This window comes from Papilio machaon, chromosome 14, assembly GCF_912999745.1.
Source record: "Papilio machaon chromosome 14, ilPapMach1.1, whole genome shotgun sequence".
Lineage (NCBI taxonomy): Eukaryota > Metazoa > Arthropoda > Insecta > Lepidoptera > Papilionidae > Papilio > Papilio machaon.
The window spans coordinates 4,519,712-4,662,876 of record NC_059999.1 but is presented as its reverse complement, the minus strand read 5'-3'; the positions used below and the strand labels follow the sequence as shown (position 1 = coordinate 4,662,876).

Genomic DNA, 143,165 nt, shown 5'->3' with positions numbered 1-143,165 from the left:
TTATTATCTAAAGGGAAAATTAGAAACATTTGTTTTGAATATCGAAGACATTTAAACTAGATTTGAAAACGACAGGGGTTGGCTTATCGCTGTGTACCATAAGCTCAGAAACATTATAGCCCTTGACTATTTCAGATTCCTGTCCAATTTAATATAAAGAGATTGCAATTGAATATACTTTATTTTAAATTGCTTATAAAATTAAATATTTTTCGAATTTAACAAGGAAAATTGTTAAGCAAAAATGTATGAGGAAGAGCTAATGTATGTGTACATTAATGTAAAGCGGTAACTTTGCGGCGTAATCCGTTTAACCTCTTGAGCCGTTAATTTTTCGGACATGTCCGTAGCAGTTAGTTATAAAAGCAGAAATAATTTCATAAAAGCATTATATCTTTCCCGGGTCACGTAAGAGAGCGCTTCGGGGAAAATTACATTTTGTTTGGCCACGTTCAGCCGGGCCGGGCGACAGGGGACAACTGAGTTAACGAGTGTTCAGGATTCTTAGTAATTCTTTCATATCTCGCCGATCTTGCTGATGGCCGAGTTTGTGGAATCTCTCCTTATATCGGTAAGCAGGTTATAGCTTGGACATTTTTATTTAGCTTATCAAATAAAATATTTTACCCTCTATCGAACAATGTGACCTTTTTTATTCAACTCGAGCGTAAACTTTCTTTGTGTTATGAGTCTTCTTTTGTTTATTAAAGGTCGTGTACACATATCCAAGTAAAATTATTATAAGTGTTTATACGACACAATCTGTCTGACTATTTTTTTCTTTTTATTTGATTTCACATCACGCTCTTCTATCTTATGACTTAACAGAATATCTTAAGAGATTTAAATAAGTTTTATATTTGAAATTGAGAACAAACATAAAATTAGAATGACTAAAACAGATATTGCGGTTGATTGAGCCTGTATAAAAGTTGCAGCTCATAAATTTTATACACACAATTTAAACGCATTTCTATCTGAAAATGTAATCGTTCGTCGTTTGTAATGGAGAAATAGAGTGGAATCTAACTCAGTACAACCATTATGTCCGAAATGCAAGGGTCTACCGGCCGCGTCCATTATTCTAACATTAGCAAAGTTACGGACGTCCGCACTTCTCAACTTTCCCACGTGAGGATTTAAGCCAATAAAATGCCACATCAAATCTGGCGAATGTTAATTTTAACCCTTCCTAACAACACAAACGACTTTGACACGGGTCAAAATGTTATGATACTAAAATACAAAAATACTCATTCGAAATTTAACAATATTTTTACAACGCAATTATTTCAACAATATATTTACTGAAATATTTTCTATTATTCATATGCGAATAATAAAAACATATATATGATGATGATCTAATTGAATGTTAAAACGTCTAAAACTATTTGCTTAAGGTTTTTAAGTTATCCTAAATAGAACTTCGATACGTAAGTTTTGTATAGAATTGCCAGTACTGCTTAAATCCTAAACATACACATAAATAAAGCTAACGAGGTTAGTTAGAGCCTCTTATTATTGTATACGCAGCTTTACGTGACCGCAAACCAGACGCGAACCATGCAAGTTACAGATTATGCGATACAATTTTATGTTTTCGTTCGGAGACTACGAAATATACACAATATTTGGAACGAAGTTCCTTATCGCGCGTTGTGAAAGGGGGCTATACGGAAAAAATTCTTACGAAAAGTTGTCACGACACTTTTTGCTATAGTAAGTATGTTAACGACGAATGAGCGCTACTTCACCATGGCAAACGACGTGACAATATATAACGAAAGTTCATAGAAATAAAATGTACTTCTTGTGAAGACTTAAGTTTTTTTATTCATAGAATAAACATTGGTTCCTTCACTAATTAATCGAAAGGAACTTCGTTCCATCCGGGTGTCCCTTGATACCTCTCAAGTTTTTGTTATTAATTTAACTAGCTAATTATATTACAGTACCATGTAACAATTTTGAATTCGTAAGAGAATCTATAGTTAGTTGTTTACTGCTTTTATACGTAAGTTTTTTTTTTCTACATATCTCTATATGCAGTTTACGGTAAGTTTAGAAATCAAATCAACAACCTGCTTTATAGTAAATTATTCAAATAGATTTTGCTTTCAATTCCTTTCCATGCACAACCCAAAAATGATGAAACATTGCTCCGATTCAAAATTATCAAAGGCAGTCACATTCAGAATATAATACAAATTGTTCTAAAGAGGGGAAAGCAATATCCTATAATGCCTCGTTTTAATTTCCAGTCATAAATAATAATTTGGTAAATTTTCCCTATACAATTTCGGTTGCGTGTACAAAGTTTTTATTAGAATTTTATTGTTATTTAGGCGTGTTTGTTTCTTGTTTCAGATTAGATCGGCAGTTTTAAAGCGGCCGAGCGCTAATGTGACTTTCTGTTTTACTTTCATTTATTACCGACCAAATAAAATGAAAAATTCTCGCTTTCGCTACAAACTCGAATATAAAACAAAAGTGAGTGCATAGTCGTGCTATCACAAATAATGTAGGGTCCGGTCCATCAAGCGTAATGACGAAATCCCACCTGCCCGGGTCCGTCTAATGGCAACAAAACTAGCCGCCGACGAAACTTTGCCTGAGAGAAATTCCCGGCCGCGGATGGGCGCCTCAAACTATGAGCGTTAAGAAACTTTTATTAGCGACCCTGCCGTTTAACCGCAAGTCAAGAGGTAATCCCGGTGGCCGCCGGCGAACAACGCACCTGAGACTGTGCTTTTTTATTTCTTCTTCACATTTCCACCTAATTTTAACCTACCATAGAGGTGGGCTGAACTTTGTCGGGCGTCATAAATTTATTTAACGGCCCGAAGGCAATAAGAGGCGGAGTGTAAAAAGAAAAATACGATACCGACGTGCCTTGCCGTTATTGCAATTAAACAGAGGAAGTAAATCTTTCAATACGAGCGGCAAGCGTTCGCCTCCCGTTTCCTGCCTTAATTTATCGCTTTGTTTTAGTCAACAGCGCATCCCATTGACTGATTGCAATGTGTTTGATTAAAAAACAAATCCGCCACGTTGCCCATACGTTGAATGCTAACTAGCACCCCGAGTCGGATACCGAAGTTAAATCTTAGCAACAGAAGCCTTAATAAAATAACAAACAGGATAACTAAAAATGGTAATATTTAAAAATAAACTCTAACTAAATTAATTTAGTGTAACTACTACTACTGCGTCGGTGGCTCAAGAGTTAAGCACTTGACTTGTAATCTACAGGTCCTAGGTTTGAATCTTTACCTTTACCAATGTGTTTTTCGATTTACATAATATGATCATTAATCCGACGTTCATACAGTTGAGGAAAACATCGTGATACAACCTGCACATATCTGAGAAGAAAATCAAATATATGTGTGAATTCAACCAACCCGCACTGGGCCAGCGTGGTTGACTGTGGCCTAGTCACCCCTACCTGAGCCCTTCAGGGATGTATAGTTAGCTGATGATGTTAATGTAACTAAAAAAAATCTAACAGTAATATAAGCAAAGAAAATAAATCGTTCCGTCTATAAATCAGTCGTTTTAGAAATGCACTTAATTTCTAGTGTATGTTAATTTGTTTCTTGCAGATTTCTTTATTTCCCTTTGATACAGACCGTGCGTAAAATACCTATTTCGATGCGGCTTAAAATGTACATAATGTGTAGTGAAAATTATTCAAACGAAATAATGCCTGGGGAAATTTTGAAAAAGAACATTTGCTTTGAGGCTCATGCGTATTTTTAGTATCCGATTTAACCACAGAAATAAATTACATGAACTGCGAATTTTTATACAATATCGCCCTCTGTTCCCTACCTACACCGGAATAGTTTTTAGTAAGCAAATCTTTAGCAACATTTTACAGCTACTGTGTTAGTTATGTTTTAGATTATAAGGTTTTATTTGCTCAGATATTTGTTTGAATAAAAGTAAGTCCAATATTCCTTTACTGTAACGAGACAATACTAATCTCAATCGTCAATACCGTCCATAGTCACGTTTTATTATAGCTAATTAATTTATTAATTTTCATTTGTAGTAATTACAAATTATTGTCCAGAATTCCCCACTCTTTATTATATTTTAAACAAATGAAGCATCACAATGCTTTTAAATCAGATAATAGTTGAAACAACTTTATACGTAAACTTTTCCGACAGGAGAACTATCTTTCGTGACAAACAAACAAACTTTAAAATAAATTTTGCAGTAGAAACACTGGCGTCGAGCAGTTTTCGTGAAGTTGTTGTTGCCATTTAGAAAGATTTGAGCGAGTAAATCGAGCAATTTGTGCGGTAACAGGAAAATGAAGGGACGAGTGTAAAATTCAAATTGCTTAATGGTTCGCAAGCAGACATTTCATTTTCCGTTCGGATTGATGCGTAATTTACTATTGCGTTGGATAATGACGAAGAGTGTTTGATAAGTATTACCCTAATTGGTAGCTGGGTTTCCGAGAATCGTTCTTTATTAACTGTGAACACTTACGACCTTTTAAAATGAATATTTTCACATTAAAAAAACCCTAGGCACTTTTTTGAATGCGGCGTTTTTATAAAGTTATATTTTACTTCGAAGTAAATATGACGATTCCAATTAATACTTGACTTACCGTGGGTTTCTGAGACCAAAATCTCCGTTTGAAACATATTGTTATCTCTGTTTTGTCAAAGATAATAACAGGGATGACAATAAGTTTTATACCGAGATTTTCGTCTTAGAAATCCACGGTTAGAATCGATTTATAACGAACTTTATCAAGCATCAAGCACTGACAATCTAATCCAACTACAAATTATTGTGCACGCTTTATCCACAAACATCAAACAAACTAATATACTTTATTCACTATTATTAGGCCGCGAGCATGATAGTTGTAATGAGCGGTGTGGTGCGACGGGCGGAGCGGAGCGATGTAATCAAAAGTATAGCACAGTACAGTGACGCGCATAACTAGCGGGAGCGGACTAGTACCTTTGTTTACATCGCCCCGCTCCGTTATCGCACTGCGCCGTCCCGCTCGTCGCTAATTTTTACCCGCAACCTTATAGGAGAAGCTAGCAAACTCATTGTGGTAATTTAACAATAATGCCATAACAAAGTTTCAAAGTAAAAACAAGTTACCATACCTTAATATCATAACTTTTGTTTAATTCTATACCATTATTATAAAGTTTCATTTCCACTGCGATTAATAGTAGAAAACTATTTCAATTAGGCAAGTGTCCGGCGCGACAAAAGTACGGTCAGAACAAAAGCATTCAAATATTCATAGTGCTATCGATTGGGCAAGCTCGTCATGGATACACCCCAATGAAAGATGCTATCGGACACCGCACCCATATTATTACGTTCCACGATGAAACACAAACGCGTATCTATAAAATACAAGTTAATATTTTTTCAACACAAATACAATGTAAAACCGCCGCCGTACAATTACAGATTTAATCTCTAATAATCATCGCCTGCTGTTTTTTGAACGCATTAATTCCTATATTTCAAACAAGTATAATGCCGAGGTAATTTATTGATTTTAACATTTTGAATCGATTGATTAATTTAATAACAAGTTTATAGGCTATATGTATAGCATACCAGTGGAATGAAACATTGACTAACGTTTCCAACATATTTATACATTGGCTAAGTTTTAATACGATCACATACTAACTGTATATTTTGTAAGTTCCATATAGTAGGTCATTAATAATGTTAATTTAATATTACAACCTTTTAAATGAAAAATTAATATTTTTTTATAAGTCTTGTGTCCGTAATTTTAAAGACTGAAGGACCATAAAGAAAAATTGTCTACTTTATAACTAACACTTCGTATAAAACTTTTTAATAAACCGGTTCTCAGCGCCGTAATCTCGGAAAGCTATAACATTTTTATATTTCTCATCCCAACTGAAATTAAGCTTCTATCTCATTAGTAAGTTTTAATAACTTACAGCTAGAATGGAAATATAAGGGTTCAAGTTTCAAGTTATTTGAGTACATTCTAATTTGAACGATTAACTATTACAGTGTCAACTATGCCATTAACTCAACTCAACGAGTAAAAAGTGTTAGTATCTATTTTTATACCGAAGCTGGTAAATTAGTAAGCCATCTGATATCTCTAAAATAGCGAAGTGACCGCATTCCAAAGCCGTCTACAAAAAAAAAGACATTTGCAGTAAGAAAAGGAAAATTAAAATTGACGGCTGACGACACTTATCAGACGTAACGCGGGGCCATCTCCACTTCACACCTGTCTTGTCAGTCGATGGGCTATCCGTGCAGCTGCTAATGCGAACTAAGCAATTTTAATTATTGAAATTAGTTGACGTATGTTATTATGTTGGTTATTACTAATTAATTTTCCATTTATCAATTGATAACATAATCTTAAATCACAGTAATGTATCGGCTATCCAATTGGTTTAACTTAATTACGTCGGGTCGAACTATTACACGTAGATTTATGGTCGGGTCGCGTATTGTATCCTATATCGCATGATTACCTGATTATCCTTGTCGAATATAATTAATATGCATATAATATTGGCTTATCGTATAATAATCTGTATTATTATATCATAAGCTTAGGCAGTTTAATAAACAATCGTTATGATCATTCAGGTAAATGCTTAATTAATTTAAAATTACACTTTTCATTATTACCTCACAGAAGAAATAGGCGTCTAAAATATTGCGTTGTTATTTATTATGTATTTCAACGGTATAACGGGCAAGAACATGTAAACAAAATAATTCACTATTTTTTTAACACGCTTTTTTTTAAAAAAAACTCTCTAAAAATCTATAAATCAAAAGACGCTAGATGAGTAACAGTCCAGTTAATACATTGTACAGAAATAATGCAAATATAATCGCATAATTTCATAAAATCCAAATCATGTATTGTTTTGTCGAGTGCTGGCAATCTGTGTAGAAGCACAGGTGTCTGCTGTTTATCCAACTGATTTAATAACTGCGCTCATCGCGCATCGACATTGAATCTACGGGCTTGTGTACTGAACATCAATGCCTCCCAACGCATTAGCGGAATAGACGGACGGTACATAGTAAAGGGTCGTATTCAGACTCAAATAGTTCTCTGCAGCGAACGTTTACATTCGAAAGCAGTAAATAACACTTTAAAAAAACTGTATTTAATATCAGCAATAAATATCAATCTCTTTCGAGTTGAATGAAATATTAAAATTTAAGCGTACAAATTTTACAGTGATATAAATATTTTAAATTGCTATTTTACTCGTTTATATCAGTAATCAAAATTAAAAGCCTGAAAACATTATGTTCTTTACAAATTTTTTATGTCTTAAACAAAAGTATTTCATTAAGAATTTCGTTAAGAAAGGTGAGAATTCGAACACATGTGAAAACATTTTCGTAGCTGTAAAAGAAAATTAGAATGAAGTATGTACTTTCGCGGGAATACGCATAAAATTTTCGCCTCCATTGTTCGCGAATATAACAAAATAACATAAAACTCTCGAAATATACGTGTCATTTCCTTTCCTATCTAGAGTTCCACCCTGTTCGCGACAACAAAACTGATAAGGGAAGGGTGAATGCACGAGTGCGTCCAGGTACTTGGGGGCTCGCGGGGTGAGGGAAACATAGGGAGGAGGTGCGGGGGTGATGAAACCTCCGCACCGTTCAGGAATACCAACGTGATTAATGGATTCCGGGCGCTACGATAATGATAATGACCCCTGTCTGACTGCATCATCGGAATCAACGCGGAGCAAACGCGGGGTCAACTTTTGCATAGTTTGTCTGTGAACGCCTTAACGAGGGACGTGTTCGTTTGTCGTTTATCGGCTTGTAATTAATGTGGTAATCGCTAGAGTTTAACTGGGATATCTGGGCTTTGTTCAAGGCTTTTAAACTGATTCCGATTTTCTAAATTACATCATTTTTAAGTTTTTTTATTTATTCGCAATAGAGAAATAAACAGTGTTTAGTAAAAATATTCTTTTTCTTCTTTCTTTCTTTTCTTCAAAAGAAATCTCAATATGTTTCAAATTCATCTCATTTACATATAAATATAGACTCTCATTTAAATTATGTATATTTGCTATTTTGATGAATACTCGAAGTGAAAGCAATTTTCTCAATGTAGAGAGTAATAATTATAATAAAATACAGTTCAATGACTGACCTAACCTTAACTTTAGCTTCGGACGTTTCTTGATCTTTTAAATAGATTTTTTACATAAATGAAAAATGAATATGTTCATAATAGGGATGATCACGGTGTTATCATTTCTGTCAGTATTATATTATCTCAGTTACGTTTGAGCGCATTCCCCTTTCGCAAATAAAACAAATCCTAATGCAAGGGTATCTTCACACTCATTGCTTCAGTGCACATGTAACCATAAATCTAACAAATCAATGGCTTTGTAAGCCTCTTGATATTAGTATTGAAAATTATAGAAACCCTGTAGAACCAGATGTTTGCCTGTAGTCACCAGAATTTTTTTTTATTTAAAACTCTAATAAAAAAGGAAGAATTAGTTATTTATCTTTTTTCGTAGCATGTCGGGGCTACGACGTAGAAGTGCTACATAGCGAAGTCGAAAGGTTTTTACCTAATAATCTTTTACACTAATAGTTATTCCCCATCCAATTCTTTTATTTTACCTAGATTTATGTCATAAAGTAGAAGATATTGTATACTCCTGAAATCAATACTTAGAAACATACATTCCTAATAATCAGTAGATTACAAAACTAATTACCAAAGAAACATAAGACTTTTTGATATCAAAAAATATTTTTACATTTCCTTTTAAATTCGTAGAAATGACACATACTCGTTTTCCATTTGCCATAAGTCAAGCGTGCGTTGGATAAGCTGTAAGTAAATCATTTGGCGATGAATGCCGCGAGAACTGGGCGCTGGTGTGATAACGGTTAAATATTACGCGACGCGTATTGTATGTACTGTGTACACGGACTTCTAGTAAGTTGTGATGTGTAATTTGTACACAGTGTTACTGTATAAGATATTGTGAAGATTTTATTACTTATTTTGTCACTTAATATTATAACGCTTTATGTTTTTGGCAAAGAGTTAAATAAATTATTGAAGTATTTTTTTTATTACTTATTAAGGAAAATTATATATTATCTGCGAAACGTAACCGTTTGGTGTTTTCGTGTATATACTAAAATTTAAAAGTATTACATATATAATTACAGATTATTTAGCTTAAATTAAAAAATTAAAATCTTTGTTTCAAAACGCAGCCGATAGATGGCGCTCGGTCGCTTTTTTTATTAAGGCTGTTGTTTCTGAGAAAAGAATAGTAAAAATAGGGAATAAAAGTATTTGATTCTGTAAGTAGCCAATGGGCCGATTAACATAACAGCTATCGAGCTTTCAGAAATTCTACAAAGTTCCCGAGGGAAATAGCAAAGGAAAAGTCGGGTAACGATAGATGGCCAGTGAGGGACTATTTTCAGTACAAACATTGCGGTATCATTACATCGAATGAAACAAAATATTATCACAGATAAAAGGTTCTATTTCTAATTAAGAAAATTTATTAAGTTTTCCCGGTCTCTAAAGATATGTAATGTTTCTATTTAGCTGAGAATACGGGAAAATTAAAATAATAAGTTTATTTGGTAATTTTAACTGTATTATTCAAATCAGAAAAAAAAACACTTTCGTATACTTGTTACATGTTAAAGTTGTGATTATTTAAAGACTTCATTTTATATTAACGCATCGTATATCATTTGAGTCAGACATTAATTGATAACTTCGCTAATGATATGAGTAGTTTCTGCCCTCCCCTACGCTAGTATAAAGGGTTTTAATTAAATACACCCTTTATGACGTAGCGTTACTATCTATGCCCTGTAGGTTTCTATTAAAATTAAACGTTAAATAGACATCATGGAATATTTCTATACTTTTTTTTTAAGAATGATTTCAAATATAAAATGAGGACAACATACAATAAATCTGAAGGTTTTCTTACTTCAATATTATTTTTAAAATAAAAGTTATGCAAGTCTGTTCGTTTAAATTTATTCAATATAACATGCAGCAAAGCTAAATACGCCTGCAGTACCAGTTAAATATCCAAACACGATTAACAGTAAAATGAATTTGGAATTGATAAATCGTTTCGCGGCCGTGCTAACTGCTAAATGGCGTGTGACTAATGACAACACACAGTTGCCGCACAATGATACCTATACCCTCTGTTTTATTGCACCTATTCATTACTCTGTACACATCCCACTTGAGAGACTATTTTATATACCGTAAACTTCGTAGACAAAGTATATATGTATTATAGATATTGTTGACTCATGTAAGCTATGAGTTATAGTAGGTTTCTGAGGCCGAAATTTCTGTATAAAATATATTGTTATATCTGTTATATCAAAGATAATGACAGGGATGAGGATATGTTTTACACAGAGATTTTGGTCTCAGAAATCAACGGTAACTTAAGATCTTTTAGTTTTAAAATATTTTAGTAAATAAGTAGCGCAATAAGTGGATATTAATAAAAAAATATTTGAATTTCATGGCAATGGCAATTCTACCTCACAAGGGCACAAGTTCAGGATTTCAATGTTAAATCAAATTAAAATTAAGTACATACTCATGGTAAATTATTTGACATATCTGCATCTCAATCTTACTTAAGCGATATGCATTTTTATAGTAATAAGAAAGGTGTATTGAGCATGACGATCAACAATAAATCCTAAATTAAGAGTTTGTTTTCGGTTAGTATATTATCGATAATGGGCAAGTTTTGGTATTAGATACCTAGTGGTTGCCGTTTATGGCTTGTTTGCATGCGACTGTCTGCACGACTCAATATTTAACCCTCAGTTTAATGCAATGACGATGGAATATCAAAACGGTAACAGGTGTAGAAGAGATAGATCGATATGCTAAATACACATTTACGTTCAGATCGTCTCAAAATTTAATTGTGAATGCGCTTTCGACCGGAACACAGCATTGTCGTTTTCGTAATAAATAATTTGTAAATGTCATTTATAACCAATATCTTTCAAGTTGTAAGAACAGGTACGATTATTATTTGATTTAATTTTTATTTACAAAAAAATATAAATCATCGATTGACATTTTTATTAACTTTTCAATATGAGTTCATGGTATAAAATGAACAAAAAAACACTACCTATATAAAAAATAAAAAACAACATCATATAATTCCATAATTCTGAGAAGCGATGGAATTTATCGTTATAAACTAGCGCAAAATTCTGCATAGTTTTTCGTGAAATATTCAAAGCTAAAAGTGAAGAATGTTTCGGACGTTTTTGCCTGAAAAGATTTTAAAAAAAAGCCGATTTTAGGAGACTACGAACATGGTTTTAACAATTTTAATTATATATCACCTTTTTATCTTTTTACTATAATTGTCCATTCAAAGTTTTATCACCAGAATATGAAAATCATATACAGTAATCTGTTATTGGGTATGGACCGAATTTTCAATATATCCAATGATGTATTGAAAAAGGAATAAAGTTTATACTTTTAAATGAATCGAATGTTATCCAAATTTTAAAATAATTACGTTAAACTAAAATACTGTACATTCAATGTTATAGACCGTCAAGGATATCTGACCCGGTGGGCATAAGTCAAACTAAATTATGACAGCTCAGTAGCGCCGTCCTTTCAATGTCAAAAAGTTTCACAAGGTTCTTTCGTAGTTTAGCAGTCGTCTAATTTTTGTCTTTTATGATATTTTCTATGGCAATGTAGGTTATATGTACATATTTTCTGTCAGAACTAATCGCTACAACAGCGCCTCAGTCAGGCCAGATATTCCTGTGTGATTATAACTGTGCATATTTTGCAATTAACCATTAAAAAGTTAAAATATCCATCAAAATTTTAGTTTTCTCTGTGGAAATTAAATATCACCGCATTGGGATATTGGTCGGGTAAAATTAAAATTATCCTAATTACATTAAACAGGTTAATTCAACGTAGTTTTTGTGGTTAGTGATATTATTCTAGTCGTGTTCATGCATAGATGTTAAACGGAATATTGTGCAATAATAAATTGTAAAATCTTGTTTATTGCTCACTTGTACATGTATTTTTGAGGCTATATCTTCTTTGGTATAGTTTCCTTAGATCCTTAAACCAATCGTGTCTGGAAAAGGATTTTGCTCATTCAAAAGACTAAATTTAACTAACACATGACCTGGTAATAAATTATTAGACAAAATTATTAATTTATCAAAAAAAAAATCATATAAATTCATAGCTACTAAAGATTATTTTCTTATATTGTGTGTGTAATAAACTAACTGGTATGATAATATAATTATTCTAATTTAAAAATTGACTATTTTCAACCAGTTAAAACATTTTAATGTACAAATATTTGTCAAGAAAAAATATAATTAGAACGGTATAAAAATAACAAGTACAAAATACCTTTTGGCTTGCTCAAGTAAATAATAGCGAATATTTTAGAACATGATCGCGTGTTCCGAAGTGTTGCGATCACTCTGTTGTCACAGGAACCTGTCATTTTGCATAAAGTAATCGCCTTGATTACGTACTCGTAGACACAATTTCAAACCATTTGCGGTTGTTACATGATTATTTTCTAATTTATACTTTATTAGCGACCCGCCCTGAATTCACAGGAGTAGTAGATGGTGCAGTCATATTTTTTGTCACTAAATTAACTAAACTATGAGCATGAAACTATAGTTATGGGCTAACTAATATAATTATTTTACAGAGACAAGATCTTTATTACGAGTATCAACTCTTGATAAAGTCGAAAACTCGAATTTAAATTATTTAATACTCTGCATTGATGAAAATTAAAAGAGCTATTCAATTTAAAGTTTTAAATAAAAAAGGCAATAAGTCCATAAATCTACTTGAACATGCAGACTAAACACTTAAACAAAGTACATAACGAAGTTTAACCATTTAACTTAGTGCGTCGTTTCTCTAAGTACAAATTAGTGTTAAGCTAATTAACTAGACTAGGCACAGAAGTGCTGTAGCTAGTTTCAAATATGTAATATAATCAAAGTACTCCAATATATTAAAAAGGGTGCAATTTTAAAATGAAAAATTTGAGGTAAAAATCTTTTGTTAGATTAACTAATGCTTTTAATATTTAGAGAAATATAGCCAATTTGATAGTCAAATTTTAAATCAACATTTTTCAATATTTCATTTAAAGAAAACATGTTCTAAAAATAGATGATAATTAAATAAACAAAAATTTTTTTGCTTAAACCTTAGTTGTAGAAAAATTTAAATTGGTTTTCGTTTCATAACATTATCTAGTGATATTTTTTTGAAATGGCGCCATTCACAAACGTTCTGTGGCATACATATTTATATGTGTTTCAATATGTTCATTGATTGTGGAGAACGTTCCATGTATGCTTTACCAAAATCCACCAATACAATGTGATGCGGGCACCACAGACTTTATTTACATTACAATTTGGTTATTAGATGTTTCCGATTTAATTAATTCGATGCTATGAGTATGTTTGGTCTTCGTTTAGTTGTTTGTAAAGTACTTAATTAATGTTAGCTGTGTGTTAAATTAAATTAGGATAATTATTGTAATTAATAGCAGTAAAATTATGCTTTGTTTAAATGAATTTAACAGAGCCAGTACAAATTAAGCACACAGAAAGACAGTTTTGTCTGTTAATGTTGATTTCTTTTTCTGAGAACTTACAGAAACCGGGTATTGAAAAAAATATTTTTAAAAATAGGAAAAACATTTCTTTTTAACCTCTCATAAAGAAATATTGGCATCTATCTATACCATTAATCTCTTGAACATAAGAATTTACATTGTTAAAACATATAGTAGAAACTGAAAAAAGAAAATTTAGAAAAAATGTAAACATTTCATCCAACAACAAATCAAAACGAAGCTAGCAAAAACTATTTTAATAAACCTAACAAAAGCTTGAGTAGGTGCTTGTTACTGGCGATCAAATAAAGAAAAGAGCAAACCCCTTAAGTAAATCAACGAATGTACAACAAACAAAACGCGAGCGAATCGATGCGCGGACGCGGGGCTCGCCCTTATCTCGGCGGCGCGCACGTGTGAACCCCGTTCAATTTTAATTTCATGCTCAAACAATGACGCTATCGAGCCGGCTATTATTTTGTATCGTTGAGGGTTCAGTTCATCTAAATCCGACAGATAAGCCCCCGGGTTCTTTGTCGCTCGCTATCGTGATGGCTAATTCGAGTGCTCTCTATAGGTTCGGGACCTACTCTTCGTTTAACGCAACTTTTAATTTGTCATTAGAATATCGGATCGTTCATAGAATGGCACCGTGTTATCTCTTTCTCTTTCGTTTATCTATTCTAACCTTCACATATTTAATTAAATGCCTTCACTTGCTGGTGAACTGGTTTTGATATTTTAAAGTTAGTTTCATGTCGTTCACTCCTTGCATGTTTAGGATGCTAAAATGCATGTGACACATGTAAAGCTCACTTAAAAATTACTGAAAACCAACATAAGCTATAGTCACATCATGCTTATTCCGATGGTCTATAGGAGAAGACAGATTCCTAAGAAATAATAAATACCAAATGTGTTATTAAGTAATGTTAAATTATTTGTTGAAAAGTGTCGCGTCGCTTGACGGTAAATCAAAAGTTAATAAAGAAATTGCGATTTAATACAAAATGATTTTAAATCTATCATTTTAATCAAAAGCTCTATGAAGTAAATATTATAGTAAATAAATATTTAAGTAATCAAATCGATTATATATTTAACGAGTACAGACAAGATCTACAATGAAACGAAAGTAATGACTATTAATCTACTATATGCCTACAGTACATTCATTATAATTGGAAAAATTATCAACAAACAAATCAACACTAACATATCGTTTCTAAAATTAATTATCATTTGTTTATTTTAAATGTGACCACAGGATTTTTATAAAGAAGGAATCTTAGTCACATGTCATAATACGAATATCATGATCTTTTACTGTTGGCACACTCTTACAAACTCATGAGGTTAACCCTGTCATTCTCTTTGGAAATACTGAAATAACAATAATGTAGTCATACTGTTGTTACTGCGGTAGACCATCACGTTATATATTTGGTTTAATTAACATAACGATACTACGGACTGATTAATAGGTAGATTTGATAAGTTAGGGTTGCCAGACACGAACAACAAAATGTTATTGCAAAAGTGTAACATTAAGTAATAACACTAAATATACACAATTTGTATCTCTGTCTACACTTCTGCGTAATGAACTATAATGTATATAATATAAGGCAATCTTAGAAACGATAAAAATATTGTATGGCTTCTTACACTTGCAAATTGCGTAGACGTAAGCGTAGGCGTTCTCGTAGAACCTTGCGTAGACAAAGACGTTGACAAAAACAAATATTGATGAACTCTCCAAAGAACAATATCATGGTAATAATAAAGTACAAAAACATTAAGAATGGAACAAAAGTAAAGAATCTTTAGATGTAAGTTAGCATATTAATACTTATTATAACAAAAAGTAACAATTAAAATCTAACTATTACTATAAATGCGAATATTTAGTAGATGGACGGATGGATGGATGTTTGTTTGAAGGTATCTCCGGAACAGCTCAACAGATCTCGATGAAGTTTGGCATAATTGTAGATAATAGTCTAGAAGAACACATAAGCTACTTATTATGTTATTTTTTTTTAATTCCACGCGAACGTAGTCGCTGGCGACAGCTAGTTATAACTATATTTAAAGTGAAACTTTTTTGTATCTATCGCACGTCGTGTTTAGAGTAAAATGATAACCCTAATGTTAGTTTAAATCATAGAACGTGCGTCCCCAAGCGACGATGATTTACCAAAATTTCAAACTGTGAATCGCATCATCGGCCATCGCATCGCCCCCTATGTCTGTGTTTATCAAAACACTTAACGATTTAATATGTTCGCTGAACTCTGTTCTCCCCTTTCCGTGCTTTGCGATAGATGTGCCAATGTTCCTGTAGATTATACTTGTTATAACTACCCCAGTGATTTTCATTTAAATACGATTAGAACACTAAACTGTACTTGAAGCTTATCAGAAAAACTGTGTTATTCAGGACAATAATTATTATGATCCTTATTAAAAGACAAACGTTATGTGTGTTTTAATTTCTTCTGATGTCTAGATGTCTAGATGTCTACAATGACTACAAAGATATGGTCTTATGAGTATTTACCTACACTTTATCAAAAGCATATTGACGTATAGATTGTCTGGCCACCGCAGCTTTATGAAACCCAATCAAAAACCCTAATAAAATGCAGCTTATCTTATTCTACGAGTATATTTCTAAGCGATAGTAAAAACAATATTTGAAAATTGTTTTTTTTTAAATTGAGCGGCACCTCTAAACTATGTTTGATTTTAATTAACGGTCTCCAACCTCTACGTGGGAGATGAATTAAATATAATATTTTAATCCCAATATTTTAAACTAAAAATAGTGCTACAATATTGAAATGATTGAATTTCGGTTTCGGTTCGATTAATTTCATGTCCTTTCAGATATTATTTTTTATTTTTAGTTGTAAATTGAGTTTTCACCACCGATATACACAACACAAAAACATTTTGTTAAGTCGTACAAGGCATTATGTATCAGTCGCTGTATATCGTTAATTATCGATTCGCATTTACATTTTGCTTTCCTTATTTCTATTGAAGTTATGTACATAAAGCTAAATAAATAAAGAAACAAAAATATGTACATATAAGCTTCCACTTAGCTTTGGTCATTAACAAAAATATTCCCATTTTATGATTCGCACTCCAAACATAAATGAAGGCTTAAGATAACATTAATAAACTTCATCATAATAAAGTTCTTCGTCATTCAATGTCTAATTTCGGTGGTATCGTGTTAGGGTCAGAACAGGTAGTATCTAAACAAGTTGTAATAGGGGAACTTGTAATAAGAAAACTTCTAACAGACCGTTTGGAAGTACGATCTGCGCAATGATATTAGGGTAATGAACTGACCCTAGTCGGATCATTGCTTTGGCCAAGTACAATACAGTTAAAAGTAAACATATTATGGTTGTTGAAGTAAAAGTAATAAAAGGAGATCTTTTTTTCTTTGGGTCGATATTAATGTAACGCCCAGGAATGCTTTATAATTTTTTTTAAAACTTAAGGCGCCATCGTGATATGTTTGAAATAAAAAACGGTGTTTATATTGAAATTTAATATATGCAAATACGGCGGCTAAGGACAAAATGTTTGTTAGCTGAACGTCAAAAACGTCACTTCATATGTCAGAAGTACGATATTTAAGTTATTTGACACTTAATTTTTGTTAAATTTTTAATACTTGCCTCAAATTCAAATACTTATCGTAACTTTATGTAGCAGTAGTTTATAAATTATTATAACATTAAATAAAATTAATGCTAAAGGTTGTATTGATTTCTTTTACCGTCAACCGTTCCGCAGGCTAATGGAAAATCTTTGTTTACATTATCTCAATTAAGTCTGCGTTTTGTTTACGCTATCGTTGCTGTAGAGGGCAGCACTTTAACGATTGTTTATTTCCGTAATAAGAACGTTATTTTGATACGTTAACTATTCATTCCATAGTTTTATATTTTAATAGTGAACAACTTAATATTTTTAAGTTAAATCCACTATTATATGGATACAACCTTCTCATTCAATTCAAAAGTAAATATATGTACAATAAATAAACAAAATAAAACCATAAAAATGATAAACTGTTGACTTTGTAAATCATATTTTGTTAGTGAATTTAATTTCACAGTCTATGCGCATGGTGATATTCCTTGACAGACTTTTGTTCGAAAAAGCAGTGGAAATATTTGGCAGACAATGATTTTATGTCAAGCAAAATATATTACTTTTTCTAAATCTATACAAGTGTATTTGCTGTTAATTTAATAAAGTTGTCATGGAACACTAAAGTCTTTTACAAAAGTTAGATTTTTTTTTTCAATACAATAAGAACGTTTTGAATATACCAGTTATAATTTGACTGGACAGCATAATGCATATAAACATGTTTTTTTTTTTTAAATCGAAAGTAAATATCAATCTATAACTATTATCAAAGTACCAATTACGACATATTTATGTTATAACTGTTTATAAATAATGAGTTATATTATAAAATGGTTGAATACACATTGGTTTGAAGTGAAGTATACGCGTCGACGTCGGGGGGTACAGTGGGGGGGGTTACGTTAATTGAAATCAAACAGAGATTAAACCCCGATTGCGGGGGATTACAACACGTCGGAAGAACGGAGTTTGTACAAGAATAGATTACTCATATCATAACATTTTTTTAATTGTAATCTTATTACTTTGAACGTGATTTCGACAGTCTAAAACAATTTACTTTAAAGTACTACCCGTTCTTTGTTTTGCACGGGTGGACATTTATTCTTGAACAATTTATAATAAAATTAATCAGCGATAATGTATCATTCTAACGGTGAAAGTATTTTTAAAATTAGTCCAGTAGATTTTTAGATTATTTTTAACAAACGTAAGTAAAAAAACCCTTTTATCTTAAAATATTAGTGCAGATTGGGTCTCAAAATAACTACTTAAAATATGATCATTGATGAAAAATTATTCAACATATGCCTTATGATTCCAATTTATATAAAGATATTAAAAATAAAATATAGAATTCTAATTCCATAGCTTTGAAATATCATGTTTTATAAGTATTTATGTGTTATTTCTAGTAATATGCTTTTTTATATAACATCAAAGTGGATAGGTCATGACTTTTTTCGTCCTTTAGGTACATATATTCTGAGTACGTGAATACAAATCACATTTGCTGTGAATTATAAAATATTTTCAGACAAGATATAATCTTAAAAGTAACACAAGACATCGTAAAACATTGTCTCATACCAACAAGATTATAAAAATATGTAGCGTGTGAAAAGTATCTAAGTTTTATACTCCTTGATAAATAAACTGCTTTACATGAATTTTAAATTCATATTTATAACGATTGGTATATAAATAAATCTAACTAATATTATAACTGCGAACGATAAAATGGATGGGTGGATGGATGGGTGTTAGAAGGTATCTCCAGAACATCTTAACGAATCTAGGTGAAATTTGGCATAGATGTAGAACATATAATAGTCTGAAAGAACACATAAGCTATTAAGTTTTTTTTTATTCCGCGCGGACGTAGTAGCAGACAAAAGCTAGTACTTTTTATATCTTTGAACTTTACGATTCAAAATTAAGTCAGACAAATTATTTTCTAGGCCGCAATTCATAAATCAATGTCTAGAAACTGATTTAGGTACTTATTAAATCAAATAAACATCATTTTAACGTATTTAGTATTTAGGATCGCTCTATCGCATTGGATACTAATATATAACTTATGATAAAGACGCGATACTTCCGAGGTTTAGGCTAAGCGCCATCTGCGCCCGGCCACCTCAAGCCCGGTGAGGCTGTAAATGACTCTTCAAAGCAAACAGTGACTACGAAGTCACAAAAAAACACGATACTTCCATACGTATATTTAGAGACATTAGGTTTTTTAAGAACTCTCAAAACTATGCGACAGGTAAAATCGTGCGGCACAACTAGTTACTGCTATGAATACTAAGTTACTAAGTTAACATAATTCGTTGCTCATAATTTGAAAAATTAAAACAATTATTTGAATCTGTATCGTAAAGTCAACACAGACTCAGTGCTCACAAGTCACTTAATCAACAAACGGAAAGCTCTTCTCATTGTTATCTCTTTTTATTAGCCCCCAGTCCCTGAATTTATTATGAGGGCCTTAGCTCAAATAAGTAAATTTGCCTTTATGTAGGGAAACACTTAAAAAGTCTGGTGAACTGCTTGAAACCGAACAATGGGCCCTCACTATGCAGGTCACGTTCCGTCGCCTTAAAAATACGACGCTTAAATCCATAAAGTACTTCCAAGAATTACTATTCCTCCTTAGTGCTTCCTTTGAACGACAATATTGTATTATTAGATTTGTTTTCGACTATATCTGGACTTGGGAACTTTCCAACATGTTATCAAAGTTACTAAAATTGATTAGGCAAAAGACAATTTTTAAGCATTGTCATGTCAGTTTTACATTGAAGTTTACAACAAATTATCATCATGTATCGAAAGTAATTTATTATTTCCATACTTATTAGCTTTTTCGGCTAAAATTTGAAAGTCGTTTATTTAATACTCTACTATTACATTCGAAGGAATAGTATTCCTTCAAAGTAGTCAAATGTCATAAAAAATAGAAAATGTAAACATTTTTTGTTATCATTTTCCTCTTTACATATCGTAGCACGCCGTAGCATAGATAATATAATAATCCGTAGAGGGTTGTGCTACATCAAATCGTATATTTAATTGAGGTAAACCTTTGAGATAAATTGAAACAAACCGGCAAATACTGTGGCAAAAATTATATTCTGAACTGACTATACTTTATTTACACAATAATAGTTATATAATAAAACTTTCTTGTAGTTTATTTGGCAACCACAATTTTTACATGATGGATTGAAAATGTATAGAGTTATCGAGGCGCAGTATGCCTCGGTACTCCGGATGGGGAAGAGCGCTTCATTATTGGAATTCTGTGTATTTAGGAATGTTTCAATTTCTGCAACGAAGCAAAGGGTGGCTACGTATTCGGGATTGTAGCACTTTGTCATTACGGTATACACCCGAAACAAACCCGATACTGATTTAGTAAATCGATACTTACTACTTACTCTCTATAAAAATAATATTTTTACTGTATTAACAATATGTATGAGTTACTTAAATATGTCAACTTGCACTTGAATTCATCGTTGTGTGTGTTTTTTTATATAAGTATGTTTTATAACGTAAACAGTTACTCAACTTCTGTAAATAATAACAAAATTGTTTATAAAAATATTTTTATCGGTACACGATTTTAATAAATTATCTCTAAAGTTTGAGTGTAATTCTAGACGATAAAGATGCCCGGATGATTAAAAAGTTTGAGTTATTTTTGTATATTTATTACATTATGCATTATATTACACGCCTGAAAAAGTAATAAATTGTGAGAGCGTTGTTAAGGTAGCTGGCGTTTTAGTGTTAGAATTTTCTCATAATACAGCGGTCATGTTGCGTGACGTCATACTCCGCGTGCTATATCACATCAGTAGCTCTACGTGAGATATTTAAAGTATAAAATCTTAGCATTGTTTAGTCTTTGATATTTTAAGTTACATTAAATTGGTCACTTATATGTAAATTACTTTAATTACAAAAACCCTAGTCACTACCAAACTTAAAATCCACTTTGTTGTGCTTTAAGAAATAAAATTTACTAAAGTAAATCTATCTATATATATAAAAGAAAGTCGTGTTAGTTACACTATTTATAACTCAAGAACGGCTGAATCGATTTGACTGAAAATTGGTGGGAAGGTAGCTTAGAACCAGAAAACGGACATAGGATAATTTTTACCCCGCTTTCTATTTTTTTATTTCGCGCGGACGGAGTCGCGGGTAAAAGCTAGTTATATTATAAATAGTAGATACAACTTACTGTATTTAAGAAACTCTAGGTTTTTTGAACAAAAACGTAAAAAGACCACTTGATCAAAAAGAAAAGGTTAATTCAATTTGTTTTATGTGGCTGTTACACAAATAAGTGAAATCTTCTTCATGAAGGGTGAAACTTTGTGTCTGGTGAACAGCTTGGATTCGAACGATGTTTTTAGTAAAGCCAGTCACGTGTTTTCGTCGTTTTAAAATTCGTATTTTATAAAGGCACTTGTGTAAATGACTTTTTCTCTAGAGAGTTTGTTGATTGATTTGATAATGAACAGTAAATTTTTGCTTGTTGAAGAATGGTTAGGCTATGATTGGTTTATGTTTATAAGTTTTTCATGAAAATAGTAATATTTAAACGCAATACGAGTACTAACTGATGTTAGTCACATTATTGAAAAATATTGCGCACTTATTGCAGTACATCATTCAATTTCCTAATATGGTATCATCAGTATATTCATGAAAATTATTGTATGCAAATTTTATATGAATTAAATATTAATAAATTCAAACATAAAATAAATAATTCTAAAAATATTCAACAAATTATAGTGATAAAATAATAATAACATAAAACATAACTTAAAATTCAAACTACTAATAACAATGAATTGCTAATTTGAGATGGTGAATAAATACTTGAGTTAAACGAGAAACGATAAATAATAATACAATTTGGAAACTTTGAATAGATCTATAAATCATTTGTGTTATTCAATACATTGACAAGGCGGGTGGCGCGAATCGGGCGGCCATTATCTGAATGCCGTAGATTTTATGATGTTTCAATTTCTATAGGCGGGTAAGGGATGAAATAGCTGGAATAGCAGCACTAAGGCATTTAGATATGCACACCGGTTATGTTATGTATTTCATACCAATACCTCGTTTTTATAGCCCCCCCTTTATTTACATTCCGTAGTACCTTTTTGTACACCCTTGATTTTCACGCATATCGTATGTACGTATGTTTAATAATTGGTTAATACCCGCTGTCCCTTTGGCCGCAGATTTTTTTTTAATTTTAATTAACTTCGACTCATTTGTTTTATGTACTTCCAAATATTCATCAGTTATTATTATTAGCTACGTGTATATGAAAAAAAAGTTTTTAGATGCCACATCATCATTATTACATTTAAATATTTATTACATCGTTTTATTTTTCTAGTAATTACTAATTTTGTTCACATTACACTGTTTGGAGTTCGCCGAAATGTATGGATTTTGAAATAATAATTTTTTGACTGAACTTCTCCAATTAAAATTTCATTAAGCAATTGAATTAAAAACAATGAGTGTAATACTTACAAATTAAAATATTTTAGAACCTTATATTTTAAGCATAATGTATTGTTGGAAAGTAGTTGTTAATCCCTTTTAAATGAAAGTGTGAAAGCATGTTGAAACCACACAGACTGGGAAATAGAAAGGCTCTCCCTCGTGAGAGGCCGCGGGCGATTTTGTTTTTTACCTGGTACGATACATGCATATGGGGTCGTGGATTAGGCTGTTATTTATTGTGCAATTAAATTTGTACAGTATTTTTAACATACGTACCCTATAATATTTAAATCCCACGCAAAAAAACTATAAAACAATCACAATGAAAATTCTGGGCACTGAGATGGTAAGAACTTATCTTAAAAAATCCTGGTAAAAAATAAAATAAAATCGATGAGCATTTTCCACAACGGAATTTCTCTGCATATCTTTTCAATATTTTCTATACTTAAAACAATCGAACTATAATAACGAACAAAATTTTTGCCATTGTTATCCTACTAATTAAAATTCACCAAAATGGTTTTAAAAAAATAAGGACAATATATTAAAATACTTGTGGAATATTAGAACAAACTTCAACTTGTGGTATTTAATCGTACAGGATTTCATAGTTTTAGAATTCCACAGAATAGCGATCGTATAAAGCGTCGCCGATCGGCTCGTTTCCGTATTTCATAGTTGGATGAAGAACGTCTGGTATTTTATGGATATACGCGTCCCCACTGTTCGCTTACTTGCGTGTTTTTACCTTGCATATTAATTTACTAGCTGGATATTGCTAGCACCTTTATTCAAATGTATAATATTGGCGTTAATAGCTCTAAGGTTATTGCATTTTTATATAAACTTTTACTGTCACAAACAAAAAAAAGGTTGTTTTTGAAATAAAAAACGATGCTTAAAAAATGTATTACTACTAATAGATCAGTGTTTTTGACAATGGGTGCTATGTACTATATATAAGCTACGCTAGAAATATAGTTATCGTACCCACAAATTCACTAAACATAACTTTACCTTTATAAATTAGTTCATAAAGAAATAACGCGTTACCGTCTAACTTTGTCGTCTAAATTCTATCCTCGCATGTAATAATACTGAGGCTCGTACAAACGACATGCAAGCACTAAGCCAGCGTTTAATTCAATTGTGACACGGCACTACAATTAGTATTCACGCACGCTGACTGCCGTTGTAAAGTCTTTTCATTAAAAAAAAACTGCGAAAAAAGTATGACTCTGTTGTTCAGAGGTGCGAACCGAGTCTCGTATTACCAATAGACAAAACGATCCAGCGGCGAAAACTACCCCATTTTTATAATGTAAATACATTGCTAGCGGCAAGCAATTTTCAGTCTTATGTATTTAGGAATAAAGTTTGCATTTAGAAGGTTCCGTGATCGAGATACGACGGTTATTATTAAATACAAATTATACTTTATTCTTGAAGACTTAGGATAGACAAGACTCACCCTGTTCTCGTGAGCCCGCATTCGACTTCAAACTTTATTTTCAAAGGGAAAAGATGAAAGTTCGAAAGTCACCGTGTTGTCACATCCATTGCGAAATGTCATTGCTACAGAACCAGGCATAAGTGAACGCGTCAAAGTGTAAAATGAGGGGTTTTGCGCCGTGTCAGTGAAAGTCATTAGGAACGGAATAGATGAAAATTGCGTGAATATTTACCTCTCTAAGTTAATATGAAGAACGAGTTAAACCTAAATGTCCCGAGGTTTATTCCCATTTATATCTATATATATAAAAGAAAGTCGTGTTAGTTACACCATTTATAACTCAAGATCGGCTGAATCGATTTGACTGAAAATTGGTGGGCATGTAGCTTAGAACCAGGAATAGGACATAGGATAATTTTTACCCCGTTTTCTATTTTTTATTCCGCGCGGACGGAGTCGCGGGTAAAAGCTAGTTTGGAATAAAACCTTATATTAAGGTTCATAACATAGCACATTTGGAAAACATTTGTTACTTGTTAATTATTTTTTTATTCAATTTAAATTTTCTTTTGAAAATGTTTTAAAACGATATATTTAATAACATTCGTCATGAAATCAAACAAATACACAGTTTATAAATAGAAAGTAACATTGAAATAGTATAAATGGTTAAAGAAAGCCTTAGTAGTGTGTTGCAGAAACAAACGACAATGTAAACCTTTATTATCTGTGTCCTGGTTAGAACTACGAGTATGCCATTGACATTTGCTGCGTTGTCGTAAGATGATTTTAATACTGTATGATTTTCAACAACAACAACATAGCTCACGCCCGTTTTCCAGAGGGGTAGGCAGAGATTACAGAGCTCCGTTTGGCGCGGACCTTACACGAATATATCTTATTTAACACTCTATTTAAAATGTATTTAATTTATTAATAACACTATATTTTTATTTAAAAAAAAAAAAAATACGACTAACTCTAGAGAAAGAATACGAATCGAATCACCTTATTCATCAAAATAGGCTTAATTGTTTGAGCTACCAGGAAGTCATAACTAAATTGACAGGAGAAAACAAAAATAGTTTTATTAATATTTCTTTTTCACATTAATATCATGACCAAAAATTATTTCCTCCGCGCTATGAAAGGCAATTTAATATTTATTTTCATAGCGTCGCGCTGCAGAGATATATTCAAAGCATTCATTCCACTATCTGCGGATTCAATTCAGCAGATTATCCCCCAAAAAAGATATCGAATCTCTTTGTTTGCTCACAACATGGTTATATAACCGACTATATGAATTTTATAAAATAATTTTGCATGCATTATTATTTATTGTTAGTTCACATACGTTGATTTTATATTAGAGCAATTAATAAAATAAATAATCATCATTAAATAGACAAAAGTCATCGAGCTTCCTATTGTAGATATTGTAAACAGATAAAATTATACAAAGGTTAAATTCCCATCTCATTGTAATTAAAACATATAATGGACAAATATTAAAGTTAAAATAGTGAACCTTTCATAATAAATTTAATGGCGAATTTGTTATTTCATCATAATAATTGTACTAAAAGTGTACTCCTGAGAGTGAAACAGAAAAAGAGCATTTATTAGTGAATAAAACATTACCACCGTTTGATAAAAAACTAATTAAAGCGCAGTAATTACATGTTATAAATTAAAGTTTCTAAAGGACTTTTCTTTCTTATTAAATTGAAATTGCTTCAAACGACTATATTTAGAGACTCAATAAAAGACAAAGTCAAGCTCAGTATAGACCAAAATCTGTTCAGACCAAATTAAATATCAGAGCAAAGTAAGATTTTCTACCTAGAAGAAAGGTTCATCGATTTATTAAATACAATACAATTTTAAAGAATTTCTGTTTTAATTAAATTAATACGACGCGACGGCTCAATTCAAATATTAAACCTTTAATATTTGAAGGGCAAATTTTCTAATTTTGATCTCTTAATATAACCTTGTTACGTTTGCCATGTGTACGTGAAGTCACTTTGATGCTGGTATCAGAGCCGGGTTTCTTTGTACAAAGGGTTACGTCCATAGCATTTGCTACCGTTGGCGTTCCCAGTATATTGGCACCTTTGTTTTGTTTGCAGCGCATAATGTTACTCTTAGCGTTTCGATTTTATTGCGCAGCTTTTTGAACTCTTAAAAGGAATTTTACAACGATTTTAATTTACTCTTTTTCACTTTCCGTTTTTGAGCCGTAAAAACTTAATGTTAAACTTTACAGTTTACATAAATTATAATAAAATTATGTACCACATAGAATTTCATAGAGAGTTTCTTGAAACTTAAGCTCTAATTAATCAAATAAGTGTTTTGTTCATAAGTATAGTATGTAATTTCTTATATATTTACGACACGTAAATTATAAACAAATGAAATCTGTTAACTGAGAATGTACTGACAAATAATCAAACAGCAAACAATCCCAGTGGCCTAATATAACGAAATACGAGACCCAAAATTTAACAACCAACGTAATTGTCTCCTTAAGTAAGTCTCGACAATACAACGCCTTAGACAATATTCTGTTCATAAAATGCAATATAGGCTCCCAGAACGGCGCCATTAAAATAAGGCATTGCGGAGTGGATGGTATTGTCCTTTCTTATTCCCTGCCGCCTATAATTTTGATAATAGGCTAGAAAATATTCCATTGTCTTAAACAGACTATCTGGCTGTAAGACGTTGTTCGATTATATTAAAGAACGCTCTTCTCCGCAGGCTATCTTTTAGAATCTCTCACTTTTATAACGTCAATAAGTTGACAATAGACCATCGGATCTCTGAGTATTGTTGCTTTGATATCCTTTACTTAAAAACGTGTTCCGGACAAATTTAGAAAATATAATTTATCAACCAGTAATAAAACGTATCTTTATTTACCCACTTAAATTGAAGATAACTTTTTTAACTTTATGTACGTAATAAAAAATTAAAAAATATATACGATGTAGCGTCGCACGCATAGATTTTTATTGTTCTCAATTGTTCGAGTACATTATAACTGCGAAAAAAGAAAATTACGAATAATATTACTTACTTATTATTTATTTTAGTGAGTAATTTAAAGACCACCAGACGACGAGCAAAATGAGATATGATATGAAAATTAACATCAAATTAAAAAGCAAGCAGCATAATGTAATTTTCGCAAGGGAAGCTCGGAAAAGAGGGCTTTTGGAAACTATAATTTGCACGTCGTAACTACAGTAGCCGCGCCGCTCACCTGCAGCGCTCACCTTAACTATTGTTAATGACCCGTCGAGGGTTTAATTGCATTTTTTCACACCCCACTAATAGCAATTTCACTAATTTGGTACGTTACCAACGAGGAAGAGGTTAGCTTTCGTACAGAGATGTACAGTTTCGAAAATTATTTCTACTACATATGTAGAGGGTGTTTTAATTAATTGTAATTTTTTCCCGTTTTGTCGAAGTTTGGTAAGCCGATCGGCCCAACGGGAAACACCTGCCTGTCATGTCTATATTTGCAATCTGCTTTGAATTTATCTACATATGTATGTATACGAGTATGTGTCTTATTTTCTAACTCTAGTTATTTGTTAGTTTGTACAATTTAGTAGTTTGAATTTTAGTAATAAAAAAATTTTTGATAACCTAAACGAGACTAAACCGCAAAACCTGTTCAATATTTAAATTGTGAATTAAATTAAAAAGCTAAAAAGCTTAGCAACAATGTAAACACAAGAAAACTGTTATTTATTTTAGTTAATTAACGTTGTAGAGTCGATGAACTATAAAATTTTCTCAAGTAAGACAAAACAGCTGTACAAAGTAATTAGGCTTACAAAGTCAACTCAAAGATTCTAGAGGTTATCTCTGTCAGTCGAAGGTGACATCTCGTCATCTATAACTTTGTAATATTAAATGCCTAAGCGTATTCTATATATTATACAAACGCCTCGCGAAATAGAAGTATAGTAAAGGAGCTTATAGTAATGTGTATAATACTCAGACGTTTCACACAAAATTGTATTCTATTAAAATTGATATTCAAAGCAGTTTGTATATTTTATTACTTATAATTTTTACAATTATGCTAATTTTACTTAATGTCTTTTTTACTAAGAGGGTAATGTTTTTTTTTTTATGTAGGTATGTGGGTTTGTATGGATGTAAATTCCATCGTGGCTTTCGAGAGCATATTATAGGGTATATTCATCGTCACAAAACACACGTAGCGGACGTAAGAGATAAATTCTAAATAAAAAATAGCGACAATAACGAGTCTTTTATCCGATGTTTTTGAGTATAACCTTTAAAAAGGTGTTATATGTAACATTACAATATACTTAGTTTAAATTAAATATATATTTTTTAAATTGTACACAATAGATGGGCTCTAGGATGGGCCTCAGTTTAGGCTTATGTTATTGTAATTGATTTTTTTTACATTTTCAATTCGTAAACTTTTTCTGATGTTCTTAGAACATCTTACCATATTCAACATCGGTTCTGTGGTTTGGAAATGCATAGGGAGACCAACATTGATGATAACGCTGGTTAGTAATATAAATGTTTTACTCAGAACATTCGTAGAGATAATTTGAAAAAAAAAATGTGAAATACTTCTCGTATTTTGAGTATTTTTTTAATTTCTTTTCATCTATCGCAAATATTAACACCTGCAAAATCTGTCATTTAGTTGGTCTGTATTTTTTTAGAAATAGGGCTTCATTGACCTTTATTAATGGTTGTAAAAAGCATTCATCTAAAAAATTCAATGAAATTTAAAAAATGTAAAATGAGACGAAAAATATAAAATTACTGCCTATTTAAGTCATGTACTTTTATGAAAGTTTCAATAAATTTCATTAAAAATAATTCTTCAAAGTAACGGCACTGGTCTCATAATTACAGGTTATTTAAAGGTGTGACTCTACCAAACTGAGTTACGGTGTGGCCCGGCAACATCGCGACACCTCGCACAGAGTAAAATTTACGAGTAATTTAATATACGAATCTTCTTATACATGTTTTTATCTCGTATATTTCGTAGCATCTGATGACAATTTACTCAGGTGCTCTTCAGACAAACATTTGTGTACAACTTTCTTTAGCAGACCATAGAAATAGGTATAACCATAATATTTTAGTGATGTGGCCCAACATTTATCATTAAAATGACAGACTCTGCCATATTTAAATACGAAAGTGTATTAGTTATTTCTTTCATAACGTAAAAAATACAAATCATGTTTTTATTCGTTTTATCAGAACCTACATCGACAGTAAGTGCGAAGGGTTATTCATTCGCTCACCAAAGGTGTGAGTGTACTGTACAAGGAGGCGTTCTAATTACGGCAACAGGCGTGGCCGTCGGTCGGTTCGTCACCTGATGAAAAGCTTCAAAGATAAGAGAGAGTTTCAAATTACTACGCCAAGCAATATTTCGTCCAATTACTTATGTAGCTCTTCGAAATTACAGTTACTATTTGTGTGTAAGCAATTCAAAGATATATCGTGTAACTATAAATATGCTACTGCACTGGAAATATTTCTTTTTACTGTAATGATAGTGAAAACTTTCTGAATTTTGCTGTGGACATATTTATTTTATTGACATAATAAAATTTGTTGTTTTTTTTAACAATTCAGTTGATGTAATTTCTCCGTTTACTGAAGTATAAAAAATTTAAACTACATTTACTTATCTTCAAGGAATCGTTTGTAAATGTTGTACTTATTCAGGAATAGGGAAAAGTGTTTTTGTAAAATATAGTGCAGAGTTAAATTTATTTAATTTAAATCTGAGCACGAAGGTATGGGGGAGTTCGACAATAAATGAAAAAAACTGAAACGCCAAATCAAGTCGGCGGACAAACGGGGTTCCAATGAACTCTGCTTTTTCCTTGTTTTAAGTAGCGACCCTCTTCAGTGGGGTCGTCGAGTGATTTCTAACAATTATCGTCTGCAGGATATTGTCACAAGTTAAGATCGGAATAAACAGAAGCGATAAAGAAAGTAAATTTAGAGACTTAAAAACTCGTTTAACGCAAGATATTATACATTACCCTGGAAGTCAGTAGGTGGGTTTCATTTGATATTGTAATTTTTGCAATAACATTATTTTATATATATGTACTTTTCCATTGTTTTATTGTTGTATTTGTATTGTTTTTAAGCTAATTTCCATCCTTCTTAAAAAATTTCTAAAGCTTTGACAAAGAACAAACACTCAATTTTAAACTTAGACCCATAAATTTTATAAACTATTGGATTTGTAACAGAGAGGAAAATATATAATAGCTTATAATTGTGTATACAATATAGGTTGAGGTGGGGTGAAGGGAGACGCGGGTAATTGCACACCTGCCAACTTGTACGGAGACCTCGCTTTGCCGCACTTGCTAATGATGCGTCGTAATTAATGCAACCCCACCAATGACATGTAACAAACAAATTTGTTCATAAAAACCAAAACTTTAAATCATCGGTGGGATTCATCTTGCTGCAGCTTTCTGAGACGTTAAGGGTCACCTTAGTAATTTTTGATATGAGGAATCTATACTATGGTCTTTAGTAACCTATGAGGCAGTTAGAACATCACATTCTTCGAAGTAATCTATCTATACGATTAATAAAATTTTAGTGTCTGTTTGTAATATCGAAAAAATTACCATTTTTGTCTTTGTCTGTCCGCAAGGCCGCGTTTGTTTCAGTTAAGCTGCGAAACGACTGGACCGATTTTTGACGGGAGTTTTACTGAAAGACTTAGGCTATTTTTTCACTGGAAATCGCTAGTAAGTAACAAAGCACTAGCTGTCGCGTGTGACTCCGCCCGTGCGCAATAAAAAAAACTTACTAAGTACCCGATGTGTTCTTCTAGACTATGTTCTACGTCTGTGCCAAATTTTTTCTAGATCCTTTGAGCCGTTACGGTGATACCTTCTATCAAACATCCATCCATCTCCATTTTAATTAAATAAAAAAAAAAATCATCCAACCATCTATCCAACCGTCTAAACTTTCGTATTTATATTATTACTAGCTGTCGCCCGCGACTCTGTCCGCGTGGAATTAAAAAAAACTTATAAGTAGCCTATGTGTTCTTCCAGACTATGTTCTATATCTGTGCTAAATTTCATCAAGATCCGTTAGGCCGTTTCGGAGATACTTTCAAATATCCATCTATCCATCCATCCATTCATCCATCCACCCATCTAAACATTCGCATTTATAATATTAGTATGATAAGTAAGATAGCAGGATTGATGGGTATTTGCGATACACTCAAAACATTCCAGATATAAAATACATGTTTAATTTGATCGACTTATGTACTTGTTACTTTCGGCTATCGAAACGAATAAATAACAAGCTTTGAAATATTTTTTTAGTATGGTAATCTTTGGAAACTCATAATTTGTAAGAGGAGCGAGAGGATCTGCGTGTAACTTTCTTACTTAATATTCATAAATTCAGAGATCTGAGATATCAGATGAGCCCAATTTAGAGATTGAAGGGTAGCCTTTAAATATTTGATTAGGTCTTGTCAATAAAATATTAATATTTTGTATTTACAGAGGTTTTCTATATTTAAATTAAAAGTTTACATTTATTCTTTTGAAATGTTCTCAGCAAATAATTACTGATTTGATTGAAAATCCTCTGGTGCCCAAATTGATTTAAGGTTTTTTGTTTCAGAAAAATGTTGACTACGTAGACTGCGACAAGACTAGCAATGGATGAATTAACGAGGCCCTCGCAAAGCACAATGTCCCTTTTTTGGATTCTTTGCGGGCTGTCAGCCATCGACGCTCTGAAAATAGTCATCGAACCGCTACCTAAAGGTAAAGTAAAAACAACCATTTAATTTAAAAGCACCTCAAAAATAATTTTCCGTCGACACTGTCATTTTTTATCTCTCAACTACGCTGGTTATGGAACTACATTGAAAAATAATTAAAAAAGGAATCATTGAAGGCACAAAAGAGCTACTTTTCGAGCTGTCGCTCACAGAAGAGGTGAACTGAATCGGCCGTCCTTACGTATTTTTTTTTAATTCAACTCGAATTTCGCCGAACATCCTCCCCAAAGTTTCTCCCTCAGATGTGGCACGACTTCGTTTTAGTTTCGTTTAATTTCCTATCTCTCTTGGCATGACGTTTATTGCAGATTCGCACCCACACCGCTCTGCTTTTGTTCACGGCCACTAATAGCAATTTGGAATTAATTTTTGTTCGCGTCCTCACTGTCTGCTTTCAGACTATAGCTAAGAGTCTTTATTGTATTCGCATTAATTTACAGTCCGCAGCTGCAAGTTACGCGGCTTTCTAAGGACTTTTTATCTACTTTCGGTTTTCTTTCTTTTGAAAGTGAGAGCTCCTATTAATATTAATTAAAAGTTTGAATAACTGAATAGATTTTTCCCCGTTGTCCGGCTCCTTGAGAAGTCAGGATATTTATGAAGATATTTTTTTTTTACAACAAATCCCCGGATATTGCTGGGATTTTCTTAATTCATTTTTTTGTTCATCACAAACGCGAAGTTTCCACAAAAAATAATTCTCATTCAAATTACGTATCATTCAAATGAGGAACATTGTATTCAAAGCGAGGGATGTAAAAAAATCAAATAAACACTAACAATTACAAAGGATTGCAATGTGAGTCACGGACTTAAAACAGATGCAATTAAGAGCTCACCGTCAGCATACAAAACAAGGGGACACATTTTTCTTTTCAAACAGCTTGCAAATAAAAAGCTTCTCATTTTCTTACGGATAGAATAATATAGAAATAAGACTATGCTATTCGTTGAAAACTACATGTGCGTTGAATATAGTTGCCTGCATAAACAAACTTATAAGTCTAAATATTCTATTTTCAATACCTTTTAAATCAAATAGGTCGTTGAAATAAGCATTGAAATATTAAAAAGCATTGAATAATTTTCACTACAATATTTGCGAGTCGTTGCAGAATAGCTCGAAGGCCCAATTATACAGCACAATATCGTGCGATATCCATCTAGAAATGGAACGAGTTAACTGTAGACCAAAACAACAATTGTTGTATTCCAGACATGCAATTGTGATCAAAGCCACAATACAATATCCATCAAATACGAATCCTGGCGGCAGGAGTTGCGTTCTCCGAGCTGCGTTAATTCATGCGGACTTTATCTCAAGAATTGAACGCTAGTTTCACCAACTATTGTACTGTTAAATATTCAGTTTTTGTTGTAATAAATTAATATTTATTTGTAATGTTTTTGCTAGTTTTAGGAATCGTTCATATTTGGATGTAAATTATGTTTATGTTTTAATCCAACTCGTCTGCAATTTAAACTGTAACGTAGTTTTTATTCATTGTTAATGTTAACTACGCTGTGTTTAATATACAAAATATTTAAAAAAAGTTTAGATTAATTAGGCGAAATTTTAAAAATGTCCAAACAACAATAATTCTTAAAAAGCAATATGTACGATTACAACTAATCATTTCTTCGTTTCTAATTCCGCAAAGTAATAAACAGTTTGTCGTTGTCTGTTGCTTGTTCCACACATCAACATGTCTGATGCCCGCCGGCCTGTAGATCTACGGCTGCCAATTAAAACTATGGATGGTAACATGTCGACAATAAATGGCCCGCGCTATCCGCTACCCGCTAGCCGGACGTTACTAGGCGTTTTATTCTCTCACTTTCCGCAACATCTACAGGATGTTATTTTTTATTCTATGAATAAATTTCTTTTTTTATTATTAATACTTTTTATTTTGGTTTTTCTGACCACTACCTTCCAACATCCACAGCTGAAGTTATTGAAAAAAGTGTTGACTGAAAACATTTAGGGCTCTAATATGTAAAAGAATAAAAACAAAACTTGTCTAGGTCATTCATATCATCAGTAATAACATTTTTATTGTAACACAAGATCTGTATTTATAACATTACAGCATAATATTGACTTTACCTTTAAACACGAATGATAGAATTTTATTAATTATATAAAATCTAACAACAAATGTAAACTCAATGCCCTTTAGTACGATTTCATGGACTAAATCGTCTCATTACGTGAAGCTCGACTTGATTTTGTAACCGACCCTAATTACGTTACGCGTAACATATGTATTTAATTTTGAAGCTCAGATGTACCTCTTTACATTTGAGGTACAAAGCGTGAAATCTAAAATTTAATGGATATTCTCAAGAGCAAGAACTTTTACGACGAAACTTGATTTTAACACTTTAATTGCGTTTGTACCGTGCTGCTAATTTCATGCCTCGACTTGGCGTTTTGGTTACATTGTTTCAAATTGATATTGGCTCTTCGCATAAAAGATACAGCCACTTGACTTCTACTCTTGCGAAAACTAATTTTGCCGCAGAAATCAAAATTACAAAATACTCGTTCAAAATACTTTCTTGTGCAACATTTTCTTTGTATATTTTTTCCTTGCTATTTGTTTTTAGAGACAATGATAACTAGGGTCTTGTCCTGGTTTAATATACCCGACTGTTTAGAAACACTCTGTTTTTGTTTAGCTTAGGGGCAGCCCCGGGTGCCCGGGTGCTGGGTGACCGGGTGGGGAACGATTTGTGACACCTTAACAAATGACGCGCACTCGCAGCCCGATTGACGGGAAAAACCTACATGCTAGTTGCTATAATTTTATTGCAATAACGTTCGTTTTCTTTTAAATCAGTCTTTATTGAAAATAGATTTTGTCTGAAAATAAATATTTATTTTAAAATTTCACGGTGTAATAAATGGGTTAAGTTAATTGGTCATGTTGTTTTTTTCTAAATTAAGAACTGTTTAATCTCTAATTTAGATGAAAATAATAACCCCAAATAGAATTTAAACTAAGTGTTATTATTGCAAACGATGAAATTTCTTAGTAAATGAAAAAAAAAAATGTACTTCACAAAAAACTTCGTCTTAAGTTTATTTCAGAGCGACATCTATTGTTAGTCGCCATAAACGTTATAGGATTCGTAACAACGACCATGAAGAGTTAATGGAATTGCTATTCAATTGAAATACTTAGAATAAATCAAAATGTAAGGATTCAAAATTATTATTTTAAGGCTTCGAACAAAATACACTTGTATTACCCACCTTCGTACATAAATCACGAAATAGAAATCCAATCTCATAAAGGTAAACAACTTCGTCACACTTCGTCGAACGTTGGATTTAATACGACTGAAGGTTTTTTGCGCCTTTTTTCACTTTTGTGATTCTCTGTTGAATGAATACAATCTTTTTATCTCGTTGTCTCGTATTCTTTGTTTTCTATCGACACTCCAATGTCAACCGAGTCAATACTTTTTGTATTACATCGTTTTTAAAGTCAAACTTTTCAAATCAATCTTAAAGATTTCTTTTTAAAACACGTTTTGTATCCCAGACGGCCAGTAACAAAACGTACACCCGCCCTGCCTCACATTTCATCTCAATTAATATAATTTTTTTTTACATTATTTCTAAATATCATAAAAATTATATACGTATTTCAAATTGAATGTGCCGGAATTAAAATAGGAACTCTAATGCCATGCTAATGTTTGCCTTGCCGGAAATCTTTTGTTGTAATAATTTATGAACTATCTTTACAATTTTACTTATTTTAATTTTTTTGAGTGAAATTTGACGGAAAGTGTTGCTATGACTATAGTCCGCAGAGTCATTTGTACTTTTTGTAAAAAGTAAAACAATTTTTTTTTTAATTTAGTATTACAGTCATTCTTGATCATGGTGGTCAGTTTATACGAGTATTCATAAACATTTAAGTACCTTGTACTACTTGTAATATTAATATAATAACTTTAAAGAAAACGCCGATAGATTTAAAGACGAATTTATAACATCCTCTTCAATTTACTGACTGAAACATTTTTGTAGAGCTTCAATAAACAAAATGAACACGTTGTTAAAGCACAAAATCCCTCGGGAAAGTGAAGAAATGAACGCCTCAGGAAAAAACCCGTCAAAAATTTGTAAGTCACATTGTTCATTAAATAAGATAGACAATTTATCCGATGTAATCTTTAATGTACTTGTTTGTATTGGAGATTATTTTTACAAAATTGCTTCCTTGAAAAATATTTTTATCCTGCTTTATCTTGTAAGAAATTAAATTCGATTTTGTGCACACATAATGAGATTGAATATGGACGGTAACCAAGGTAGAGGAAGACCGAAGGAAGTATGGATGTGACGGCAGAACGGCAGATAGAGATGTATGAAAGAGTAATACATAGACAAAGTCAAGGGCAGAAAGTTTGAGATGATGACGATGTACAGATAATTTGAATTAAAAGTATTAACATAATAAGGTTCCTATATTATACGAGTATGTGTATGAGAATACTTATAGTTAAGTGTAATACTATATCACACATACGCGAATCTAAAGTCAGTCAGTTATATGTTTTGGGAAACTCAATATTATCCTCCGATCCTTGAAATACGATATCTCTGAGGAGAATCCTATCAAACATACTTTAAAAGAATTTGTTTGTTGTTAGTTAATAGATAACATTTCGGAAGTAAAACGTTTTTGAAAATTGAAGCTTTTGCTTATTTTATTAATATTATACCAAATATTTAATAATAAATATCAAAGGTTAGGAAATATTTTTCTTTAAAAAAAGTTGAAAGTTATCACAGACAGGAAAACTATGATCATTGTATGTGGTATCGTTCTACGAATATTGGCTATTTATTTTTAATTCCTTTCAGCCTTTCTCACAATCACAATATAACCGATATTGTATTGTTGTCGTAATAATGTTTTTTATACATATTATCATATCTTATATTGTGGTATCTATATTAGTACATAGAATCAAAATACTCAGAACTGAGCAGCTACATATAGCACTATAAATATGCTAAACTCCACCGAATAGCCATCACACTTCTGTAATTATATTATACACCCTCTGTGCCAGTGGTAAGCAGACAAAAACAAGACGGATAAATCAATACCAACTTTACTTTAGTAGTTTATTTAATTGTTAGTCTTGCCACGTCTGGCCTGCCACAAGGGACAACTGCATAACTCTTAACTAATTCTGAACGGCACCATTTGACCTTTCAATATTAGTCGAAGTCGTCTGTGTGGAAAAAGAAGCCGATTACCGTTGTTTGCGGACAAAATAAAGTTTTCTTCTCTTCGGTTTGAAGATAAAGAAGGGCAGAGATTAAATTCAGGCCGTATTTGCTCTCTGAGCTCGCCCCATGCAAACCGCCCTAAGTAAGGATACAAAAATATCATTTGACATAGCGTAATAGACGAAGAGAGGTTGCTTTACGACTTCTTATTTGGCATCTTGTAATGAGTTTTGTAACGAGAGGGGTCGTTGCAAATGTCGCTGCTTTGATGTTAGCACGCGATTAGAGCGCCAGCTAACGTTAATTTTGTGGAAAATTTGAATGTTATTTTTTAGAGTAACATTATTCACATGAAATTTCATTTCTGAAAATTTCAGTTGAAAAAGGTCTCATTCATAAATAATAACTACATGGGAAAATATGGGGTAAATTGCTTTCAGCTTCTCGAATGTCATATTATCACTAAAATAAATGTGTAAAATAGAAGATTAAGTTTATATGTATATGTAGTTGTTTCTAATTCTGATGGCCCATACATATCTCTTGGAATATTACTTGTAACAAAGTGATATTAAAAGGAAAATAAAAGCAAATCAATAAATAAATAAAAGACAGAACACAATATATCAGAAATCATTCTATGAAATAAAAAGAATAAAACAATTCGCTTTGTGAATATATTTTCTTTTATTAACTTTAATTAAGTAAAGTTGTGAATAGTTTTGAAAGCCTTCCATTAAATCGTTCGCAAACTTTGACCTTTGATCTCTCTTGGTCAAGTGTAAATTTTCTCTTAATTGTTAGTCCTTTTAAGTGTTGGCCGAACTACGTTTAAATTTGTGGCTTGATTTTAAATGAATTAAATAAATTCAAATTGATATAATAATTAAGTGTATTTTTTTTTCTTATATAACTTTGTCTTATCTGGATGTTACATAATTTTATTTATTATACTTTCTATAGTATAAATAGTAAATTACTCCCCGTTACTAGAGTAGTAGACAGAGATTATGGATGCGTAGTTTAATTTTATATATTACGTAGCTTTCGCCCGCGACGTTGAGTCGTTCCGGAGATACCTTCAAACAAACATCCATCCATCCAAACATTTACATTTATAATATTAGTAAGATTTATTTTGTTTAAATTTTTAAATTGTGCCTAACCAACAAATTAATAAAATTAAATATTGTAATAATGCTTCGGCTCCGAAAAAAATCTTATCTTAGCAATATTAAAAATGCGAAAATTTAGATGTTTTTTTCCTGTGTTAGAATACATCTCCAGAAGAGCTCAACGGATCTCGCGCGAACAGATTCGCAGGCGACATTTAGTGTAGGAATAATCATGTGTTAGATGCATATTAATGATGATGTACTTAATCTTATGTTTTCGTCACAACTAACCTAGTCTCAGTAAATGTGGACCTGTCGAATATTTAGGTAACGCGTTCACTTTGAATTTAGGCTCAGTGCAGAATCCTTGTTACGTCCTTATTCTCCTATGTCATTGACAATACATTTGTAGGTTTACGAGTGAAGTCGGAACCGAAAGACGTTTTCTTCTTATTTACATTTTATTGTTGAACCTTTACACACGGCATAAAAAATCAAAGATACGACAAAAGTACGCGATGCTGTCACGAATGTGTCCCATTGGAAACATATGTAACTATTGTGTGCTACAAATAAATAAAGAAAACAAAATAACACAGGCTACACTATTACCTTTCTGACACACTTAACAATGTACAATGTTTAATTTTAATTCGAACCTAAAATTGTAGTACCAACTATATCACACAAACATTGAGCAATATCAGACTCACAAATATAAATTCTATTCCTGATTTAAATAGACCAAAGACTAAACCAAATTGTATTGTTTACAAAGTATCGTTGAAGACAAAGAACAATGTGGTCGTTTTGATATTTTTAACGTTTACGTAATGATCTTTTTTCTAACATTTCTTGTGCATATTTTGGTTGAACAATATTAGTTTGAAATCTGTATTCGTAAAATTGTATTCGAAATTTGGTTTTCAACGTTGGGAAGAACAGTACGTTCTTATTCTGCTTTACGTACCAACTTAAGTTCCGGGTACTATGTAGATTACAATAACTTAATACAAAAGTTATACATTTACAAAAATATCGGCGGCAATACCTCCCCTAAAGAGCAGTAAAGACATTATTCCTTTATGAGAGGGTATTGGAGCGACTAATCTGTAATGTGAAAGAATTCCGTCAACTGTCATTTCCGGAACTCTGAACCTTTTTGTACAAATTTTAAATTGTAATTCACGATATAATAATATATTAGCAACTGCTATGAATTTCGTCTACAGTATACTTATGTTATCTACGTTCAAATGCTTATATTACACTTGTCAATGTTCTTCTGTAAGAACTATTACTGAACTCCAAAATGTAATTTTAATAGAAGGTAAAATAAAGTAAGTCACTTCTACTAAATCCTTGTATTAGTTTGATTATTACGCTATAAGCTGTCTTGATATAAATCTTACTAATATTATAAACTAGCTTTTACCCGCGACTCCGTCCGCGCGGAATAAAAAATAGAAAACGGGGTAAAAAATATCCTATGTCCGTTTCCTGGTTCTAAGCTACCTGCCCACCAATTTTCAGTTAAATCAGTTCGACCGATCTTGAGTTATAAATAGTGTAACTAACACGACTTTCTTTAATATATATAGATGCGAATGTTTAGATGGATGGATGGATATTTGTTTGAAGGTATCTCCGGAACGGCTCAACGGATCTTGATGAAATTTGGCATAGATGTAGAACATAGTCTGAAAGAACATATAGACTACTTATTAAGTTTTTTATTAATTCAGCGCGGACGGAGTCGCGGGCGACAGCAAGTTAGTACTAAATTGCAGTTAACTTTTTTGGTGAGAGCACTAAATCAATATTAAATTAATAAGGTCAAACTGTTAATAAGGGTGCAATTTGACTCCAATGAGTGAAACTGCACCCTTATTGTAAAACTTAAGGCAACTTCCACTAGCCCTTTACGTACGTTTAGTAAAGACAAAGCAAAAAGCTTCTTCCGAATTCGCGGAGCGAACAAAAGGATGAAAGCCAACAAAGCGGCGACTTTGATGCGCTGTGGTAAGATGGTGGAATTAAATCAAGTATTATAAGAAAAGAGACTCGCAGAGAGGTAGCTTTCTGTTTTGCAAAATATGTTAACATTTGAAAAGTGAAAATGTCAGATTTTAAAAAATTGTTTAGTGTTAATATAATTCCATCTTTTTTATTTTTTCTTTAATTTTTATTATTATTATTATTTTTTCTTTTATATTAATTCTGTCTCCGCGTGGCTGGTTATGTACCAAATTTGTGCTTCTTTCTTTCTATTTTGATGACTTCGTTAAATTTAAAAGCCGTGCAGTTATAATACAACACAGAATAACATTTAGTTTACAATGTCAAGTCCAATCATTGTTATGTGTAAATTAACTACAAACTAATATTTATCACCGACCGATTGAGAATAACCAACCCCCTTTTGGAATTTGCCTAAGAAAATTGTAGTAGGCAAAATATTGTAATTTGTCGTTGTGTAAACTCATAAACCAAATCAGTGGAAATTAGCCGATCGTCTTATTCATGTTTACTAAAAGCGTAGTAAAAAGTAGAAGATCGACCTTATACTAAAAATATAGGAAGGCATTATTTAGATCCACGTCTGAGCGGTGGTCAAGCGCGACCCCGTCAGTACTCGCTATCCCACGTCTCCTTGGGGACCAAGACCCTAATTGGACGTGGCCGGCCTACGGAACCAACAGACGATTATTTAATCTTTAATGTGATACCATCAATTTATTTTCTTCCAATGGGAATTTAGATCGGCTCGATATAAAAAACATTAGTATTATCAGATTTTTTATAATTGTAAATTACTTAAAAGTAAAAAAAAATCTATAATTTGACTGATCAAATCAGTCTTTATCATCAAAGTAGTTTTCTATTCATTTTCATAAGGTCATAAGTGATTTCAATTAAGATGCTTACGTATTAAATGTTATTGTTATATTGATTTGCAGATAACTTCTTTAAATATATAATAATTAGCACACTTATAATGAAATTATTATTTTTAATGTAATTAAGTACTTAACGCCTTACTGTGCACAACCCTTTTTCGACCTACATATCAAGAGGTCGATTTATCTTAAACGAAGATGAAATAGGCGATAGCCCTATCGAATATCGGTCCGAATTCTCTCGAGGAAAATATTGTATAGTTATTTACGGAACGAAAAAATTGCCCTATTCCTAAATATTTGAAGGAAAGACGTTGTAGATAATAGCAATTTAGCTCGACATTAATTTTTCTATTCAGAATATAATTATAATATCGAAATAAAAAATTATTAACAAAATAGTATTGCTAAATCAATCAGATTCAATTTTAACAATACAAACATAGCGCCGCCAACAATGAATAATCAATGCGACTAACAAACAATTGTCCCGGAACATTCAACTCCAAGTGAATTGTGGCATTGGATTAACTACTCGGTCGGTGCGAACTGCGAACCGAAACTTCCACGAGAGCCGGCGACGAGATCATTTCCCTCTAATATTCAATTTAACTTTGACACTTCTCCCATCTGACGAAACCACAGCCGGATTTTTATATTAGAATTATAAGTGACAAGTTTCTTCCGAACGAAACTTTCTTTGGTGAGAATTTTTTCAATATTTTTGATAATTCTAACGCCACGTGGAAGTTCAATTTGAAAGTTCAAATGTAGGTCAACTGTAAAATTAAATGTCGCTCACTGTTATTATTGTACCTCTAAGAACTTAAGCGCGCAACGAACTTAATAACATATAAACGCGTAGGACAAAAAGACAACGAAATTTACGATGTTTATGATTGACCATAAACATAAATAAATCGATTCACAAAATTAAAATGAAAGACATCGTTTATAAATATCGTTTGTTATGTATCATATTTCGAGCCACGTATTGTAAACGAACCCTTTGAAAATATTAAATAACCTACATCATTCAAATTGACTGTACTGTTACGAATTTAGTTTAACCAACATTTAGTAACTCGTGGCGTAAATCAAATTATCGTTAGACGATACAATTTCAAGTTGTAGTAACAATGCATGTTGCGAACTGTTTTAAGATCAATCATAAACTTATATACCGAGTTGAATATGCTTTACAACTCGTGCGTAACAATTCCTAAAATGTAACGAGAGTTTACAGTTCTCTCTGGATGTAAAGACGTTTATAATCGATTTTCTTGCGCCCCACCGTATAACGAGGAGGTCCGACACGATTTTCGCCTTAATATTATTGCATTTGTACTCATTTTCTTACCAACTTTAATTTAGTTTCACAGAAAATATAAATATTAGATTGTATTCATGATTGTATGTTTTAAATAAAAGGTTCTTTGGATTAATAATAAATATAATTAAAAACAAGCAACTTTTACTATAAAAGTAAAAGTAACTGCAAAAAGTACTCAAATATAAGTCAGCATTATGAAAATCATATTTCTACTCCTTACTTGATATTCTTATTAAAATACCTCTATTAAAAAAGTAAAGCACCTAACTAGAATAGTTTGTTAAAAAATGTACGGCGTGATTTTGCAGGGATATAGAATGGCGTCATATTTATTACACTGTTTGAGCTTACTAAGTAGCACTTCACAATTTTAAACAGAAAAAAAGCAACAGCCCTGGTATAAAAAGCTCGAGTTTTTCCTTTACTTCCTTTATCCTTTGACCAAACGGTAGTGGCTCTGACAGGTAATTTTCTATATTATTATAATATGTACACAGTACACTCCTAAGTATTGCAAAATATGTTACAATTTTATATGCACACGTACAAATATTTAAACTATTTTCTTTCTTTATGCTATATCTGATATAAACTATGTACAAATGGGATAATGAATACACCTCACCGACGTAAATAAAACATAACATATTTACAAAGATAAATTGAAAAATTATAAGTAGAAGAATTACACAAATAATCTCACTACATATATATGAGAAAGTTTGCATGATTGGATGAATGGATAGATAGATGTTTATTAGAAAATACAGAACAGCTCCATGACTCTGGACTAAATTTGGTATAGATAGTAACACTGTCTGGAAATACACACATTTGTTTTATAGACAAGTTTTTTTTTTTATAATAACGCGCGGATGAATTCGCGGGTAAAAGCTAGATGTCAAATTCTATTAATACTAACAGAAACAGCTGTTTAATGTGTATACGTTTAATAATATTAAAAAATCTTAAACGTCCGGCATCCGAGGCAGTGTCGCTTAATGACTCTAATCGAGAAACTTTTCTCTTAAAGAATGTCGTAAAAATACGTAACGTTATTTTTCTTTCTCGTCTAATACTCTGAGTAATATTGAGACTTTAAAAGTAAATTTTAATTAATGAAACAATAGAATATACTGTTTCTTAATATTGACCTATGATAAAAGTACACTATTCAAATATTAGCATAAACATTTAATTTAAATCATGTTGGAAAAGTAAACAAACAATTAATTATTTAAATTGCGATTTTACATAATCTTTGCCTACCGCGAACCTTAATCCTCAAGATGGAAAGAAATTTATTATTCAAAAGAATGCTATGTGGTGACAGGAGCTGAAATAAAGTTTATGAGTATCGGTGTCCCTCACTGACACGGAGTAGAGACAACGTACATTTAAAAGCCGGAATCGATAAATAATTCATCTATGAAGTTCTTAAGCCGGGCATATCGAGCGATATCCGACATGGGAGAGAGAGTTTTGGTTTCGTGATTTCATTGCTATTAGGGCGGTCGAGTCGTTCCACGTTTATTGTCCAAGATACGAGTGGATTTGTGGAAGCAATTTCCTTTATACATTTTGTTTTGTCCTTTTCCCTGCAGTTTGATGGTCCGTTCTTAGTGAGTTGTAGCCCGAGTTCGATTTAACGTAACTCCCTCAATCAGTACGATACGCATCTCGACCGTGACCTGAGAATAAAACTGGACAAATCTAATTATAAAATACGATCACGTATTCTACAGCGAGCGCGAACTAATTTAGCGACAGTTTCTTTTGCTTTTCTAATGTTATCAATTTTTATCCGTTCCATTTTTAAATAAGCATTTGCTATAAAATCAATGAGGTAGATAAATTAATGCAATTACAAAACTAAAGTCTAGGCATTTTTTAATCTGACTTTAGTCTGACTCTATCAAATTATTTTAAATTCCAAAATCTTACGAGTAAATAGTCTGATATATAAGCTCGATTAGTTAAATTTATTTATCTATTTTGAAGCATGCTTAAATATTGGAACAACACAGCTATCTAGCACTTCTACTGCCCAATTACTCTTAGCAATTATTGATTAACACAGATTGTACTGATTCGTTATTGTAACACAAGTCTACTTACACAAGAAATTATTGTTGTATTTTTAAAATTTACTGCACTTTCGTTTGTTTCTTCAGAATATAAAAGTACTCTCCAATCAAAATAAACACGACATAGTCGTTCAAACACGCATTTCGGCAAACTTAGGTCTATCGTCTACAACTTTTCCTTTATTCGCTAAGTTTTCGTCAGACTCGTCGTCTTCGCCCCTCGCATTGAACGTCGTTGTACCGACCGAATACATTTACCTTGCATGCCATTGAATTTATTCGGGCGCTGTTGGGGTAAACACTTCGCTTTATATGCGTTTACCTCAGTGGACCTACCTATTTTAGATTTGGTCCAAGGGTTTTAGCACTTGAACGTCAGCTGGGAATAACATTTCTTAAATTAAAGAATTGATTTGTTTTTTTACATCAGATACAAAGTTCTTCAACGAATTTCCACTTTGGATGCAATGAGTAATAGTTTTTTAATCATCGTATTTCAATTTCTACGTGAATTTTTCTACTCGACAAAAGTGTTAAGTTTATGATCTATCTAAGGATTTAAATAAGGCAGATTCAAAGTTCGTTATATATTTAAAAGAATACAACTGTCCGCGAACTAAGAGCCTAGCACGTTTTGCGGTATGCGTCATACACAAAATGTGTGTTAGATTTGTACAGCGCCCCTATCGGACCTAAAGGACAACAACAAATCTCATACAAATGTTGCCGATGACGTTACGTAAACGAATGTCGCAAATATTTGTTAATAAATGTAATCAGAACGTAGACCAAACATACGGATGTATCAGTTAAAATAAAGTGAGCACCGATACGACGGCAGTTGAGGAATCAATCAAAGGCTACCGATCCACCGTTCGCACAATCGGCGTGCGTGGGCCGGACGAGCTAATCAAACTAATGGCAGCCAGAGGGCCCGCACGCCGCTGCGCCGCAACAAATCACAACAATAACACTCACAAGCCTGATTGATTACTGGCCAACGACTTGATATTCTTTGATACACCTTTATCATGATTATACATATTTTATTTCGCGGTGAAAGCATCAAAACTTTTATACGTTTGTTCTGAACAATCACTGGATCCGTATAGTGTAATTGTCTTTAGAAAATAAACATTATTTCCAATTTAATTAAGAAAATTGATTTAGATATATTTTATATCATCATTCATACATGTCTGGGCAATCAACAGAAATAACAATGTAACAATTATTACATATTTGTTATTACACAAATACAACTTTTCAATTGAAAAATTCTTTTGCTAATTTTAGTATTGGTGGATTTCACAAACCTACAGGTATGACTTTAGGCAACATTTTCCTGTGTGATATTTTCGTTGAGAGTCATGCGAATGTTTATTGAATAATATATTACAATAATATTACATTTGCCAGCTCAGAGCAACGTATAGTTTGGCATGTGATGGGACTCGATCATTTTTAGCTCCGTGGCATGTTGTCAGGCTGACGTCGAGTTAGTGTCAGTCGGTAGCTAAGCTGGCTCCGGGTCTCGCGCGCGCTTTCCGATTGGACATTTATTAAGTAGGAAATACGAATGCCTCAACGCAACTACTTACTTCAACTAGTCTAACAACTCCGACCACTATACGTCCGAGTTGTTTAACGTTTAAAAGCTACATAAATACAACATGTTTCCAATTTAAAATCGGATTGCCATCGCACAACAATGCGAACGTCTCTTAGTATTCCCCTGTCGACGCAGAGATTTTTATCGGGTTTTCCATAACTGTAGCGCATGCATTTAACTGACAGTCCTCGACCAGACTTTCGCAGGTAACAACAAAAGCATTTATCTTTTTGTTGGCTTGACGTAGAATGCAAATCAATAGTTGGGTCGACCCAGTTTTATTTTACCATTATGCATCGCGCTGCCGTTTAGGTATTCATGGTATTTTTGACTACACAGCACTGAATGTCGCCCGAGCCTTAGCGACCGCCGCTTTCGCATAAAAATTCATAGAGACACGTGAATAATGCTCGACGGCGCTTTCTCGAATGTTCGGCATCCATACTATGTGTATTTCGTTCAATTTATCGTGGCCATAACTTATATTCTTAACTTGGACTATACTTTCATGACTACCTAAAGAATATACGTATCTCCTACTTTTTAGTAAAATATCGCAAGGTCCAGCTTTCATAATACTTAAACTTAATTTAACTAAAGAAAAAAAACCATCAATATTTTGTAATATATACCATACAATATAATTCTATTTTAATATCCCTTAACTTCTTTGATATTAAGTTGAATATGCGTAGGAGGATTTTATCCGTTGTCCAGAGATTATGTCCAATACAAAAGCGTCACCAAAGGCTAGAAAATGTTCCCATCATAGTTCTTAGCCCACTTTATAGACAGGTAGCATTACGTGATCCGTCTGCACATCTTACTGCTCGGCCTCAACAATATAAACGAGAACTTATTGTATCGCTGACAGCAAAGCCCTGGTCCACCATTGTTGGGCTCGTCCTAAGGAGCATAATAGCGACTTACTTGATTCTGAGAGACCACAATATGTCGCGTCTGTTTCACGCTTATAGACCATGGGAGCTGCTTTCAATCTAGTTCCATCGCTTATGAAGAGTTTAAAAGAACAACATTATTCATATTCTTATTTAATAATTATATATTTAATATTAAATACCAAAAAAAAGTGTAAATGTTGCCGATATTTAATCAAAACCGAAAAATTATCCTACAGTAAACTTAATTACTGGTCAATTGCAATAATTATAATATTAGGTCCTTACATATGAAATTGGCGTTTTGTATGGGAGGAACAAAAAGTCGAATATTTTTTAATATAATATATTTAATTAATCAAAGTATGAACCAAATTTTTCTATGCACTTTTGCCATCTCATAGGTAGTTCATTGATCCCTTTACTAAAAAAACCAGTCGGACGGGAATCAATAAAATCTTTGAAGGCGATTTGGACTGCCCCATCGGAGTTGAATTTTTTCCCTTGCAAGAAGTTATCCAAATTTCGAAAAAAATGGTAATATGTTGGAGCAAGGTCCGGGGAGTACGGAGGATGTCTTAGACTTTCCAATTGAAGCTCTTCTACTTTAGTAGCCGTCTGTTGCGCAGTGTGTGGTCTAGCGTTGTCGTGAAGCAGCAGTGGCGTGGAGCGATTGTCCAGCCTAGGTTGTTTAGCCGCTAGCTTTTCCATCATGGTTTGCAATTGCTGACAATAGACATCAGCCGTAATAGTCTGGCCAGATTTGAGAAAACTGTAATGAACAATACCGGCACTAGTCCACCAAACGCTTACAAGTAACTTTTTTGGGGTTAATTTTCGCTTGGGGCAGGATTTGGCTGGCTGGCCAGGATCCAACCATTGTGCTGAGCGCTTCCGATTATCGTAAAGAACCCATTTTTCATCACAGGTAATGATTCGGTTTAAAATACCTTCATTATTGTGCCGGTTCAGTAATGTAACGCAACAGTCGACGCGCGTTTGCCGGTTTGCTACAGTCAATTCGTGAGGTACCCACCTTTCAAGCTTTTTAATCTTCCCAATTTGCTTCAAGTGAATTAAAACAGTTTTATCACTAACATCGCAGCCTGCAGCTAACTCGGACGTGGTTTGCGATGGATCCGCTTCCACAATAGCCTTCAACTCTTCATTATCAACTTGAGTCTCAGGCCGTCCACGGGGCTTGTTCTGCAGATCGAAATTTCCAGAACGAAAACGTTGGAACCAAAAACGAACTGTGTTTTCTTTTGCAACACGACCGCCATACACATCATTCACCCTTCGAGTCGTTAGTGGCCAGTACGAAAAACGCCAATTTCATATGTAAGGACCTAATATATCAGCGCGCGTGCGCGCACCCACAAACACAACGCATGTAATAATCGTTATATTTTGTTGTAGTTTAGATTGGCTTTATGTTAAGTTTGACCATAAACTAAGTAAAATCTATAAGTATAAATGTGTATAAAAATACACGTTTCTAAAAAACAAAAAAGAAATTGCTTGTCTCTAACGTACAGTATTCCTATAAAGAGATTCAGTTACAGACAAAATATCATCTGACATTAATTGTGTTTAACTGATACTTTTCTTTAGATCTATCGCAACAAGAATAAAGATTTCGGACCCGAAAAGCTAATGAAGTGTGCCGCGAACACTTTACCCGTGTCAGCCTGTCATAAACACGTCATATTTCGTATATGTTTTTTTTTAAGTGTACACAACGTCGATTCCAGTATGATTTTGATAACGGTCGGAGAGAATATATCCTAATTCTATGACGTCACTTTCATTTATAAAAAGTATTAACAAAATTGTAAAGAGTTATAAAATCTAAAAAAAAAAAGCTGTCTCTCTTTTATAGTTGGTACGATCATCTTCGCTTATTTCTCTGGACATCCCATTATTTTATTTATAGCGTGAAGAAAAAATTATATGTTACAGACCTTTTGCACAAATAAACGCATTAATCCATTAGCAATGTAGATCAAAATTAAATGAAGAAAACGCTTACATTAACTCGTATCTGTTAACAGTAATATAAAGGAGTATGTTACAAAAAGCGTTCACCTAACTTGTCACATTGTGTTACAGCGAAGAGTAACATAAAAGGGAAGGTGTAAACATAATACTAATTTGTGTGCTGTACGTCGAAACAAATTGTATATTTTGATACGGTGTCGTGGTTAAGAACATTAGACCTCCAGCGCCGTGGGCCCTGTCTCCGGTTTCGCAGAAGTGTTTTAAGCGACGCTCTCTGATATCCACACAGCCTTTTGAATCGCTTTTTTCACGTCTTTTTTTGCTTAAAAAGACGACTCGTTTCTCCGAAGTGTCATGTTATAGTTGAAGTATAAGATCGTATTCCTTTATGGTGCAAGTTTTAAATTGATATTATAATTCTTATCCACGCAATATGAATTCTATTTTCCACTATTTAGGTGTAAGAAACTAGAAAAAACAGTAACAAAGAATAAATATGCATACTTAATATATTCCATGCCACATGTTGTGTTGCATATCTCGGTGCAACTTAATAATGATTCTACTTGTTTGTGTATAAATTTTGTCACTGAATATTTTGTGGAAAAGAATCTGTACCTACTGTACTGTACGCTTGCAATATTACGTAAATGTTATATTTTTATTACCATAAGTACGAGTAAGTTAATTGTAAATTGTTATTAAGAAAATAAAGATTTCTTAAACCATAAGTAAGGTATGATTTGTTCGAAACCGATTATAATTTCAAATAGTTTGACGTTAAAAAAACTAAAAACTAAATTCCAATCTAAACTAATACCTATAATAAAGGAAAAAACACCTTTTTATAGTTATAAAAGAAATTAAAGCGCTAATTGAAGAAATAACATTATTTTGCATGAAATATTAAAAACGCATCTTTATTACATTCAAAATTTCAATTCATGAACGCTATGCATACAAATAACATGAACTTGAACTTGAAGAATATTCATCTTAAATAAAAAGTTTTATTTTCATCTTACTTCACTTATTATGTAATGAATAACTTGAGCATTTCTCGATCTTTACAAAAGTTTAAATAAAGGACAGATGTGGTGGCCGGGCCGCATCCTGTCCGATCGGCTACCGAGTACACCTGAGCGTCGGCCGGTTGAAAACAAAACGGGCAATTGTTCGAGTTACATTAACCCAGTCTTTTTTTTATTTAAAACGGTATATTAAAAGATTTATGAAATATAATCATTACCAGTACAGATTTAAGTACGATTTAAAGTATAAAAAAGCTTTTCCCGTTGATAGCAATCTAAGTAATGACGGAAATATTGTTCTATAGAAGTCATAGAAAAATGCCTTTAGGAAATGACATTATACAGGATGATAACAAAGACTATAGTCTAATGATGTTTCGAACGATGGTTAACTAATAATTCATCAAGATTTAACTTAGTCTCAAACACAAATTCAATAAAATGCACCTGAATTGAATTGCCAAAATTCACAAAATTGTTTTTTTTCTGCTTATTTAAAAAATTAGTCCTCTTAATCATTTAATTTCTATAAGCGGAAACTATAAAAAGGTCGTTATGCATAAATTTATTTTTGCTTACAAAGTTTTTTCAATAAACAGGTCAGTATTTGACCTGGTGTTAAGAAGGAGATGAATCTTTCTAATGTTATCAAGTTTTCAGAAGATAACTTTCGTATTATAAATTGAATTTCTAACATTAAACGTAACTCAAATATAGTTAATCAATCATACTAATATAATAGTGGTCGGTAGCAATAATGCCCATGTTCGAATTCAGACCCCTGTTTCAATCCCAATAAAGAGTGCCAATAGATTTTTCCAAATCATTTACGTTAAATGTTGTTCGCAGTACCAACTTATAAGAACTTTTTTGTTACTTATAAACTATACGATACTGTATTATTACTTAACTACAGAAATAATAATCCTCCAATTATAATGTTAGAGTTGCATTGTTTTCATTTTATTATACTCTGCGAATAAAATGGATCGAACTAAATTGATACTTTATCTGTACTTCCGAGTTTATTACATTTTTTTCTTTAGTTCCGTTCTCTATTTTTTTCAATCTTCTCCATTTCCTCAATAATAAATCCACAGCTCTTCATTGCAAACAAAAACATTTTAAACTAATTTATGTTCCATACAATACCAAAAACAAACTTAGACTCTAATAAAAGCAGACGTCTTCATAACACGTAACAAAAAGTAGCCGCGGAACATCGTGTACAAAAAACGAGCGTCCAAATTCTGCACGACACGTAGACCCTGCACTACTACCTGCTACTTTGTGACATCTTGAATTAGGGTTGCCAACATCCACTGTCGTTTTGTATGTTTGTTCGTCCATAGCTTGTCCTATTTAGCACACAAGTATGAAAACATGTTTGAATTTGTAGAAAGATCCAAGACCATTGAGTTTATGTAGAAAAATCATCATCAACTTGTAATGCAAGAATGTGAACTAAGATACTGTTGTGGTTTTCTGTAAAAGAGATGTTGGGCTTAGAAACGAAAATGTTGTTTTCTTTTGCAAAAAAAACTTTTTTTTTATTTCCCCGGATGTATGTTAACCAAACAACATTATTTTAGGACACTTATTTACCACAGATAGAACTTACAGATGAATAAATTTAACCAATTTTGTTTATGTATTATTAAAAATGTACAAGTAATTAGAGACAGCCCTAAAAGCTTCATCTGCCACTTGAACGATCGAAAGGTACGACGGCGAGCCGGTATCAGGAAGGAATGTATAGTGGGTGACTTGAACACTTCCTGTCCCTTTCCACCGTAACCGGTGTTCCTTATGCTAAATTTGTTTGCCGTCTCATTCGTACACCAACATTTTCAATACTTACCTGCGCAATGATATACATCTGTTCGGTACGTGCCTCTCGCTTGCACCGGCCGCGGCAAATGAATTGTTGATATTGCCATCTCTTGCCAGCGTCTCGTGACAGGGGGTAGACGGTGTTGAAACGCGCTTGTGTTGGTGTTCGTTTATTTAGTGAACTTGGAAGCTCGCGCGCGTGTTTGTGCATAGGGTGTCGATACGAGTGTGTGCGTGAGTTGTAGAGGCGCGACATAGCTTTGCCGTCTCCATGACTTAAAAGTTTTGTACGGAATGAAACAAGCGGGCTAGTTCTGCGCCGGCCGGCACGTTGCACGGACGCGTTTGCCTCGTTCCCGTCGAACTTCTTCGTAACTACGAATATAAACTTGTTTTATAAATACAACAATTTTCGACTTTATATTCAATATCGTGTGGCATTATTTATTGATGAATGGAATTTAGTGACTACGTAATAGATTGTAAACGTGTTATGTTTATTTTTTTGTGAAACTGCAACGTGTATGGTTCAATGGACTACGGAGGTTGGTCGTCATACCATTCTCATGTGCTACAGTGTACCCAACCAAAAGCTCCGACGCTGTTTTTTATTTACTAACTAATAACATAAAATAATAATAAGGAACCGCCAAATTATAATTCTATCGTCACATTGCTTAGAATTTCATATTGACTTAAACACAACGCAAGAATATTTTTAAATGAAAACAAAGTATCAAGATTTTTAGTCCAATAATTTTGTTATATAAACTTATTACTTATCCGTATTCCAGTTTTATAAATCAAACACACTTCGTCCACAAAACATTTTGGTTGATACGAAAATTTGCGATTAAAATATAAAACACAATGGATTTTGTCATTGGCTCCAGATCCAGATCTCGAATTTCGAACAGAACGACGTTGGGTTGAACAACCGTAATTTATAAATAGATACAGATTGTACAGAAACGTCTACTAAATGTAGACTCCCTCATATAAATCACTAGGCACCGCCGAAATATTTCTTATCTGTGACAGCTCATGTTTAGAGTTAATGTTGTGTTTAAATTGTAACTGTAACAATTGTTGATACCACCTGTACACATCAAATAGGCAACTTAAGTCAGTGAATTTGTGCTTTAAATTGATTTTATAGCGGTAAAAGAAAACATACAAATATTAACATATTTCAACTACTATATTACAAAAACAAAAACTAATTTTAGCGAAAAACAAAAAAAATGTTAAAAACGAAATTGATGACAAATAAGTTGATTTTTTTCAGTTAAGCTTTGCCAGAAACCTTAATACTAAGAGACAAAATGTCCTATGATTTTTTATAATGAACTAATATTACTTTTAATATTATTAAAATCGAGCCAAGACTTAATACTAAGAAAATGTAAACAATAAATAATAGTTAAATTTAATTTTTACTTAAGCTTTAATAAGGTTTATCAGAACTAACTAACTGGTAAAATCATTAAAATATACATCAAATGTTTCCGTGGGCCTTGAACTGAACACAAACTATAAATTAGTCTTGTAATTACACCAAGCAGGTAATAGTTATGTTACAAAATTTTATAGATAAAATATCGTTGATTAAGTTAAGTGTTAAAGTTTTTAACTTTTGGACGATTTAAACACTTAAATTTAATTAACAAAACATTATGCAAGAAGAAATCAATGTGCTTATGATTATACTAAAAAGTTTTGTAGTCAATAAGGTTATCTAAGAAGCTATTTTGTGTTTCGCAATAAGAGAAGTATTGTTACAAGTTTGTATAAAACTGTAAACTGATTCAATTCCTGTTTATAATATTGAAAAAGAAATATCAATAATGTTATAATAAAAAATAAATGGCCGCCATCTCATTACGGTAACGATGGCGACATCCTAAGCCGTGTAAAGCTACTTTTCTTCAGAGCTGATTAAAGCAACGTAACAGGCGGTAAGCCGCCGTCTTAGAGGTCTAGCCAATGATGTTTTATCGTACACGATTCGTGCATTTATTACTTTATTTGATCACATTTTAACCTAGGTAAATGACTAAAAATTATTTTTCATGAAGTCAGATCCTAATAGTACATCCTTTAAACTCATTTAAAAATAAAAATATAAGTAAAAATTTATGTTTTTCAAGTACCACAAAATAGATACTGAAATATACAATGTTATAAGTATCCTTATAAGTTTGTTCAATTAACTTTCAATACTCTTAAAAATCTACAAAGTTCGATTTACTAATTAACTTGCTATCCCTTAACAACGGGGCTCTAAATATTAATAACACGAAGTCCATAAAAACTCCGCGCCGTAAACTGGCAAAGTTTACCCCACAGACATCAAAGTGGCCGTAACGCCCCTTTCAATCCGAACAGAATCTCTCCCATCGCCACGCTGTTACATCTCCTTGTCCGAAACAATTGATATCTCTATTTGTATCAATAATACGGCAGCCAGACGTTTACGTGCATTTTGTACGTGTGTTGAATGTAGTGGCTTCCCTTCTGAAGCTCTATTCACAAACATACTATAAATGTTTTATACAATATTATTTAGCTTAAGTTATTGTAACTACTTACTTGTGTGATACTTAGGTAACCAAAGACAGTCCTGTAAATAAATACTTATAATATAATAAATAATATATAATAAATACTTGGTTTACATTTTAAAATTGATATTGATTAGAGCCAAATTATGGTTTAAGTTAGTTCTAAAATTAATAGTAAAAATTCAGTCAAGTTACTACACATTTTTATGATATAAACATATAACAAGTTTATCTAATTTTAAACTTTACATGAAAATTATCCTTAAGTTATAAAAACACTAGAACCATCACAAATAATAGACATTTTGATTTCAAAAACGTAAAGGAGAAATTGCGTTCAATCTTTTCCGTTTAATGAATTGCTAACGAATCGTAAGCCTGTGGTATACCTTTGTCTTCACGGAGTTTAATCATTTGTTATTTGTAGATATTTCTAAATAGTTTTAGGACGAGTCCCTTTGAATCTGAGGAACTTTGTGGTTGTGGTTTACGAACCAATAACGCCTTTGGTAGCATTTAATTGATTTCGTACTCAAGAAACTAATTAGACTTGAGGTCGATGTAACCATACTGCGTTAATAACTTAGCGTTTGCTGGACCTGAAATACATAATCTTAAACAGTTTGCTATTGATATTAATTAAATATTTTATATAAAGTTCTGAATTTTACTTTAAGAATTATAATATTTATTTCATTTCTTATAAAAAAAAGAAGATGAATTGTTTTTATGATTTAAAAATTATTTAAACTAAATACGGTTAACGCCGGTGGGCATTTCCGTCCAAATACTAATAGGCATCCTTTTATTATCTTTGAGAAAAAACATAGAATACAAAATCCGATAGAGACATATTGGCTGTGGAAACTAATCACGGAAATATTATATGTAACTTCATTTATATAGTGATCATATTATCGTTATTTATATTAAAACTTTAACTCTATCATAACTATAATTTATCAACCAAGAAGGGTCGAAAACACCTTTTCAGTTGAAAATTTATATAATAGTTTTGAATTGTAACTTCCGCTATTGTTCTGTATCAAAATGTAATAGATATATAATTTCTATTTGGTTCCGAGCGCTACTATCGGCTAAACAATATTTATTCAGTACCCCCGGTAAGTAGCTTACAGTTCGCTACAGTTACAATATTCCATTAATAATTCAAAGTGAATTTTCAACGGCCGAGGCCTATATCTTTTGGGCAACCAATTTATCTACTTGGATTAGAAAATTGCGAGAGAAAAGAATCATTTACCTTACAAACGTTTATAAATAAATATTAGATTTCTCAGACACTAAGATATATAGAGTTACATTTTCACTTAAACTGCGAAGAATACGAATTTAAATTGAAACATATTTCAAAGGTTTTTTTTTATTTAGAATCCAAATATAATGACCAAAGGTAGGTAACAGTATGGACTAGACTAGAATTTAATCATTACTGTTTTTTTATTATTTAAAAATAAATTACAATTTCGATTAGTGAACAGTACAAAAATCCACAGGGTTTAAATAAACAAAATTACAGAAGTGCGTTACTTGAACAGCAACAGAATTAAAATTTGTAGAAATAAGTTAAAATGAAATGAAACAAAGTAATAGAATGATACAATTTTGCATATCCAATTCAGTAAAGATGTTGCGAAATAAATAACTATTCACATTTTCTCTCGTACTCTATTAGTAGCAAGTAGCGACCCCCCAAACTGGAGGCAGACGCTCTCACTAAGCAGTGCTTACATCGCGACTCGTTATACTCGGCGCATGTTCGAGTATAATTTGCTTACCATAGATGTGACGGCAGATATTTTTATGTGGTTTAATGGCGTGACATGGATACGCGGCGCGGAGGAAACATCGAGTATTGTGTTACCGAGCTGAGCGGTCTTTATCGACGCGAAATTTCATTATACTCAAACCCCCCATTCCGCCCACCATTCAATCGGAACACCTTCGTACAATTGGAAGGGCTGCCTCAATGGGTTGTCGGATGAAATTTCTTAACATTCTCCGTCCATAATGAGCGAAGCCTGTCGTACAATGGGCAGCGCTAACGGTGTAATCGTGAAACGAAACGAGATCGACAGATATGAAGGGAGATTAAAAGGCGCTTAATGAAGTCGTACGAAGTAATGTTACACGAATTCTTAAGATTTAACGAAAATAATTTTAAACTTTTTACGCCTAAATTTCCCTAAAGCGGCGAGGGAAATACGAAACTTTATAGCCAATTACATAGCCAGTGAAATTCTCGAGAAGAAAGAATTTTAAATGTTTGTTCTACTTGCAAACAATTTACGCCTAAACAAAATTACCAACTGTCAATTTTGTTTCTAGTTTGAATTTTTCATAAAATATTGAGCTGACGGCGGTGTGTTCGTGTTCTGTCTACACACAAATCCGAGGAATGTCGAAAAATTGAGCTAATAACCAATATAAAATATTTTAACGACATGAGAGACAGAATAATAAGAAAAAGGTTTCAAACTCTATTACAAAATTTATTCTTAACAAAGTTCAAACTGAGAATAAAAAATATTAAAACCTACCCAATAAGTAAAATCAGAATTCAGTATATGTGTATGATTTGAAATTATTGATAGGCTATCTATCGCCATTTGCAAAAATAGATTTAATAAAGAGTAAGATGTACATGTGTTAGAAACATAGATCCATGCTTGGTATAAGGAATAAAAACTAGTTTATTTGTCGGTGAATCAGTAATGAAGACATCATTACAGAACCGGTTCATATAACCGACGAGTCGCTCGGGAGAGATTCCTGTTGCCTACGGTTTTCTCAGAAATATGCCATCGTGTTGTCACGTTAGAATTCGCCGACGATGATCATATGTTTATCTATATCAACCACCTCCGTTGTTGCTAGTATTCATTTAAAATTTTATTTATTCTCAAGATATCAAGATTCAGGACACAACAGATAACTTAAAAAATAACCTAATAACAACAACTCATATATAAAATTTCAAAGTAAAGTTCTGTTTGAGATCTAAAATAATTTAACAGTCATTCATGTTTTAAAAATACTTAAAAGTGTCAAAATAGGCCTAGAAGATATAAATAATATAAAAAGAAATGTGTGTACCCTTATGAAAATCCTTTAAGTAACATTGGAAAGGGGAGATTTAAAATATTTATTTACTCGGAAGGATTTGCCGTCAATTGAACAAAAATCACCGGAGCGATAAAACCGAGGCCATTAATCATGTGAAATAAATTTTGAAACCCTCGTATTACATGCATTGAATAGAACTTCACACAACAGCCGCGCAGATAACAACTTTCATTAATAACAAACACAATTATTGCCTTGTTTATAAAACAATAATAAACTCTATAAAGCATTAATACTATAAATTAAAAGTTAACGAAAAAAATCTTTTTATGTCATTGAAAATTGTCTTTTATAAAAACTCGGTTACAAACTCTAGCTAAAAAGTAGTTTCAAGATATTATAGTAAGTCTGTCTGATAAAGATAACTGGACCTTTCCACCCCTTTCTTAGTCCCTTTTTTGAGGCTTATCTATTTAATTCATCTGCGGAGTCTTTCACGGCACGATCCCTGACCGCATTGAGCGAAGAAAGATATCGGTCACATGACGGCCGCCCGACCCAAAGATTGGAGTTAAATTTACCAGAAGACGTTTATTTATTCGCTGATAACCACGATAATAATCTCTTAGGGTAACTGGATAACGATGAATGATTATTTACTTACATTTTAATGGATTATATTTTGTGAGTTGGAAATTCGATTACGTTTATTAAATATAGGTAGATAATAAATGTCGGAAAGAATAAAAGGTTTAATTTATTAATTAAAAACATGATGAATTTAGAATTAGACGTTCGAAATTGTTTTATATTATGGATAAAAGGTGGCGTTATGCAATCGTTCGTCTTGCAATCCATAAATATGAAATCAAAATACAAAACTGCGACATGCCAAAAGCCCTGTTGCATCGATGCGGTGCCATACGAGGTGTGCAATAAGCCATTACCGACTCGTGTAATGGTCTTCGCAACCATTAACCGACCCCATACGGCTTTTTTAATGTAAACTCCACAACTGTTATTTTATTATCCTGTATGTTGATGTTTTTTAACTTCACCATTGTATCCCTTATTGGTTTTATTGTGTTGGTAACAATAACATTTTCTATTATATCGTATAGAGAGATAAATTATGTTTCATTAATTTTATAACTTCTTGTGTGTTTGATTTATAAAAATGTATTTGAATGGCTCGGTTATTTACGTAAAATACTTATTATGAATTACAAGATTTGATTATAACTAAAAAATATTCATTGAACAATTAAATTAAGTTAAAAAGATTTCAATATTACTTATTTAAAATACAATTTCGAATTTTTCACCCGTAATACACATCAAAAGAATAAAACTAAAGCTTATTTTAAAATGTTTTATAATAGATACATTTAAAATTTTCCCAAAGTAATGCCGTCGCAGTTCTTGGTTGGAAGATATTCATAATAACCACTATACATATTGACGTAAAATAATTTCTTTACAGATAATTGAAAGATATCTACCAACGATTAGAACATAAGTGTATTTTTGTGTTATTTCATTAAAACAATACAATGTGTGAATCGCGGACTTTGAGTTTCTATACCGTTGTGGTTCGGTGGTTCATTTTCGCGCTCCTCGGCTTGGAGTGGCAGGTCAACTGTCAAGTATTACAGCAGACTGCAGAAGTTGACAGTTCCTATAATTTCTATTACGAACAACCCTGTTGCAGTGGATCTGTGTCCAAAAGCAAATACCACGTCAGACATAAACGAGGTAAGATTTACATTATAATATTTCTACATACATGTTAACTGACACTAAGAATCATTGTCTTATTGCTAATACAATACAATGTTAATTATTACATCATCTGGAGAATTCGAAAGTAAATAAACCAAAATCTTGAGATTTAGTAAAGCGTACTTCAGAACATAAAACTTTTACATTTAAATAAATCAATTCAACTAAATCTAGTTATCCGCTTAAACTTATAAATTACATGAGAATTAATCTGTAACACGTTAACTCAGTACGACAGTTTCCGTGAACTGTAAGACTGTTTTTTAATAGTAATCTATTAATAAGACAACACGATTTGAATGTTTAATCATAAATAATATTCCAACCTCACAAATCTTGTGAAATCTATAGGCGATGTTCCGGAAAGATGCGTTTCCAAGTCATGATTCATCATTCATGATAATACTGGATACCTCAAACGCACACATGCATATTTGATTGTGTTTGTAGGACCTTCCTTGTGTGTGTAAATGTAAATACGCACACGTGTCTAACACTAACACATGCGTAAGACTTATTCAAGGGTAACACGTGAGATAGGAACATCATAAATTTTGCAAGTGCAAAGGAGATGGAACGATCCCATTGTTTCATTGCCCTCGCTGCAATGAAGAGAGAACATAATACAGTTCAAGTTAATGTTGCTCTTGAAAAAAAATTGCAATGTGTCATGGCAACTTGTTAAATATATTTTACTTTATGTAAAACATAATTAAGTTAAGATGAGGAAGTAAAAATTACAAATTTTAAAAAGACAATTCAATTTCATTGAATTTCATCTTTTACCTAAATTTAATATTACTTAAATTCTATGTTAAAATAAAAACATTTTCGGCGAATGTAAATTAATTTGTAACAATTATTTAACTAGGCAAATAGTTCGAAATGTTTTCGCTTAACTGAGGTTTTCGAACCAAAAAGTAATTTAACGATAAAATAGTATTAATCAAGTACCGTATTTTTCCAGAAATATACTTTACATTTAAAAAATACTAGTGTATTTTTCTGTCCTTCCCCAAGCTAAAATAGATTTTCGTGTAAATTTCTACCGCTTATTTGATTACATACGAAAAATGTTATACAACAATTTTAGCTTTGACCGCGTTAGTGGACGTTTGGTCATCAAGCCACAATATTAATGCGCAGTTTACCGCTTCCATTAAACATTGCGGCTTTAAACAGTTCGCTGAGAGCTTAATGAATGCGGAAACTTGAATCATTAAGCCTCGTCACACTTAATGAAAATCCACTGCGAATGAATCACATGCGTTACCTGAATGAAACGGTCAAGGGTCTGTGTATAAAGTCGTCAGTATTTATTTAAATAAGTCGTTTAAAAAATTATGGGTACACCACATACTTTAAGGTGTAACGAACTGTTGTGACCATCTCCACCATCCACATTTTGTGTACAAAAATATTTATAGATGTTTGTTAGAAGGTATCTCCAAGACTGCTGCATTGATCTCGCTGAAATTTGGCATAGATGTAGAACATAGTCTGGAAGAACACATAGGCCGCCGTATTAAAATCAAGTTCTTAATATTATTGAAATATCAATCTGATGTTATATCTGCATTATTACTAAACAGCTGTTTATCAGAAGAACTTATTTATTTTCAAACTCACACAACAAAATTAATCCCCGCTAAGTATTTTTGGATTCTATTAAACATCCCTCTCATCGTCAAATATAATTGAAGAAGATCGACAGTTCAACATCAAGGGTACACGGTTCAACTCGAACGTCATGAAAAGTGTCAATCACGAAGGTTTCCGAATAGCAAAACCGATTATCGGGCATATTAAGTCTGTTATTGTTATCGACGGATCCGGCCAACGGACCGTGAAGTAGATTAGGGACATCATAATATGCCATATTTTCGCCGTCAGCTGCACGCATCGCATGCAAGCCTTCACAAACGCTCTATTTTTTGCAGTTATTAAATTCTACATTCGAGTCACGGAATTAATTTTTTTACCCTCATAACAATTCATTTATGGTTCCAAATAAAACTACAACGAGAAGTAATTGTAGGACTTTATATAAGTAAGGGTGTGGTTAAATAACTTTAAAAGAATTCTTCGCTAGAGTGAGCTCGGACTAACATCAGGTCCAGTTTATCATTAGCGGAGGCAATGTTTATCCAGTTGTCTTTAAAGTACGTGCATTAAAAACCTGTGAATAGCCTTAAATGAAAGGGTGTCTACAGTCTTTATGACTACATGTCCGGCATTTTTATTCCGGTTATGAATGAGACCCATGATAAACCTGTTTGTAATAAGAGATTATTGAGAAGAATACGTATTTTTGTGAGTGACCTGTGAAAATAAAATTAAAAGCAAACTAAGTCCTTGAATCACGATTCTCTCATTACACCATCATCTTTTTAACATCATCCGCTTATTATACCCAAGATGTTAAATTTTAAACCATGTAAGGTAAATATTTATAGACACATCGGATTTCAAAGTCAAAATGGCCTAGGAGTCTGAGAGGCAAATGTCCGTGCTAGTGGTGAACAAACAAAAAGCGTACGACGATTTGAAAGAAGGCGCTCGCTCAGCCGGGCAAGTGAAAAGGGTAAAAAGAAACGCACAATAAGCGAAGGAGGCAGCCACGTCCGGCGCTGTCGAAACTTGTACGCCAACCGCTTTTACTAGTGACCATGTCTTTAAACCTAATACGAATGTTAGTTCCGATGACTATTATTTTAGATTGTTTGAGAATACATCTAAGTTAAAAATAAACCTTTTAAACTTTATTTACTTATTTTAATTTTTCATCTTTTTTTTAAATAAATAAGATTCTTTTAGGAGACACTACCATAATTAAACCTTTTAAGAACCTGTGTAACTACTTGAATAATGATAGGCAATAACTATTTGTCCCGTGTACGGAGTTTATCATCAAAAGAGACGACAATAAAAATAATACCATCGATTTCACAGAGCAAGTCACGTCTTGTATATTGTTTCTTTGCGGACGACGTATTCAAACACCATGTAATATAAGTCTAATCGAAGGAGCACGTCTTCCGTGTCCCGGTGGGAGATGACATTACTTATTTTATCCTCCGGTGTACCGCAAAACATTTTGTTTGAAATTTGGTCACGTAGCGGTGAAGCGAAGGGTGTCCCATATCGTATCTCCGGACCATTGCGATCGTCCATTGTATTCTCACGAGACAAAGGGTTAAGGACACGAAGGCAGCTAACCTTCGTCAAATGCTTTTTGATAGCGAACGCCTAGGTATTTGCGGCCGATCGGTTCGTTTAACTCAGTAGCATTTGTACGATTTCATTAGTATGCCATTTGTACTTCCATTCCTTTCAGTAGTTAAACTACCAAGTACACTTCATTGTCTTATTAGCGAAGCCCCAGGAATAAGCAAACATACAAATTAACATGGTTACAAAACGAAAACAGAATAACCACTTAAAATCGGAGTATTCAAAAGTTTGCATTGGATTTACAGCACTCTCAAAGGTTAACGCGAGCAAGCCGACGCAACGGACTGTTCAACAAATAATGCTTTTGCTTATTCTTTCGCCTTTGAAATGCGCTGCTGCAAAATTTAGTTATTCAAATGTTGCTTTTGCTCACGTAAAAGGGTAAAGCCAATCTGAGATGTGAATTTCGCTTCCTCGAAACTGCACCAAGTGATGTTAAGATTTTTATTTATCTCATTTCATTACTAATTACAACAAGAATGGGTACTGTAAAGATGAAATCTTAGTATTTATACAGCGACAATCATTAAGCATGAGAAAATGCTGTATAACGGTCCGTCCATTGGTTGCCGTGAGGCTAGCGAGAGACCTTGAACTGTGTCAGTCTCAAAGATTCAGGTTAAGTCCACTTGGCGCTAGTCAACCGTTGTCAATGTCATTCAAATGCCAATATTGTTAGTTTTCAAGGCTAAATGAATTGAAAAACTCTTTACTACCGATTATTTCATTGGTAGGATTGCTTTTTCTAATAGTATAATTGCAGCGTCCGTTTTCTCTGACAAGCAGTAATGCTAAGTCAAACTATAACGTGTTAATATTTCATGCCAATTATCGTAATTTGATTGATTAATTCAAAAATTGTTAAATACTCGTATATAAATAATAACCACCAAAAATGAACACTTTCTGAAATATGTCCTTTATTCGGCCAATTTGATGAACAAAAAAAAAACAGAAATTTCTTCAATCAAGTTCCTAAAAATACCAGTTATATTGCAACAAATATAAAAATGTAAACCAGTTAACTGCTTTGCGTGCACTTTACATTTTTGGCTACATGTAAATTTTTGTTTGAAGAGAAGTATTTCGATGTGAAGGCGATAGTGTGCGCCGAGTCGCAGGGAAACAATGCGTGCTTTGACCGGCCAACATTCCATTAAAATAAACTATAACCTAGAAAAAAAATGTGCCAATTCATTCGGACCTGCAGCGCGAAATGTAAAACATTTGATTCGAATTATGCAGTCGAAGTCAGTGGGAGTTACATTTACATTTAAACAACGTTGTTTAAAGTTAGAATTTTACTCTCTATTTCCTTCTATTTTCTCAGTTATGATATTTATTGATACTTTGAATTTCGTTTCGGGATACAACTTTAATATAATTTTTAAACATAATAATATAGTTTTCTAGTACTAAAAATTTCAAACAAACAAGTTAATGAGAATAAATCCTTAATAAAAAAGTATTCGTAAGAATTTTTATTAGATCTTGGTATCTTAGACCATAAATATTTAAAAAAAAACTATTAATCATGAGGGTTAAACATAACGCAAAAAAGATTCGTGCAAAACAAATCTGTAGTTATATCTCAATACAGAATTGCAGTAAAACTATATATAAACAGTAACACAATAGTGTAATTAAGCAATTTAAATATAAACACTACAATAATTGATTCAAAATTTGATTCATTATACAAAGCCAACAATGACACTGTGCCCAGGGCGAAACCGGAATTATGGCGATAACCTCAACTTACGTGAAATGCTGTTGTGAATTAATTATATTATTTTAATTTTGCTCTGATAAACGTAAATGTGTTATTGGATCGCAATTCGTCAATTGCTTTATTGATACAGGTAACGTGACTGGATTAAAGAGTCACTCTTTTACATAATTTCATTATTGTTACATGATTTATCGCTGTGTAATGAAGCTTAATTAAACAGTATTTTATTAATGTCAATGTTGTTTTTACGTGTAAATGTGTGAGTGACTCACAATGAAATAAGGTTACTATAATTATTATTATATTTTTTATTTAATTTAATGTTTTATTTCGAATTATATATTATTTAATTTGTAAAAAAAAGATCGTCGTGTTATTTTCCAATAACAATTCGCAAAGCTAAAATGATTACCACAAATCTCCCGTTAAACCTCGTCAAAGAATTAAAGTTACAGAGGTTTTAACTCTCAAAATATAAGCAAAGCAATGAAATCCAAAATTAGAAATGAAAGCATAGTTTCCACAAATCAACATTAACGTTAAAGGTTTCGGAATTAGCAAACAGGAAAACAAAGTTTTACGCAATCGTTTGCCTTAAACGCATACGAGCTTTTCTCTGCTTTTATATAAGCCTTTGAGTCATTGACTTGCCAACGTACTCTATGTATTACTCTGAGATTTACTAATAAAAACATTAAAAGTGTTAAAGTGATCGTATGTTGCATTTAATTTTTTACTAACATTGTGATATGTTTTTACACAAACTTAAAAAAAAATAGCAACCGTTTAGCTGATACAAAATTTCATCTCTATAAATAACAATAATGGTTTTAAAGATTTTAATTCCGGCACCTTTTATTTTTAAATTTAAAAAATTTGATTAAACCTTTAAAGTAACACAGAATAATTTAAAAGGCAAGTTCATTAAGCGAGCACCGTTCAACAAAGTACAGCTTTTATCGCTTATATCATCTTTATGGACCTCGTAACTCTACACCGGAAGACATCTATGCATAAAACTTTAATATTAGCCGCGGAATATTATACAAGAACCCTTCTTAGACAGAGCTTAGAAAAGCATTACCACGTTGTAAAGAATTTAGTATCTTTCATAGCATTTCGTATGTTTGAGTTGACTACATTTATATGCGCAGTTTATTTCCAAATTTAAGGTTCGCTTTACGATCTCGGAATGAACGCGGTAAAGCTGATTTAAGTTTGGGAGACAGTGTGTGTTGACAGAATGGCGGCAGTATAAAGAACATAAACGATACGGTTGACTGTTCAAACATCAACATTACTTTATGTTAGAAATATTTCTAACTAATGCTCTTAGAATTATTTGCTTATAAGGCTGGGATAGAAGAATATACGAATCACCAGACTTCAAAGAACCTTTGATGGATATGTCTTGCAGTTACTCTCGTTTACTACTGACTTACATTGTTAATAGAGACAAAGTAAAAATTACTACGGACAATTGTTGGAATTTGGTCTTTCGCGGTATAAGAATCCTCTTCAAGAAGTGAACGTACCTATTTCCAAAAGGACGACGACGCATCTGCAGATCCTCGGGTGTTGCAGATGTTCACGGGTTGCGATGATAATTTTGTTTATGCCGTTGCTCGTTTGCCCGCTTCTTTTATAAAAAAAATAGTTGCAGTAGTTTCAGAATACGGACATGAAAGTATTTTGAAATATACGACTTCCAAATGGTATCTCATAACTGAAGATATTTTTCTCTTTTTGGAATTTTTTTATGTGACGTTAGTTCGGTTGGTTTATAGCCTCAAGAAGTACAAAAGTTTACAGATTGAAAGATAATTAATTAATTTTGTAAGTAATTTACAATCCATCACTCTAGCCTATAAGGTTTATATCAAATTACATTTGCAACGGACAGTCCCGTTATATTTCGTTTGTGCATAATAGAATAAGTTTAATTAGTTGCCAACATCTAGACACCTTACCTAGCATTAATTAAGCTTTGTTCTCGATATTTGAAGTTGCTATTGGGCTTTGTTTATTATTTAAATCTAAATTATTGCTTTGCTGAGTTCTAATTGAAATTAGTTTCAAACTATTTTCAATTAACTCAAGCGCTATTTTGTGCTGTCACTTATTTTAGTTCGTTATATTACTTCATGTCTATTCTCGACAGAATAATATTCGTATTAATTGTGTTTTGCATTCAGAAAGCGAATTTAAAATCAGCATTGTCTGCAAAAACGAAAAGGTGTTGTTAGAAAAAGAATCTTAAAAAATTCACCCACAAAAAAAGCAGTGCGCTTCAATCAATAAGTACATTCGGTCGTTTCGAATGCAGTCCGCGCTTGTCAAAGGTAATCGGATCCGTGTTGGAGCGGCGTTCTTTTGTTTTCGCACTTATACGCCTTTAGTTTGTTTTGTTCTGTAATTCAATACTCTCGCATCTCGCGCCACTATTGACACTTCATGTCAAAACAACAAAGCTATTACATGGGACACACGAAAAAAATCCTGATAAATTAAAGTGAAAATAATATTGCCATACGATGCTGCAAACACGTGAACGGGTAAAAATCTGTTCATAGAAGTTTTTTGTGAATAAGAGAAAACAATTGACAACTTTTGTAGTGTTTTCATATAATGTTCTTTTAGATGTTAACTAAACTTGTCAATTTTTTGCAGTTCTAAAATACAGTAGTATAAAAGTACACTAGAACATATTCTATGATGCTAAATATCGTGCACTTTATCGATAAAATCATTCCATATGCGGAGACTAGAAATGCAACTACACTGTGAAAATACTTTTAGAAAGTTTTCATAAAGGAAATTGATAGATAAAAATCTCCTATAAACTCTTGCTGAAATGTCGTTTCGCTTTACGCCTTCCATTTTTAGTACTTTTAAATTTTAAACTATCTTATTTTCTTGCATTTTTAACTGTTTAATTTTATATTTTCAAATATAGAATAAGTTAAATCATAATTATAAGTTAAATAATCATTAAACTTTTACGCTTTTTCTTCTTCGCCTCATATTTAAAATCCTAAATTTGAATCATATTTTGCCTTAATTCATACGCAAATACAAATTATATGCAAGTAAATTTTACGACTCTTGTTGGTTATTGAACATTATTATAAACGGGACAAGATTAAGTCCATTTGTACTTGCAGTAAATACGTTCTGAAATGGAAGTAAAGCCACGCGACTCATTAGCGAAACACTTTCAACTCTGCGTCATGCAATACAATATACTGCCCACTAAATTATTAAATTCAATGAGCGTAGTCCATGAATAATTTTAAGCGTACATTTACGAGCGTCCGTATTCTCTGATATAAATCGTCTGTTATCAACCATAAAACAAACCGCGGGATTACCGATTTAAATTCGTCGATAGCGAAGCAGTTAAAGGGGCCTTTATAAATTAACGGCGCCAATTTCCCTAATGACATTGTAAAAGGTAACTTTACGATGGTCGTATTCACGATTTTAACGATATGCGACACACAACATGTACAAGCCGCAATCATTTACTTGCTATATTGTCGACGTGCTTTGTCATTTATTTTGACTCAATCAACCTTCAGAGACATTAAAATTTTAAGAAAAAAATCGCCGACTTCATAAAGAAACAATTTCAAACACAATGCACTAAAAAGTATCAAAAAAATGTCATGAAAACCTTCGAAAGTAAGAAAGTTCCTTCTTCTTGTCTTTCTTGTAACATGTCTACGAGTAAATTGTATAATTATTGTTATTTCGCAGTCGGTGTCGGTCGAAGTAAATAAGTGACATTTTATATTTGAGATGTCATATACATAGTTACTTTTATGTCCCTACTCCATCCCTCCATCCATCTAAACATTCTCATTTATAATATTAGTAAGATATCTTAAACATAAACCTGATATTATTTAATTGATAACCTGAGCTGAACTAGTTTATATTCTTCGCCGTAGTTCGTATTAAATATTAAATTTAATTATTACGAAAACGTGACAAACATCTAGATAATCATACTAGTCCACATAAAATAGTAAGTATTCATCTAGATGATATTTCATATTACAAAAAGCTATAGTTAAGCAGCATATTTTATTCAAACATTTTTAAATTAATATTTAAAGTTTAGACGTTAGAAGTTTATTGTATTACAAATCGACCAATCAGTACGATAACAAAATAAACACAAGGAACCTGTCTATCTGAAAATTAATTATAGACTGCCTGTAGCAGGTGTTCGCCGCGGGCCGAAAACTGTTTGAGTTCTTGTCGTGTACACTGCTTTACTCAAGTGTTACGACGTCAGACGATACGAATGTACTTTATCCGACTTTACTTAGATCCATTGCATTTCATTGAAAACATCTTTACAAATAATAAACAAATTCTTTTCAAGGCCAAACTTAGAAATAAATTTTAAATAATAAAATGTACAATATCAAATTAGAAACGCGGATGTAAAGAATTTTGTTTCCTAAGTATTTTTAATATTAAATTTGCAATTTAATATTACGCCCATTATAAATTTAATTTTGACCCGAGAATCATAACTGTATGGAGTAATGATGGAAATGAATCCCGTTCCTTCATCAAATTAGAGCAGTCCCCCAAACAAATAGGTAACGACTACGCCCGCTGTTGGTTCCAAATTATATTACTTTATTGTTATTCTTTTTTTTACTTTGTTCCCCCAAACTAACGTAATTGGCCCAGGATCACGCTACAATAACTATAAACTGCGCTATTGGATTGGTTTTGTGAGTTTTATTGCCTATTGTATACACACAATATGTTTCCTAAGCCATCAATAAACGATCCATTGCTTATAAAATAATTTTTCAAACGAAAATGAAATGAACTTTCATATCACCGTTATTTCACAGGTATACAAAGTTCGTAGAATGAGTCTACCGTTGCAATCCATGACAGTGTTCGCTAGATATTATTGAATAGATAAAATTGTAACTTCGTAAAGCAAGAAACTACGACTATTTAAAACATATATTATGTAATTTTAATGTTCAATCTTAACTAATGTATACCTTTTAAAACATTTTCACTTAATTCAATTAAACTTAAATTAGTAATCAAACTAGGCTTATCACGCGTCAAAAGAGTCTTTAAAAATGACTTACTTACTTAGCCGAATTTAAGTTAGAAATTTTAACTTAAACAAATGACAGACTTATGTGCCATAAATGGCGCGTTAGATATTCATTTTCCTATTCACCTAATAACTCAACCTTAACACGTGTAGTTTACGAAACAAAGCCAGCTAATTAAAGCACTAAGTAGGTTATTATTGGCATATTAATATACTGGACGCGGCTTTAATAGTGATATAATGAAGAGGTCATTGTTTCCCAGATCATGGAGCTTAATGGAGACCCGATCGTGACGCCGAATCGTATATCGAGTGGACGATCAAGCGTCCTCGATACCACATGGCAATGTTCGCACGTCCAACTCTAGTGGGCACTACTGTGAAATCAGACCGGTGTCCGAAACAAACGTCTAGCCTATCCTGTCATCGGATTGGTTAATTGAAAAGCTTCGACGTTCAAAAAAGTAACTCATTTCTATAACGTTGTCTCATTATTCAAATGAGCATGTTATATTTCTGGATTTGGATGTCTGGACGTTTCGTATATATTATAAGAAATTCGTCTAACTTTGAAATCGGATACAAATGAAACTCTTATACAAAGATTGGTAGATACTTAGCATCAAATACCCAAGCCTAGTAATAACTAAACACTTCGTAATTGTTTTGTCTTCTTTTGTTTGTTGTAAAATAAATAGTTTCTATTTTTCCTTTGTATGCAGATTTTAAACCTAAATTATAGTACTTTAGTGATTTCGGTGGATTTGTGGAAAGCGCATATTTAACAGTGAAGCGTTATTCAGTGCTCTCGGACAGCCGTCAATTGTTTAGATTATCGCGTCCACATCGACATCAAGTATGCGTCGTGGAACTAACACGAGTGAGTTTGACAACCGGGCTCTTTGTTTATCACACTCAAGTAGACCGTAATGTAGTCACTACTATTCATGGCCTATTGCTTTTAGATTTCGGTAATTTAGACTAATTTTAATTTCAGTAAAATCCTTTAACATGGTAAAAATTCCAGTCTGAGTATTTGCAACCTTATTTTGTAAATACAAAAATGGAAAATGTTATCGTTTTTTTTTCAGTATAAATACGAGAGTCTATCAGTTCTACTTATCCCTTTTAATCCACTTTTATTAACGATTTTCATTTTATCCTCGGACTCGGATATTTAAATGTAAATACAATTTTCCCGGCTCGGACATTTCAAAGGAAAAGAAAGAAAGAAAAAAGTGGAAAGTATAACCGCTGCAGTCAATTACAAGGCTTAAAAATATCGTTAGCATTATTCTGTGGTATTTAAAAAAAGAAGGGTTCTCAATCCTAAAAATCGCTAGAAACAACTTAAATTTCGTTCGGCTTAAAGCCGTAAAATCTTTGTTTTTACAAGAGGATTGCCACTCCGCTAGCCGCTGAATATTTTAGGTATTTTGTTAATTTCCAAATCCTCCTTTTTAACTCGACTCGAGTCGGAGGGAAGTCGGCATTCACCGCTAACAGTTTCATGATTAATGACTGAAAACTCTTTGATGGCTTTTTAATTAGAGCTAAAATGGGGGTGTTATACTGTGCTCCGCCGGTTGTGGGCAGGTCGTATCGACCACTGTTATATTTCATACAAGGGGGAGATCAGCTACGAATTTGCAAGTCTAATAAATTGCGGCTTATTATCCTAGACCTTATTGGCACAAAGTTTTATCATTTCAATTGGTACAGTTAATATTCTATCTCAACTATGACATTGTTATACATCAAACTATAGTTGTACTTATACTTATACTTAGTTTCGTACACCATCTCTACAATATTATTAATGAGAAAGTTAAGATGTATAGATGGATGGATGGATGTTTGTTAGAAGGTATATCCGGAACGGCTCAACGGATCTTGACAGAATTAAGCATAGATGTAGAACATAGTCTGGAAGAACACATAGGCAACTATTTAAGTTTTTTTTTTATTTCGCGCAAACGGAGTTGCGGACGATAGCTACTTTCTATAAGTACGTAAGTGTGTTTACTCATCCCAAACATAAGAATCGAATTTCTAACTTTGCATTACAAATTTATTTCCTCCTTTCAACTTGACTTTCAGATTATTGCCATTCTTTAGTGGAAACAGCGATTAATATTCAATATGAACAGCCTATTTGAATGATTGTTTCTGCAGGCCGCTTTATAAATCGAGATCCGACCGTCTGTCGGCTCTTTACAATTACTAAAATGTAAATGTTTAATTTTCTCCTTACATTTAATCTTTTACTTTGTATTTAACAAATTAAAATTTACTTGTTAAACTGAGAAGGCTTAAATAATAATTTCAATAAATTTATTATTCATAAAATTTACGTTAAAGCAAATATGTACTGTAAAAATACCTTCAAGGAAAACGGCGTACAATAAAATGTTATTTCTTAGATATTTCAATAATTCTGATTAAGTCGAGACTTTCTTTTCTAAAGATTTTATGAAAGTCACGGATTTCTCATTGAGCTTACGAAAATATTTCCATTACTAACGTTGGCACATCGAAAACAATGACTCGAGGGAAAGTTTACTAAGCAGCCACTTGGAACGTTTAGGACAAACAAAACATTTTTATGAGGGTCGGATACCGTGGATGAATTTCGAATACTTTTAAAGTGGTAGAGATCGTCTAGTCAAGTCATTGTCTTATTTGAATCAGAATACAGCCCTAGTAAAACTTTAACCTCGAGGTTTGCTAATTTTCAACAATTTCAACGTTAATTTATGTATTTAAAATATCACAGAACAATGTAAAAAGTTGCGTGCTCCCGTCGGGGCTCAGATGTGCCGTCGCGTCGGGCCGATGAAATATATGCACGTTATTAGAAACAAAGTTTTAAACTCTACATAATCCTCTTAAAATTTGATTTATTTCCAATTTAATTTGTAAGCTTCTTTACTTGTTTTATTCAATACGCTATCCGAAACGATTATTTTGCATATATCTCAAATTGTTTTATTTCAGTAACGAAGTCTGATTTTATTAGCGACCAAATAATAATTAATTGAATTAAAATTCTGTCTTTAAATAAAAAATTAAAGACAATTAGACAAGGTTTCAATTACATTTTAGTTTAAAACACAACCCTTTTATCGCACATTGATATTAGACATTACAAGAAATCATGATTATGCATTGTCTTCCGTAATGTGATCTCGACAACTAAATAACAAAATACTTATACCGGAAGCAGTTTGGTTGTTACATAAAAATTTAAGAGTAAAAATACTCTTTCTTAACTATACGTTCACGTCCATAATATCAATCACCGGCGGTCTAAAGGTTAAAATACGTGTTTAACTAAACAGTGTTTAACTGTATTTTTTGAAGTTAAAACTTTTATTTGGAATTAAGACTTCGTGTTAAGACTGGAATATTATTTACAGTGATTTAGTAGAAAGAAAATGATTTGAAAGAATCTTATCATTATTTGAAATGCTTAACTTGAATTATATTAATTTATATGCAAATAATCATCATCATCATCAGTCTGTATATGCCCACTGCTGGGCATAGGCCTTTCCCAACGCTTTTCACAGTACGCGGTCCTCCGCTATCCGCATCCAACGACATTCCCGCCATGTAATATTCTATTTATTTCTTAATTCAAATATCGTAAATATTACGAGTAAAAGAAATAATTAAATAAACTCAGTAACTTGTAATATACCTTTTTATGTATATTATGTCTGTACGTCCTTACGCTTATTTGTACATCTAAAGTTTATTGATATACCTATTTCTTTTACCTTTCCATTACTCGACATTCCTTCTTCTTGAATGAGCCGAACGAGAAATATATTTTTCGGTCTATTTATTAATAGAGGTCTTTGATCGATAACTTGTTTCCGAAACGGAATACAGTTTCATGATTTTTTTTCTATAAGCAAAATGATATCGGGATTTTTTTTTCAATATCGTTTATTTAATAAAATTATGTAAGACATTATAGAGTTTATTACATCTAAACTGTGAAAGACTTCTCAGTTGCTATGTTATGTCACATACCTGCCAATTATTTATCCAGTTGAGTTAAATTACGAGTAACTATTTTTCATTATAAATTCCACACACATTCAACATTAAATACAAATTTAAAAGTACATTTCATGTAAAATGTGTACATTCCTTACACAAATAATAAAATGAGCTGTGTTTATTCTGAACAATTAAACTCACATTATCTCATAAAATATGAACAGGGCGAGTCACGCGTTCGCTTCGTACCGAGTTTGGGCTAAGCTGCTAGCAAAATGTTTTCCTTTCCGAACTAACACAAAACAATTTCTCACAGAGTCAGTGCTGTCCATTCGGCATCCGAGCAAGTTTAACTCCAAACAATAGTGGAGCGGAGCAACAAAGAAAGTTGCCGGGCTGCGGTGGGATCGTGTGTGGACCGACTTACAGATCCCGCCGTTTGTCCTCTACTTTATTGTGTGTAAATATAAGGTATTTAACACAAGAAAATAATTGTGCCTAAAATGTCAAACATCATTTATCTTGGAAATGCAGAATATATATTTTTTACGTTAATGTACAACTTTACCCATGTACTGTGTAATAAATGGTTGAAATCAATAATATTTTATTCGGTAAACTACTGGATAATTCAATACACTATTCAATTATAGTAGTAAAATGTCATAAGTCAAGTTAATATTAATCGACTGAAGGTCTGATAGAAAAATAAATATTCCTAGGAGAAGTTGGGACGTGACTAAAAATTTAATTCGGAAAAATGCTACAAGAGTTTTCACTCGGCTCCGAAAGTGTATGTGTAGGGGGTTGGTGATTTATTTGCGGGTATGAGGCGTGAAGCAAATGAACTGGCCGTGTTGGGAGATATACGGCAGGACCGCGCCGTAACTAGGGGGGTGTGAAGTGAGTGTCTTAGATCACACCGACCGAGGCGCGACGCTTAACTCGGATCATTACAGGATCTGTTGCTTCGCGGATTTGTTAAAATACTTATACGGCTCAGCGCTATTTAACATGTAACTTAACCTTATCACAATTAAACACTTTGTTGTATTATTTTGTGGCTGTTGTATTAAGATGGGAATCTTCGCCTTTTTTTGTTTAAGTCATCTGTTCAAATAATACATTACAGGAAAAATGCATTGTTGTTAGTTTTGTCCAAATGTAAGTTAATAAATAAATGTCTAGCTACGTTTTTTTTAGAAATAACCATTTTAGTGTAAAAGCTTTAGTTCGATAATCCATAGTCCAATCCTCCTTTTCGCCAAACTGTCATCGCCGACTGGCGATTAGTCAAACTCCTAAGTGCTGCTTCTCTCTTGTTTTTCTGTCTGCGATCCTCGGAAACTGTAATTTATGCGACTTAACACTTCCACTCCCAATTCGAAATTCGAAATCGCCGAGTATCCCAAGGCAAAACCGAAGCTTTATTTATGGAGCGCCGAGTTAAGTTTTAAACTAAAAGTTGTGGGTGCAACGGACCGTAGACTTTTTGCTCTAACTTGTTATTTACCCTCCCACCGGAATACAAATTCTGTGTGTGTGTTTTTATCTATATGTTGGCACGACACATGTTAAAGTAAAACCAAGCCAACTTAATTAAAAATTAACAGTTATTAAGTCATTATAAATGGTTTGTTAAAAGCGGACAGATACCTAAATTATATACAAATAAATATGTAACCCTTTTTTGTATATTCGTATAATGGTCTTGACAAGTAGAAGATGCACAAACAAAAACAGTTCTGTTGAACTTCTTCCAAGTATATTTAATTATTATGTCATGTTTGTATGAAAGATAAACTGGATTAGAACAGGCGACAAAGGTCGTGACACAAATATAATGAATATGTTTGTTAGCCAGTTTGCAGTAGCCATTGTTGTGTGTTGTTTGACCTGTGTATTGACAAGCAATCTATTTTCACTAAAAAGAGAACCAAACAAACAGTGCGCGGTGCCGGCGTGATTGCGCGAAGCTTCTTCGTCGTGTTTGTTTATCCTCCTTTGCCTTTGATTAGCTGCTTTAGTTTTCTATATTAAAAGAAAACATAAAATAAATCTTATGCTTACTATTTGTAGAGTTCTTTAAATTGAATTTGCTTCAGCTACCGGATATCAGTAATTTGATTTTATTTACGAGCAATATATTCTTCTTAGTAATGCAATCAATTTTAAAATGTTAAAATCTAAATCAAATTAGGGAGTTTTCTGAAGTGGATATTCAATTGCTAAATAAAATTTTGGATTGGAGTGCATCTCAAATTAACTGAGGAATTTATTTGCTAATGTATTAATTGTATTTCTACTTATAACTTTGTTTAAATAAATTATCATATTGTTTATAACTTACTTTTGTTAAGTAGATTTTTAGAATAAAAACGGGACAGACTGAGCCTAGTTAAATCACAAAATTAAATGAAATATAATCAGGACGAGTGAAGAGATTTCCCTATAGCACAATGTTTACACGTTTTGTACTACACTATACTGAAAACTATTACTCTTACAGATTTGGGCTTTCTGGATGTATTTTCAAATAAAAATAGAAGATTTTATTTCTTTAAAATTATACTGTATTTTAACGCCATCTGTTAGAACATTATAAAATCAACAGGAAATGTATGATATCCCATATAAATAATCTACACAGTAAAAGGTATATTTTTATTTATATTTTACAAATTTTGACAATCAATCTTCTCGAGCTATCCTAAAGCATTATTTTTGCTAGACTTCATTGTGAAACTTGAAAAATATCTAGATGCGATTGTGAAGAAATATTTTAGTTCAAACTTTAGTACAATATTAATATACAGTATCGTATTGAGTGTATTCTATGAACAATGTCGTAGGATAAGTCACAATGCACATAAGTTTTTAATGTAACTACATCAAATATTGACAACATTTTATGATTTTTGTTGGTCCTGTCGAAAGCTTCTTTCAATCCCGATATTATTCTCAATCGAGGGTGAAAGGCTGCTTTAAAAGGGGTCAGGGAAGACAAGGATTTAACTTCGCCTCACTATCGACTCACTCTATTTGATATTTGTCACTAAAATCCTCTGATTTACGCTTTTAAAGTCTTTATCGCAGTGTTTTTATGTCTTCATGATCGATAAGTCAGTTACAAAAATCTAGATATAAATGTTTTGGTTTAAATTTTTATCAAATTGTAATATTAAAACTTGCTATGAAGAAGTCAAACAGCCTAACTACCTACCCGTTTTAGCCTATCATTTGGTGTAGTACATATTTTGAAATAACTACGATTACTTTGTCGATGAAAACCTTATAAATCCATTTAGTAATGTTAAAGTTTATAGCTTTAATAAAAACACATAAATCTATAAAAAGCGAAGTGAAAAATCGCTCGTTTCCTAGTGAAAATATGCCATTATAATTACAGTGATTTTATCTCGTCTATCAACAGTGTTAGATCAAAAAACTGTTTACATTTCCACTCTAGTCCCTTAGAGTAATCTTGACCTAGAGTTGTTTTTCTAACGTCCCCTTGTTATTGTACCCGCCGCGGACGCCCGTTTGATTTTGTTACTCGCTGTCCCGATTGTAAAGCTGTAATTACAACCGATTTATTTACATAAACCTTATTGCGTCTGTGACCCTTCTTCAGACCAAAGTCAATGTTACCGTACTATGTTAGTAGACTAAACAAAATCAATTTGAAATATTTTCTCTTAATTACGAGTAGAAGTTTTAACTTATTAAATACTAGCTGTCGCCCGCGACTCCGTCCTTGCGCAGTTAAAAAAAAATGGGGGGGGGTTATGAAAAATAGATGTTGGCCGATTCTCGGACCTACTGAATATGCTCACAAAATTTCATGAGAATCGGTCAAGCCGTTTTGGAGGAGTATGGCAACGAAAACTGTGACACGAGAATTTTATATAATAGATATATAGTTAAAAAGTTAGCAGATACTTTAAATTAAGAAAAAAGTCCTTCTTTTTGTTCCAATGGAAACAGCATAATTTAGAATATTACCATATTTTTAAATGCCTTAGTCCTTTTTTAAATGTTACACAATTGAATATAGCACAGTGGGGGCTATGGTGTAAGTCCTTTGAGCTTCGGCACCTCCTACCTCTCAGAGGCAACAATTAAAACAATAAGTACCGGGGGAGTGAAGGGTGTAACTACTGAGTGGAAGCGAATGACAGATTTCGGGCCGGCACCGCTTTGCCGCGGCCTCTTACGCCGGGAATGCCAAAGGTGGGTAAATTATGTGACGTCACGTCCTAAATGGAATGTAATTGGAATATAATGGCAATACCAAACGTTTTCTTTTTAATTCCCGGCGAGAAAGGAATGCTGTGGAGTCGTTGCTTACATTTTTGCGTACAAATATTTTGTATAATATTTTAATGAAAAAATATAGCACCTTACTATATTTTGGTGCACATTTTTGTGATTATTATAAAGTTAATGTTAATAGTTGGTCAAAATTTTAATTCAAATATAGTCAAAGCTTGCAGTATCATCAAAAAAGGGTGTTTGTAAATTGCAAAAGGAAACTTTTGACGTCGTACGTTTATTCGTTGGGCCAGCTGTCACTCCGGTCGGATTTCATATCGCGGCCCGTCAAACAACAAAAGTTCCTCGTATGTACCGCCATATTGCTAAAACAATGAATGCAATGTATGTAAAGAGAAGGGGTGTCGCCGCCACGATAGTTCTCATGACGGCCCACCGATGCGGAAGGAAGCCGCACTCCAGTTTTTTAAAAATGGCTGCCTGTCACACGTTAGACTGACGGGAGGAACAGGAAAAACAAGATGGCGACCCTTCGATAAAAGGGTTTGTTAAGTTGTTTTGTTGAACGATTCGAAATCACTTCGACGATCGACCAAGAGTTTGCTAAAAATTTAACGTACTTTGTTATCATTTTTCTTGGCTTCCATAAATAGAACAAGTAGTAATATCAAAATGATTAAACTATTTTGAAGACTCAGTTATAATATCATGAGAAATTAAATAGAATTTCTAACAGTCTTACTTTAGGTTATGATTGTGATAAGTTTGAACTTCTATACTTAGTAGGTCAATAGAGTATCTTTTCCTGCCAGAAGTACTAAATTTTCACTTTGATGTTTAGTCGTAATTTCAAACATATTGTACATTTATGCGTGAAGTGCTTTAGGATCTGAAAAAGGCTCAAGGTTGTCCCTAACAGTGTTTCGAAGCGGACTTTTTGAAAGTGAAGCAGCTCTCAGGACTCGGGCAGGGCAATATGAAACAGGCCGAGGTAGCTCTCCAAAGGGCCCGGTCGTCTCGGATGTCGCCGGGAGAGACCATTCGCGGGGCCCGGCCACACCCCCCACTCGACACGCACATAAGCCTACAAGCGGTCCGCTTTATTTATTATGTACAGCCATTAACGCCACAACCATCATGGCGGCAAGTTTTTCAATTTTTAATTTCCCTCTCCGATCATCTCCGTTACACTCAAACGGACCTCCGAATTGACCCTCGAATTCCCGACTAGTTGTGATCCACCAACACTTCTAAACGTGTAGAATAATTTTTGCCTTTTTAAGAAGTTTCCATGCATAAACTATTACGAATACTGATTCGTAATAGTTTATCCCTTAATCCGAGATTAATTCCGTGATTTGTTAATTTTATTGTTATATGTGATCTTATTGAACTTAGTAACAGTTGCTAAGTTTACATTGAAATTAAAAATTCGTAAAATATTTTCTTTTATATGATTAAATTCTTTTACATGTAAATGCAGATTTTTTTTCCATAGCTTTCTTATGGCTTCTCTTAGAACAAATTCTGTTTAAAAAAATCCTGCTAACTTATTTAAAATTTTTAAACAAAATTAACACTTGAACTGAGTGTGATTCATTTTGTAATATCATTACAAAGCCGTGTACATTGCGGGGTATTTATCTTTCGTATCTACCTAATAGGGCTTCATTCCGTCTACCCCCGAAAACATAACCGAAAGTTTTTATACGGCTTCTGAGGCATTTCGGGCAAAATGGCGTCCATTCTTTAATTTAGCAGCCCCTCTCTCTTCGGACTAATCACATTAAAGGTTAAGCAACTTCAGCATTAAAGTGACGATGTTACATAGCCATTCTTGAGCATATACGGCGCAGACCCGAAAGTTTTCGGGCTTAACTGACCGCAGCTTCGTCCACTTACGTTCTTCAACAGGAAACTATGCCGATGACATTTAACGTGTAAGGCATAGGAGACATTATCTGGTAAAGTTCGCATCGCAACTATCTGCTCGTGTGTCTGACTGGAGAACTACAGCGCTGGTGAATTTCGATCGGTGATTCTCTGAAATTTATTTCATTAAATTTAATTCTAAACTGTAAGGACGGCCGACTTGGAATTCGGTCAGACGCAAACGAGTTAAAGTTCGCTAGTACCTCGCCAAATTAATCTTAAGGGAGTTCCGATGTTATCCTGCGCCTCGGCCGTCGAATACGCCAAGTCCGTCTGACGTTATAAATTAACAAACCCTCGCAAGTAATTAAGCATTAGGTGTGTTTCACATTGAATTTAACGAACAAAAATTCAATTAACCTAAATTTTGTTAGAATAATTTTTCAAGGCGACTTATTCCTATTTACATATCTCGTAAATCTAAATCAGCGCGAGCCTGTCTTGTCATCAAGCCGGATCCACTTCCTTGTGATGAAATAAAAATAAACAGCGAAGCTTCAAAGAATGGTTGTTTGCATTATTTTTTTTTATACTTTCTGAAAAGCCCTACAAAAATTTCGCTTACTTGAACTTTATATTTAGAAATTTTTTATTATTTTTCATGTAAATTAATTTTCTTCGTCACATTTAATGTGTCATTTGTTTATTATAAAAAGAAATCTTATCAATCTTTATAAATACTATTTCTACTAAGTGTACAGAGCGAAACATATGTTATTTAAATTAAAATACTTACAGTAATCAATGTAATTTCTGCTGTACGAGGATGTCGTTTTAATATTTCGTAAGTTATTTCATGGTCTTTATTTTTCAAAAAAAAAAATATATATATCTTAAACATTATCAAAATTAAAATTATTTTGTACGTTGCAATTATAGGTGAGAAATTAAATATGAAGCTATGTTAGCGGTAAATTGCATGTCCGATAAAGTTAGTTCAAACTTCATAATAAACACAGTTAAATATCTATTAAAATTCGTCAAATGAGTCGCTTCGCCATTTGCATATTTTGCAGCGCGGTCGAGTTAGGGCCGGGCGAAAGTTGTCGGTTAATTTAGCTGAATTCCCTAGACTGCGCCTCGCAACTCGCAAGGCTTTCTCCAGTCCGCGGTCTAGAATTAAACGTTGATTAATTTCGTGCAGTTTTCGGGCCCCGACGTGTAATGCAAAACATATATACAGGTGTGCTCATTTTGCCACCGCTTTGGAAGTAGAAACTAGTTAACGTTTCGCTTGTAGTTGGACTATGCGACAACGGTTGTCGGTTTATTCGAGTAATTAAACGAACCTAATGTTTATAACGTAATTTAAAATTTACGAAACTGTATAGAATGTTTACAGGATTTTATATAAACAATTTATTAGACTTATTATGTACACCTCATAGAATTTCAGGACGTCTTGAATTTGTCCTTTAATTTGCACGCACACCTTTGCAATTTCAGAATTTATTTTTTATTTCTATCCCAATGAACAGAGTAGTAAATACACAGACATTGAAATGACTTCCTATATTTTTACGTTCGAAAGCTAAGTTTTAAAATCAATAAATGTTATGAGTCATGAACTGGTTAACGAGTAATCCATTAAGTTGGTTAAGATTAAACAATGCACCATAGTTCAGTAGACATCAAGGATGGGCTGCATTGCGAGGCCTCAAGGGACCGCTCAGCCGTCAATCACTTACCCACCAGTCCACACACATTTCATAAAATATTTACAAACCTATTTGTGAGTGGCCGCGAATCCATTATGCTTGCCTTTTATGAATGCTCGCCCTATCGTGTTGCATAGGGCGGACTTAATATGGCACTTGTAACTGGTAATCATTGCTTATTTATACCTCGACGTCTAGACACGTCTAGTTTTCCAGTATTTGCTGTCACGAACGTATAAATTTATAAATTGGTCGTACATGTAGAACGAAAGCATCGATTTTAAGGTGGAAATAACTTCGAACAATGTGTAACATGTTACATGCATTCTGTTATTTCTTCAGTCGCTCTATAGTAGTAAGATTCTAATAATGGAAAAAGATCTCAAGAAATGGCCCTACATATTTATAGATGTTCAACAGACATTATTTACAGCTCGTTTTGTGTTTTATGAAAATTGATTTGAGATTTTCAATGGAACAGGTATAGTAATATTACGTTCATCTTTATAACGTTATATCATAGATCATTGTCAAAAAAGTAATTCAAGACTGACGCAGCTTAAAACTTAAATTACTTGAAAAACTTTTTAAAAACAATTTATAACTTTGTAATATAAATGATTTGCACAAAAAAACGCGGCTCTCAATTAATGATTAAGCATTTAAATACTGTCAGGTTTTTGTTTATCATAGAATTTCTCTGAATTGACTTGTGGATTATATTTTATCTTTCCATGTATTCTCTTCGACAAAACAGTGGCTAGGGTCTAATGAAAAAAAAGTCAAGTTTTATTCAAAGTTAAACTTCACATTAAACCTCTTAAAATCTATATTTCTCTTCAAGATATTTTACCGAAATCTCAAAGACCTTTGCGCAAATGTCCGCCCTATCAGCTCTGCTCAGAGTAAATAACGAATTGAAAAATGACAGTAATAACTATCGGGATAATGAGTGGGGCGGAAATACCCCTAGGGATACATGGGGTGCCTGAGTAGACCAAATGTCGCGCTGTGGAGCCACAAGGTAAACACCGACGATTCGAACGAAGCTTTTCCGACTACATTCGCTTTTTACTATTTCGCAATTTTTCAATCTACTGGCTGCGACAAAAAATATAATGTACTTCATATCTTGCTTTGTGTCTAAAGTTATTTTTTTCTTTTTCAGTCAATGACAATCTGAACAATCTGTTGGTTAAAAATGCGTAGTTTACCATTAGTCTTTTTAGTGCAAAACGCTACTGTCGAGGCCATAGTTAACGCTTAATTATATGCTAAACGAATTTATCTGTTTTGTAATCTTATCTACTTTGATTTAAAGCTTTAATGTAATAACATACGAATACGGTTAAGAAAATTCTTAAACGAAACATTAAGTAAATTATACGATGCGTACGATAACGCGAACATAATGCTGGGTCTTTTCTTATCACAGAGTTTCATTTCCACGCAATTTTATTTCACATGGCGATGAAAATTCTGGTCTTTTTAAACTCGTACTTGTCGGAAGATGTATCGAGAGGATTTATCACAAGTCGTATACTCTTTGCATTAGCGCCATCTCTGATTGTCGCAGTTAAGAATGTTCTTGGCTTATAACCGTCTCGTAATGACTTCTTTGATGTCTTCTCGTTTAAACGCTAAATTGAATAAAGTATAATTGATGCATAGTATAATGAAATACAGTTTCTTCTTTATACTAGTTAATACTTTGGTGTTTTTTCTAAATGCAACTTACCTAATGTATAAACAGATGTCAAAATAATTTATTGCAGATAAATAAGATTCCACTTCGCAATAATATTATTGATTTCTTTTTATTCCGATGTTTAAATGGCATATAAAACGAAAAACTACTCACAGCTTTCAATATCAAAGTTCTAAATGCCTGAATTAAATATTTGTAACAGGAAATAAACAAGCGTCTTATTGAATTGCCGTGCAATCGATTACAGATCGCTCCCGCTCTGTACACCCTTTCAAAGTGAAAAATGGAACATTTTTCCATAAAATTCATTCGCATCTCACTATGGACTGTAAAAGTTTGCCGAGACACGAAAAACCCAATTAAAATTTGTTTGCGAACGTCTGAGCAAACGGAGCAAAAATTGCTACAACGCAAATAAGGACTAGGTAAGCTTCTTCTCAATTTAGGTTCATAATAAGATATTCATAAAGAAGTTCCAGCGAAACGACAAAAGAAATATGAAGCGAGTGAGCTGCGCGAGTATAATGTTAAATTACAAGAAGCCTGCAGAGATACAATGAAACCCTTGACGTCATATCCACTAGCACTGGATTTGTTTACGCGGTACACAAACAGATAAAAGGCCCTGTTTGTAAAGTAATTTGAATTAGTATACCGTACTCTGTGTAATTTAATTTTATTATATTATGTTGGGTTTTGTTTTTAACAGGTACATTTTGGTTCTTGTTTATCGTTTTTTTAGTAGTAATGCATGGCTTTTAAAACGTGTATCGTTTTATATAACACTACCAATTCCTAGTAACTATTAAAAATCAAGTACCTAATAAATATAGCCTATGTCACCCGAGGATAGTGTAGAATCCCACCAGGGAAAGAATTTTTCAAATCCTTTCATTTGTTTTGGAGCATATTCAATGCAAAAAGACAAACAAATAAACAATTAAATCGTTCCTATTTGTAATATTAGTGTAGATGATAACACATTCAAATGTTCAAAAATTGATATATACACCATACATATATGATATAAAACCAGTGTAGATAACTAGCTAAATAACAACTAAACGTTGGTTTCTGAGACAAAAATTCCGGTTTAAGACATATCGTCATCCCTCTCATTATCTTTAAAAGAACAGAGATAAAAGCATTTCTATAGAATGATATTGGTCTTAGGAACCAAAGATAAGTCTAAAATAAATCTGCAATATTCAATTATAATTACAAAATTAATATCGCCGTCTTATAGAATGCATTTCCAATCGAAAATTAATCTATATCACATTCGGAAGGCGGAATATAACCCCAGGCGGTTCGAAGACATGAAAATGTACTCATTTGTCAGATCTTCCCCTTCTCTCGCTGTCAGAGGAGGTCTATCAAATATCATTCGAAATTAATCTAGGTATCTTACGACCTTTTCACTTTGAACTCCCATTGTTACAACTTTTGTTATAGATTGCAGGCCATTATAAAAGATTAACATTTAGATTTCTATCCCGCTGAGATTATTGCCATTTTCATAGAGAATCTGAATTAAGAAGACTTTATTAGAAACAGATGCAATCTATGAATTAATTGCAAGTAAATTTCCGTTGTTATCCTAATATGAAATATTTTTTATATGTTCGTTAACACGTTTTTACAACGGAAGCGCTGATTGATAAACAGCGGGATCCTTTTAACCTTTAAATCACTTCTGAAGGATCGGAAAATTGTATTAATAATGTCAATTACATTAATTTAATCTTGATTTCTTTTAATACATTGTATAATCTAAGTAATATGTCTGTAAGAGCAATGTCGAGGTGAACTGTGGCCTCAGGGCTTTCGAACATCTCCTTCCAAACCTTTAGGACGCCACTTAGACGGCTTACCGCGTCTACCCGGATCATTTTATCCGCTGCCCCCATCCGTGTATTAATATAATCGCGGGGAAGCTTTATTTTACTCTCCCCAGACCCCCCGGTACATCAGATGTATGGCAGTTATAAGTCACGCGAATTAATCCCTATCACTTGACAATAAAATGAAAGTAACGTCTCAAGAAGTTAATAGAAATTTATTATGCTCTCTAGGGAGCGCCAGATTTGAGATAATTTCTGCTTCATTTTCTAGACCTTTCTGTCATTTTATCTAAATTTCTGGACGCAGTAAAAAATGCTAAGCGGTTACTTCGATTCTGTTATATTTTTGTAATCAGATATGTGAATTTTTATTAGACGTATAAAAGTGCATTGGCTTACATAGCGCTATATAAAAATAAATGGATTATGTAAATATGAAGATTGAAGAAAATTATAATAGTCCACATCGAGGCTCCAGTGCGATGTGCCAAATTCAGTTCAAATCTCATCAAGTACCGGTTCAATCAAATAATTTTCCGCTTTTCCGCCTCCTTATTGGGCGTTGCATCGCGGACCACATTTCAAACAAATTGAAAATCAATTTAACAAAGGGTCCTCCTACGAAATAGGCAGCGTTGAGAAGAAACAGAGCCGTTAGTAACCGAGAGGGTAGAAATAGGAAAATACATCACCTTAAAGCGAGCGGGGAAGATTCATATCAGACAGGAAATTCGACTCGCATCCCGCCTCGGTGGAGTGAATTTTTTTCTAAGGAAACGAAGCTACCTCCTTACGCTTTCACATACGGACTTCTGATTCATGAGTTTTATCTTTCATGAAATATGTGCGTAAGAATTTATTGAATGTTACCGGCTGGTTGGCGCGAACATTGCCAGTAACGAGACCGTGCATTGTGCTAAAATGTATTTAAACGGTATTAAAATATCTGTAAGAAATATAAACGACCAATTTTTTTACATCAAAAATTTGTATCCAATGTCTTGTATCTCTCGAGGGGAGTCGTGTGAATAATACAGTCGAAGCGGTAACTTAATTTTCTGCATAAAAATTGGCATTCTTTTGTACTATACGTTGATTCACGCACCCCATCGTAGCGATACCTACAGCGATTATTATTGCGTTCGAAAACCCATCAAAAGTTACAATTGAAAAGTTAAAGTATTCCGGGCGGGACGTTAAGCCTCCCTCGGTATCTACAAATGAAATTGGTGTACGAATATTTTTTTCGTATACACTCTCTGTTATGGAGCTACAAAAATTAGTCACAAATGAGTTTTTTGAACAATGCTAAATCTTCCAAAACAAATATTAAAAAGAAAAATAAAAACAAATATTACCATACAAATATTGTACTTTACATAACTTGTAGTAACTTTAATCTATGTTTTGATTATTTCGTTTATTTTTAAGTTTTTGTGTAAATAAATTAGATTTAATTAATTTTGTTTTAACAGATAACGCACATATTAATTACAGCTAATTATAATAACTGTTATTGTTTAAGATTATCAGATTAATATTAGATTTATAAAGTACATGAGAATCCAAATAAATCCACTAAATTTGCTTAGATTTTAAAGAACTCTACACTAAAGTTTTTTCCTCTGTATTTTCGAAATTGGTTAGATCCCCTGCAACGTCCCTAAATTCTTTTGTCGAGTATTTTTTTAAACAAATTACCCTCTTGCGAGCGTACCTTGAAATACGGAAGCACCACCCTGAATAATTAATACAATGGAAGGTTAAATTCGTCCAAGTTTCAACTTCCCCTAACTTTAGAAAGAACGACACCATCAAAAGTGCGGTCAACGTCTAGACCTTTTATCTCTAAAGCTTGGTTTTTAAATTTAATTTCTCAATCTTATTGGAGTTGACAATGATTTAGGGAAAGTTTTGGAGAGGAGTCTATAATTTTTTTCAATGCAAAGTACAGTTTGATCTCGCTTGGCTTTATTCATTCTAAGTCAATAATGTTCAACATAATGCCTTACGAAAGCCGACAAACAAGATTGAGTGAACAGGAAAAACGTGTTAATCGATTCATGGAAATACATACTAATATCAGTATTATATTTTTACTCGTGTAAGTTCAAATATAATATTAAAACACATTTAATACAAAAAAAATATTAATCGAAAATATTTTATTGTGATATAAAATAATGTTCTAAGTTTTATTTTGGACATCATCCAACATGATAAAGCTTAGCTTCATAAATTGTCGTGCTTCGATACGACACTACTCGACACTAATATTAAATGTTAATAGTATTATCTGGAGTGTTTATAACAAAGTATTGAATAAGGGGTCACGTGACCAATACCTGATACTATACGAAAAATGTTCGATTAGTTTTGTACACAGTTTTTTATACGTACAAGCTATGCCCTTTAAATCCCGACAATAATTTCCCTTGGGAGTTGACTGTGGCCTTTGACAGGGGTTGTTGTGGACGGCCGGGGAGACTGGGCCCAAGAACTTACCTAGGGCACTTCTCAGGGGTCACTTCTACCCTTTCATTGTTCCTTAATGTTTATGGTCAACGAAAGGGCACAGCAAAAGGTCAAAACTAAGACAAAGGTCCAGGGTGGCGCAACTCTTAACGGGGATTTGGGCTATTAGTTAAATTTTAACATCACTAGATTGGTCTTTGAAATATTCAATAGACAACCGAAAAAAATAACACAAAGCATCAAAATGTAACATTATCAAAACATTTCAAAGTATATTTATGTCTGCGATATTTAATTTTAGTACAACGACCGTTCAGTTTTAAAATTAGCTTTTCAACCAATAAAAAACGTTGCCTGAATAGACATTTTAAAATATTCTTAAAATTACTCTTCCCATATAAATAGCCTTTGTAAAAGACCTATGCCTAGCAGTAGGCAAATAAAGCCTGATGATGATGATGGTATAAAAAGCTAGTTACTTAGTCAAAACTATGATGACACGAATAAACAGTATCAAATATCCATTAATGCACTATAATATTTTAATCACGTGAAATCTAAAACAAAGGTGCCCCAGAGGATCTGCCGTGAGTCTTTGAAGCGGTCGGCGAGCACGCAGCAATATTTCCTTGCATATGAAATGCAAATACAATTTAAAAGTTTGCATATTTCCTCAACCCGAGTAAGAACTCGCGCCTACGAACCATACCTATACAGTCAAGTCAGTTTACCCGGCATATATTCACAAGTTGCTTGCAAAATATATTTTAATTTTGTTGTCTTATGTACTTTATGTTATAAGCGTCGTTGGTGCAGATTTTAAACGCTTGACCGGACTGGACAGAAATCTACACGTCCAGGTTCGATCTTCGCCATTCCATTTTTGAATTTCATATGTACATTTATCCGACGTTCTTACTATAAAGGAAAACATCGTTACGCAACCTGCACACATTTACGCACTGCACATATTGACTATGGCCTAGTTATCCCTAACTTGGTTGCTGACGATGAACTTTTAGACATAACATTATTGTCTGGTCTGAGAAAAAATATGAAATGTGACATAATATACTTGTCACAACTATTGTAGTAAGATTCTTCTCGTTGGTGGAAAATAAACAATTAAAATAATAACAATATGATTTTAACCTTTATTTTAACTTGAAAACTCCGTTAATAAAAGTACACATTGTGAAATGTTTTTACTAACCTGTCTTAACTTTACAACCGCTTCGTTATAATTTTCTCAAAGGATACTCGCGTCTGGTTAATTAATTCGTAGTCGCCTCTCACGACACCCGCGGGACTAGACCAAGGCTAAAATTAATTAACAAATTATATTTCCACATCCGGCTTTTACGATAGTTAGAGAACTGTTATAGTTACGTTAATATTTGATTACACAAATCAAGTAACACAAGTCTAACAAAGTAGCATCAGATGATAAACACATACGCATTCAAAAATATTGTACACAACTGTGATTTTTCACTAGCCATAATTTATCAGTTGGGCTCTTATACTATTATACAAAAACATCCTTAATTCAATTCCCTTGTACATATTTTAATTCTGACTGTCCACGTGCTGATAGAACGTGATAAAGTCACCATTTCAGAAAACAAATGTTAAGAACAGCAGAAAAATCTGTTAATCCCAACGGGGTAACATGGCGTATACTTCAACTTAATTTACTGAAATTTTTGCCCAAATCTTTCCATGTAATATTTAAGGATTGAAACACCTCATAAACACATTGAAACCAAAAAGCACCTAAATTGATATATTATTAAAATAAACGCAACAAAACACTATCGTAGTATCTTCCTATAAAAAATTAACGGAATACATAAAGACGAAAAGAAATCAGTGTTTTATTAAAGCTAACCTGAGCAGCTTTCAAATGCACAAACGGCTAAAGAGGAACTTGATACTAGAAAATTAAACCAGCTACAGTTATTATCACGTAAAGTGTCTATTCAGTGTTACAATATTAATATTCGTGCAGCGTCAAAGAATAAGCTTCGCCCGATGTAAAACAAACTTCTTTGGAACGAAGCATAAAATAAGGATTCATAATTCAAATGGAAAAAACTTTCCCGGGCTCGGTAATTTTTCCCATCTTACGGCGAGTTTTGCCCGAGGGGTCGCGAGCCTTGGCTCGAGGAAATCTAAGAGAGGGTTTACATTTTTAGCCTTTCGCCGTGTCCTCCTCTTCACTTTATATCGTCTTTTGATTACTCTCTCAACAAGTTATGCATATTGTAAGAGTCTTTGGTGTCGTCGGTTAGAAGAATTTTCGGTGTCTCTTTTATGCGGCGCCTTTTCGGCGTTGATATCTCATTTTTCATACCCTTTTATCTGCGAGATTTCTTTATTATGTACGTGTTTGGTATATGTGGGCCATGTTTGTTTTTGTCACTCATATTAAATTTAACGCACGGTTTCTTTTACGTTTTCGTAATTTTAATTTGCACAACTCACACTTTACTTTGATTAACGAGGTAAACAACAATTAAAGATGCCAAGCGTAATCCGCTTATTGATAAAATTATCTTAAACTACGACGCCTCAAAATAACTCCAAGATATTGTAAATTAATTCTACACTGGTACCACAAATTGTGGTCACCCACAGACCAAAGTCAACGCAATTGTAAAGTTTCAATTACAATTTGTAACATTGAATATCTAACGTATCTATAAATCTAGTACAACGCGTTAATTCCTTTTAAGTCCGAAGAACCACCCTAATTGTTATCAGGCACAGCGACCCTCGGCCTTTCTAATGCTACTAATGTATTTTGGGACATTCCGCAGCTTGCCCTTGGCCATTTTTCTGTTTGTGTTGGTACAGTGAAATTTCCCTCCGACCCCAGTCATAGTAACTGCATTATACGGGAATATGTTCTCAATTCACATCGTCTGGACATCGCCTGTGTAGTGATAATGCAAGGCCAATTCAATAAACATATTGCGTGATTTACTATTATTATTAACATGTAGAATATCATAGTTAAATTCTACCAGTTCAATGTTATCTTCTGTTAATTTTCGTTAGAATGATAAAAACTAAAACAATTAAAAATATCTAAAACAATTACCTATCCGAAAAAAGCAATATTGAATTTTCGTATTTCAAAAACAATTTACTTTTATTGTATTAACGTTTATTTACCTTCAATCAATGAAATAACGAAATACGCGAATATTAAATTCGTAGAATCATCTCTCAGAGTAGGTTATTAGAAAAGACGCCGGAAAAAAATATTACAAAAAATTTCGTTATTTATACAGGGAAAGATAAAAGAAAAACCTCCGTAAATAGGAAATCCTATTAAATTAATGACGAATTTTCGGAGTTTGACATATTTGTGAATCTCTTAAGGTAAAAAATTGGTTCAAGCTTTTATACCTTTATTAGTTAATTACATTAGTAACAAAATAACAAATAACTAACGCCTTATAATATTCTTAAAAGAAAAATAACATTTACAAACTACTAAAGCTAAGTCAGAAAAAGCGCAATTTTAAATTTCTACGAAACAAATCAAAAACTAGTAAATAAAGCAAACAAAACACTCAACTCAGCGGTAATAAAACAGTACCCCATAAACGTAGCAAGGCGGTAAATTAGATTTTATTTTATTTCTTAAACAATTTGCGGGCCGGCGCAGACAAAGGGCTCATAGGTTCGATACCGTGGTCAGCAATTCAATGGTTTATGCGGGTCCGTTTATTACTTACCTACACACGCGCGCTGCTCCAAATCCACTCCTTATTAATGTCGATAATAAAATTATTGCTTCGACCTTACCTTCGTTTAATTCGAACCAACTAGTCATTTGCGACATATATTCATACAGCTGACTTGTGACTATTTAAACGTTTTATTTTATTATGACGAGACGAGGACTTTCAACCCATGATGAATAATGTTACAATGGATTTCAAAGAACATGTTATATTAAAAATCTTGTTAGTTTGGACTATCTTCAAACAGCATGTATTAATGATGCAATGCCCATGTAAAATAGAACAATAATACTGCCAATTCAACATTATGAAGTTAACCTTATTATACCATAATGACGTTAAGAAATTGAAATGTAAATAGCATCAATTTATATGCATTATGACAAGGAAAATTACAAAAGTGGCTTATTTGTATTGGACTATTTCTTTATCGACAAATGGCTGTCACAATATAGACATTATAATCGATAATGTACTACGTGGGTATGCGACCATCACTAGTAGAGTACAGCAGTGGTAAGTTCGCACTGACCACTCGGACCCCAATCGCCGGCCCATTGTCCACCATGTTCTTGTTCACATTAAAACGCAGTTAACCGTTCTTTATTGTTTTATCCGTTCGCCCCGCAGTCCGAAAATAAATGTTCGCGACTCCTGGGAAACGTTTTGCTACGATATAGATTTTGTTAGACTTCGTAATTAAAGTCCCCTTTATAATCCCGAATTTTCTACTTAATGCCCGAAAACATTAAACATACGTCGATATTTTAAAACAAAACTTTTTAATTGTGTTTACGCTTTTAATAAGTTTACAGTTTAAATACCTTACAGTTTTTTACTACTATCTTAACATAAGATGGAGAATTATTATCCAACTACTGTTAGGATCTAAGACATACTTTTAAAGTAAATCTTTCTTCGGAATTCTGTTTTAGTTAGAAATGAGTTGATTCTTCATTTGTTTTTGCAAAGATAGAGTTTTATAATAGTTATATAGTTAAATGATAAAGGTACATACTATAACTAAAAAAATCAATGATTTTGTTTCTATTAAACGATTCGAATGAAAGAACGATGTGTTGGTTAGTTTACAAAGTCTAAACAATAATACCACAAAGCCACAGACAGGCCGTGATTTAGAGAAGTAGTGTTATAAAAAATTCAGAGGCCAAAACGGAGAAAACGCGAAATCAGATTGTCTCAAAATCACACGAGGGAAGTAGTATCGTGGGGCCGCGCATTTATAATTCAGTGCAAGCCGGTGAATGGATACGGGATACTTTACCAACGCGCACGACTCTAAACTATATCCGATTGAACTATTTCTATTTCACTAACCTAACATGTTTAAACTAAGAAGTTCAAATATGTTCTAATGTAATTGAACTTTATGAATTACTAATACTTTAATAAATAATGTTCTAATTGGAGCTTACGAAATGCATAAAAACTTGGCTTCGAAATTTATAAAAATTTGCCATAAATAGGTACAGAAATAAATATTGTTCTCAAAATGTTTATTATGTTAATATTGAATATATTAAACAATAGCTGCATGTACTATTTAAGTAATTTGATCATGAATTGTAGTAAATGTGAGACATCAGTAATTGCGGAATTGCAGCTACTTTTTACTTTACTATAGTGAGTTTGGTTATATCGGTTCACGGAATTGCCACCACGTTCACACTCAAGTAATTATCGACGGCAAAGTTTTCCACATCCGAATAAAGGTTTCAGCCATTAACAACGGAAGGGCGGACGCTGAGAAGAACCGAGTCTACGATGCTCATTCGATTCAAACCAACTTTAGGAATTAGACTTAGCGTAGCTTTTATGTGGATAGCTTTCAAGAGTTACAGTTCTATAGATTATATTTAGTGCCCCAGTGCGGTTGCCTTCATAAAATATTATCGTATAATGAAACTACTTACTCGTTGGAAACTTATTTCATTGTTCTCGGTATTATATAACTAAGATTATTCTTCAGTACTTAATATTATTTGCTTTAGCGAGGAGTATTACATACTCGTAAAATATTCAGAATTAAACAAAAATAAATAGACTAAGTTGACAAAGCATAATATGATGATATACGAGTAGATAATAGTATTTAGTTAACATATTAAAATAATAGTGTTTATATGTAATTCAGCTAATAATATTTCGGCCATTCCAAAACATTAAGTAGCTGTGGAGATATCCCCTACACGACCGACGCAAACTTTTCCTAATTAATTATAAGATTTTAATCATAGAACAGGCGTAACAAAATTATTATGGACCGTTTAATTTTCTTGCCCCAACACCCTACGGCATCTTATTGCTCTAATGCGTTATAGCAAAATTTTAATCAAGGGAGTGTGGAAATTATTAAATTATGCAGGCTGTCGTATGCACTCGATGATTGTAAATCTTTGGCCTCAGTACCTACGGCGGTAATTTACAATAGAACAATAACTCGGAGCTAGGAGCGTTTAATGTCTTATATAGATAATGCTTTTAACTACTGGCTGGCTCACGGGGCGGTCTTATAACTAACAGAACATTAATTATAACAAAGTCATAGTTGTGAGATATACGACCTCGTAAGAAAGTTAATATAGTTGCTACTGAGAGTGCAGTTTATTTTTATATATTTTTAATTTAGTATTTGTTAGACGCGATATATTACAATATATAGATAATGTAACAAAATAAATTGGTAATAATAATTTCAATTTATTTGATCTTATAATTCCTAATTCTGTTAAAGATTCCCATTCTTTTAATTAAAAAAAAGTTCTAAGCTATCTTAGAGATGAAGAAATTAATATTTAACAATATCTAGCTCTCTGTTTTATTCTACAGTCGAGGTTTGGTCAGATCTAAACAAAACTTATATCTTAGTCTGGCATAAATAAAGCCAAATTAAGCTGAAATTCTTGGAGAATGAATTGCGTCGAATCGGGCTTCAGCCGGGCCGAAATCAAATAATTTTGTGGAAATGAACCCGGAGCATATTTAATTAACCCCAACCTCCCCCTTAAACTGCACAAGAATTCTCCGGTTAAACAACATTAGCATTCGTCAGGAATTTAATTCGCGCCCAATGAAAAATATTTATTTACGTGTTTGTATATTTAAATTCCATTGTACCTTTTTATATGTGTCGGTTTGTTAGCGAATGAGAAAGTAATTAATTTTTATTGGGTTTTCTTTTCGCTAAAGAAGTTTTAATTAAAGCGCTACGGGAGTTGCGTATCGCCTCGTTTTATGAAGCGCCTGTAATTCAAATTGCTTGCTGTGGTCATAATATTACTCATATTCACTCGCCGCTTTATCAAATTGGTCAATTACAAACGCCTTATTAGAGTATTCATTGCCTTCAATGAATATGCGAACTAACACTGTCATTTATTTTCCAATAGCAAATTGAATGGAACGCATCGCTTACCGTAACTATATTCAAACCTATTTAATTTGATACTTGGATGCTATCATTACGCGATCTAACTAACAAGAATGTATTGTGCTTTGTATTATTTAAGTCATTGCGAATGTAAGCACATCAAATATTAAACATTCCTGTTCGTGAGGCTCACTAAATAAATAAATCTAGCAAATGAAAAACATCCACGTCCCGCTTAGATCGAGAGTGAGAATTGGAAGGAGGAATAATAAATATGCATAGCGCGTCTATGCCACATCCTCTGTGATTAGTCGTAGGGGGTAAGCAGGGGAAACGCGCGGGGGCACCGGTGATACGGATAGGTGAGTGATAGCAAGGGGGCACGGGAACTAAGGAGGGCCCCAGCTAATAACGCTACGTGTCTCTCTCCATTGTATCGGCGAATTTTCTTGGATATTGCCAATATAGGGTGTTCACGTGTGCGCGTACTTTTGTTTCTATCATTGCGCGTCTCGCATACGACTGCCTTTAATAATATTGTCATTGCTAAAGCAATATTATTTGCAATTCCGAAATATAGTCACATCACGTGCCTTTGTGTAATAAAACCAGCAATATATGATTACAAACTATTTTATCTATCATTTTACTATTACATATACATTATAGAACATAGTATAAATCAGTTTATAATAATGTTTCTATTAATTTGACTCGTTGTAATTTAATTTACGACTAGTTGATGTATAAATATTTTATAGAGTATACGAGGTAACAGAAATAAATGCTTTTACCGATACTGAATTAAGATGTTTCTATAAATAATTCTGTCGTATAGGGAACTAGGCAATAAAAGAATGGCTCCCAAGACAGAGATGAACTCCCCGTCTATACATATGTTTCAAATCTGAAGCAAGACAAGTAAAATTGTTACGCGAAAGAATGTTTAGGTTCTAAGGACAGTATCAATTCTTTTAATATGGTAGCAAATGCAAAGCCCATTTTCAACATCATTAACACAGCCTGATATAAAACTATTTCGTTTAGCCACAGGTAATTTACATTACAAGTTGTACATTGAAAAAAACATGACAATTTGTGGTTCTCATAACAGAATTCTTGCTGACCCGTATGTATTTTAATACGTAGTATTTGCTTTTTATTACATGAAATCTCACATAAAATTTAACATAGTTACCATTAGTAATAACAATGGTAACTTTTTGCGATATCACAAACATGGGGTTGCCAGGTAACGGCCGAGTGACGGTTGTCGTAAAATCCCTTTTACAATTATTGCCACTGTATAATAAAGCATGCGATACTATTTGAACAATAAAGCTGACCTACCTTATCTGAGATCATATGTGGAAGACGACTTATTTGATATTTTACCAAACAACATTAGTTTACTTCGTATACGTATATACTTTTATTACCTATTCAAGTCTTAGCGTTGAAAGCGATCATTATTGATCCATATGTTTACGAGATTATATATTTGGTTTGAAAAACTAAAATATCAAATTGTTCACTTTTGTTTAGATTTTTGGGCGTCCAACGCAATGTAACACGGAGGTAAACTCAGTAATTAACAAACTTGGATGTAATATTCGTGTACCACACAATAAGTTTCCCAACAAACCGCAGTATCGAGATTAAGGCCTGTGATTCACCTCTAGTGGTGTATATTTATTGTTATTACTCACCGATTGCGCGCGAGGCGTCGCCGTTATCGAATTAGGAAGCCGTCACAGTCCTAAACAAATTTCAATTTCCAATTATGAGGCAGTGGGAGTGGTCCGGTCCACCCCCAGGGGCCAGTGACTTATTGCTAGGTAGCACCGAACGGGAGACGGCGACGGTATGGTGAGTCCATAACATATTCAAAATAATGGTTCGTTGCATAGACAACGCCGTGATTGAATCCGTCCTCTGGATACACAGCTATAAGTTCTGAGCTGTCCACCATACTGATCAAATATTAATTTTAAGTTTATTTATTCCAAGAAAGTTGATAGTTATAACTAAAATTATTATCATCAAGTGAAATTACATGTTTTTGATTTTGACAGACTAGCAATTGAAATACAAAAGTACTATGTCATTGTTGCTATTGAATTTATAGAAATAAAAGCAATCGGAGCCGACCTTAGATTCCCCATATTTTTCCCGAATCAATGAACATAAATTGCAATAGGATTCCACTCAGTGAATGCTCCCAAATATTTCTTTCAAACCGTGTCACTATCTTAGGGTAGAAAAGGTGTAGAGATTTACCTGAAACCCTTACGTGTAAAAATATTTCGACATTAAAATATTTATTTTTCAATAAACCAACGAGGGGGAGACCTTAGCAAACATTGGTTTCTTATTTCCTACTTTCGGTCGAATAGTCATAATCCTTTTTAAGTGTAAAATTGACCCAATAAAGCTATGATATCGTTTTAAGGTTGAAATTACAAAACACTCAGGACATAATTTCCTGTAAAACTCAATGTATTGGTTGCTTTTCGTAGTACTTTATTGAGAAGTAGAAAATCGGCAGAGGCGTTACTCGATCGGAAGACGGGATCGCTTGATTGAAGTTTACTCAATTCGCTGCGTTTGCTTAACATTTTATGGAAATTATTTCGGAACGCGAGGCGCCATGTAATTTTATTTATATAAAGAAGAAACTCATCTAACATGATGCTGTTTTACATATATACAAATGTTAACACCGTTTTTCGTTTTTTAATGGCTGTAGCTTTACGTTACGTCCCTTGTCTTGTCTCTTTACAAATAGCACAGACCTTATGCAAATCTCAAGTCCTTCCATAACGAACATCCGTAGCCGCGTCAATAAGAGTCGAACAATACTCATAACACAATACCAGACCTGTAGATATTCAAGCCGGCAATAAGGTGGGCATACAATAACAATACTGCGGCGATGCCTCAGCGTCAAGACAAACAGGTTTCAATATCGGAAATATCGACATTCGCCGGTGCCATCATAGCGGTGAGATAAGGGCGGGTGCGCACGTGCCGCCGCTGCCTTGTCGCCGATTACCTCACGCGATTGCTATCAACCTTCCTCTGTCGTACCCTGATTCACTTTTAGCTTTTATTTGCTTCCCACGATCTATTCACTAGTTTTTAAACTAATAGACACGGCTTTAATTTAAACTACTATTTAAGTAAATACGTGAAAGATTATTCCTTTATGTAACTGAACTTTCAAGGTAATGTTATACTCGTAGTCTATCAACTATCAATGTCTTGTAAATAGTTCTCAAAAGTTTTAGTTTAAATCGCGAACTAATCAATAATCATAGACGTTGTTTAATCATTTCATAACGATTCAATGAATCCAAATGGAACCGTTCTCAGTTCACTCAAACGGCGCGCGAACGTAAGATAAAGTTTCCAAATTTCTACGATCCACCAGATTGTGAGAGATCGGGAGACATTAAAAGTTATTAGGCGATAAAGTTAGTAACGTAAGTAGCGCCTTCGCAGAGAATTATTTATTATCGGCCCTCGTGCAAATCACTTTTATCTGTTTTAATCGCATTTTTTTAACTCTGGTATCATCTAATTATTCTAATACGTTTTATTTAAATTCATCCATACACCGCTGCTAAGTGATAATTATTTCTTAACATAGACATATTGTTATTCTTACTTTCCTTTCTAAAATAAATTGAGATACAGATCAATATATCTTTGGCCTTATGATGTTTTAACATGATATAAATGAACAATTTAGTCCAACTTCTTTTCATTATTTCAAATTTAAAATGCAATATTAATACGGACAAAATGTAATTGCATTGCAAGAGTGTTGCGTTAAACAACATTAAAATGCCTTTAATGTAAATATGTGCTCGCGTTCATCGGATTTCGTAGCCGCGTTCCCGTCGAGAGCAATCAAAATAAATATCTCATTTGACTTTATAATGGGAAATGTTTTTTTTTCAATTCACTATTAAACACACACACTTTTATCGCTAGTTTGTAAACGTAGAATTAAAATGTGCTTTTATCTACGATTCTTTAGTTAAAACATTTTAAAAGCTATTATTATTTTTGCATTTTCAAGTTATACCATGTTCATAACTATTCATGAAAGGTTCAGTTAGACTAAGATAATATAACAATTACAAATAAATTATGAATTATAAATTAATATTCATAAGTAACACAGAGTATATAACTCTTTATTAACAAGAACTACAGAAATTTAACAGTGTTTGCCGCCAACAGCAATAATATCTGTTGCACAAATTAGCCGGCTCACCCGGCGCAATACCACCACCACACAGAAGACAGGAGTAAGTGGAAGCAATTCCACGCTTCGTCTGATGAGTGTGTTTGACGGAGGCCAAACGTAGTTCTCTTTCCTTTCTTTTCTTACAAGGTAAAGATGAGAAGACGAAGTGGATTTGACAGATGAGAGGTCTGCGCATAGGTAGGGGAAATATTCTGCGCGTCCCCTTCTCTGTCGATTAAAGTTAGGCAAAAATAAAATTAACAAACTAAATAAATAAACTAGGCAAGGCCGAATACAATATTTTTGTTATAATAAATAATCCTATAAATTATGGCAAAGAGAAAACTCGTTTTGAATGTCTAAACGACGGACCATTAACGGATAGAAGTCACCGGGGATTCAAAAGCAAACATTATAAATGTAAGAAACATAATACCATTCGATATTGAGACAATATGTCGCATTATAGGGAAATAAGACAATGCGAGAGTCGAAATACGTCTCCTCGATTAAAGGGGGAAAAACTCAACACACGAAATGTTTATAGACAAGAGGGGGTAACGGGCGTAATAAAATTTTATACACCTTAATATTTTGTCGAACGATGAGTTGAGGCGTATGTAAAAGAAATAATACGTTATGCATTTACCGCCTCATTGTGCCGAGACTTTTTGTTTACCCTATTAAAGAAAATTAAAAAATTAATGCAACAATTATGGCGAGCTTGATATATTAAATTTTTGTTTTCTTTTTTATATTTGCTTGTAAAAGGCTATGCTGTTAATGAACTAATAACTTTGAATATTCTACTTGAATTAAATGATAAAATATATATTTAAAATATGATAAATCATGGTTTTAGTGGTAAAGTGGGAGGTGAATTCTGAATTTCCAATATTAAAACTTTCTAAGGACTACGGAGTTGTCTTATGTCGTCTAATTTAAAGAGGTTATTAAAAATATATTCCTTTTTTAAATAACGTTCTGTTGTCAGAAACATTAGCATTCAATGACAATGTCGGTGTGGGAAAATGCAAATTGTTCAGTGAAGTGAAGCACTCGAACTAAATACTTAAAAGCTTCGAGAAAATTAATCCGGACGCAGCGACGACGTGTTGCGTAACCCCGCATAGTGAGTGTCTTAAACAACGACACTTCGCCTCTTTGCGACATTATTTTATGTAAACATAATTAACATTAGCAATGCTTCTTTATTGAGAGTGGTTCATGTCCTTACATATTTTATATTAATAAGTTTAATGTTTTTATTTTTTTTAATGTTTTAATGATGGTCATACAATTGCCAACCGTTATTCTCTTTATAACAGATGTTCCCACATCTAATTTTAACTATAACAATATTTTGTTGAACTGTGTTGTTTCTTTCCATTCTTCATTTAAAGCCAAAGAGTTTTCGCTTATTAAAAAGAAAAAAAATCACATTAAGCATGTAAAGATTTTTAACTCATTCCTTTGTTTCAATCGAATCACTTCTGGATTTAGTCTACAAAGACGTGTAAGCAACTAGAATAGTGAATTGGTTACTTGTAATTATTTAAGTTGAATATTTTTGCTGAAAATATCGGATTAATTTCGCCATTGATCGTTTTCAATGAAATTAGAAACGTGAGATATTTATAAAATCGAATTACAATCGAGATACACAATACATGTTAATCCTCTCGTATCAGACCTTAAATTGTCTGAATCCATATCGATTATAAATTCTATTAAAAAGCTTACGAAGTTTGTGATTTCAGATAAATTTTTATTTTGCTATTCGATTGTGTCGAGAATATTAAACAATGATCGAAAATTGTGTATAAAAACTGATTTCTTCGTATGTCTATAAAAATCAGTAAGACCGCATTATAAAGAAATCACTTCAAGAGATTGCGACAATTCGGAAAAAACGATTCTCTCACCGCAAGCCATTTTACAAACTAATACTATACCAACCAAATAAAGGTTCTAAAGTTTCAAGAGAGCATTTGGTAAAAATACGGTGTCGCGAAAGTTTTCTTTATTAGTTTCCCCCTTTAATCCGACCAGGCGTGCCCAAATGTCTTTATGGCGAATTTCAATCTGAGTCTGGGTGGAAGCCAATAAGAAATCAAGTATTTGTTCCTTGATTCCCCGGCATTTGGAGGGGAGTCCCGATTCTTTACGACATCTTTTACGATTGAAGGTGCATTCGGAATTAGCCTGTGCTACCGGGGAAAGCCTTTTCGTGTCTACGTAGATGAATGGTAAAAGGATTACAATGACTAACAGATATTCCACCAGCCGAGAAAATCGAACTTTTTATTATATAACCCATAAAATAAACATTAGGATTTTATACCCCTTCGTTTGTAGCACTAAAATTGGATCGAAGGATTTAACGCTTGACTCGAAACCGTAATATAACTTTTAAAGACAATGAAGTGGATAATAGAACTGGATTTTACGTCTAAATATAAACTAATAAAAGAGAAGGAAACTTTTTGATCACATCTTTACGGGATACAAAATTCTGTCCATGATGCAAGTTGATACTTTGCTGAGTTTGTACTTTGATTTGATATGTTAACATGATGATATTTCTGACTTTATGTTTGAGCAGTAATTATGTCACTCTGATTACTTCTAGCTTTAAAAAAATAGCCAATAAGTTATTTTGGATAAACGGTAGTTAAAACGGTCTCGTATTAATAAATTATTAAGAAGATATAATATTTTTCATATAACTATTTTAGTTTATCATGCAATATAAAACTCATCTAGACACGAACAGTTAGTATTAAATAATCATTAAATTACGTAATAAATAAAAGTAACAATAGACAAAACTTTAATATACCAATATTCTTTCAACTTTTACAATCCACAATGTTATAAACCCATAATGTACTGTTAGCACGAAATGTAAATTATTAGAGCCGTAGCACAAAGTTTGTACGAAGACGTGTTACGAAATGCGTATCATGGAACGTGTACTGAATTTATAAACTTAACTTCATAAGCATTTAATGGCGGAATTTGGATAATCTGTCAGTCTCCCTTACCCTGACATGCGTAGTGTCAAACAAATGTACCTCTTCAGACACTTGTGTCTCTCTAATTAATTGAGTCGCATTCCCTGTGAACGTGTAGGCGGCTATTTATTCTAATGACGCCAATTACTTTATACGTTGAAAGCTGAAACCTGCAACTATTATTTATTACTCGTTTGTAGGCTATTCATTGAACTCATAGTACAGAACATATCTATGTTAAACACAATTACTAAAACCTATTTTATTGTATTATTTGTTTTTAAACATTATTGTTTTTAGTCTTTAAAATTGTCTGATTAACATTATCTAGAGTTTCTATCAGTTACCTCATTTACGGTTACCATTATTTGACGACTTAAACCAATAGACATAACTTTAAAATATGTCTTGTTAAAAATATGAACCCATTCAGATTCAGTATAGAGACATAAATTGTTCCTATATTTTATTGCAGTCTGCGTGAGATTAGTTGATCTCATTTTACGACGCATTTTTAATCGCTCTCGAGTTACATCGACCCCGATCTGTCTGGTATTGGCAGAGTTAACTTTTTAATACATTTTGTACAGATGTTTCGACAGTGAAAACTCACAATATAATATACATCCACGTACCATTTTACATACATTTACCCATGCATAAAAACATACAAATTATTTACTCTAAGTGAACAAATTAAACTTAGAACTTATAATTTACATATACATAAAATTGATAGGATCAATTTACTTAGAAGTCAACATTATTGGGAAGTTAATGTCATCAACAATATGTTTACCTTTTAGCCTACACATCAAAAACCCACGCATGTCACCGACTAACAATACGGAAAAAACGACAAAGGCAAAATACTGACAAAAACATCGGATGTTATTACAAGGTATAAGCTTTTCAATTCTATTATTTCGTTCACGTTCGTACATTGAACTGTTTAATTTGTAGTATTCCAGCTAATATTTAATTTAGAGTTGTTATTGTTGAGACATGCGGCATAGCGGCACGGAAGGCGAGCGAACACCCGCGGGGCGTGTTCCGAATTAATCCAATCCACGAAATAGGTATTACAGAAAGCTAATGGGGCAAAGTTTCCATGTAAGCCAATTGTGTGCCGTTAATCTAATCGGTGCCGTGTACAACGATATTTTGATATCGGCCCGACGGCAGCAATTGCCAAATGAAAAATGCGCGGATTTCCTGACTGCCTTGTAATCGCCTTGTAATCCATCAATCGTAACGATGCTGAGCGATTTGCTTAAGGAACGCTTTCAGCTAACGTCCTATTACGTATTGTCATGTAACACGCTTGATGTATTTACGGGAAATTCCTAATACCTGCTATTGATTTTTTTCAATTAAAACTCGATGCGGCAACTACTCAGTGATTAACCGATTTCGAATTTCGACGATTGAATCCTTTGTCATTTTTGTACAAGCAAATTTTTTTTTTTTCAACTTAATATAGGGATGAAAACAATTATAAAATTAAGGGGCAGTTTCCACACTTAACACTCGATTGGTTGTAGTTTTACCAATTCAATAAAGAATGTTTGACCTCTTTATTGCACAGTTTGAAAACTTCTTAGCTTTTGTTCATAAAGAAATTGTTAAGTTTATGAACGTTACACTATATTAATATGATGTTTTAATAATTTAATTTATCAAGGTAACATTTGTAAAGATTATTTGTTATAACTATCCTTGACCAAAATAATTTTGTGTGATAAAATCTTTTAAACGCTAGTAAGCTTATTATAACTTCGTTCCTCGTAGCTCCAGCTGTGAGACTCCACGTCACACCACCCCCTGCACGCCCCGCGGACACCCCCCCACCTGCCCGATGTGACCGTGGGCTCATGCGATAAAACAATTACCCCAATCAAGTCCAGTTTGCCATACATAAATTCACAAACAGAAAGGGCCAATAATTCATTACGCATTTGACGCAAAAATAAAAACGAAAAAATAAAAAGTCAAGCATATTTCTAATGTGTACCGCAATAAATCACGTTAACAAGGAAAAGAATTAACACGTTCCGATATGAACAATAAAATTTAACATAATCCAACAATACGAAACGCATATAGAGCACGCTAAATATCGTAACTGTATAATCTAAGTACACGGTATTAATTACGCTGATTACATAGTAAAGAAAAAAATAAACAAATTAAAACAATAGGTCGTAGTATTATCAGATCAATTGGCTAGTTGTCGTGTTACTGCGCCGGATCGCGTGACGAGTTAGGCTCACTAGAATCTTGATATGCCTCGGCCCCCACTAATTATAGCCTTACCTGCAACCTCAACAAAATCCTAGGCAGCGTTTTCTCTTGTGTGAAAATATGAACTAAACTTGCCGTTTACGTAAAACAGCTTTACTGCTAACAGATTTTAGATAAGCTTAGCGCGGCCGGCAAACTATAATCTTATACTGACGTCATCTACATAATATCAGATTACATTTTCAAATGTTACTTAATTGACACTATACTAGCTTTTGCTAAATTTCAATAAGATGTGTCGAATAAATACCACGGAAACTGCACACATTTTCAGGATCATAGGTAGCCTACGTGTTCTTACAGACTGTGTTCTACAATAATAGCAAAATTCCGTCGAGATCCATGCATCCACTCTGGATACCTTCTAACAAACATTCATCCATCCATCCAAACATTCGCCTTTATAATATTAGTAAAATAAGAATCTACCATATTTATTTACGGCTTTATATGCAACCAGTATTACTCATCTATTTTATAAAAGCTTAAATTTCTTTTCGATGTTGATAAAGCTTGTTTTACACTTATTATAAGAAAAATTAGGAGTTGTGTCCCGTAGCGTAATTATTTTTACCTCAAGAAGATTAAACTATCCAAAATGCATCGCAGCTGAATATTTGATTTGGTAAATGTCACAATAGACGACAGCGCAACCGCGGCCACCACCGCCTTAAATATGTAGACATCTTAGCGAATACTACGTCCCGAAAAAATATTCCTGCTATTTCACACAGACGCTGAATAACGGTGTAATATTTTTTATGTCTCGAATTTTAAATTACTAAATAACATTTATTTAACATTTTTTTTATTATTAACATTTACAATACAACAGCCGACATGAAGACAGTCGGGCTGACATGGCTCGAGACCAAACGCAGAGCCCAAGATAGAGTGAGCTGGCGACGTACTGTGGACGCCCTCTGTCCCACTACGGGGACATAGGACTTTAAGTCAAGTCAAATAACATTTGCTAAAAATGTAATCAAGCAACAATATAAAACTTCCTTCTATCTCTAACATTCCTTTGCATTTTTATTCCTCAACTTGCTTTTGATCGCGACTCCTCCGCGTGGAATTTAAAAAAAAACTCAATAAGTAGCCTATGCGTTCTTCCAGAGTAAGTTTTTACATCTGTGTCAAACTTTTTCGAGATAATAGTAACAAATATCCATCCATCCAAACTTTAGCATTTATATTATTAGTATGAAGTATGATACTATGATAATAAATTGGACGATTGTAAATGTAAATGTTTAAAGGTACAGATGAAGGAGGCAATGTGAATCGTGTATTGAGAATTTAATAAATAGACAACTACTGCAATATCTCGCAATTTACAATATAAAGCAAAAGATAAAAAAATACATAAAATTAAGTCTGTCTAGTTTTTTTTTTAAGTTTCTTCTTATGTTAAGAGTTCAACGGCATTTTATTGTATCTGTTAAACGCAATTTCTATTTACATTATGTTCCAAATGCTAGAACAATTTTTACGTGTTTAAATTAATACGTGTTTCTTAGTAGAATACAAATGATACTTATTTATTAAGATTGTATCAATGCACTCTATTTTTTACTACAAAAAAAAGTTTAAACTAGCAGCAAAATTAATGCATTATCTTTGAGAGTATATTTACTTATTATTTGTATAACCTTCATTAAATTAAGGTAATTAAATGAAAGAATAAAACAGTTTTTAGTAAGTTAATTAAAATAGTTAAATAAATTAAATAGTTATTTGATATAAAATTTTGTATTTAGATTTAGACACACAAATCAAAACTGTAAATAGATTTAATAATAAAAGTTTTAACTCTGCACAATTCTATAGCAATTTGCGAGGCGTAGCTCGAAGCTTGCCTTGCATAGAGTAACAGACAGTGACGTCTGACTTCGTGAAAAATGCATTCCATATAGACGTGAGACTCCATGCAAATAGGGAACACATTGAAAAGTCTTTCGCGCGAACTCCGTCCTGCTATGTCATGCAAGACGTTTGCCTTCTAAAACTTGGTGGTACACAAACATCATAAAGGCGTCCATTCACTAGAGTGCAGCGAAGTTCACAAACACAGAAAAGAAATGAAATTAAGGATCATTATTTGCGTGTGACCTTTTTGTTTTATAGAAACACAGAAGCTTGGCTAACTTAGTTTTCATAACTTTTAAAATTACACTGAGCTGTATACAAATTTGTAACTTATCTGAGATATATTATATGTGTACCGCAAATAAGTCTATCTTAAATTGAATATACATTAATAATACGAAGACTAAAACGTCAATATTTGTTGAAAAAACACACATAAAAGAAGTCTTTACAAGTACGTCACGTCTCTAACAATATGTTTAACAGTCCGTTGTTTCGACATCGGTTCTCGAAGTTAGTGGTTATAAAACTAGCCGTCGGTTTTGTGCGTGACTCAATCGCGAAAGTTGCCCTTCTCGACTACAGACACCCGAAACTGTGGAACACGCGATTCTATACGTGAACACTTAGTAAATCTAAGGAAATTAAATACTTGCTTTATTGTTATAATTTATATGTCCATTGTTAAACATTGTAGATAATAATAGGTAAAGTACAAAAGAGTCCTATCTTCTACAGTTAAATAATACTTATATTCGACACTCGAGCCAGTTCATTTGACGTACACTTATTTGTTAAATTTTAATCTGCTTTATAACTTTAAAAAAATTAAATAAAATGCCATTTCACAAACACCGTGCGAATAGCACCGATATTAAGCTCAGTACGACCATAGAAAACTCTTTGATATCTATTCTCAAATCTTTGCTCGCAAGCCTGTATCGTATCTGAGAGCCGGCGACCCCTTTTCAACGGCCCTTTGATCTGTGTCATGCTTACGAAAAATCTCCTTTATCCCATGTCAATATGTACAATTTATTAGTGAAAATATTTCATGATCGACTTACGTTTAATCCTGATTGACTCGCCGATACAGAGACCTCCTTATCATATAACAAAAAAGTTATTTAGTTATATTTATAATACGATATTTACTGAGATGTGTATTTGACGTTTCGATTTCAAAATGCCTGCAAAATATTTGTAAAGATTTCTTCTACGAAAATATTAACATATTTTTAACACTGCCTATACAAAAACTAACATAACGATACAAATACGGAGTTTTTAATTTCCTCTCATTTGTTACAGATCATGTTCGAGAATTTACGTGCGGACCTCTTTACTACAGAACCTTCTTTATGGATTCGAAGCGAGATGCACTCTATGTCGGCGCTATGTAAGTGCTATACTTATACGTTCTATTTAGATTATTTTAAAATGTAAAAAAAGTTAATATAAAATTTAAAAATTCTTGTTTTGATATAATAATGGATATATGGCATTAACTAACTTAAATCATTTACCTAATTTCTCTTAATTCATAACAAATTTAACACAAGATTACATTGTTTAAAACAATTGAACGAACGTATATAAAATAGTAGTAGAATTACATTTAATAATTTTGATGAGAATTAAGAGTGAACACACAATTTACCTTCAACGCTATTCGTTGACGTCTTATTAAAAGAAATAAATTTATATTAGTGTATGAGTCAGGCACCGCATTATCAAACAGTAGGGCGACCACATTTCGAGCAATAAAACGATCAAGCATAAAAATTTCATTGCAATATCCACGCGACATTGTTACACGCCCATACTTTACATCATAAACTCAATTTCCCAGTGAATTGTTCTATCTTTTCATGGTTAATTACAGTTGAAAATATACGTTTTTTTACGATTAGTATTGACTTGTCTTATTTTCCAGGGACCGATTGTTTCGTCTGAACATGAACAACATTAGTTCATCACATTGTGATGTAAGTATATTTTATATTACTGTATGTATTTGTTGTAAGGACAACGGGGAAAGTAAGTAGTTTTGAAAAATAAATGCCAAATGCTACAAGATCGTTTCTTTATTTTTAATATTGACACCATTATCTTTTGGATAACTGGTGGAAATTAATTATGGTAGCATTTAATGATAAAAATAAATTGTTAATAACGCAGTGATTTTTTATAAAATTTACAAAAAAAAATAATATTTTTTAAGAGATTTAAACATATTTTAATATAATTTATAATGTTCCTTTACAGAGGGATTCTATTAATTTGGAGCCCAGCAATGTCGCTCAATGTGTGTCAAAAGGAAAATCAGAGGTGAGTTAAATTATATTAAAATTCAGTTCTCAGAAATGAAGTAATTAAAACTTTTTGATATTCAAATTAAATAGTTATTAAAGATTGTTAATTTAATTTATTTAACGAATACTCGTGATGTTTTGATTTTAATTAAATTACATGAAAAAATATCATAAAATATCTGAGATTTACGATAATAATTTGAACAGGACAATTGATTATAAATTGTTAAGGCAATCATCGAAAATTTGACAAATGAGTAGTTCCATATTTAAATTATCAATTAAAAATACTTAACGTAAATCGGACCTTAAAATAAATCATACATTGATTTATAACAAAAGCAATAAGCGTAATTACGCCATTAAAAGCCCATAAAACGGTGTCATATGACGCAATAAATCATACGCACCACGACTACAGCGTACAAGACTTACCGCCCGTGCAGAATTGCATGCAACTAGCACTATTTCCATCAAGGGTTAATCCCATTTTTGAACGGCGGGAAGCATATTTCATAGCGAGAGCTTCTAAGCCGTGCTTCACTCGCTATATTAAGGCCGTTAATTTTGATTTACAGTCCCGCCGTAAAAGCAATATTTGTTTTATTTCCCGGTTACACTCCGTCTCGTGAGATCGGTACGATTATTGCATTGCCTTCTATTCCGCTATCCACTAATTCGATATTAGTTGTGGACCTTCCGATTCTATCCTTGAGTGCTTTCCTATTATTTATTGCGGGATTCTATTTCTTTGTGACACAAACGATATTAGCTTCATCTTTTGTATTTGAAATAGTAAATATAATTCGTTCTTTTAACATTAAATATCAGAAAGTCAATTCGAATGTCAACATATTAATTTCAGCCAGTCAACGCAAACATTTAAAAGCCTGGTCGTGTTTATGTCAAAGCTATCGGCATAATAAAAGCAGTAAACAAATTACATTTTCTGTCGTTTACAGTACAGTCGCATATAATAAGAAAGACATAAACCTTCCAACTCGAAATGGAATATCTCGTGCAAAGTGTACGTAACCTCTTTGAGTAAGTAGTAAAACATCTTTGATAGTCAACGAGGTGGCCACATAAAAGGAAAAAGCTATAGTCGAGCAATTTCACAATTTATCCGCAACAACTGAACATTTTGGAAACATCATATAATAAACCACGCGTAATAGGTCAAACTTACGCAATATCGAGCGAAGGAAAACAATTTACCACATGGTATCCACAAGAACTCTTCCAGTGAAAAAAAAAGTAAATTTGTTTTATTTGTAAGAAGAAAAAGCTATAAAAAAGAAATATATCCGACTCTATCACCTCAATTGTAGAAAGAACGGCCACTCGTGAAAGCTATAATCAAAGTTTTCTCACTGTCGGCGAGTTTTCCTTTCTCTAAACATGATGTCGTTACACGAAAAAGGCTGGGAAACGCCGTCGGCGAAATTCCGAAAGACCGCCACGGTCTCGGCGTTCGCCTTGTTGTTTTAAGCTCACTGCTCTTTGTGTCGCTATAAAGGAAAAAAATCTGTAGGTAAATCACACAACTTTAGATTTTAAGAACCAGTAAAACAGTCGATTCGATCTAGAAATTTACCACGTAACCGGAGCTCGGTTTTTATCGCATATTTAGATGGGATAGAACTCTTTGTGAAAAAGGTATTCTCGATAAAGAGGATTACTTTAGCACTTTGATGTTTCAACTGTATAATTAAATTGTAAAACATTAGAAATATATTGGAATGTTAATAGAGAGATGTAAATTAGCGCTCTTAAATAGGTAATAAGTGCCATTAAGGTAGAATACATCTGAGTCTCGGACAAAAGTGTCGCGGTGGCAAAGAAGGCGAGAAAAGAAAATCCGATCGTAAATCTACTTACGTAAAGTGGCGAATAATTAACGAAATGGACCAATCGAAAGCATTAGTTCCGAGTGAAGTTATGCGAGCGCTCTCGGCTAAGTGCCGTTAAAAGAAACTTAGACGTGAGCTTGATTGTTCTTCTGCTTAATTCTGATTGTTTCTGAACAAAACAGTTCACGTCTACGCGATCGCCGAACGTTCCGAGTATATTAATCCGTTAATTACTTTAGAACAATCTCTCGCAAAGTTACCGCTGCGAGCTCGAATCAAAGAAACTGTGTCAGAACTTTTTATAAAGAAACAAAGAACCTTTTTCTTGTAATCATACTTTATCCGTATATAGTTAATAGAAATTGTTTCATTTTCGCAACTGTGTTACTTATTAATTGCTTTTGGTTATTTTTTCCCAAACATTATTTTATATTACCATAAAACAATTAATAAAATAAAATATAACATAACCTGTAATGAAACAAGTGAAAATAGTTGAAACAACTTCATATAATTAAATTTAAACAAACACAATTAAATAAGATTCATAAAATAAAACCTCACAATTGATTCAATTCAACGAGCCCGTCTCGATTTAACGACATACTCGACAAAGCGATTTTCTTTCCACTTGTATATTTTGTCCATTTGAAAATCTGACAGAGTATCAGTACAATGGCGGTGCGCCGGCTTTCGTCGTGACGGAGAGAAAATTAGTTTCAATCTACCGGCCGACCGCAGCCGCCGAGCGCCAATCTGTAAACACAGTATATATTCCGTCCGGGGCTTTGAAAATATCGCTTACAATGTCCTTTTGTACCTTCTATTTCGTATCTCACAATGCTATAGTAGGTACAAGTCACAAAATTCATATAATACAACTACAATAGTAAATATATGCAACATCTTCGAATCGAACAATTTTATCTACATAACTAAAACTCTCATTGTATGACTCTAATATTTACAGTTAGACACTGTTTAGTTAAACACCTGTATTAACCATTTGACGGACGTTAATTGATATTATAGACGTCGACGTGATTATAATACTAACAGTCAAGATTTCTAGTAATATCTTATTTTTATTAGTCTGCGGTAATACATATGATGAAAGTCAAAGTTCATTAGTAAATTTTATATAAGCCAAAATCTCAGACGATCCCGAAAATTCACCAGACATCCAATAACAACCTCAAACAATAGAAAAGTCATTACCATTTCATCGAACTATCGAACTTTTAATTGCACAATTACGTTCACACGTGCGTAAAGTTGCCGTCGAAAACCAATTCAGACATATTTGAAAGATGCAACGCTAATGAACTGATATAAAGTTGTGGCCTTTCATTTTGGCGAAAGCTTTATTCACTAAAACGGACATCGCGTATTCCTGTAGTTTGGAATATTAATGTCCCGTTCAATATTTATGTTGGACGCAAATTTGCATAATCACAGGCTGTGGACACGTATACACTCAACATTTTCCCTCTCTTTTCCTCTTCAACATATGCCAATAAAATTTGCGCGAACGAGCCATTGCACATTCGATTTCTTCTTTCCCCGTCCGTTTATTTCACAATAAGTATTAAGCGTACATTAACATTTTACACGCACGTAATGTTTTGTATTAAATATTTGCGGAAAACTTTTTCAGACAACAATTTTTATAGTTTTAAGCCAAATATTTTCTTTCGCTTTAATACCTTGCAGATTTGTTTTTCCCTTTAGAAATGCTCATCTATTAGCGACCCATTTAACTTAGTTGTTTATAATTTGAAATAAAAAATAAAATGGATTCTGCCACATACATTATTTTATAAAACTTTCTTGTATTCATTGTTTAGCAATGTGTTGATAAGAATATTTTCCTCAGCACTTCGATTGCCGTAACCACGTGCGCGTGATCCAGCCCATGGGTGACGGCTCGCGGCTCTACGTGTGCGGCACCAACGCCCATAGCCCTAAAGATTGGGTGTTATACGTAAGTACTATGCAATTGTTACATACATTTTAATACAAATATGATTGAGAAGAGAGCAAAACTGAAATAATGAATAATTAATTTGCCAAAGGAATAAATCCATATAATACCTGTACTAGAATAGAACAGTACCTGTTGTGCTGACCCCAGAGCAAGTACAACAGGTATATTTTGGGTACAGTGGAGTCGGGGCAAGGTTATGATGATGATAATTACAAACGTCATGAATATCATCATAATGTTTCATAAGATTTAGAAGAAAACAATGAAACATTATTTTCAGTTACTTATTTGCACTTGAACTGTCACTAACATAACATTTGGCAAGAAGCCAACGATGCAACAGATCTAAACTTTACTCCACACATCTGTTCTGTTAACGAATAAAAAAAATCTTTTTCTTTGATTAACTTTTTTTCCGACTAGAATTTAGCATCCATCTTTTTCGCATGCGGATGCATTACCGCGTACGAAGCGCGTCTTGCCGTCGCCAGCCGCGACAAATTTCACGGCTTCTGATTTCAAATGACATCGTAAGACGAGACCAGATTTTTCCCCAACGCAAAAGAAATTTCTAACCGAACGACTCCGTTAAAGCTCTCATACCCAGTGACAATTTTATTATAAACGTATTCCGCAACAATAAACATTTCAAATTTAAAAATTTCAATATTCATTTCTCCATACGTACTCATATTTCGTTCCCCTGACCACTGCAGATGCAATGAAGTGTGTTCCGTTGGCGATAAGTAGAGTTATTTTTATGAAATTATTTTTTTAAAGTCATAAAACCGCTTCAACAAAAGGTATCGAAAGCAGACCGCAATAAATTTGCCGCGCCCTGTTCACCTCTCACCGGCCCTGCACTCGACTTTCATATAATTTTATGATGTATCGCACCGCTTTGACCCTTCACACGTTTTTATCGTACTTTAGATAGCGGTTTAGAGTGACTTTTTCACTATAATAATAAATTATTAAACTGATTCGTCTCCTTACCCTACTGCGATATCACTATTCGCTTTTTACTATTTAAATGTTATAAGAAAGCAAATAATATTATGAACCTATCATTATCAAACAAAAATTTTATTATCGTAGCTTGCAGTGGTGATAACCTATGACTTAAAATCTAAATTCTATTATTCATTAATTAAAAAAGTGGTTATAACGAACATGATCAAAATGTGACCAATGAATACTCCCATATATAGGTACATAATGTCTCAGAGTAAGTTATTATCTCTTAGAGAAAGATAAATTTTACAGTTGAAATTAAAATATTGATGGAATAAATCACTAGTTTAACTCGTAGCTACGGATGATGGTTTCAATTTGGAAGTATATTACTTTTGCGGTGAAAAGGCCATTCAATAATGTTTATACTGGCCGGAAAGTGTTTTACACAGAGCAGCCTGTTAAAACAGAGATAGTGGAAGATTTAATACGACGGAAAGGGTTTGCCGTTATTGTTACTGAAATTACTCTGTACATTTTTATTTATAAAACGGTGCGATACTTATAATGTCAATTTCGAACAGTCTGTGACATAGTTATTATATATAAAATAAATATGTTTTCTCTCGGTGTTTCCTCTTAGGCCGATAGGTCTTCCGATCAATCGGACCATTGGGATTTGTTATTCTATGATATCGGTAGGCATATCGACCCAATGGGAAACAATCCAAATATTTCTGAATATGACACCGTAGCATAAACCTAAAAAAAGAAAGCTAAGGACGAAAGTAAAAACTTAGATTAAAAAAAAAAATTAAAAGATCCCCTTTCCTTACATAACCCATTTCACTTTAGATAGTTTTTACTAACATATAAAATTCAAAACTCTTAAATATAATCTGTGGTTTGAGTAATGCATTCACTCCCTCTTGAGGGTTAGGGCACGTCAGTTTCAAAAATTGAGTGAAATCACATGTACAGAATCGATAGGGCGAATCACACTCACTGTGGACGCAACGAGCTGATAGAAAATCGACCCGACAATTCATATTTGTTGCAACCGCCAATTTATAACAGCTCTGATACAAATGGGGCGCAGCTATTGGACGAACATTGAAGACAAACGACTGTACCGATTGGGCCCCCATCATTTGACTTCTATTGTTTCTTCTTATCGCAGCTGTGGATGCAAGGATTTATTTAGAATAACATATGTGAAAACGTAACTGTTTAATGATGCCAGAGTTCATTAAAAACAAAGTTTTGGAAAAACAAAGCATTTGTGACATACCAAATCTTTAAACACAAATGTATGATTTACTATAAAACTTTAAACAAACTTTAATATCTTCAAACCATAATTATTTAGTTATAAATACTGTATTAGAAGTATTTAAAAACAATAAAGAATTGGCTTTCAAGTAGTAAACAACCATTCGAACATCTGAAACAAACATCTAAATCAGTATTAAATAAAAACGGGCAATCAAAAATGATTTGATTAAATATTCAAAGCAAACAGAGGCATCAGCCGTTTGTTACAGATTACGAGATACAATAACAATAGAACGATTTGTACAACAAGCAGATTTAAAACACATTGCATTTATCTTGTTCGAATAAAACGCGATAAGCCCCGCTTATTGATTGTTCCCATTTAAATTGAATACGTTCAAGCCGTGCCTCGTCACACCAACCAAATGAGCTGAAACAATAAAATATGTGCATGTCGAAGCATGTAATTTTTTTTGCAAATTCAAAAAAAGAACGAATGAATGTGAGAGAAATAGACTCTTTTATATTTCGATAACATCGCAACTTGGCTTCTTTATACTTCCTTAACTAATCATGATTATTTTTCATAAATTATTTGTATAACTAGCATATACTCGTATATAATCGTATATAATCGTCGACAACTGGACACAAAACTTAATAAAACAAGGTTGCGTAGGTGTTACCGCGCGTTATGCGGTTATACCTCATTAAAATATTATTAAATTATTTTTTAAAATGCATATAATGATTTAAGTAAGTAAATATTTCCTCTCATATTTTTAATTATTTATTACTGAGTTAAGCACCGACGTGAACACTTAATTGAAGTTAACATTTTAATATGCACGTATGTTACGACTCTTGCGGTATGAAAGCAACCTTATAGGCCGAAGTGTGTAGGGTGTCTTACAAGAATGTTGACGTCATTATCGTAATTATGGTGGGACGTCGACGCAAACGGCGCAGTTGAGTGCACTCTGCAAAATCACTTTATAAGCCATGCAGTACCGCATTCAGCCACCACGCCGATGCTATATAACCATTTTTGTGTGAGACTTTATGCCCCTCGTTAAACTTAATAGAAACTATATCTTACGTACTAAGAATTAAGCACTTGTAATTTTCTCATATTTTTTAAAATAAAATACTGGCTTCATTTAAAAAAAAAGATCTCATTTTAATTTTATTTAATAAAATATATTAAAACTAAGACGTTGCACTTCTCAAACAAACTTAGAGCTTAAACCAGTCTTAAGGTTAACGAAGTATTTCCTTAATACTTAATTAAAACACACGAGTATAATACCTCTCTAGGCGATTCTAAGTCTGACTCTAAGTGATACTATGCTTACTCTTATTTCATATTTCATACTACTTTAAATAAACTTAAAAGAATGAAGACTGTTTGGATCAACCATTCAGTAAGTAAAACAAAATTAAGCGATGATATTTCGTCTACTTTAAATATATTAAATTCAATTGAAATGTTACAAAAATAGATAATTTTTTTAGTTTCAAGTTGAAGCATGTCCACTTAATAATTAACAAAAACGAAAATGTCTATTTAATTATGAACTGAAGCCTAAAAAGTTTGATCGTTTTTTAAAAATGACGTGTTATTCGTTTCGTATTCATTCGAGTGCTTGCAGCAGTCGTGTTCATTGTTTTTTTTTATTAACTGTTGGTGCTTTACTACTGTAGGCCCTGGTATTTGATAACATGTGCACAGTGAGAGCAGTGGTGTCGTAGTTGGGTCGCAGTGTTTACCGCCGCCTAAAACGAGGTAATATTTCAGGCGGCACCGCTGCTTGTACACAGGTGCTTTATCTACCCCATTAGGAATTAGGAGCCAATATTGTCTACGCTTTGTGTTACTAACATTCGTTTTGCAACTGTCAATAATGTACTAGCTATAGAAAAGGACTTTCCAATTTGTTAAATATGTAAAATTGAACATGCTCAAGCAGAACTGTTTTACTCTTTACTTAAGACAAGAGAAGACAAAAAAATAAAACAATACATTAATATTATTGAAAACCAATTTATGTTAGAATCTTAACCGGAGCCTCTAGTAATATATTTTATGTATGCATAGCATAATGTATAAAGGATGTTACAGTAAATTCAGATGAGCTAGCAGTCATTAGCTGATAGTGACATCGCTGCCAAACTTCTCCCGCGGCGCAATCTCGCAAATTCGACAATCCTTTGTGCGTTCAAAACTTATTCCCGCTCGATATTCAAAGAGCGACATAATAATATAACTTTAATATAATTACGACATCGCAATCACATGTGCTTTTGATAGTTCTAAATATTAAATATACCTATAATATAATATAATACCTCGCTTACCAAAATTTGGCTTCAGCAGTGTTACGAGAAATTTGGAATGATCTTGTCGAATAATGTCGAAAACCACTTTGTGTTCCTCGAGTGAAAGGAACCAAACTATAGTGGAAAAGACAATTTATAAAGTTATATATTAAATTTTATTCTTACGCCAAGAAATTATTACTTTATTCCTTATTCTATATTCCACTAGTAATAACATAATGTATGTTATGTTATAGAATTCGATTACTGTAACAAAATGGAAGATTTAAATCTATATTCGGTCTTTGTTGTGACAAATCAATTGCAGTGACATACAAGTAATTCCATTTATATTTATACAGCACTACATCTGTACTGACTTCTCGTTTCATATTCTGTCACAATCTTCCAGTAAAATGGAATTTCAAGACGTACATTAACAGTGTCTCAGAAGTTTCGCCCCACTCGAAAATGTATTCACAATGTATTGGGAAGCCATTGCCGTGTGTCATGCTGTTCGTACCCGCTCCTATCTTCAGGTGCCAACTAACGGCACTGTTTTATTTTATATTACCGCATTGGAAGTTTAAAAAGTCCCGTTTACATGTGCATTTTAAATTTCATGATGTGAATTTGCGGCCACACTTTTCCGTCGTTTGCATACATTTCGATTCTGTTTATATTTTGCATTCAAGTACCGCTATTATGAAATTCTTTATTGGTTCACTCGCGAACGACCACTTTACTATTCAAGTAGTTCCGACATTTAGATCTAAAATATGCTACTTTCTGCTATTATTGTTTTTTTGTTAAGTTCAGCATTTTCCAACATAATAATTTGAAATAAACATATGCCTAAAAACTCTCTGCGAAAGAATAATGCCTATGGCGAATTAACAAACTACATAACTTGCCATATCTTATTTCGGACATAAAATCAACAGCATCAGGCAGAAATTTTGCAAAAACATCTCAAACATTTACATCCATTTTTAAAACTTTCACACAATAATTCAAAACATACTACGAAAGAACGAGAAAAAATTTGAAATTGAAAACGAACAAAGACTTAAATCCCGTATTGGAAGTTTTACTCAATGCTCAATCATTGCTCCGTCACTGGACCGACTGTGAAAAGCATCGCTGATGCTAATTTCATAAACAAACAATAGCAAGTGCCTAATGAAGGGTCCGCCGAGCAAACTTTCTTATTCTGAGAGGGAAAGGCCGGGAGCTCTTCCGTCCGATCCATTTGCTTGTTTATCCTGGACTTAGGTGCCGCCGCGGCCGCGCCAACTGAATAATGTTCCTCAGGAAATGGGAATAAACTGCGCTCCACAAAACTCCCTGTAAAGTTCTCGTAAATTATTTTAACAATACTTTTAGCGCGAACAACACGAACTCTTAGTATGTTTCTTGCGTGTAATATCTACAAGTATATAAATAATGATGATAAATAATATATGATTTGGAATTGATTGATTTTATTTTATTTAGTAGTTTTATTTATGCAACATATACTTTTAGTAGCCACACTAAACTTGTAACTTTATTAATTGCTTAAATTTTCAACATCGTATAAAACTTTCCAAAATAACATTCTTAAAATATTGTATTGTGACAAAGGATACAACGTCCACCCCAAGCCTTATGTGAATTTTGAAGAAAGTATGAAGAAAGGTCTCTTTACACGCGCCCGAGGCTGCCGGCGCACGTCCTCATGCCTAATTTAATCCTCGGCTTATTGAAATAAAAACGACATAGGTTTTCGACAGGTGCCGCGGGCGAGGACGCCGGGGTGTACACGGGGCGCGGGCGCGGCGAGAGGGTCACAGGTGGCGCCGATGGTCGCAGCGTCGTTAAAATTTACATAAAGTCTCAATCCACGACGCCGGGCTCCCGGCTGCCCGCCCCACGTTTATGCTACATTTAGTAATTTTATGATAATTTCGAAAACCTTACCGCCACCCATCGCATTATACTAATAGACCGCCTCTTCGTAGCGTCCGCGCCGTGGTGAAAATACTCCGACGCCTCGAAAATAATAAGTCCCGCTCTATAAATCGCACGAAACGTGTAGCGGACATGTTTTTTTTTTTGAAAAATTTATAGCAGATGTGTTGTCGAGTGAGGGGCACGTCGGGTGGACAGTCTGAAACTGAGGCGCATAAATCTACTCGTTAAGTGATGTTTTTTTAGATGCGTTTTGATTAATAGCGTATAAAATTGAAGTGGTCGAGCGTAAAATTTTTAATATTTAACTTTTAACGACGGCTGCAAAGCGTAGGAGGGGGAAGGGAGCAGTATAAGTGGGGGGTCCGATCCAATTCCATGCAAATGGATACCTGGGCGATCGTTAAAAGAAGCGTTTATAGTTAACAACAGAGGTGGAATGTATCGAATGGGAAGCTATAAAAACAAACGTTGTATTGTTGCAGTCGAACTTGACACACCTGCCGCGGCACGAGTACGTGCCGGGTATCGGCATGGGCATTGCCAAGTGTCCCTACGACCCGGCGGACAACTCGACCGCGCTGTGGGTGGAGAGGGGTAACCCTGGCTCCTTGCCGGCGCTTTACTCCGGCACCAACGCTGAGTTCACTAAAGCGGACACAGTCATCTTCAGAACTGATCTCCACAATTTGACAACTGGACGACGAGAGTTCTCCTATAAGCGAACTCTGAAATATGACTCCAAATGGTTGGATAGTAAGTATACCATGATGTTACCTATAGTATATGCTCCTAGGTCTCGATTTATCTCGTGCTTTAAGCTAAAGGTTTATCGTCGATCGGTAGTTATTAATTTGTACATAATCTACAGTTTGTACTTAATGTTTTAAATTGTTAGATCTGTAATTTGAGCCGTTTATTTTGAAAGTGACCTAACTCCGTTTTTAAATTTTTTGCCGGTTACCATTGTTACATGTACAACTTCATGTTATTTATCAGTGAAGCACTACAGATTGCTTATATTCAGAGAAAAAACGATACATTTTTTACACATAAGTTTTCCGAATTAATTGAATAACTGAGCCGTGTAGTTTGAAAGTGGCCCAACTCCATTTATGGTTACATCAAGTTATTGTTTCATGCATCTTAAAACATATTAAAAAATTAAGAAGTGAAAAACACATCATAGCTTACAGTGACATGTGCACCGGGCAAAATAGAAACATTAAAGTAGCTTTAATGTGGTTGAAAATTGTCCAAGCTTTGGATAATAATGTAGAAATTATAGATCATAAATTTTTAATATCAGGACATTCGTTTTTACCAAATGATAGAGATTTTGCCGTGGTAGAAATGGCATTAAAAATATATATAATTTACTGTACGTTCGCCAAGATTATTACAAGATTATTAAAAAGTGTCGGAAGGGTAATAATTTTATTCTAAATGAAATGAGACAGGAAGATTTTGTATTGACAAAATTATTAGAAGACGCAATTTTTAAAAGAGTAAAAAATTCTGATGAGAATCAGTAAACTGGTTAAGAATATGTTCGATGCGTTTTGTCAGAAATGAACCATATAAAATTTTTTATAAGACATCCATGAATGAAAATGAAAATTTTAAAGTTCTGAATTTATTACCACGTCGGCGTAGTCTAGTAAATAGTTTTGTAATAAATTTATGTTTGTAATTTTCTATGTTCTGTAATTAAAAAATGTTTTGAATCGCATAAATTATGTTTCCGAAGTGTTTTCAACCGTTCCGTATTATTTTTTTTCAATTTGAAACATCTTAAATTATGTTGAATGGACTTGGGCACCTTCAAATTTTATAATGAATCTGGCTGTTAATTTTGAAAGTGGCCCAACTCCATTCTTGATAAGAAAACGCACGTTATTTACTTAATAATGGCCACTATTTTAACAGGAACTTTAAATTTAACATCCTTAGATACTCTTTAGCAGTATGACTCCTTAGTATCTTATACGTATATTTTTAAATTCATTAAAACGCAAAACTTTCAATATCTCGATTTGAAGATAAATGGAGTTAGGCCACTTTCAAAATAAGCGGCTCATTTATGCATGAAGAATAATGTTTGTAAATTGATACTAATGTAAAAATGGTAACATATACTCTGTATCTATGAATCGTTTGCTAATTGTTCAGTTCAGGATGCCCGATGAATTCACAAATCAGTGGAATCATTGAAAATTGGAACGTCACTAATCAGCAATCAGCGACCACGAACAGCCGGGCCGCGCTAATCATTACGACTATTGTTACAATTATCCGCTCTGACACGATTTAGAATTCGGAATTCGACTGTTTGCGACTAAACAAGAAAATTAAACTTAACTGTCTCTAACGAGCTGTTATGTCCTCCAATCTTTGACCGTTCATTTGTAGATACTGGAATAAAATTATTTTAAATTAAAACAATTGACACTTTGTTATGCATTTTAATTCTTTTCATTTAATTTACAGTACTAAAATATTGTTTCAAAAACATTATACAAAATTATACAATTATTTGGCTATTACTTTGTTTATTTTGAATGGATACAAGGTATATTATTCAAAATAACGTAACATTAATTTAATAATCATTATCGACATCGTGTTTATTACGTTCGTATTTGTAATGACACAATTTATAGAGAATTGTTAAATGATTAACCATATGTTAAATTATTATTTAATCTCAATTTACGCAATGCAGCACGGTCATTTACCCGGATGATTATAATAAATATATTTTATTTACATGTCGGTGCGCTCAGATATTTTTGTTATAAAAGAAATATTTAATAATATATAAAATACTTTAGTAAAACTTAATAAGGTCAATAATTTTTCGGTATTAAAGGTTATAAAGCGTTTTCTCTAAAATAAAGTAAATCTCAGTACATCAATAACTATATAATGATAACGATATAATTATTATTTCTGAGATAATAAATAAATCTATTAATTATCCAATACGCAGAGAATCTATCAAAATAAGCATCGACTCAGTCAATAAACATTCGAGCTCCAAATATTCATCAACATATAATCCCGATTTATCGACCCAATTAATTATAATGGAGCTAAATAATTTACGACTCCAATAATTTTAAAGGCCGGTCTTATTAATATTAAAACTGCTACTTGCTATTTTATTAAAACTAGTAGTATAGTTTGGGAAGAGAATTTTGATGAATAAAGATATTGCAATGACCGTGTGCCGATAATCCTAGACACGTGACTTGTTCATTATGTGACCGACAAATAAGTAAGTATTAATGCGAGCTATAAATACCCTGTTTGGAGTGACGTACACGGCTTCATCTAATATTTATTGCACATCGCATAGAATAATAGCAATTTTATATTGCACTATCAACGTGGGAAAGGCGGCATAATTCTAAATACTTTGCTATAGCATTAAAAACATCAAACTCACCCCTATTCCTACTTTAATAATAATATTTCGAAATTAATAATTTTAAAAAATCATTTTATTGTCTTTACATTTAAATATGATAAGGTATAAAAAAAAATCAAAATGAACATTTCCCGTTAAAGTTCTTTATTAACCGAAACAAAATAATCTGGAAGACTGGAATCTAGATAACTTTTAAGTCCTCCTATTGGTGTACTAATTTAACTGTATCGGAAATATTATTAAATAATTTATTTTGTTTTTAGAACCGAACTTCGTTGGTTCATTCGACGTTGGCGAGTACGTGTTATTCTTCTTCCGTGAGACTGCAGTGGAGTACATCAACTGCGGTAAAGCGGTATATTCTCGGGTCGCCCGCGTCTGCAAGCGTGATACCGGTGGCAAGAACATACTCAACCAGAACTGGGCGACTTACCTGAAGGCGAGGTTGAACTGCAGCATACCGGGAGAGTTCCCTTTCTATTTCAATGAGATACGTAAGTATAGTATATATTAACTCAAAGAAATCGTGGGCTAATGGAAATTAAGTATTTTTATTTAATCTATTACACAGTTTTTTAAGTCATATCTAAAACTTAACATACTTTATAAACGTCAACACCTCATACAATTTAGATTTTCGTCTTATCTGAAATACGATCTGTCAATCCCTACAAACAATTTAATTACATAGTACTAACATTTTATACGCTATAAGCGATGTACAAAAGGCAGCTGTCGTTTAATATTATAGACACGATAAACTTAGAACCTTGAACTGGATTCTTAACATTACTCATAAGAGCGCTATAGGCATTTCTGACGTGCGATGTTGAGTATGCGCGTAGCTTGCATACCTCACTGTCATTACCCTATATCTATTAATCGTCAACCGTCATATAGGAATTAAAAAAATGTAAAGCTTTAAAAGCACAATTTATTGTGCGATAAAGTTTCTGAAAATGTTATACTTTACCATTACGTTCATTGGACCTAGCTCGAATATATGTGACAATCGCCATCGTATCGTCATCGAGAAACTGCATTAAAATTTGTGCAGCGACAATATCGGGAGTAAAGTACACCAAAATCCATGCTAGTCACACTATTATTCCTTTTGGCTTATAATCGAATAGTAAATGAAGATAAAAAATCGAAGGAACTTTAATATTCAAGTTCCAAACTACTTAAATCTTCATATGCTATTTGTTATGAACTCAAAATCAAATGTAATATTAATACCACAAGCCGTGACAATGTTCACCAACCGTTTAGATTGACAATTATAATTGCTGAAACTAGTTGAATTGTGGCGGCAACTTTTGGTGACATCGAGATATAAAGTTCGTGTCACACAATTACGACAATTTGACTCAACTCTCATAACTTTGGACAAGCAAGAACAAATTAGACTTCGTGACGGTACTTGATAATTTTCCGGCTCAGTTTTTGGTGCCGTTTAATATGCAAATTGTATTTAACTTGTTACCTCTGTAGAATTGCAAAAAATTTAAGTCAGTCATCTTTATAAACATTTTCGTGGCCATTACAAAAAGGAATATTAAAATTTCGTTAATTTTTGTCATTGCCAAGAGAGAAGTAATTTATAAATTATCTTTTTCCATCAAAAAATGAAACGGTTTGTTCTAAGAATAATTATAAATAGTTAATGGAATTTATTTTCGTAAAATTTTAGTAAAGCAAATTAATTTGAATTTCTAAAACTATTTTAAGCTTCGAAATGTCTCGTTCAAAATGCGTACCTTACTGCAACTATCAGATAGCTTTTATCTACGATATCGTTTTTAATAGGCATGTTGTCAAGCACAAATTTACTTTAAAAAAAACTCATGACAATAGTCAACTAAATATAACCCTTTCTTTATCAAACAGAGAGTATCTACAAAGTTCCCGGAGACGATAGCCGCTTCTATGGAGTATTTACAACTGCATCGACTGGCTTGATGGGCTCTGCGATATGTACATTCACTATCGGTGATATCCAGAAAGCTTTCGAGGGGAAGTTCAAAGAACAGGCCACATCCAGCTCGGCGTGGTTGCCTGTCATCAGCAGCAGGGTGCCGGAACCCAGACCCGGAACTTGTGTTAATGATACATCATCATTACCCGACACAGTACTTAATTTTATCAGGTGAGATTAACAATAGAGCGCAAAGGTAAATTAAAAATTTAAACATGACCTATCAAGCGAAGTAATTTTCGCTTCGAATGTCATTTATAAACCTTTCATTCCCTGTTAAGTTCATAAAATATTAATCTCATCCAAGTAATAATGTTGAAAATTAAATCCATACTGTAGCTATGAACTGTACACAATAAATTTAATCACTTAAGTGACATGAAAATCCTATGTGATCATTCGTTCGACATGAAATCGTCACAAGTGGGTAGAGCGAAAACAGAGTGACAATCGTCGTTTAAACATCACTCTCGGTCTCCAGTGACTCAGAGCCGCCGCGCATTGAAATCCACAGGCACTTTTATCTGGCGACACGTCCTGTTAATTATCCGACGCTCTCGCCCCTAGAGTGTTCAATTATTTTTTTTCTACCCCCACTTTTTCACGATCCTCGTGTGGAAATGTTTGAGATTTTAACACTTAACCTTTTTTTTTTTTTTTTTTTTTTTTTTTTTTTTTTTTTAAACACTTAACCTGCAACACCCTGTCTGAAACTAGTTACATGAGTTTTTTTTTCATTTGCGAATATTTGAGTTTTAATTAAACGGAGGATGGTTTTTGTTGTTAACGGCGAAACGAATTTAAACAGCTACGAAACGTAGCGCTGCGTAGACATTTCGTAGCAACGATATTTTTCGTAGTGTTCTTCGAGATATTATTTCATTTTTCTTCTTGTCTTCTAACGAAAGAATTCTTAACAGATTCTTAGCAGTTTTACGAATATAATTCTTAATATAATTAAATTGAAACTGAAATCGTAAAAATGATTTATTAGTATTATAACTTTGTAGGTTCGACCTTTCTTTTTTAATATTTCATGTTTGTTTTTGTTAGATCACATCCACTAATGGACAGCGCGGTATCACATGAGAATGAGAAGCCGATCTATTATAAGCGGGACCTGTTCTTCACAAGACTAGTGGTTGACAAAGTGAGAGTCGACATGCTTGGACACCAGCTCGAATACACTGTGTATTATGCTGGCACCAGTAAGTACTTGAAATTATATCTATTAATAAAATATTATCAAGCTTGAGAGTTGGTTCGTTGAGACGACCAATCGTATTGTTATCATTTTTTTACCCATTGTACTTACTACCCTCGCGTAGAGTTGGAATAAGATTACAATGAGAAAGCTCTATTTATACAGTACTTGCGTAATATTATAATTCAATTTATCAAGATCGCACGGGCAATGATAATATTTAATAACTGCTATTTAAAAATCATTTTAGTATTTTATATAAAAACGAATAGCACATAAAACAAAAAGAGATTTATGTTCCAGCACCTACATATTTATTAGTATTTATATTACGTTAGTCTCTATAGAACAGGCTCTCCCCATAATCCCATGGGCATCGTGAAAGCTGACGGTAATGTATGCGATGAGCTCGCAACCTGCCACTGTTTATCACTATTTATACTATACATACTATGTCTATATCACCCTTTTGTGAGATGCATTAGTGTTATGTGGCAGCCAATTTAAATCTGCTGCAAATCTGATAAGATATAAATGCAGATGAGTAGTCTCATAAACATATATATTAAGGCTATGAAATAGGCAATAAATTATGTTACATAATACAGTAGAATAAAAAAAACAGGCACACACATCTGTATAATTCCCAATTAATGTTTAAAATATGCACACGTCTTTAGATAAAGTTAACATTGTTTCACACAATACCTACTAGAAAGGTTTCGTTCGAAATCATCTCGAACAATAATTCTGTACAAAACCAACGAAAGACTGGGTCGACTTGGGACTTTAAAATATAAAAAAAACAACAAATTAAAAATGTCGACGCACTAGGAGATTAAAAAATGGCGTGTGAAAGTGCCACAATGGCCATAACTCGCACGGTGCGGCGGTGACGGTAGTGTGGACAGGCCCTATGGATTCCGAATGCCAATGCAGTGCCCAGAGGGTTGGGGATTATGCACATCCGACTGCGAAACATCAGATTTAAAGTTTAAAACACGAAAAATCTATTACACCGTTCGTTGTTTGTACCCAAATAGCGAACAAAACACTTACAATTTTTAACGCTTTTTGTCAACTCACAATTTATTAACTTTTAAAAGCTTGCACTCAAGCTTTTAAGCCGCGCGCTGTATTCTAGCAGACGAACTATTTCCCAGTTTTAATGGGCCAACAAAAATCTTCTCATGATTTTTATAGAGCACTTTTGTTTATTTTCTCGGTTAAGCCTAATTTTAAATATAAATTTTAATCTATAAATATGATAATATGAAAAGTAGTTTCTATTTTTTATAATGAAAAAAATGTAAATGAATCTATTATAGTTCGCCTATCGCTTTTCCTTCTTCAATGTTAGGGTTCTATAAATTTATGAATATCATGTCCAAAAATAATTACCATAACTGCTTTCCGGACGATTAAGCCGCCGCAGTTTAATCGCTCACAAACCAAAACTATTAAATTTCCTTCAGAACTACCTCACTTGGATCTCATCGTAGGTATGTGCATACGTTTATGCACATCGTAAAAATAATTGTGATTACTTGGATTTGGCCGGCCACAGCAGAACCCGGTAGCGCGCGAGTACAACCGCACTCGCCTCACGTCACATTTCTATCTCGACATAAATTCGGTCCGCCGCACCGCACCACACCGCGCAGCACTAAACAACGCCTCGAAGTGCTAATTTTCGCCCATGTTGTTCCAATTTTCACCAATTTCCCTCGGAAATGGCATTCAACCCCGTACCCCGTAAGAACCCGTACGGAATGGATTAAACTCACGTAGATATCTAACGAAGGGGGAGTTCGTTTACTGAACAACTTTTACGAAAGGCGAGCTCCGGTTCGAGTTGGCGTTTGAAATGCTCGTGCGGAATATTAAATTGTTTAAGCGTTACCTTTGACGTTCCCTCATGTGCTTTAGCCACGTACCGTGATAATTACTCTAAGCTAATCTGCATAATGTAACTTTGGCTCCGTTTTCAATAGCGACGTAAAGTCTATCGTCGAGCATTATCACATTGTAGCAACAGGAACGTTTCATTACAGAACTTAGATGAGTGATAAAATGTTAAAATTTAGCTAATTTTAGCAATAGTTACACTGTATAAACGGTCACACACATTTAAGCCGCAGTAAAGAGGAGCGAAATCCGCATTCCCGAGAATCCGTTGCACTCTTAGTTTGCTATTACAGTCAAAATCTGTTATAACGACATCGAAGGGACTACTCATATTGAGTCGTAAAAACCGATAGTTGTAACAACCGGTGACAGGTATTAATAGGAAAGATATGTAATAACATTCAGCCAGGACCTTTGATTTTGGTCAATTTAACCGGTATGTTGTTCTAAACGATGTCGCTACAAACGGTTTTGACTGTATTTACACTGGGACGTGAAATAAGTTGTGTGAAATACCGCCATTACAAAGAGCTCGAGGCGAGGTGAAAAAGGACAGTTTACTCTTTCAATAAAGAGTTCTCTGGTAGTTTGGCGTTGCCGGCGATATTGCATCCTCGGCCGGGCCATTCGGAATGCTCAGTGCGTTATAATATGCAGTAAACGGCACCGTCCCGGCGGAAGCCTGTAGCAGCGCTCGAGGTGGCGGCAGACAATGAGAAACGAGCGTATGATGTACCCGCAATGCGGGCCCTGTCTTCCTCCATTCCATTTGTTTTATCACGCCTAAATCACTGTTGCCAGACAACTTTTGTGCGCTCCTTAGACTTTGATAAAAGTTTGACATCGCTCATGTACACACGCACTCGCTCCGTTTGTCAATGGAAGGGAACCGAGCTATCAAAGACGTTAAGAGTATTTAGAAGTTAACGAAGTTAATTAAATTCCGCGAGTTAGACGTCAACGTCGAGACTCTTTAGTATCAAGGGCGCCTTTGTTAACAAACAAACACAATATTAATGTTAACGTATCTCTCAAACACAGTTCCATGTTAACAAAAGACTTGAAACTTAATTACTTCGCGTCTGTTTTATAAAACAGGCCCTTATGGAGGTAGTCAATTTAAACTATACAAATAACTACTTATACTAATTCGTTCGATCTTTTCCGTCAAATACTATTGAAAACTCTCTAGAAATTAAATCCATTATTAAGTGGGCTTTTAGTCATTTAATAAATATAGTCAACAATGCACATAAAAGTAGATATGTAGGCACGTTATACAAAATTATGTTCAAATTTTTCATTTTTTTTGTATACTGTATCGATGTTATGCAATTGTTTTAAATAAAATAAAAAAAATCTCCATGTCGATAAAATTAAAGAAATTTAACAGTTCTTTTACTGCATACATTTTTCATTTCCACTTCTGTCTAGAAAGAAAGGATATTAAATTATCATTTGCTTGGATAGAGAATAAAACAAGGAATATATATGGGAAATTAAATCGTAGGCTGTAGCCGACGGAGCGGGCTTTGACGCCAAATGCTTTGAAAGCTTCTATTAAAAACGATTTAAAATTCACAGTCAGCTTAATGGTGGAATCCGACAACTGATATCATTTTGTGACCTCATCGCAACCAAAGTCGTGTGTGCTCTTTGACGAATGCAATTCAATTATGCTCGTTTTAATATATAGGTAATTCCAGTACCGTATACTTAGTTAACTTAGTTTAACTCTTTTATATGAACTTAGAACATAACAGCTCACTCACATTTATTTCGTATTAAATTTTTTTTTCTTTGTTAATATTTGAACTCAATATGCGTTTTAAGATAATAATTTTTATGTATTAATATATTATGACGTATAATAAGGAGATATTAAATATGATTTTATTATCTTCAATATAATTTATTTACATAAAAAACACACTATTGAATTTAAAAAAATGTCATATTTTTATACCCTTCAAATCTTATACCAAAAATGTTCACTCCACATTTCATGCCATGTTACTGATAAATGTGAAAAAACGTAACTTAGGTTAGTTACAAAGTTAATAATAACATGACCAGATTCATTATTTAGCATAATCATAAAGAACTAACTAACCACAGTTCAGCTGTTTACAATAAATTTGAAAGTCCCGTTCGTTGCAACATGGCTATAAATATTGTTTACTTGCCTCTTGTGGCCGGTACAGCCAATCTCCAAACTCACTGATTGAGACTTTAATGCATGGGTAGTCTGTAAACTAAAGTTGCTCAAGCCATGGCAACTAAATCGACATCACATATCATTTTGTTAGACCGCATTTCATGTTTATGGAGAAACTTGGACTTCATGCACTTAAGCAAATGGGTTTTCGATACTTATAAGAGTACTCGCAGCGGATCGGTAAGGTTTATTCGCATGCTAAGTTATTTCGAGGATTATTATTCACTTCGCTACGGACGTTCGTGTTTCTAATAAGTTGGCAAATGTATAAAGCTCCCTGTTGTTAGTTTCTATCAATTATTGAATATTTTTGCTTCTAGAAATCTTTAATTGCGCTTATTATACTGTATTATTTACCGTTAATATTCAATTAATAATTACGTAGAGAAATAACAAATTTACAACCAACCAACCAACAAAAAAAAATCTTCTTGAATAATAGAAAATAACATTGTATCGGAAGCATAGTTTGCGGGACTTATGATTATATTCGTTGCCGTATATTTCCTATAAGAAGACAAGATGCAGATACACTAATACCCTTGAGAGTTAAGCTTATATGTGATTAGCAATGTATGCATTAGGTTTCCTTGTATTAACGTAGCATTGGAGGTATTGCTTATCTTTCTCAGAATAGTCTTTCAACTGTTTTTTCTCAGAGACCATACGTTGTGATGTTATAAAAACTTCATCTTTTCAACTAGGATATTGAATAAATTACATAGCATAAAACCCTTTAAATCCATTGAAATACACTTCTAAATTATGTATATTTATACAAAGGGATCGAACGAAGTGTTACAAAATCAGAATCAATTCTATTTCTTCTGTGACATTGACTGACAGCTATTGTTGAGCAACAAAGCAATTAGCAATCGTCTTAATTAGCATTCAAATCGCGTCCGACGTGAATAAACATTGATTTTTTGCTCCAAAACTGTAGGGCGGAGGTAGCGAACTGGCAGGGGAATACTAATGCGTTCACTTTCGAACGCTTATCGCACCCGCTAACAGCACCAACGTTTTTTGCATAAAACATCTCATCAAAGGATTGCTAAGGTGCCACAGTATATTGAATATCAAAAGGTGCACGGTCGAGAAAGTTTCAGGGGAGGCGGAAGCACAGCGGCATCCCTAATGTTGGCCACCGTCAATTCCTCCTTTAAAATACACCTATGGAACGTGTCCTGAATAAGTATCGCAAAGTTTTCTATAGAGTTTTTGATACTGATTCAATTTTTATGGAATTTATTTTTAAAATATTACATCGAGGCATTGTTAAAAATTCATCGAGGGTCTGTAAATGCCTTTATCCAATATTTATATTTGAAAGAAACTGAGACAAACTTCTAAAGTGTTTCTATTTTATATTTATTTTGAGGATATATTCATTTAAAAGTACATATATAAGGCCGGCAACGCGTCTACAGTTCCTCTGGTGTTGCGGATATCCATAGGTTTCGTTGATTACATACTAAAAGTAAGTCTAAAACTTTCAAATCATTAATTTTTTACAATTTGAATGACAAATATAGATCATTACATATACACCTTCATATTTATATTGATTAGAAACAAATTGTACAGTATAAATCGGATAACCGGTCCCGGATCGGTCCTATGATAGTCACATAAAATTTCTAACGACGAATCTCATAAAATTGGGACGAGAACTCGTAGGCAAACGTTAAAAAGCCACGCTCTTCGATTTACGGCACTCATAAAATACATATTGCGATTCGTGATAAAAGTCCCAATCGAATTAGTTCATGCTGTCAATATCAAAATTTATCTCTTCTTATTTAGGTATTTAACGAGGTATTTCTTTGCGAATGAGTTCTATCTTCTTGTTGCGTGTTTCTTAGAATATGTATTTTATACGTCTCGTAAAAACAAAACTATAAAAACCACTTCTTTATCCACAGTTATGTTGAAGAAAGGAACTGTAACTCCACCATATACTGAAAAGTCCAAAAACGGTGTAGCAAAGAGGTTTTCCGCTTTTCAACTCATAAATGTAATTATTATTTTATTCATTCATTTCTAAATATACAAGTCTTTTTGTGAAAAGAACGTTTCTAAAACCGATTACGTTGACAAATCTATACGTTAAGCTGGGTCTTCTTTATGAAAAGCAATAAAGTTGTTAGAGCTACTTTGTGTTTGGGAATTTATACTTTCTGGAGAAATAAAACTTATATTGTTCGGGGATCTAAAAAAGTTTTCACTTAGACATATCGATGCGAATATTGGTTTGCGAAATTATTTCTTTTCGATTTAGTGTTCATATGAAATAAATTAAAACATTTATTAAAATTTCGGTAGATTCGCTAGTCAAAAATACTGTAAAACAACTTAAAGAAAATATGGATTCTCCATTATTTCTTGGTATAAGATATAACGAATCAGAGTGAAACATATTGTAAATGACTGCAGTATACCTGATAATTTGTCTCCAAAGACTAGATGATTTGGGCTCCCTCTGACATTTCCGTGGGAGGATTTCTCGTTTGACGTTTTCCCGGTGAATTTCCTTATACGATTCGTAACTGTACGGGATGTTCCTGAGGGAACAAACCCGACACATCAAACCTAACGTTGGAATTGTTTAATTATTTTGCCAGTTTGTGCGTGATGGGAATTAATAGTCCTTGTGACATATAGATTCTAAATCACATTAATAAAATGAGAGTGTCTGCATGTAATATCGAGTAAAAAAATATTATTTCGTATGATTGATATAAGAACCTATTTTCAAATTTTTGTCCGTGTGTCTGTATGTTCGCTAGGCCGCGTTTGTTTCGAGTAGTTAATCTTCGTATCGGCTGTACCGATTTTGACGGGGCTTTGGCGGAAAGATAGCTGATGCACGCAGACATATTCTAGGCTATCTTTTTCTGCTCTGACGAAGTTCAGGCGACAGCTACTATACCATTTTTAATTTTGTTTTTAGCTCAAAGTGTAAACATTCAGACAATCTATCAAAGACAACTAAAATTACAGTTTTAACTATGGATAAGAACCTTATTATCTCTACTTTCTTGAAAGAGAATGGTAGATATGGCAATAATGTTTCTATACAGGTGTACTAACACTGAAAACTAACCGATAATGTAAAGAAAACAGTTTTGGCGTCTTTTAAGAAAGAGCTACTCTTCTTATTTTGATAAAAAATATATTCATAATTCATGAAAAAATATATGTTCTATTTAAAAATAAGATTAACCATATTAAAAATGTACTTACAAAGGATATACTTAGTGTAATAAAGTAGTGAATCCGTTTATAGATCGAGCTCAAATCGATAGGAAAACATGTAGAGGCGAGGGCCCTCAAAGAAGGCTAAATATTGGTCTACATCACAGAGCACTTAACACGTGCCCGCCCGATCCGGGAGTCTTCAGTTGACACACGATTACGCATGTAAATCTAAGTTTGCTTAGGAGTTTTGACGAAAAATGTAAAGGAAGAGAGTGTAGTACGTTTGCCAAGTTTTTACGATTCAGTTTATTTGAAGACTTAAATGGATGTTTCGGTTTTAGCAGTAAAAGATTTTTACGATCGGCTCCAGTAAGAGAATTTAAAACATTCATTTTATTATTCACTATTACCGCAATGGTACTAAACATACACCTAAGTTTAATTATTATTATTTAAAATGATTGAAATGCAAAAAAAATAATACATTGCAATAAACATAATTAATGAAAATATTTGCAGGGATCGCATTTAGGACCTATTTTATTTAATATATATATCAATGACATAGTGGTTTGTTTTCAAAATAGTGACGTACTTCTTTACGCGGATGATTTAAAAATTTTCAAGGAAATAAAAACTGCTGCTGACGGAAATTTACTTCAAGAGGATATTAATAGATTAGTAGATTGGTGCAACCTTAACAAAATGACTCTAAATCAAGATAAATGCTATCAAATTTCATTCAACAAAAAAATTCATCCCCTTGAGTTAGATTATAAAATTAACCAAAATAGTATACAAAAGACAACTTTAATTCGTGATTTAGGCATTTTAATTGACAGTAAATTAAGCTTTGGTACTCATATTGATCATATTATTAAGAAGGGTCTAAAATTTCTTGGGCTTATCAAGCGAGTAACCAAAGATTTTAAAAACACACAAACCAATATAATCCTTTTCAACGCGTTCATTCTTAGTACTATGGAATACTGTTCGGCAGTCTGGAGTCCGCATTATAAGACGTACATAAACAGAATAGAGAGGGTTCAGAAAAAGTTCATTAGACACATAACTTTTAAAGATAAACTATTAAATAAGCTACCTACGTACAAGGAAAGACTGAGTCACTACAAAATGTTGTCTTTAGAGAACCGTAGAACACTACTAGATATAAAATTATTGCATAGCATTGTCAACAACAAAATACGCTCTTCTAATCTTGTTAGTAAAATCTCTTATATAGTTCCGAAACCATATTCTAGACTAAAAAATTATAAATTGTTCAATACTAGACTATCCAAAAGCAATACCGGAGTATCAGCACCACTTAATCGTATATCACACAATCATAACAAAATTTATAAGCAATCCAACATTGACATCTTTAAAGACTCAAGTGTAATTATAAAAAATAAAATTAAAGATTATTTTCTCAATTTAGATCAATCACCTTAAGAGTTTTTTAGGTTATTTATCTTATTTACTCATTTACTATGTTAAAGTTTTCTGTTTTTCTGTCTGTTTTTGTATTATAATTTTGTTAAAATGTTGTGTTAGCCTTTAAGTGTATTACATGACAAAATGTACTTTGATATAAACATTTTTTATTAGATTGTCATCTTTCATGTAATATGTTGGCTTCCTAAAATAAATAAATAAATAAATAAATAAATAAATTTGCTAATTAGTCTATGTTTTACTTTCTTCGAGCCATAAAATTTGTATAACTATCGATAGTTCTCTAGGTAAAGAGCTTATAATTTGTGTCTACAATCTACATTATACGTTACCTTAACGCTTAAATCATGTTACGGGGACTTAGTAAACAGATTTGCGTCGGGAACATCTGCCTCCCTCTTTTGGTTGCTGGCAAATACGTTCAATGTTTTGCGTAAATGCTTTCTCTTGTAAATTCTATTATCGTATCAGGTGTTTATTCAAAAATATCTGATTTTCGATACATTAGACAAGGTAACTACCTACTTCGAATTCGAATTTCTATCGCCCTAAGCACCTATACAAAATATCTCTGTTTTTTCAAGGAAAAATAAGGGATGACATGTTTACAAATATTATATACTAATATACTCGTAATATTATAAAGCTTTATTACATAACGATAATATAAATCATTACTTTAGATACTGACAGAGAAACTCTTGTTTCTTGTAACTCAAATCATAAAAGTTCGCTAACATGAAGACGGTTTCGATTCAATAGTTTAATGAAATATTTCAACCAAATAAATCGATTTAAATCACTGCCGTAGTTCTAATCGAATAAAGCTATTGAACGAAGACGAGTGAACAATTCGAGCAAAAGCAATTCCATAATTCCATGTCAAAGGGCTCAGAGGCAACAACATGTAAGTATAGAGGCGTAGTTAATGGGCGGAGTGTGTTACTTCATACGATATTCAGCGAACATAATTACTTGCGCTTGTTTGCGTCAATCTGAACCTTTGCCGCGATCGGTAAAACTAATAGGCTGTGACGTCACTCGTCTTTCTGTGCCTACATTCATTACATAGCGACGTACTTGAATTAATAGCACTTACCTTTATTTATAACTACTCGATGCTGCTCACGTATTTATTAAGTAAATAACTTGTCCATAACGTATCAATAGGTCCCACACATAATAAGGTCGTAACTTGTTTTACTAAGTGAATTTTAGCGTTTCTAATTCTGCTAAACAAGAGCTTAAAAATCAAGACATTAACAATGGAACACATTTTCAATCTTGGAACATTTTCTACCATGTCTATGACATACACTAAAATAGCACTGATTAAAAATCGCATTTTTACTTACTGCTGTTTTCATAGAAACCATCGACATATGTATGAAGGATAAACAGTAGGGCGCAGCTGACAGTTGCTGCCGATCAGAACGCACAGCTATATGGTCACACGTACGTTTGTATTATTGTACGTAACCCGGTTAGGTAATTTCGCTACATGCCTCTAATCCAATTAGCTATTAAGATTCGTGTCCTGAATATTAATTTCATTCGTGGATCGGCCTTTGTAAGTAAACTGTAGAGGGTCGGCCTGACCTGACACACAATGAAGGCTTTCCCGCTCTAAATGGTGTGGCTACGTGCTCAATACGGTTTCAGTTTGTGAAGATTCCGTGGAAAATCTTTTTCTTCGTTTTTTTTTTATTTCGTTCAGGTAAAAGTTTTCGAAAACACAGGTCGCCATTTTTACGAGTTGGCGAAGTTTATTTTAGTATTCGTGGACCTCTTTAGATTGCAAAGCAATCCGGGAAATATATTGGATTTTTTATCTAACTTGCTAAAGTCTACTTCATTTAAGTATGATAATATGTTATTATAACATAACATAGATATGATTCATAATGTTTATTGTAATTACAAAAGATCAAAAGAAATTAAAGTATAAGATGGACACTATTTTCTATAATGTTTGTTTAATTAATAGTCATATATTATCTGACGAAGTTAAGACTCTACTGATCCTTAAAACAGTTAAGGCTATAAAAGCTGTCACAATGAGAACATTTTATTAACCTTTAAAATTTATAATTAAAAAAGACGACCAATATAGCTAAGATCACCACAGATTCTTAATTTCAAAGTATATAATGGAATATATTTGTCATTGTTGCGATCAATATCTCAATCTGCGAGCTGACTTCCCGCCGATGAGGACTCAAATTGATTGACGCTGTCTCTTTGATGCGCCCTTACAATTTATCACTTTGTTAGACAAGCTATTTATAAATGTACAACGTTTTGATTTCTTGAATTATTACATCGTTTTAACTAATTGCGACGTTTTCAAATGATGGAAATGGGACACGAATTTATTAATACCTGTATTATTTATTCAGTAAAGATACTTCGAAACAAAGTATTACATCACCTGTAGTTGTCTAATCTCTTTTTAGAATTATTATTTAGAAAATTCAATCTTCGATTTAATTACTCAATTAATAAAGACAATATAATATTAAAAACTACTATACTGATAATAATAAAAGTCATGTAATACGTTCAATATTTTACTGATGGTTTAATTTCGAATGTTTAAAAACAACTAAACATAACACTTGTTGATACATTATTAGTCTTACTGGCTACATATGTTAAAATACGTTAGTAAGTTGTGTTGTACATATATAAATAAGAAATGGCAAACATCTAAAGCGCAATAAACACGACTTGGCCTCGCAGACCTCACTAATTGATCCCCGAACGTAACGAACCATTTTAATTTCTTCTTGCGGTGAGACGGTGCCCTTTGGGGTCACATTTATCAAGGGAATACCCTTACCTATAAATATATTGTTAGGCATTTCTCTCTATATACCCCTGTTAATGGCAAGACAAAATATATTTTAACAATTACCAACAGTTTATTTTTTTATTTACTAAATTAAATTCGACTATCATGGAAACAGACTGTTTTCTTTGTAATGTGTACTGAATTAATTAATAAATGTGTAATTGCTGTAATGTTCAATATCGTATATTTTCCCGTAAACTGGTCTATATATTATAATAGTTATATTAGAGTTAAATGATAAATCTTAAAAAAACATCTTAAAGTATTAGAAGAAAATATTAAGTGTATTTGAGAAAGAGAAATATCTCGTGTTCTAATAACGCGTTTATAGTCCGACTGAGTCAGTCGACATTATCACAGCCTTTGTATTACGAGGTAATATTTTCTTCGTGGAGTAATTGTTTTTTTTTTGTTGCAGACGAGGGCAAGATTCATAAGATCGTGCAATGGACTCGCAATGGAGATAACCAGTCGGCGTTATTGGACATCTTTGACGTCACTCCCGGCGAACCGATTCAGGTATTTCTGGCAAAATTATTGATGTTTCACTGTCAGTTTCTATAACCAAAACAGTTGCACAAAAATATATTGTGAGGTTTATGCTTCTATATTGAAATGTTAACGTTAAAAAGATACCGACCAACTGAACACATCAGATCAACGGCCTAATATGCGTATGGATATTATAGATGTCTTAATGGATATTATAATGTCAAATCCTTAATTCCTGCATACCTTATAAAAATACGGACATTGTATACAACATACATTGTATATAATATACATTGTATACACAATATTCAAATATCAAACGGCGTACGGAGACACGTAGGTATAATTGAGTCACTATATAAATAGCTCTTCATAATTAATACATTATAAGTTAATAACTATGTACATGAAAGAGCCACTGGAAAGCTTGAGATGCTTTTAACTACTTACTTTACAATTTCCGTAACTTAACATTACTGATACTCATTTAACATTTATTAGATTCCACGCTACGATATGTAATTTAATCATAAATTGGAGTTAACAATCTTAAAGATTTTGTGAAAAAACTAGATATTGAATTAGCAGTATGTAATTCTAATTGCTAAAAATATAGTACAACAAAATTCAATTTAGAAAGTCGTCAATAAAAGACGTATGTTAATTCTGAGTTACTTTGGTAAATTTTTTGGGATTCCACGCAGCCATAGTTGCATGGAATAAAGGTCTTATCAGTCAGTTACATCGCACGTAATTAAGACTGATTGTTTATGCAGGCTATGGCGTTATCCCGCGCGCACGGCTCTTTGTACGCAGCGTCTGACCGACGAGTGTTGCAACTACGCTTGGCACTATGCGCGCGTCGCTATGACGCGTGCGTGCGCTGCGCCCGCGACCCATATTGCGGTTGGGACAGAGATGCCTCCGTTTGCCGCGAATATGTACCGGGGTGAGTACTACATCCTATCCCAGTCACCGGCAAATCGTGTATTGCGCCTGTTTCTAACTTGCCTAGGCAACTTGTGAAGACTGGGCAATTTGCATATAGACCGAAATTGATGTGTTACATCTGATTAGGAAAGGTGATGGGTTCCCGGTAAATGACAACTAATGAAGATGAAGAAACACGTCAATTACGTCACGCCATACAATCTTTGAATTCTATTCTAACTTCACATCTATCTCTAGATTAATTCAAGATGTTGCCAACGAGACGGCGGACATTTGCGACTCATCGATATCCCGTAAGAGCGTATCTGCGACGTGGGGCCAGAGCTTGCACCTCGGCAGCTTCGTCAAGATGCCGGAGGTGCTGCAGCCCCGCGCCATCACTTGGTACCACTACTCCAAGGACAAGGGACGACATCCTATTACATTTAAGTGAGTAACGCGTGGTTGCGAATGTTAGTTTATAATTTTTCCATTAGATCAAATGAATGTACAATTTACTATTTGCTGACAATTTTCAATATACCTATTTCTATCTTGACTCAAACTTAAAACAAAGGAAAATGACTGTGCTACGCAATCAAAAAAGCTGAGCTTTCGTTTCCAACCAGCATAAGCACTTATACTAACTACTATTTAATAGCAAAAAAGAGTGTTGAAACTTGTTCTTTTGTATGTTTTATTTCGTAAAACTAATTCTTGACGTGGAATAATGAAAAGCTTCAAAAAAAACTTCAGACTTGACGCGCTTACCAAAAGCGATTTAAATATCAACACGAAAAATTTCGTGTGTACTTTCAAATCTACATTACGCCCAAATAATTTCTACACGTGTGTCATAAAACCACCCGGCCATAATGAAGCTCGAAGTTCCACCCTCACCTATACGATGGAAACTTTTTAAAGCATTAAATTTCCTCCAAAACATTGAACGAGCCCATATTATTACCGGCGGCGAAACGAAACACCGAATAGAAAACGAATGCGCCGCAAAAAGGAAATTTCGAAAAACGTTTAAGGCAAAAGAACACGCATGCAACGAAGTTAATTAGTGTGTTTCGAATCCACTGTTATCGCACTTCCTCTTGTATAATTAAAATGCAAGGGGCAACGCGGAATCAAGGCTTTGTTTGTCGAGTTTCATACGCCTGTCCTCTGTTTTGCTGTAAAGCGGGTGAAATTAGTTCAAAGTGCCAGTGCTTCTTTTCAAAATGCACGAAGTGTTTTTTTTTTCAATTACAATAGTCGTTTTACACACACACCTGTAACTTCAAACTGAATATGATACCAACTATTAACGTTATATATTTATAACTGTCAGAGTTATATTGTACTATTCTTAGTTATGTAATCACTAAATGTAATATAATAAAAACATTTTTTTAAGATTTTTGGCCCGGCAACGAACAATATGTAATATTATGTAATTTATTACAGCAAACCAGAGAAATACATAGAGACGTCAGAGCACGGCTTGCTTATCATATCTGTGAATGAGGGAGATGCAGGCAGATACGATTGTTGGCTCGGTGGATCTCTCCTCTGTTCTTACAACATCACAGTCGACACTCATCGGTAAGTAAAACTATATTACAACAAATATAAATCATTACATTTTTTACATTTAATTTGACTCCATTGCTTTGTTCTTACTTACATCGTTTAAAATGTACGTATTTCTTTTCAGATGTTCACCTCCAGAAAAGAGCAACGAATATCAAAAGATTTATTCGAACTGGTGTCATGAATTCGAAAAATACAAAACCGCTATGAAGACTTGGGAAAGAAAACAAGAGGTAAATTATTTATTAAGAACTAAATGGTGAAATGTTTTACGAATAATGTAAAAGCTGTATAATTCTGTTTTACTAACATAGTCAATAATAACTTTATTTCTTTTGTTTCAGCAATGCGCTCGTCAAAATGACTCGAATCAGAATACGCATCCAAACGAAATAGTGTGATAGCTCCTGAACATCGCCTATCTCATGTTCCAGTCGGTTAATTACTATGCGGGGGCGATCCCAGTTCCCTATCTGTCGGCCGGCCTCAAACACTTCAATATATTCTCGTGAGAACATCCGTCAACAATCCGCTCCAATATAAAGTGATTTAGCGACTCCATAGATTTTACTCGAACTCAACAGTGCTAAAACTCTCCATAGATTTTACATTCTGTGACTTTATAAACTAACCAAATGTGCATCGACTTCATGAGAAGGTGATTTGACGAAAATTTAATGGACAATTGAAATTGTAATTGACGAGCGTGCGTTGACACGGATTATAGTGGTCAGTTTAAACTTCGTTCTTTGGATAAGGTATAGATTTTTTAGGTAACTGGTGAATTACTGACGTAGTAAGTGTATTTATTCATTCTGAGTGCTTTATTTACAACAAAGAAATAGAGACATGTTTGAAATTTTACAATCCAGATCATCAAAGTTCCGTTAGTTTTATACGACGAATAATTGTAAACTTACTAGATTTCTGTTTTAACAAAACCTTTAGTGATTACTCACATAGAAAGGTAATTATGATGCAATATAGTAGAGGAGTATGTTACGGTCGTATGTTTTGTGATTAGGGTTATTATAAATTCGATATCAGATCGTTAGTGAAAAAAGCTCAGAGTACCTGTGTACTAATGAGAGAATAAGATACGTATGCGTCGCGTGGCGCTTGTGACGTCACTTCGTGGCCGCCATTCTGAATCTCCGAGGGTTGTGGGAGGGTATGCCTCATTATTTTCCCCTATATGTGTAAATAGTTACCCTAATTTCGACCTACCTATTAAAGTAAGTACGTATAGGATGCACGTCCTTAATTGTAATGAATATAATTTAAGCCTGTGATATAAACAAATTTGGTTAGAAATGTTATTTTTAAGTCGATGTGAAATAATAAAATAAAAAAAATTAAACGCGGAATTAATAAAAAAATACAGTTGCGATCGCGCCAGTTATTTTTAAAACCATCTAATTCACTGTGAATCAAATCAACTAAACATTGATTTATAAATTTTCCTCACACTTTCCTGAATTGTAACTTGTAGTTATTATAATAAGTTGTCGGAAATAAACCAAGCATTTTATATTTTTATCGCTTCATTATCGCTTTGAATATAGCTACATTTAGCTGAATAAGATGTAAAAAGAGTACTTTAAATAATTGAAATCCACAAACTAATATATAAACAAAGTTTTTAAGTAAACATTATATAATGAGTACCACACATTGATAAGATGGCAAAGATCATGAAGTCTATGTGTATAAAAATAATAGGTGGAATTAAATAAAAAAAATAAAAGATAGTAATAAATCAATGAAATTACAAGATTTGAATAATTATAACCATAATTATGATGGTCAGTATTTTTGTCAATAAGCAATAACTTAGAAGCTTTGTCTATGTATGAGTAGTGTTATATTTTAAACAATATATATACAATGATCTCAGAGAGAATCCAGTACCTAAGACCCATCAGAGGCAACAATCAACATATCCTTTATCCTTTTAGCGCCAAATTTTTCAAATATATTAATTTTAATACTGAAAATCATTAATACCTATTTATTGTAAAATCCATTCATCACTATAGCTTTTTGTATAATCCATTTAGCAGCAATAATTATTTACTCTCAGCATAGCTTGCTCACTGAGTAATAATGTATGTAAGGACAGCAAGTAGATGTTTTAACATTTTCTCGCAATAAAAAAAATATCTATAAATTTCTTGTATCTTTTAAATGTTATCTGTCCTCACAAACATTAATACTCTGTTAATTTTAATGTAATAAAATAATATAATGTTATTAGTAATTGTAGACAGTGTTCTAGTGAATATTTCTGCATATTTTTGTACAAAGATTTGATCTTAATGTTATAGGTTTTTAAATAAGTACCGATAACCTGTCATCCTCACTTAGTACCTATTCGAAATTTTGCTCGATTCCATATCATAAGTTATTATACTATTTAAGAGCTTGTATTTATATTACTATAACATTTGAGGAGGGTCGGAACAAAAAATGATAAATTATTATTTTTTTAATTTGGAAAACTGTGAAAATATGGCCAAGTCTAAGGTCCATCGTATCATCGTAAAAAAATGTCTAAATATGATTTATCGGTTTTTGTTCCGACGCACCTCATTTATATTTATAAAAAATAATAATAAACGAATTGCATTTTCGAAAAATCATTATTATATGAATATTTTTTCTAGACATTTATTGAGAAAATAGTGAATTTTAATCAATTCTTTTCGTAGCTTTTTTATGAGTAACATTGTTTTATTTATACAAAGTTTAATTTGTGTATTTTAATTAATTAGTATAGTGTTATTAAATTACTTATTGTTAGATTTAATTTATATTTCAATAAATATGATATAGATATGCGTTCGTTGCGAAATCCGTCACAAATT

The 143,165-nt window shown here is 33.0% G+C and overlaps 1 protein-coding gene across 1 annotated transcript; it reads left to right on the top strand.

The window, feature by feature from the left end:
* The first annotated feature begins 59,520 nt into the window (after nucleotides 1–59,520).
* Nucleotides 59,521–141,252, top strand: LOC106711289 (semaphorin-2A). The gene is made up of 15 exons (XM_045680855.1): nucleotides 59,521–59,788; nucleotides 107,697–107,784; nucleotides 108,322–108,373; nucleotides 108,654–108,716; nucleotides 112,430–112,537; nucleotides 119,527–119,797; nucleotides 122,738–122,968; nucleotides 124,365–124,623; nucleotides 125,506–125,660; nucleotides 137,714–137,814; nucleotides 138,564–138,736; nucleotides 138,976–139,167; nucleotides 140,173–140,310; nucleotides 140,423–140,531; nucleotides 140,643–141,252. Exons 1-15 carry the CDS (start codon nucleotides 59,587–59,589, stop codon nucleotides 140,697–140,699), a joined length of 2,199 nt encoding a protein of 732 aa, XP_045536811.1. The 5' UTR covers nucleotides 59,521–59,586; the 3' UTR covers nucleotides 140,700–141,252.
* The last annotated feature ends 1,913 nt before the right edge of the window (nucleotides 141,253–143,165 follow it).

What these genes read in the sequence shown, in the direction of transcription:
- LOC106711289 (XM_045680855.1), top strand. Translation starts at nt 59,587, where the DNA reads ATGTGTGAATCGCGGACTTTGAGTTTCTATACCGTTGTGGTTCGGTGG. An exon ending in TTAGTTCATCACATTGTGAT is followed by an intron (nt 108,374 to 108,653) that starts GTAAGTATATTT and finishes GTTCCTTTACAG; the next exon opens with AGGGATTCTATTAATTTGGA. An exon ending in TTTCTATTTCAATGAGATAC is followed by an intron (nt 122,969 to 124,364) that starts GTAAGTATAGTA and finishes TTTATCAAACAG; the next exon opens with AGAGTATCTACAAAGTTCCC.